The sequence below is a fragment of the Muscardinus avellanarius genome (assembly GCF_963383645.1).
Source record: "Muscardinus avellanarius genome assembly, chromosome: 5".
Classification (NCBI taxonomy): domain Eukaryota; kingdom Metazoa; phylum Chordata; class Mammalia; order Rodentia; family Gliridae; genus Muscardinus; species Muscardinus avellanarius.
The window spans coordinates 110,802,753-110,946,931 of NC_137790.1; the positions used below are offsets into that span (position 1 = coordinate 110,802,753).

The following is a 144,179-nucleotide window of genomic DNA, read 5'->3' on the forward strand; positions in this document are numbered from 1 at the left end:
CTTACCACCATGCCCTCCAGTGATCCAGAGTGGAGCTTAAGATCAGAATAGAAACCTGCCAGTCTCGCAGCCAAGGGCACTGCAGTAGTGCCATTGCATCAGTGGCAGCTGAGCTCACTATGCCCCCCAGAGTTCCAGACCTGCACACACACCAAAAATCATTAAGAGAAACCGTGCCCCCCCCATGAGAACTTCCAGTTTTACACCCCAGGGACTTGTGCAGCCATGACAAACTCCCTGGGTCTGAGATCTTGTGGTTCAACCCAGTGAAGGAGGAGTTGTGGCAGAGAGTACCACACCCTCCAGAGACCCAGAGGGGCACTCAATAACACTGTAAGTGAGGTCATGGTTCCCATGGGAAAATGCCCAGCCGAGAGCCCCTAGGAACTTGAGCAGCCCCGATAAACACCTCGCGTCTGAGATTTTCTGACACAGCCCAAAGAAAGTGGGTGTGGGAGCTGCTGTTGGGCATAACAGGAGCTCAGACAGACTCAGACTTTGATCAGTGGAAGGTGTGAGAGGAAAGTCTAGCTTAACACTAGACCCAATAAATAGAAGCTCCAGGATCACCCCAGACCTCCCAATCATGCAGAATGGGGAGAAGTCAAACCAGACCAACACTAGCTGTGGAGAACATTGAGTTTGGTCTCAGAGGCATATGTCACCAACAGTGGCAGGGAGAGACCGGGACTCCAAATATGTGGAAAGTGTGGATAGTGACCTGCACGTAATACTAAACCCAGCCCCCAATGGTATAGAACATTTGCATAGACTAAGAAAAATTCAGAGAATCAAACTCACAGCAGGAAGGGTGCCAGTGGCACTCGGTATCTGCACAGAAAGAGACTGCTGCAGACCTATCTGCTGAATAGTCATTTATTTGTAGAGTTGCATTAATTTGTTGTTGGGGTTGTTTTGGGGTTTTGTTCTTTTTTGTGTATGAGTGTGTATGCCTGGTTGTTCTTTGGTTTGTTTGTTTCTTTTTTTTTCTTCTTGGTTTTGTTTTGTTTTTCCCTCTTCCTAAACCTTCTCCCAAGCTTCTTTCTTTGTACATACCAAGTCTCTTTTCACTATTCCTTTCCTATTTTTTTCCTGATTTTTATCTCTCCCATTACTTATATCAAATCCACTTCATATTATTATACCAGAAACTCTACACTGGTTACTAGAATACTGCTACACTCTTACGATATCTAATCTCTAGTATATACTACTTTACCCAATTCATACTCATTCTATTCGACCCTATCTGAGACTTTACCCTATTCTTCCATTTACTCCTGCACTTCTCTCTTTCCTCAACCTTCACTGTTGAATACAATACAAATTTCTAGAAACAAATGAAAATAGAAATATAACATATCAAAACCTCTGGGAAACTTTGAAGGCAGTATTAATAGGAAAATTTATAGCACTGAGCGCTCAAATAAGAAAAACAGAAAATTATCAAATAAAAAACTTAATAACACACCTCAAAACCTTTGAAAAACAGGAACAATCTAACCCCAAAGCCAATAGAAGATAGGAAATTGTTAAAATCAGGGTGGAAATAAACGAAGTAGAGAATAAATAAACAGTACAGAAAATCAACAAAATCAAAAGCTGGTTCCTCAAAAAATTAACAAGATACATAAACCACTAGTGAACTTAACTAAAAGAGAGAACCAACCCAAATTATGAAGATAAGAGATCAAAAAGGAGATATCACTATTGACATTGCAGAAATCCAGAGGATTATCAGAAACTACTTTGAAAAACTATACTCCAACAAAATGGAAAATCTGGAGGAAATTGACAACTTTTTAATAAATACAACCTTCCTAAACCTGCACTAAACAGAGTCAAGAAAACAGAGAAATTTAAATCAATCAACAGCAATCAAAGAGATTGAAACAGCAATAAAGAGCTTACCATCAAAGAAAAGCCCAGCACCAGATGGCTCCCCGAGTAAATTTTATAAAATCTTTATTGAAGTGCTAATCCCAATACTACTCAATCTATTTCAAGAAATAGAAATGTGACTCTCCCAAGTACATTATATGAAACCAAAATCACATTAATAGCAAAACTAAATATAGAAAGTTCAAGAAAGAAAGACTACAGGCCTATATCTTTGATGAACTTGGATGCAAAACTGCTAAACAAAATACTAGCAAAACACATTCAAAACCACATCAAGAAAATCATACACCATAACCCGGTAGGGTTCATCCCAGGGATACAAGGCTGATTCAACATACAAAAATCAATCCATATAATTCATCATATAATCAGAGCCAAAGAAAAAATTTATATGATCATTTTAATGGATGCTGAAAAAGCATTTGAAAAAAATCCAACATCCATTTATTTTAAAATTACTGCAGAGAATCAGAATTGAAGGAACATACCTCAACATCATAAAGGCAATCTACAATAAGCCCACAGCCAACATCATATTAAATGGGGAAAAACTTTGAGAATTCCCCCTAAAAACAGTAACAAGACAAGAATATCCATTATCACCACCTCTCTTCCATATAGTATTTGGGAATCTAGACAGAGCAATAAGGCAGGAAAAGGAAATTAAAGGAGTACAAATAGGAAAAGAAGAATTAAAACTCACTTTTTGCAGATGATATGATACTATACGTAGAAGACCCAACAAACTCAACCAAAAGATTTTTGGAACTGATCAACAAATTCAGCAAGCTGTTTGGATACAAAATAAATCTTAGAAAATCAGAAGCTTTTCACCAGGCATGGTGGTACATACTTATAATCTCCGTGCTTGGGAGGCTGAGACAGGAGGATCACACAGGTTCAAAGCCAGCCTCAGCTTAGCAAGGCTCTCAGCAACTTAGTGAGACCCTGTTTCCAAATAAAATATAAAATAGGTCTGGGAGTATAGCCTGGAGGTAGAAAGCCTCTGGGTTCCACCCCCAGTACCACCAAAAAAAAAAAAAAAAAAAATCAGAAGCTTTTCTACAGCAAACATAAATCCATTAAAAAAGAAATTAAGAAAACACTTCCACTCAGGATTTCCACCCCAAAAATAAAATACTTAGGAATAAATTTAACCAAGGAGGTAAAAGACCTCTACAAAGAAAATTATAAAACATTGGAAAAACAAATCGAGGAAGATTTTGGAAGATGGAAATATCTGCCATGTTCATGGATAGGGAGAATAAATCATCAAAATGGCCATACTTCCAAAAATGATCTACAGATTCAATGCAATATCCATTAAATTACCAAGATCATTCCTCACAGACATAGAAAAATCAGTCCTTAAATTCATTTGGAAAAACAAAATGCACAGAATAGCCAAAGTAGTTCTTAGCAACAAAAATCATGCAGGAGGAATCACAATACCTGACTTTAAACTATACTACAAAGCCATTGTGATAAAAACAGCATGGTATTGGCACATAAACAGATACATAGACCAATGGAGCAGAATAGAAGGCCCAGCAACAAATCCATACACTTACATCCAATGAATTTTTGACACCAATGAATTTTTAACAAAGTGGCCTAAAGCATACACTCGAAAAAAGATAGCATGTTCAACAAATGGTGTTGGCAAAACTGGTTAACCATATGCAGTAAAATGGAAATAAGTCCCACTTTCTCACCCTGCACAAGAGTCAATTCAAAATGGATCAAAGACTTGGATCAGAGACCTTGAAGCTCCTTGAAGTGGGCATCAGTCCAATACTGCAATACATAGACACAGATAAAAACTTTCTCAACAAGAACCCAAAGTCACAAGAAACTAAAAGACTAATCAACACTTGTGACTGCATGACACTGAAGATCTTCTGTTCAGCAAAGGAATCTGTCAAGAACTTCAATCAAGAGCCAACAAAATGCGAGAAGATTTTTGCCACCTACTCTTCCCATAGAGGACTAATATCTAGAATATACAGAGAACTCAAGAAATGCAACACTAAAAAGAAAAAACGAATAATCCAATCAAAAAGGGGCAAGCGAACTAAATAGACACTTCATTAAAGAAGAAATTCAAATGGCCAATAAATACATGAAAAAAATGCTCAACATCATTGGCAACTAGAAAGACGCGAATCAAAACTACCCTGAAATTTTACCTAACTCTAACTAGAATGGCAATCATTCAAAACACAAACAACAACAAATGCTGGCGAGGATGTGGAGAAATGGGAACTCTAAAACATCATTGGTGGGATTGCAAATTAGTGAAACCACTTTGGAAAATAGTATGGAGAATCTTCAGAAGAATGGAAACAAATTTACCATTCAATCCACAAATATCACTTCTGGGTATCTACCCCAAAGAAAGGAAACCAAACTACCAAACTAATGCATGTGTATCTATGTCCATAGCTGCACTATTCGCCATAGCCAAACTATGGAACCAGCCAAGATGTCCATCAACAGATGAATGGATTACAAAACTGTGGGATATGTACATAATGGAATTTTACTCAGCCATAAAAAAAACACAATTATATCACTTACAGGGAAATGGAGGAACCTGGAGAATATTATTCTAATTGAGATTAGTCAATCACAAAAAATAAGAAATTGAATGTTTTCCCTAATATGTGAAAGCTGAGGAGAAATGGGTCATAGGAGAAACCCTGGATGAAAAAAGAGATTCTATAGAGGAGCAAATAAGGCATCCTAACTGACAGGATGGGAGGGGTGAGAAGGAAACTCTCTAAAGCACAGGAATGTCTTAAACAAATATACTGATGTCAACCACTAATCAAAGCTTGGGTAGGATGGATGGGGAGGGAATAGGATGGAGTTTGGGTAGAGGCTACCTGGTGATGTGTACCTGTATGTCTACACATTTTTTTAATCCCATTATGATGTATAAATGCAACACACCAATAAAAAATAAAATAAAATAAAAAACTAAAAATAGCCAGGCATTGTGGCACACGCTCATAATCCCTGCACTTGGGAAGCAGAGACAGGAGGATTGCATAGGTTCAGAGCCATCCTCACTGGCTTAAGAGACCTTGTTTCCAAATAAAAATGTAAAATAGGTCTGGGAGTGTAGCCCGCAGCTAGAAGGGTTTCCAGGAACCCCAATACCACAAAAATAAAAAATAAAAAATAAAAATAAAAAATAAAGAAAAAATAAATAAGTTCATTTTAATTACTGAAAACTATGGATAAAGATCCATTACATCTGTCAATGTGAATAAGTTGCCATGTCAGCTTCATAAGATGGTAAGATATTGTAGGTATATTGGTCAGAAGAAAACTCTAAAATAAGTTACAAAAGAGCACATTAATAGATCTAGTTTTATACTTAAATATGTGTGTACGTGTGTGATGTTTCACAATATCATTAAATTGTATTTCTATAATCTGCCAAATTGTTTTTAATTTGTATTTCTCCAAAAGCAGAATAGTAGTAATAGTAGGTCACTGGACACCTACTCTATAGCACTGTGGATAAAATACACAAAATAGCAGAAAGATCCATTTGTGTCTACATACATGTGTTGTATTTATAATCATTTGCTCTGAAAAGGTTTCATCACAAAAACTTAAGAGAATAGCTCTTATGTATAAACATATCATTTTATAATCCTTAAACATTTTGTCTTCCATGAAATTAAAAGTAAAATAAATACATTAAAAATTTAAAAATAAAATTGATCACAGATTTTTGTCTGACTTTATATTTTACTTATAGATTCTCAGATCTTTGGAGAAAAAATAATTGTATCATTAATACTATTACCTTTCTGTTTTGTAATTTTTTTCTTTTTTATTGATACATTTTAATCACACATTGTGACAAAATTCAGGGTGATAGAGGCCTACATATACATTGCACCGTTAACCCCCATCCCAGTTCCCACCCCACCCTCTCCACCTTACTGTGCATGATACTGTGATTGGCATTGTTACAATTGTGTATGTACATCCTGTCCATTGAAATGTTTCCCTCTTCAAGTCTTCTTTCCTCTCCTGTTTTCTCAGTTAGGTCCCCTCTCTAATTTTGACATTAGGAAAGTTTATTTACAAAAACAAAATGTCTTCAGTAGCTTGGGTTCTCATTTTAATTAGATATTTTTTCTTTTTTTTTTTGCATGAATTATCTCATTTATTCTTACCACGCCTTCTGAAGTACATTCTACTTTTATTCTCATTTACATATGAGAAAACAGATTTTTTTTTAATTTTTAAACTTTTTTTTAACAATTTTTTATTGAACATAAGTAGTATACATTTATACTATATTTGGTGCCCTCTCCCTCCCGCCACCTTTCCTCCCCCCACCAATGGTTGTCCAGGTTAACCATGTCTTATTCATAATTTTACACATGTTCAGGTGTAGAACCTCATTAATCCAGATCGGCCTTTCTCCTCTCCTATCTTTCCATTAAAACTTAGCTAGTATTTCCCCTCTAATATCTGGGGTCCTACTGGTATCCTTTGTGTTTTCTAGTTTGGGCATATTAGAGGAAACATGTGTATCTTCTCCTTTTGTGCTTGGCTGATCTCACTTAACATGATGCTTTCCAGGGCTTTCCATCTTCTTGCAAATGATATAATTTTGTTCTTCTTTATGGCTGAATAGAATTCCATTGTGTGTATTTCCCACAGTTTTGCTATCCATTCATCTGTTGATGGTGATCTGGGTTGGTTCCATATTTTGGCTATTACAAATTGTGCTGCTATGAACATAGGTATGCATATGTTGCTGTATTTCTCTGAATTCAACCCCTTTGGAAAGATACCTAGGAGTGGTATAGCTGGATCATATGGTGGATCTATTCCCAACTTTCTCAGGAATCTCCACACAGATCTCCATAGTGGCTGAACTAGTTTGCACTCCCACCAACAGTGTAAAAGAGTTCCTCTTTCCCCACATCCTTGCCAGCATTTGTTGTTGTTTGATTTCTTTATGCTTGCTACTCTGACTGGGGTTAGATGGAATCTCAGTGTAGTTTTGATTTGCATCTCCCTGATGGCCAGTGATGAAGAACATCTTTTCATGTATCTATTAGCCCTTTGTATCTCTTCTTTTGTGAAGTGTCTATTTAGTTCATTTGCCCATTTCTTGATTGGGTTGTTTGTTTTGCTAGTGTAGAGCCTTTTGAGCTCTTTGTATACTCTGGATATTAGCCCCCTATCAGAATGGTGGCTGGTAAAGATCCTTTCCCATTCTGTAGGCTTCCTCTTTAGGTTATTGGTAGTTTCCTTTGATGAGAAGAAACTTTTTAGTTTGATGTTATCCCACTTGTTTTTTCTTGCTTTAATTTCCTGAGTTTTGTTGAGAAAGTTACTGCCTGTGCTGCAAACCCAAAGCCAACATTATATTGAATGGGGAAAAACTACAAGAATTTCCGCTTCAGTCAGGAACAAGACAAGGATTCCCACTATCACCACTCCTTTTCAATATAGTCCTTGAGACTCTTGCTGCAGCAATCAGACAAGAGAAGGAAATCAAAGGAATCCACATAGGAAAAGAGGAAGTAAAACTATCCTTATTTGCAGATGACATGATCCTTTATCTGGAAGACCCAAAGAACTCAACCAAAAGACTTCTGGAGCTGATCGACAAATTCAGCAAAGTCGCAGGTTACAAAATCAACCTAAAGAAATCAGTGGCCTTTCTTTACGCCAACAACGAATCCACAATGAAAGAAACAAAAACAACAATTCCATTCACTATAACCTCAAAACCTATAAAATACCTAGGAATAAACCTAACCCAAGATGTAAAAGACCTCTACAACAAAAACTATAAAACATTAAAGAAAGAAATAGAAGATCTTGGAAGATGGAAAGATCTCCCATGCTCATGGATAGGCAGAATAAATATCATCAAAATAGCCATTCTGCCAAAACTGATCTATAGGTTCAATGCAATTCCCATTAAAATACCAGTGACATTCTTCAGAGACCTAGAAGAATCAATCATGAACTTCATATGGAGAAGGAAAAGACCTAGAATAGCCAAAGCAATTCTCAATAACAAGAAACACGCAGGAGGCATTACAATCCCAGACTTCAAACTATACTATAGAGCAATAGTAGTAAAAACAGCATGGTACTGGCACAAAAACAGATATACTGACCAGTGGATTAGAATAGAAGATACAGAAACAAACCCACACATCTTTAGTCAATTAATCTTTGACAAAGGGGCCAAACACATACGCTGGAGAAAAGACAGCCTTTTCAACAAGTGGTGCTGGGAGAACTGGCTAACCATTTGTAAAAAGATGAATCTAAACCCCTATATCTCACCTAACACAGGAATCAACTCAAGATGGATCAAAGACTTAGAAATTAGACCTGAGATGGTGAAGTTAGTAGAGGTGAACATAGGTTCAACACTACAACATATTGGCACAGGCAGTAACTTTCTCAACAAAACCTCCAAAGCTCAGGAAATTAAAGCAAGGATAATTTTTCTAATTTTAATAAAGAATTAAAAAACTTTTTCACCCATTTAAAATATCACATACTTAATGAGGCAATTATGGGAGTATCATTTGTTAATTTATTGTCTCTAATGCAGAATTGGCATTTTTAAATATATCAGTATATTAGAATGGTCATAAAAATCTCAAAGTACTGTGGATGTGAATAGTACAGCAGAACAGGTTTTCTTAGTTCAGTGGTTGTTCATTGGCTTGGAATCTTCTGAGTTAAATGAGCCTTTAAGATCACATTTAAAAAAAAAAAAACATGTTTCTTGAAATATCGTTTCTTGAAATATAGATACTAAATCATATTTTGGAAGGTGTTTTATATATTATTCTTTATATATATTCTTTATTAAAGACTTAGAAATGCAGCATTATACCTCTCAGAAACAGACAAAATAAATATTATGTTCATATATGAATGTATCACTAAATACCACTGTCAAGTAAGGTTACAATGCATCAATACAATTTTAAAAAAGAAATATTACATTATAAATATTCTCATGGATCTACTGCCTCATTACATTGAAATAATATTTAATTTATTAATTTATTAATTTATTTATTTTGTGGTACTGGGGATGGAACCCAGGAGAATTCTACCTCTGAGCTACATCCCCAGCCCTATTTTTTATTCTTTATTTTGAAACAAGGTCTCACTGAGTTGCAAAGGGCTTTACTAAGAAGCTGAGGTTGTCCTCAAACTGTGATCTTCCTGTCTCAGTCTTCCAGATGCTGGGATTATAAGTGTGTGCCACCATGCCTAGCTTGAAATAGAGTAACTGCCAGTTAATAAGTTTATCAATTCGAATACAAGTGTGAAGCTATAAGAAACTGAATGGTTGTATTGTTTCACTGACAATATGGCTTATATATCTAGCAAATAGTGAAGGAGTTAAATATCACTGTGTAAGAAAGATCAAATTAATTTCAGATCAAATTAATTAATTTTCTAATCATTTTACTTATTTTTACTGCTATTTGTGAAATTTTCATTTTAGGACTGAATATATCAAATAGTTATTCCAGAGAAATCTTGGTCTGTACACATTACATTTTTATTTTTTATTTTTTATAGTACTGGGGTTCCTGGAAACCCTTATACTTCCAGCTACACTCCCAAACCTATTTTATATTTTTATTTGGAAACAGGGTCTCTTAAGCCAGCGAGGCTGGCTTTGAACCAGTGCAATCCTCCTTTCTCCGCCTCCCAAGTGCAGGGATTACAAGCGTGCACCACCACGCACGGCATCACATTAAATTTTTTACCTAGTTATATTTATTGTCTAAATCCAATATGAAAATGAATATTTCATACTCCCAAAGTGGTTCTTCCTTATGATAAATTTCCTGTAATTAAAATATATGAGTATGGTGAAGAAAATTTAAACAAATTGAAAATTTTAAAAGTGTTCTCTGGAATGAGATATGTTTTTAATAATTTAAGATATTTTATAACTGGAATTATTTTTTTCAGACATTCACTTTTCTTAGTTGTTCCATTTATGTGAATTTCATAGCACTTGTAATATTATACTGACAAAAGAAAAAGTTTATACATACCATATGGTAGAAATTTACTAACTGAAAATCTATTTTGTTTATTTTTTTCTAGACAGGTTTCATTTTGATTTTATATATTTTTTGGTACTGGGGACTGAACCAAGGTGTTCTACATCCAAGCTATTTTCCATCCCTATTTTACTTTTTAATTAGTTGCTAAGTTGTGGAGGCTGTCCTCCAATCTACATTATCCCAGTCTTAATTTCCCAAGCTAAAGGGTAGTTAAAGGGCAGGTTTTGAATGTTAAGTTATTGTAGTTTTTCAAAAGCTTAGAATAAGATAAATAAACTCTTTCCCATTTATTTTAGGCCATTCACGGCTACTCTAAAAAATACCACAAACTCAGTGGCTTGTAAACATAAGAAATGTGTTTCTTGTTATTCTGGAAGCTGGGAAAGGCAAAATGAAAGTGCCAGCAGATTGGTTGTCATGGGAGGCCTTGTTTCCTGGGTCATAGATGATGCTTTTTCATTGTTTCTTCTTTAGGTAAAATGGGAAAAGCTTATAAGGATCTTAATGTTATTCTTCAAGACACTATCTCCATGCCTTAGTCACCTTGCAAAGACCCACTTTTTAATAACATCACCCCTGAGGTGAGAATTTCAACATATACTTATTTGGAGACACTTGCATTCCTACCATAGTAGTATGGAATTGCACGGGTCATATTTAAAAAATATGGAAAATAAGATCAAGCTTTTCTCATCTAATAGCCAATCATGAATACCACTTTAGTTTCTATTCCATGTTAGACCTATATAGTAAATATTTTCTTTGAAGATTTTTATTATGTCTTTTTAGTTTTATGTTTATCTATGGTAGGTAGGCATATAATTTCCTGATTTGTGAGAATAGTTGGTAACCTACATAAGAGAAGATCAGCGAATACACTGGATCTTGCAGAGTCTAACCAGCAGCCTACTGAACCACAGTAGCCACACTTAGCATTTCATCACTGGAATTAATAATTCAATAGCCAGTATCTATTCTTGAACGAGCTACTCTAAGGTATCCAAATGTCCACTGGCTAAATGATAACTTCTATCTCATTTATTATTCAAAAGGACAAAAATAATCCAGTCGTATCACAAACTTGTCCCGGAATCTAAGATCCTTTTAAATTTGTTTCTCCAATATATCTGGGGGAATACATGGTAAAAGGGAATACCATGGAAAATTCATTCCTTTTACAGAAATAATGTGTTAGGTTCAAAGAAAATTAAATAGAAGATGAGGAAGGCAGAGATGTTTCTTCTTAAAAATGTAATGTGAGAATTGGTATCATAAATTCTGTTTTTCTCCCATTAACTGGAATTTTTATTACTCAGGCAAAAAAAGCAGCATGGAAAGATTAAGAATGTACTTATGAGCTGGGCGTGGTGGCACACACTTGTAATCCCAGCATTCAGGAGGCTGAGGCCTGGAGGATTACGGTTCGCAGACAGCCTCAGCTACTACTTAGTGAGGCCCTCTGCAACTCAGTGAGATCCAGTTTTAAAATAAAGAATAAAAAATAGGCCAGAGTGTGTAGCTCAGAGGTCAAATACCCCTGGGTTCCATCCCCAGACCCGCCAAAAAAAAAAAAAAAAAAAAAGAAAAAAGAAAGAAATATACTTATGTAGATAGAAAGCTACATACTATGTTAGTTTAGATAATTCTTTCGCTAAAAGAAAGAAAAGAGAGAAAATAAAATAAAACGAGTCCTACCAGTAGTTAGACTGTAATAAACAATGCTCCTAACACAACGGTACTTTTGCAGCAAAAATACTTTGAGTGTGTGTTTACATCCTTAGATGGACTTTGCTCCTCCCACCTCCAGAACCGTGATTATGATATCTGGCAACTGTATTACTGAATTGTCCTTGTTTATCAACATTATCCAATCCAAAGCTAGTCTATTTTCTCTACCCTTTCTTGATAGTTACAAAATACAAATCCATATCCTATAATAAACTACTTCCATATTTCTTTTACTAAGGCACTCTGATCTTCCTTGTTTGACTACAGTTGTGTTTTTTTGTTGTTGTTGTTGTTTTGCTGGTGAGAATTGACAAAGAAGAACTGATATGAATCCATAATCTATAATAACTGATATGAATCTACAGTTAATGCTACATCCTGCTCCATACAATATATTCTATGTGGCATTGTAACTTAAAGACAGCTAAGAAAGGCATTGTTTTTGCTCACTAAATGGTCTTGGTTTTACATGACTGATAGAAGCAAATATAGATAATTTTAATATGAGACAGACTATGATGGTACTGTCTATATTTAGGGGTAGATAAAGGGAAGAAATTTATTCTCTCAAGGGCAAGGATTAGGATTTGAGGAGTCCCTTTATAAGATGAGTGATGTCAACTGGGCCTGTAAGTGTGGGTACAATTTACATTAAGAAAAATAAACCCATTATGAGACTAAATAAACATAGAAATGAGCCTTTGGAAGTGAAAGAGGCTTATTAGGAGATTGTATTGATTATGAGATATAAGACAAAGTATCAAATACAAAATATATGGAGATTTAAATATAAGATTAAGAGCCAGGAATGGTATATGTCATTGAAATGATGTTGAGAATACAATTACTTGAATTATTTTATTGGAAAAAGATAGGTAAATTTACTTTTGGATAAAGAGATAATTTAAGTAATGGAAGTCCAGAATACCAATTAGAAAACAGTAAAATAAAGTGGGTTTGAAATTACAAAATGCAACAGAAACAAGAAAGTGAATAGAAAGAAATAGATATGAGTTATTGAAAGAACATATGTGAATTTATTGTCTACGTGTAATGATGAATCCAATGAAACTGAAAACTTTGAGCCTGTAGAAGATGGAGAAAATAGAGATATTACTTGAGCTCCAGAGATAGATAAATACTGGCCTTAATAGAGATGGCAAAGAAGTTCTGGTTTGTTGTGCTAAAGATGCGTTATCTGGGAACTTGGGTCTGAAACTTGTAAGCATAGATGGATCTAGTCTAAATCCTTTAAAATCTTAGGATTCATCTGTTATAGTCAAGATAATAGTCAAGAATATAGTGAACATAATGACAATAGTCAAGATACATACTCATTCTTGTAAATATCCTTTTCTTGAAATGCTTCCCATAGTCCTCATCTCTTGGCCTTTCTAATAGTGCTGGCCTCAACTTTCTTGCCTCTTTTATTTCTTTTTGTTTTTTACTTTTAGTATATTTCATATGTCCTCTTTTTTATATGTGTATACACATCTAATTCTGTCTTCTACAAATAACAACTCATAACAAATTCAGCAACTCCTGGGCCCTCCTTTCAACTTTCTTCCACACTTTCCATGTGACCATTTTCATTCAAGTTTATTTTTCACAGTTCTCTGAGAGAAATAAGAATATTTACGATGATCTGATGTTTTGATGTATTTGTATAATTATTGTGGAAATTAAAATTTTGTCTTCTATGGCACTCTGTGGCCAACAAGATTAGAATCAGCGTATCCCTTTCAAAATCATATAATTTTTAACCTAAAGTACATTTTTGATACACATGGTTTAACTACCATATGTTTGAAATTCTGAAATGCAAATTTAAAAGTCTAATTGCATCACAGTCTATAAAGTCTGTAGTTTAGCACTAATCTGTTTTGATTATACTTGGTGTCAATCACCAATTACCATTCAATTTCATTGATGTTTAGAGATTTTTTTTTTGCTTATTGCTTCCCCAAATCAATTTGGGAGTTATTTTGCTTCCCACAGTTTTAAAATTTTTGTACAAATTCTGTATCATTAATTTAATTTTTAAAAATTTATATTTGATTTTAAATAAAAGCAATTTATTTTATGTTAAAGGCCTTTTTTGTTACTGTGCATGATTTTATTTTGTTTTAAATTTAATACCTTTGCATTATATATTATGGCATTGTCTCATCTTATATTCTAAGTAATTCATGAACACATTGCTTCTTTATTGGTTGAGGTTCATTAATAGAAACAGAAATAGGGTAGGGAGAAGTTTGGAAGTAGAGAGATAAATAGAATATTCAAGGTAAAGTTAGCTCATACCAGCAGACAGGGAGATTGGATATGAGCTAAAATAGAGGAAAATTTAAAATCACAAAATATTTTTAATTGGGAAGGAAAAAAATATATTGCTTAAAATATTTACATACATAAAATAAAATACAAAGGAATACTAATTAAAACTTGACAGAGACATTTTCAATCCAAAGATAAGAAAAATTGAAAAGAACATTTGCTCTTACTCTTCTTATTTCATTATTTTTATACTAATTGCAACAAAATTTAGTATCCTGCTCATCTCCTTGTTTATCTTTTATTGGTGTTCTTATTTTTAAAATAAAAAATATACTTGAAATTAATAAAAGAGCTTTTTTATGAGCAGAAAGCTAATTACCAAAATTTATTTTGTGTGTTTTTGTGTGCATGCTATTGGGAGTTGAACTTGGGGGCATTCTACCTCTGAGTTATGCCCCCAATTTTATTTTATTTTATTTTATTTTGAAACAGATTCTTGCTTGGTTGATTAGAATCTCACTACTTGTGGAGACTGTACTCAAACATGCAGTCTTTTTGTCTCTGCCTCCCAAATACTGGTATTACAAGTGTGTATCATCATATCCAGCTCTAAATACATTGCTTGATCTAATTAAAATACTATAATTTTAAGGCAAACACCTGAAGCTTATGATTCAACTATATTGTTATGTGAAAAAATAGTTCATAACTTTTCATTGCTTAGTAATGGGCCACTATATGGAATGTCAGGTGGTGCTGAGCCACATCTTAATTATTTCCAGTTTGAAAATTATGATTAACATTGTTATTAAAATTGATACAATCAAATGGATATTTACCAAAATTTTGATTTTGATTACATTTAATATTTTGATCTGATTGTGAAGAATCAACAGCTTAATATTGTTTTACAATTCATGAAAATAATATATCTTTATTTATTTGGATTTTCATTGACTTTCATCAAATTTTGTGGTAGCACATGCTTGTAATCCCAGCATGTAGGAGACTGAGAAAGAAGGATTCACGATTCATAAACAACCTTAGCTACTTAACTGAGGCCTTTTTCAGCTCAGTGAGACCCTGCTTTAAATAATAAAAAAATAGTGTTGGGCATGTAGTTCAGAGGTAGAGTGCCCCTGGGTTCCATCCCAATATTGCAAGAAAGAAGGAAAGAAAGAAAGAAAGAAAGAAAGAAAGAAAGAAAGAAAGAAAGAAAGAAAGAAAGAAAGGAAGGAAGGAAGGAAGGAAGAAAGAAAGAGAAAAAAATAAAGTTTTTAGAATTATGCATGTATTTTTTTAAGATTTATTCTAAAGTACCAAATTTTGGTGCTTTTATAAATGATTAAATATCTTCTTTTATTCATGTTAGTTTCCAATTGTTCATTGCTATTACATAGGAACTTGATTGAGTTTTTTTGCATTGACCTTTTATGAGTTTTGTATAGTTAGTGGGATTTTTCACATATATACTTTATGTGGTCTATGTGTAGAGAAAAACTTACTTGCCTACTTCTAAGTTGTATACATTGAACTTGCTATTCTGCTCATCAAGCCTGCTCTAGGCTGATTCTAATCTAATTTCCATGGAAATAAAAAAAATATTTTGTTAGTACTGAAGAGTGATTACAAGGATAGTATACCTTCCAGATATATTATTTAGCCCTTTATTATTTAAGGTCTCACTAGGCTCCTGAGAGGCTCTCCAAGTTGCCTCCTGTTCTCTTGTCTCAGGCTCCCAAGTACTGTGATTATAGGTGTGCTTCACCACGCCTGGCTATAAAAATTCTTTGTCTCCCCTAAGTCTTATAGTAAAAAATGTATGCAGATCATTATTGTTTTGCTTTATACTTATACTCAAGTTGCCTCCAAAGTGAGTTTCTCTAATCTGTGTGACCACATCAAATTTTATATTTTTATTGGTGTATTGTAAGTTTTTTATGGTGTGTGTGTGTGTGTGTGTGTGTGTGTGTGTGTGTGTGTGTGTAACTGAGGGTGGAGCCCAGGGGCTTTTGTACTTTCAGGTATACTCCCAGACCTATTTTACACTTTATTTGGAACCAGGTCTCACTAAGTAGCTGAGGCTGGCTTCGAACCTGTGTGATCCTCCTGTCTCAGCCTCCCCAGTGCTGGGATTACAGGCATGTGCCACCACTCCCAGCTCTTTATGTTCTTTATATATTCCAGCTAATAGTCTTCCATCAGAGAAGTAGCTGGCAATTATTTTCTCTTATCGTATAAGGATCTTTTCAGTTTCTTGATCGTTTCTTTTGCCATTTAGTAGTTTTCTATTTTGTTGCCATCCCATTTGTCAATTCTTAATTTTATTTCCTGAGTTTTGGTTGTCTGGCTGAGGAGTTTTCTCCCTATTCCTATATATTGGAGAGTTGACAAGCACTTCATTTGAATGTATTTTCTTTGAAAAAGGTAGTGACAAGTTGTACTTCAAAATTAATACCATTTCAGAGTCAAAATGGACTCTCTTCATTAGAGTAAAGCTGTGATAATAATAGGACTATAATAGCTCATGTAATTTTCTCAGTGACCCTACAGAGAGGTATTTTTCTTAACACCTTATTGATAAAGACATGTAGACTTAAGGAAGTAAATAAACATTACCATAATTTCTCACCTATCTATAGTATACTTAGCATTTATACCCAGATCTCTTACAGAAAATCCTTTACTCTTGAACACTATACTAGCTCAAACTCATAGTGTAATTTGTCTTAGAAATTATACTATATGAACCAAGTTCTATAACATTATTTTTGATAATTAAATTTGTGCTGTACATAATCAGTATACATTAGATAAAATGTTGATGTGAAGCCAGGCACGCTTGTAATACCTGCGCTTGGGAGGCAGAGACAGAAGGATCGCGCAGGTTCCAAGTCTGCCGCGCTGGCTTAAGAGACCCTGTTTCCAAATAAAAAATATAAAAAGGTCTGGGAGTGTAGCCCGGAGGTAGAAGGGTTTTCAGGAACCCCAGTACCACCAAAAGTAAATAAATAAATAAATAAAATAAAATAAAATAAAATGTTGATGCCTCGTTTGAATTACTTATTCATATATATATATATGAATATATATATATATATATACTTGTTTTCTTCTTATTAATTTGGTCCGTCATTCAACCTCAAGACTGAGGTTTGATAACAAGACACATGTTTTTAGTTCATTACATTTTTATAAAATATTATCATCTGACATGTTCCTACAAATGTTTTACAAATTCTTTCAAATGTGTTTCCATTTTCTGTGTGAATTTAAATTTCACACAATGAAGTAAACAGTTTTTAAACTGATATCCAAATAATGAAAGAAAAACAGTTTTGAAAGGAGAAAAAACAATTGAAAACACTACTTTCATGTTCTTAAAATAGTTACTAGTCTCTAGAAATCAAAGAATATCACAGAGCATAGTTATTAATTAACTTAGGTTTACAGAGGCACCTTTATACAAACTACTTTCAGAGTTAAGGCTTTTAACAATTACATTGAAGAGAAGTATATTAAATATTGATAGGCTAGTGAATGTGCAATAAAACTTTATGAGTAGGTCAATATATAGCTGAACAGGTTTCCCTGATCATTACGTTAACAGCCTTACCTAGCTCTGGCATCACATAGCAAAGAGAACAGGCTATGAAATAAGGTAAGTTCTTGGATTATTTTACGTTTTTTTTTTCATGATTCTCACAAAATTTGTTTCTACTAATTCAAGTTAGGAATATGCTCATCTGTCTGAAATTGACTAAAATAGTAAAATATCATTTTTAAGTGATGTTTTTAAGATACGAGATTTTTTGATCAAATTCTTCATTATACTTTTGTCACATATAGGTGGAATCATACAGATTTTATTTTTATACTGAAGAAAATAGAATTGAAAATATTTTTGAGAAGTAAAGGGGTAATCTAAGAATGATGAAGTGTATTTTATTTAAGATATAGGCAAAGCAGAAGATATATAATACTCAATGTTTTCTAGTAGAATGTTTAAAACTCAGTCATCAATCTCCTGTCTAATAAAACATTATTGGTTTTGAGAAAAGATGCCAGTATGTAATTTCCTCAAAATTTGCTTGAAATTACCATTATATAAAATTTGATTGCCAAAGTTACCACCTACAACATGTGAATAATTTTCTCACTTGTTTATGACTATTCTTATAAGTGATTTAATTTTGGTATGCTAATTTTTCTATTTATTTATATATATATATATATATTTATTTATTTATTTATTTATTTATTTAGTACTGGGTTTCCTGGAAGCCCTTCTACCTCCGGGCTACACTCCCAGATCTACTTTTACATTTTTATTTGGAAACAGGGTCTCCTAAACCAGCGCATGCGGCTGGCTTTGAACCTGCGCGATCCTCTTGTCTCTGCCTCCCAAGAGCGGGGATTACAAGCATGAGCCACCAAGCCCAGCTAATTTTTCTATTTAAAGGAAGTTTATTTCAGGATATTATGCATTTTAAAACTTTCCCTTTGCAAAATGGAGTGTAGCCTCTGTTACTAACTTCTTGGGACCAAAGTAAATTAGGGTATTGCTTCAAGTGAGATTTATAATCATTTAAAGTTAAGCATTAAATGTGACCATATTGCTTTTCACATAACAGGGCATTAATTGGAACTCCCCTAACAGAATAGATGGAGCGATTTGAAGGGGAAAGGATCAGTGGGACGGAGACATGTTATCCAAAATATTTGCTGCAGTTTCAGAGGCAAAATGAGTGCATAATTTTGAATATCTTTGGAGGAAAAGTTGATAGGACTTGCTGAGTAACTGAATGAAGTTTGGGCTAAGAAGAGCGGTTTGTAGGTTGGGGCAATTGTTTACAAAAACTGACATAGTTACAGGAGGAGGGACCACAGTGAGGCAAAAAAAAAAAAAAAAGATTAAAGTACCCATTGATTAGTAAAAATACTCACTGTGGATACTCTAAATTCTATCCGGATGTATGTTCAAATACAGAAAATCCATTAGAACTTAAATACTAAGAACAATTATAGATATATTTATAGCTAGGATTAAAATATGATTTAAGGTAATTATTGGAGAACAGTTTTTGTTAATCTACTTTTCCTGTGTTTGTATGCTATATCAAATTAATAATTTTATCTAATATAAAATTTCGATATAAAATAAGGAATTTGGCGTATTTCATAGAGGAAGTTAGTGATTATATATTTTAAAACACTCATACACACACACACACACACACACACACACACACACATATATATATTTCACAATATAGTTCCCTAATATATTCCACAATATTTTATATGAAAACAGAGGTAGAAAGATGGGAGTTAGAGTAGGAAGAACTTTATTATTTTACTGTGAAATATGACTTATTCTTGAAGTTCCAAATCAGTAAAGTATGAATAAGAGCATCTTCTTCATAGAATGAAAAATTGTGAAAATCGAGAAACATAAAAAGGTTTTTATTACATGAAATAATGCCTTAAAATGATATTGTATGTATGTTTTCATTTTAGTGTACTATAACATGTACCACTAACTTATTCCTTTAATTTAAAATTACTTGTGTTGATTATATTGTTTATCCATATGTATTGTTTTAGGCTGTAAACAAAAGTTGCCTGCAGCTCTCTGCTTTCATCTTCCTTAGTTGTGTGTGTGTGTGTGTGTATGTATGTGTGTGTGTGTGTAATTCATGATCATTGATGATGGTTTATTATAGCTATATATCTTACATTTTAAACACACACTCTTTTTCTTCCTTTAGATGGCAAAGAAGAAATTTAGTGGACTGGAAATCTCTCTGATTGTCCTCTTTATCATAGTTACTGTAATAGCTATTGCCCTAGTTGTTGTTTTAGCAACTAATACATCTGCTGTTGAAAGTAAGTAATTTTACAAACTCTTATACAGTTTAGAAGGTTATTCCATAATGATTGTGGACTTAAGAAAGATACCTATGGAAGACAAAACATGAGACTTACCTAGAGTAAGGAACACAATTACTCCAACTTTTTCTATCAGTTTATTGTTTATCTCAATGAAAGCCACTTAACTATGGAATTCATGTGGTTTGGCATTAATGGAGTGCCCTACGTAAGTTTTTGGAGAAAGAGACAAGAGGCAAACAGATAGATGTGTGATGTGGTGTGTTTTATATTATGGTACATTTTAGTAAGGTGAAGTAACTCCCTACTGTTACCAGTGAGTTTATTCTCATTAGTGGGGAAATCAAGGCCTTTTTCTCTGATATTAAGAAAATTTATAAAATAGAGTGGGGAATACGACAAATATTCTTTTTGTATTGGCTAAATTTATTTAAAGGGGATAGGTTGTATGACAGAAAGAAGCAGAGTGAAGGTGAAACAAAGTTTAAGGTGTTTAATAATATTTTTCTGATTATATCTACCCTAATTTAGAGTTGTTGCATAATACTGTGAACTACAGATTATACTTTCTCTTTCCTTGCCATTCTCTCTTGACTGAATCAGAACTGAAAAGTTATTTTGTAGTGTAATTGTAGTTAGCAATTCACGTTTATTGCTGTTATTGCTTTACCTTTTCTCAGTAATAGCTCACTATCTTGGCAAGCAGTCCATTTTTATCTTACACATATATGATTGCTTGAAGGTTCTTCCTTATTTAAAATTAAGATCAGGGTGTATTCATTTCGAGTCACCCCCCCCATGCCATTTTGGCATTGGGCTGTATTTCTGTTTTCTGTATTTCTATCTTTCTAATAAACTTCTCTAAATCTAAATAAATAAATGAAATTAAGATCTGTTTTTCTTTATTATTCCCAGCTTTCTGTTTCTCTACTTATCAAATTATTCCTTCTTCCTATTTTTGTCTTCTCTACAGAATGTCTTGTTTCCTTTTCTGATTCCGTGTTTCTCCATCTTCTTTCTTCTTCTATAAAACAGAAACTATAAATACACTGTCAATATACATTTTGTTTCCTTTTTATTCTATGTCCCGACCTCTGTGAACATACTTAGTTTTCCTGAAAACAAGGCAAGGGTCTACACTGTTGTAAAGCCCTAACCAATAGCTGGTCGTTCTTAAAAATGTTTTACAAATTATTTTGACTATGTTTTTACTTTTTGTGAAAATTTAAATTTTTCCATGATAGATGGATATTAAAATAATATTCAAATAATAAAAGTTTTAAACAGAAAAACAATTGAAATAACGAATTCTACATTCTTAAGATACTGCCTACCTTTTAGAAATCAAAGAAAATATTATTGAATCTTTCTTCTTGTGATTAGGGCTTGAATTTATGGGTCTTTTAGTGCAAAATTTATCTTTTAATTTTTATTATGTATAATTCATGCATTATGTCAGCCTGAAGTGCCCATTTCTTGAAGAATCTATAAAATATGTTAATATTATGTTTTACTTTATTGAGTATTTTCTTCTCCCAGGTTCAGGTTTAGGAAGATGCCCTACTGAGAATAATGATCCTGTCAATGAGAGAATAAACTGCATACCAGAACAATTTCCAACACAGGTTTGAAAAACATTTTTAATACTTTTATTAGTATGTCTCATTGCATTCACATAATTTTTCAATATTGGATATTTGTATATTGTTAAAGATCTAGACATAAACATGGATTAGACTGATTTTACTTTTATTGTGCTTTTATTAATGCATTATAATTGCATTGTGGTTACACACTATAGTGAGGTTCAGTCTGATACAAACGTACATGGCCACAGTTCTTGAACCTTGCTCTGCATCCCACCTCACTATCTTCTCCTCCCTCCGTTTACACATTATCAGAATGGATAGTAATAACTTTCCATATTGCCAAGGCATTATTTGAGCTGTTTCCTTCTTTATTCCTCCTTTTGCATCTCCCCTCTATTTTCCTTTTATTATTCTACCAACTTTTTCCATATTCATCTGAAGTCCTTTGTGTTTTTTCTTTTCTCTCTAGCTTCCACATATGAGAAAAATACTAAAAAAAAAAATAAACCAATAAAAACTTTGCAATTGAACTGAATAGACGTTTTTCCAAAGAAGAATTACAATATGCCAATAAATATATTTAAAAATTTAAAAATAATTAACATTTAGAAAATGCAAATAAAACACTACACTTTCTAGATGGTAAAGAGGTTGTCAGAGTATGACAAGATAGCCATTGTTAAATATGTGTGTGCAATTTATTGCTACAGTATGTATAGTGGGAATTAAGTACTTTTTGGAAACATCCAGGCTTTCTAGAGCTTTTAAAATTGCATGGCACATGGTAAAAGTAAAGGCCTAAAGTGATGCTCTTTAAGTATTTTTTGTCACTTTATAGGAATGGTTGCATTTGGGGAATGGAATTATTAAACTTGATTTATTGGAAAGTTAAACAAAACTACACTGAAATCCCAAGTAACTCCGTTTAGAATAGTAATCATAAACAACACAAACATAAACAAATGCTGATGAAGAGGTGGGAAAATAGGAACAATTATACATTGTTGGTAGGGTTGTAAATTAGTACAACCACTATAAAAGTTTCTAAAAGACTAGTCATGAAATCACCATATGACACAGCTATACTACTCCTTGGTATTTTTTCAAACTAATTTGTCTCTTTTTTATAGCTCTATATAAACAGATAGCAGAGAACTGAAATTACTTAGCTTACTTGTCTGTATTTTTGTTCAATACAAGTTAACTACTTAATATACATCCATGCCCAACAAGTTATTATTGTTATAAACATCTCTGAAATTCTAATATCTTATATTTACTTTTAAAAGTATTAGCTCTGAATATATAGAATATTCTTCTTTTTCTTTTTTAGGAATTTTTGTAATTTCAAATGGGACTTTTATTCAAACTGCATCACTCAGTATTTTTTAAAACTTGGCTGTTTTATAAATATCTTCAATATTGTTCTCTCATTTATACATGCAAAGATTTTTTAAAATTCTTGAAATGTTAACTTTCTATCATCTCCAATGATCACTTGAAGCAATGATTTAGCACCTGAATAGTTAAACTTAAATTATAAAATACAGGAATCATACCATTTGAATAAATATTTGGTCCAAACAAGGTGGTTAAGGTTGAATTTATAATTCCAACCCAGTGCATTACTCAGCTCAGGTTGCCATGCAAAATATAAGAAACTAGATAGCTTCAACAAGAATACTTATTTTCTAATAGTTCTGGACCTTGAAGTCCAAAATTAAGATGTCATCAGTACTGGTTCCGAATAGAACCTTTATTCTTGGCTTGTAGACAGCTGCTTCTTGTTTTATCTTTACATAGTTTTTCTCTGTGTATGCACTGCACTGTTTCCTTCCCTTGGATTAGGGCACCAACCTTTTGACCTTATTTAATCTTTATTACATTTAAACCCCCTGTCACCAAGCCTAATCATACATGGGGATGGGGCTTTAACATTTGAATTTGAGAGTCACAGTTTAGATTATAACACTGAGGCTGCCCATGATATATATATATATATATATATATATATATATATATATATATATATATATATATATTTTTTTTTTTTTTTTTTTTTTTTCTGGTACTGGGGATGGAACCCTTCTATCTCTGGGCTACACTCCGAGGCCTGTTTTTTATACTTTATTTGGAAACAGGGTCTTCTAATCCAGCAAGTCTGGCTTGGAGCCAGCGTGATCCTCCTGTCGCCGCCTCCCAAGTGCGGGGACTACAACTGTGCGCCACCATGCCCGGCTATGTATATAATTTTGATACTAGTAGAAATACACACTTATACACATATAATACAATGAGAATATTAAAAATTTATTTATTTAATTTTTACCAACTAGAGTTTAGTGAACTATACCTTTTAATGGATACTTAATGTATTTAAGTTTTATTAAATTTATTTTCTCAAATGAAGCAGAAAGAAAGATAAAGTTAGATGAAAACTAAAAATACATTGAACATACCAAATCCTGAAAAAACAATAGGGAAAATACATACATAATGAATAACAAAACATCTATAAAATAAAATTATAAATATTTACAAGCCTGGAAATAAATATTTTGTAACTGATATTTTAGTATGTAAAGGTAGAGAGTTTAGCAATGTCTTTCAAAAGTTTGTCTTTACCTAGAGCCCCAGAATGTAACCTTATTTGTAAATAGGGTTTTTGCAGTTGTACTTTGTTAAGATAAAGTTTTATTGGATAAAGGTTTGCCTTAAGTCTAATGAATGGGGTCATTTTAAGAGAAGGGCCAGTACTTCGTCTACACACAGAGAAAAAAGCCATATGAAGATTAAAGTGGAGATTGGAGCCATGAATATTCAAGGCAAAGATGCCAAGGCTTGACAGTAGCCACTTTTCCTAATAGCAAAGGAAAAGACAAGCCATGATTCTTCCACAGAACCTTCAAAATTACCATGGCTTTGCTAACACCTTGAGTTAGAGTTTATAGCCTCAAGAACTGTGAGAATATAAAATCTTGCTTTAAATCATGTCTTTTCATGGTTCCTTTGGCAGCCTTTGCACAATGATTCAGTATATTTTAAGAAAATGCAAGTCCATTATACTGATTTTAAAATTTTGTCAAAATGTAATTATAATGTGATTATATCTTCTCTCTTTTGCTCGCTCTCTCTGTCTCTGTCTCTGTCTCTCTCTCTCTCTTTCCCTCTCTCCTCTCTCTCTCTTTCTGTTTATTTTATTTTTTTTTTACTATTGAGTATCTTTCCAAAGGGACTGGAATTAGAAAATTATAGTAATACATGCATACCCTTGCTTATAGTAGTACATATTACACTAGCCAAATTATGGAGGTAACTTAAATGGTCATCAACAGATGAATGTGTTATAAAATTATGGAATATACACATGATGGAATTCTACTCAGTAATCAGGAACAAAATAATATCATTTGTAAGAAAATGAATAGACCTGGAGAACATTATGTTAAGTGAAATTAGCCAGTGACAGAAAGTGAAGGGTAATATGTTTTGCTCATATGTGGAAGCCAGAGAATAATTGTGATGCTTCAGTGGAGCCAGGGAGGTGGTCTGGGGGTATCACTTCCATTGACAATAAGTATATATGTGAAATTAACAATGTCAATATCAATATCCTTCATGGAGTAGTCTGTGTATGTTTATATCTGAAACCTTTTTAATTTGACATGCAAACAGGAGATTGATGTACACTTTCAGATGATTAAGCATGAAAACCTCTATTTGAATGACAAAAAGCAAAGAATTGTTAAAATGTGTCATATTAAGTAGATTTTCAAGTACACCATTGTTAATATATAACATCAGCGTATTGTTCAACTTTTTACAATGACATACAATTTTTTTCACTTCTCCTAACATATGATAATAAAATTTTTAAGAATTAGCCGGACATGGTGGTGCGCACTTGTAATTCCAGTCCTTGGGAGGCTGATACAGGTGGAACACAGGTTTGCGGCCAGCCTCAGCTACTTAGTAAAGTCCTCCACAATTTAGCAAGAACTTGTTTCAAAATAAAAAATAGGAAAATAGGGATAGGTGACAAGCTCAGGGGTAGAATGCCCCTGCGTATTCAATCCCCAGAACCTAAAAAAAAAAATCTAAGAATTAAGTATTTTGATTTACTCCTTGAATACAATTTCAGTAACTAGTTGTGACACCTGATGAACTTGTTAAAATAGTTTAAATAATTATACACTGAAATAGTAAATAGTGCTGGGTGTGGTGGCCCACTCTTTCAATCCCAGTACTTGGCGGGTTGACACAGGAGGATCACAGGTTCTAGGCCAGCCTCAGGTACTTGGGTAAGGCACTCTGCAACTTAGTGAGACCCTCTTTCAAAATAAAGAATAAGCCGGATATGGTGGCGCATGCTTGTAATCCCTTAGGAGGCTGAGATCAGAGGATTTGCAGTTCGCGGACAGCCTCAGCCACTTATTCAGACCCTCTTTCAAAATAAAGAGTGAAAAATAGGGCAAGGGGTATAGATTGAAGGTCGAATGCCCCTGGGTTCCATCCCCAGACCCACAAAAAGTAAAAAAAGAAAGCATAAAAAATAGGGCTGGGGAGTAGGTTCGAGGTAAAATGTCCCTGGGTTCAATCCCTAGACCCACAAAAAATAAAAAAAAGAGAAAGAAATAGTAAATAGATAAAATAATAATTTTTAATTTTTATGTGTGCTTAAATTCAATTCTATATTTTCATCTTCATAGCTTTACTTGCAAATTGATACATAATTTAAAAAAATATATATATACTTTAGTTCTTCATCAATACACAACAGAATATAAAAAGGTACCGAGAAGGCCAGATTCTTTAAAATACATGAATTTACAATAATGTGTACAGATATATCAATGCGATGAATCATAACTGAGAACATATATATCTGGTAATTAATTCAACTCATCAAACATTTATATTTCCTTAAAGTGAAAAGAATAAAAAATGATTTGTGAGCATTTTATATATTTGAGGAAATAATCATTAAAAAAATACTCATTGGAAAAATAGAGACTAGAACATCTGATAATAGCACTAATCATATAATTCATTTCTTAAAAATATTTTTTTCAGGCTACTTGTGAACAGAGAGGCTGCTGCTGGAGGCCAGGGAATGATTCCGTTGTCCCTTGGTGCTTCTTTGCAGATAACCATGGCTATAATGTCCAAAGCCAGACAGCAACAATTAATGGTGAGAAGTGTTTTTTTATTATTCTAAGTGGAATTTTTTTTTAATTTGATCTCTAAAAATATCTTAAATAGTATAAAATAAGTATGTACATCAAAATATCTGATTTAATCATACTATGGATTTACTTTATACATTATTGCATTTTCAAAAAATTACTGATTATTTGTGGTAAGTACAATAAAATTATAATATAAGAATATTTAATAATTGTTGGTCTTCATAATTTTTATGCCTATTTTTTTCTTTCTTATTTAAGGACTCGAAGCCAGATTAAACAGGATATCTGCTCCTACACTATTTGGAAATGACATTAACCGTGTGCTCCTGACAACTCAAAATCAGACACCCAATCGTTTCCGGTTCAAGGTTTATTTTTTTATATTTACAAAACAGACTTAATAATAAAACATATTTTAGGGTAAAGAATATATTAACCATTTTATTAAATTTTTGCTTTTAAGCATTTATAACAAAGGGCTAATTATGCTAATCCTTTTCTAAGCTTGTTTTCTTGAATGTAACTGAATGATAGTGTCCCTTACAGGTATTTTGGATAATTTATAAATTTAAATTTATAAATATTTTTTTCAGGCTACTTGTGAACAGAGAGGCTGCTGCTGGAGGCCAGGGAATGATTCCGTTGTTATATTCATATAAATTATTTAGCATATTTTGAGGAGGAGAAGCACTCAATAAATATCAATAATTTTATTATTTCAGTCTTAGGCTATGATAAAATATTAGTTTAAAATGTAATTTAAGAAAATGGCAATAGTTCTATATGAATGAAATTTATAATTAGTACTTCTTTTTACTAATTTCATGTGTGTGCTTAATTAAAACAAAACTAATTCATACTGTATTTTAATAACAAGTTTAGTAACATTTTTAGATTTTGAGATGAAAACAGCATGTTATTCTTTATATATTATCTTTTCAGCAGCATTTTTGAAGGAATTGAGTTATTTTAAAATTTGATGTTTGTTTTTATTTTGGAGGAGCTGAGTATTGAACCTAGTGTATCACACATACTAGCCATGTGCTTAACCCTTATCTATACCTTCAACTCTGATATATTTTAAAACAAAACTTAAAATACTTGTGGGACTCTCAAATGGGTCAATAATAAAGGACACTAATAATAATTTAATTTACAAAATTCTAGTATATTTGGTAATAATCTCAGTTGATATTTGATTTTTATATCAGACAATAGAACGCTTTACTTGACTTTACATATGGAAATATTATAACCAATCAAATGCATTTATTTATTAATAATTGATTTTGTTTATCTTTGCATAAAAAGTCCAAAATGTTTAAGTTAGGTGGTAGCTAGTTCTTTTAAAAGATTATAAAATATATTTTCTATTTGGAGTTGCATTTAATAATTCAGAATTATAAAATTAAATAATATTTGAATCAAGTAATGCTAATTTATTTAAATCTTTATAGATTACTGATCCAGCTAATAGAAGGTATGAAGTTCCTCATCAGTTTATCAAAGAATTTAATGCACCCGCACCTGCTGAACTGTTGTATGATGTGCAAGTTACAGAAAATCCATTCAGCATCAAAGTTATTAGGAAAAGCAATAACAAAATTTTGTAAGTATTGACTTTTTTTTTTCGGTACCAGAGATGGAATCCAGGGGCATTGTGCCACCAAGCTGGATCCCCACCCCTATTTTTTTTTTTTTATCCTTTATTTTGAAACAGTGTCTCATTGAGTTGCAAAGGGCCTCACTTGGTAACTGAGGCTGTCAGCAAATCGTAATCCTTCAGTCTCTGCCTCCTGAATGCTGGGATTACGAGGAGGTGCCACTATGCCAGACAAGCACTGACTCTTTGTTTCTGTAAATTTAAATAACTGGCCAATTGTATTCTATTCTCGTAGAATAAGAATGCATTCATGTCAAGTTATTGTCACAAGGAGCACGTTTTCTCCCCCAAAACAGTGAAGGAAGGACTTGATAGAGTGGTTTTGTTCTAGGTAATAAATATATTAAATTCTGTGTGAAATAATCCAGGCACAGAAGGACAAATACTGTACAATCTCAGTTATATGCGAATCTAAATCAAAATTTTAGGCATATGATAGAATGGTGATTATAAGAGTCTTGAGAAGGGAGAAGGAAGAAAAAGATTTGGGTTAAAATGTTAGACAATAGTAAGTAGTTTTCAAAATTTATTGCAAAGCAACATAACTTTAGTCAATAATAATTTTATGTATACTTAAAAATTGCTAATAGACTTAAATACTCACACCACAAAATAGTAAATGTATGGGGTAATGTTATTTTAAAGTTTGCTTTAGTTGTTCAGAAGTGCATATCAAAATGTCACATTGTATTTTATGTAATATATAATATTATAATCTCCCAACAACATAAAACCAAATGTCAGTCAACATTTTATATAGAATGGATTTGATTTCCATAAACTATACAGTTGAGTTTTTTGAAAAAACATTTGAAACATTGAAAAAACATATATTAGCCTAAATATAAAATATGTGGAAGCCACTAAAATCCTGCATTCTAAATCTCATTCCCTAGAGCAAGAAAAAATTTGGTTTGAAACTTGGTGCTGCAATCGACAAGTTATGACTTTTAAAATATAAATTAGTTTTCTTAGTATATGTTGTCTATGAAATGGGGTTGATAATAGTAGCTACATTTTAGAGTTGAGATGAAAATGAAAAGAGAATGCATGTGAAAAGTTGTATTATTGGTGATGAATAAAATTGTGTTGGCACAATAAACAAGTTATGCTTATTGATTAATTTGTAGAATTTTAAAGATTGACCAAGTTAGAGACTGACACCTTTGGAATAAAATATTTCAGATGATGCTAACATAAGCCCATATTTGGCACAACATTTTATATGTATTTATAGGTCGTTTCTCTCTTTAATGTTTCAGATTTGACACCAGTGTTGGTCCCCTGGTATACTCTGACCAGTATTTACAGATTTCAACCAAACTTGCAAATGACTATATTTACGGTATTGGAGAACATGCTCATAAAAGATTTCGACATGATTTATATTGGAAAACATGGCCCATTTTTACTCGGGATCAACTACCAACTGGTGTAAGAAATTATTTTTCTTGTTATAAATAAAGTTATTAGGTTTAATTACATGATATCCTATTTAAAATTATCATTTATTTTACATTAACAATTAAGATTTTTATATCATAGTCCAGAATCTTGTTTACTATAGGGATGAGACCTGATAGGTCAATTCTAAATTAACTCAGTAAAGAGCTGATTTTGTGAAGGTTTGAATGGGTTTTCAATTTTATGAAAGGTTTCTTTTGATTTCCACTTTTACAGTTTCATTATTCCTTTTGCAATCACCCTTGTAATGAAAACTATTAAGCTAAAATCGTTCCAAGTACCATATTCTAAATGGAGACATGTAGATGTGAAATGCTATCTTCTTGTCTTTTAGACACTGTCTCATGCACCTTTGCCTACTTTTTCTTATTCCCAAACGTATGATAATCTTGCATAGTTTGAAATCTTTGCAAGGCCATCATTTTTCTTTGTAACAACTGAAGCTTAAGGTGGTTTCTCATGCATCCAATATGTTATGGAGAAACATCTCCTATGTTTTCCTATATAGGATTATTCTTTATTTTAATCCTTTATTTATATTTTATTACAACAATAATCACAATATGTTATTTTTATATATGTATTTGTCTACTAGATTGTATGGTTCTTGAGGACAAAAACTAACCATTAAAAGTTTCTTTTTTATTGATGTTTATTATCTTTGTAATGATAATGCTATGGTACTTCTCAGAAGGAGTAAACGGTTATTTTGAATTCCACTGATTACAGAACTACTGATATATTATACAGATCTTTGATTACAGCATTGTTATCTCTAATAGACATGAGGCTGAATACCTCATGCCTGTTTTCCATACATTTTTTCTTTTAAACTGCCATTTAAATAAAAACAGGTAGGAAGTCTTTTTCTCTTTACCATTTGCTTCTACTATTTTAGTTCCTCATCAGTTCTCAACCAGTATCCTTCAGATGGTCACTGAGGGTAGTCATCATTTACATGTTCCTTGGGCATACACAAAACATAATGGATAAACATACCACTGAGCCATCATAAGTAGCTTATTAAACTCTCTTAATTATCAGAAAATATAAAGGTTAATAATCTATTGTTCATTGTACAAATTAGGTTGTATATATGTTACTATAAAATTATTCATTTTATGTATTTTATTTAGTTTGCTTTATAAATATTAAAAATATAGACCTTGAACTGAAAATGATTGGTATCTGATTTTGACTTGTCAGTACGCTGTTAGTATATATACCTTTTGAGCTACAATGATTGATATAATACATATATTGAAGAAAATTAGGAGAAATATAGAAAGTAAAGATGGGCATCATGGCTCACAACTGTAATCTCAGTATTTGAGAGGCTGAGATAGGAGGATTACAAGTTCAAAGCCAGTCTTAGAAATTTAGTGAGGCTCTCAGCAACTTAGTACGACCCTGTTTCCAAAAATATAAAAATCACATCAGGGTGGGGGTATAACTTGGAAGCAGAATGTCCTTTAGTACATGTTTAGCACCAAAAGAAAAGATTAAAAAAATAGAGAGTAAACTATAAATATGAGTTTGCAAAGGCCATTTTAACATACTAAATTCTTACTTTTAATGTGTTAAAATTTTAATTTTCAAAATTTTCTTTTATAGAATAATAACAACTTATATGGTCATCAGACATTCTTCATGTGCATTGAAGATACATCTGGAAAGTCATTTGGTGTTTTCTTACTGAACAGCAATGCAATGGGTAAGAGTAATATATCTGATGAGATGTTTAAATGAGATTTATTTATTTATTTATTTATTTATTTTGTGGGTCTGAGGATGGAACCCAGGGGCATTTGACCTCCAAGCTACACCTCTTGCACTATTTTTTATTCTTTATTTTGAAACCGGGTCTCACTGAGTTACAGGGGGCCTCACTAAGTAGCTGAAGCTGTCTGCGAACCGTGATCCTCCGGTCTCAGCCTCCCAAATGCTGGGATTACAAGTGTGCCACCACCACGCCTGGCTTTAAATGAGATTTAATTTGGCATGTCTAACTGCTCTCTTTATTCCAGTCATAGGTATTAGATACCAGAATAAACTCTGTTGTAAATGATTTTAGCATGCAAGGTTATTATATTTGAAGGTCGTGAGTCAGTAGATTCTTCATATCAGTGCTTCTATTTTGAAGAGAGTATGTTGTGTTGTGATATATGGACACTTTTTTTCCTTTCAGAGACACATTGACATGTCTGTAAATACAAAGTGGTACTCCCATCCCCATAGTCATTTGTCAAGATAAATTAATATGTTCCTCCAAATAAAAAAGAAAAAGGGCTCTAAGGGGATAGGGACCTGAAAGAGTAATCTTTGGTTTATTGTAATTCAAGTAATGTAAAATATTTTGCTTTTTAATATTTTGAATAAAATTTCTACTTAATAGGTGAACTAGTTGTAATAATTATTAAAAAGTTAATGTTTCAGCAGGAGCAGTATATTACCTGGTCACCAATTAATTATATATAAGAAAGCTAAACTAAAAACCTTTACCTTTTTTCTTAGAAATTAATATGTGATAATATTACCTTTTAAAAACTCTTGAATAAAAATGCCTGAGATATAATTTTCGAAAGTGATGCTTTTGTTTTAAGAGGACTACTCAATACTGTGCAATTTCCAAGGGCCCATTATCAACTCTGTGAAAAGATGTTCTGTGTCATTCTACTCTTTTTACTGTATTATTCCTATGTTCAATATGGTGTTCCTTCTTAATAATTTAAAATAGCATGAAATAATATATCTATCAGAAAGTACTTTAGTGCACTACTAAAATTGCATTTGTTTTATTATTGTGTATCTTTTTACTATTTACATACACTTTTCCAATTTCTATTTTGTAGAGATTTTCCTCCAGCCTACTCCAATAGTCACTTACAGAGTTATTGGTGGCATTCTGGATTTTTACATCTTCCTAGGAGACACACCAGAACAAGTAGTTCAACAGTATCAAGAGGTGTGTTCCAGGCCTATTTTATGAATTTATTTTCTGCCATGTTTTTTCTTAACCTAATTAATCCACATATTTAAATAACTATTTTGTATATCTGGAACTTCCTAGATAATTTCATTTAAAACCTTACCATTTTTGTTTCTAAAATATTTTATTGGTATTAGAATTATGCATAATGGTGGATTTGTTGTTAAATGTTTATATGTACACATAATATTTTTATCAATTTCTTTCTCCAGTACCTCTCCTTTACCTCCTTTCCTCCCTCTTCCTGTCTCCTTCACTTTTCTACAGGACTATCTTCTATTTTTATGAGATATCCTAAAAATCTTACTATATTTAAGATTGGAGAAGGCAGATTTTATTATTTTTCTCTTCATAGTTAAGCCTATGTACTTTAAAAGTTTATATTTTTATTTCCAGAGGTTTTTCTCCTTCTGAACACCTGAGTTCAGAAATTGAATTTCTTTAAGTTGTTGCATATTAAACCTTTACTCATTCATGAACTTGTTTCATTGGAATAAACCAAAAGAAAGTACTAATTTCATAACTAATAATATAAAATGAAGGTATAAGTATTTAATTCATTTGATCAAAATTCTAAATGTAACAGAGTAAGGAAAAAGCCAGTGAACTATAGCTGGTAAATTCCATACAACTGGCTTTGGTCTGAGACCTACAAGAGGGCTCAGTGTCAAACAGCCTGAAGACTTATATTTTAAGAATACTATCTAAGCAATTTTCACTTATTTATTAAGAAAAGTTTTAGTGGACTGAGAAAAGGGGTCTTGGAGAGATAAAAAATTCAGAACTTACATTTAATTTGATTTTTGTATATTCTCCTGTGGAAAGGAAATTGTTTTTATTGATATGAGTCATGAATCATCTGACTTTAAAAATCTGTTTTTCTTCATATACTTTCTTTCATTTCTAAAAATGACTTCAAAGGAGAATAGCTATCAAAATGTGTCTTCATGTAGGTCCTACAAATCTGAGATGAGACCAGTTAGGGTATTATATACTTGAATTATTAAAAATTTCTAAAAATTCCTAAATCTCTGTTGATAGATGTGAATTTTGGAGAAGAGGTACATAATTTCATAATCTCTATAACTGAATCACATTTAAATAAGACTCAATTGGTATATGAAGTAGGCAGAGGAAATTTTATTTTTTGTTTGAATAAAAATAAATTGTACTCTTTACAAATGCTAAACTGTAGAAGAATGGCTGGATTGATCAATTTTAAAGACAATGCAAAGTATAAAATAGATGATAGATTAATGGTAATTTTATAAAATTAGTATTTAAATACTTATATTAAACATTAACTTTATTATGAATACATATATCTATAAGAATAAATTTTAATCACATGTCCAAATGTTTAAAATATTCTCTAGAATATGAAGAGGCTAGGAATATAATTGGAAAAATATTGCTTCTTTTAGGGATTTATTTTATATAAATTTATTTTTAAAATAAATGTAGCTTTTCATTCGAATAAAAAGTAACAATGATTTTGAAAAATTTATACATAGTAGTTTTCAGCTATAGATAATGGAAATATCATGGAATAAACATATTCCATGATGTTTCCATATATATATATATATATATATATATTATAATATATAGTATTATAATATATATTATACACACACACATATATATACACATATATACATTGTCTAAACTAAAAGAAAACTGTTATGTATATTAAAGTTATTTTCTTAACCTACTAATTGTTTTATTTATTTATTTATTTATTTATTTATTTATTTATTTATTTTTGGTGGTACTGGGTTTTCTGGAAACCCTTCTACCTCCGGACTATACTCCCAGAACTATTTTTATATTTTTATTTGGAAACAGGGTCTCTTAAGCCAGCGAGGCTGGCTTTGAACTTGCATGATCCTGGTGTCTCCACCTCCCAAACTCGGGGATTACAAGCGTGTGCCACCATGCCTGTCCTACTTGTCTTTTAATAAAAACATTAATATCAGTTATTTTTTTATTTTTACGTGCAAAATTATGTATACTTTTGCAATGAGACGATGGTACCCTCTTGAAATTTTTTATTGTGCTTGCTTTGACACTGTGAAAATGAGAGAAGGAGGGGATCCATTTGGCCCCCGGGGAAACTTAAGTAGCCACCACATGTGAATAAGATAAGCATTCTGTAATTTGGTTATTGTGAATTATGTTCATCAAAGTATAAAAAGATAATGAAAATGTAGTATACATATATAGGATTTTACCAAGCTATGACAAAGAACGAAATTATGTTATCTCTAGGAAAATAGATGCAACTAGAGAATATTATGCTAAGTGAGATCAGCCAGTCACAGAAAGTCAAGGTTCCAAAGCGTTTTCTCATATGTGGAGGCTAGAGAGAAAATAGGAAACAAAAAGAACTTTAGATGAATGAAGACAGAGGCCAGAAAAGAGGCGGGATGGGGAAAAAGAAAACTGGTGAAGGAAACAGGCCAAATAATGCTATGTTCATACATGGAGATATATCACTATGATATTTAATTACAATACAGTTGTAAGAGTATAAAAAGATAAGAATTTTATGAAATTGGGTGAGAAACTTATAGAACTTACATTTTATTAACATTTCTCAAAAGCGAGAGAGATACAATTCCACAATGAAAGAGAATATAGACTATGTAATTTTAAGCACGCTTTTGTTTTGAACAATAACTTTCATGTTTCTTTTGAATAGAAAGTAGAAATGTGGCAGAACAAGTTCTCTTTTATTATTTCTTTGCTACTTTCTTCTTATTCTTTTCTTCTTCCATGATAGACAAAATATATTTTGGCAAATGTTACTTTAAATAATTTCTAATTTTTTAGCTGGCGTGGTGGCGCACGGTTGTAATCCCTGCATTTGGGAGGCAGAGACAGGAGGATTGCGCAGGTTCCAAGCCAGCCGTGCTGGCTTAAGAGACCCTGTTTCCAAATAAAAAATATAAAATAGGTCTGGGAGTGTAGCAGGGCTTCCAGGAACCCCAGTACCTCCCCCCTCTCTTTCTCTCTCTCTCTCTCTCTCTCTCTCTCTCTCTCTCTATATATATATATATATATATATATATAGATATAGATATAGATATAGATATAGATATAGATGTAGATATAGATAGATATAGATAGATATAGATATATAGATATATAGATATATAGATATATAGATATAGATATATAAATAAAAGATATATATATATAGATATATAAATAAAAGTTGAGGGATAGAAAAAATTTGCTGTGTTTCATAATAAAACTCTAACAGAATATTTAGGAAATACTTTAGAATAAAAGTAATTATAAATATTTATGTAGTTAGTAGGTGTTCTATAACAGAATAAATAATACCTTAATATTTAGTACTATTGCTAAATAAATTTCTTTATTAAAATTAATGAAATGTGTATTTTCCTTCAAGCTTGTTGGACTACCAACAATGCCTGCATATTGGAATCTTGGGTTCCAACTGAGTCGCTGGAATTATGAGTCACTAGATGCACTGAAACAAGTAGTACAAAGAAACAGGGAAGCTGGCATACCATATGTAAGTACAACTAAGGACTTGTGAGAATATATACCTCAAGTAAATAACTGTCACATAATAATAAAGGTAGTGATTTTTCAAGAACATAATATATATGTATATATGTATGTGTATACATATATATTATATATGTATATATATGTATGTATAGATATAGTATTATGCAATTGTATATGGTTATATAAGATTCAAAAGGTACATAGTATAAATGTATACATAGTTAGAAAGCTACTTTTTAATGGTTAATTATATTTTAGCTCCATAAAAAATAGCATATCTATTGACCATTACAAATATATACTTTTAAAGAACTGATTAGGAATTGTACTAAAGCAGAATATATGTTTAAGCATCAACAAAGTCACATTCAATTTTTAAGCAGATATCAGCTTATAACTCATATAATTTAATACTTATTTTCCTAATTTCATAGGTTTTTGTTTTCTGGTATGAAATTCACATATGTATATAACACAATGAACCACCATTCACATTAAATGTGAACAGCCATTTAATGCTTTTATATTTAAGAATTATAAAAAAGCCTAGTTTTATAAGCAATATTAGTGGTGCTGTCATGAAATAAAATATGTTTTATTTTTTAATAATATAATACAACTTCATGAGACAAGATTAAAGTTATTAGAGAGTTTCTTCAATACTGCATTAAAATAGACTCTGTTCATTTTCAGGATACACAAGTCACTGATATCGATTATATGGAAGATAAGAAAGACTTTACTTATGATAGAGTTGCATTTAATGGGCTCCCTGAATTTGTTCAAGATTTGCATGACCATGAACAGAAATATGTTATCATCTTGGTAATCATAAATAATATATTGAAACCTTATTCGCCATTGCACATCTATAGTTAAGAGATTTTCTAAATTTTCTTTTCTCTATTGTCAGGACCCAGCAATTTCTATAGATAGACGTGCTGATGGATCAGCATATGAAAGTTATGAAAGGGGAAATGCACAACATGTGTGGGTAAACAATTCAAATGGAAATTCACCAATTATTGGAGAGGTAAGTTATTATTTTCATTGAACTCGTGTTTGTAAGTCTATAAATGTGCATGTGTGTACATGTGTGAGTGTGCAGATGTCAGTGTATTTGCTCTCATCTTTGAATTTGTTATTTCATCTGTGAAAATTACAGATAGGAAATCTAATCTTTAAAGCAATTCAATCCTATAAAATGCAAATAGATATTTTAAGTACTACAAAGAAAATTAAAGCTATTATGATACCTACTTTACATTCTTAAATTCTGGTAAGTCTTTGAAGAAATTTGATACAAAATAATCTGTGTATATGAATATTATATCTATATACTGAGCACAAATTTTTTAAATTGCATTTAATCCTCATGATAAAATGATGAGATATCTACTATTAAAATTATTTGCATATGAAAAATATGAGTTTTAGGAAAGCAAAGTAAGTTTCCTAAACCAACAAAGCTAATGAATAGTATATAGAAAAGTGCCCAGTTCTCAAATGCATATTTTTTATTTTTTAAAATTATTTTATTGGTGCATTGCAATAGTGAATAAATACAGATTTGGTTACAACTTTTTAAGACATGTCAAAAACAAAATATTGTCTAGACATATTGAATTTGTATCTCCACTTGTGTGACTTAATACAAATAAAACAGGAAGATATATTATTAGTCTAAAATCATATGTTTGTTATAGAATATTTACAACCATAAAGAAAATCCTATAACTTTATATGGTATTTGTCAAAATTTATCAATAAACCATTCTTGAAAAATTATAAACTTTATTAGACCTACATACTTTTATACATAATACCTACTGATATTGAACAGAATTTTTTTTTTGTGTGTGTGTGTGGTTCTGGGGTTCCTGGAAACCCTTCTACCTCTGAGCTACACTCCCAGACCTTTTTTATATTTTTATTTGGAAACAGGATCTCTTAAACCAGCGAGGCTGGCTTCGAACCTGTGCAATCCTCCTATCTCCACCTCCCAAGCGTGGGAATTACAAAGTGTGCACCACCACTCCCGGCTTCACAGAAATTTTTAATAAAGATCTATTCTGTTGGATAAGAACAAATCAGACAGCTAATATAGACCATTTGGATATTAAATAGTATATTTTATCCCAATTTATTTGACATTAAATTTTTCTTGCCTAATGTTATTATAAATAAAATAAAATACTATAAATTAATTTGAAGAAGCATAAATCACAGAGCCAGGATTGTATACATTGTGTTTTTCGTATATGTGTAGAAGATTGCCTGAGTTTACCCAGGCATAGTGGCTCATGCTTGTAATCTCAGCATTTGGGAGGCTGAGACAGGAGGATTAGGTTTGTGGACAGCCTCAGCTACTTATTGAGGCCCTTTGCAACTCAGTGTTTCAAAATAAAGATTAAAACATAGGGATGTAGCTCGGAGGTAGAATGCCCCTATGTCCTATCCTCAGTACTGAAAATTTTACAATTTTCATATTATTAACTTAATTCCCTTAAAATTCTATTTATTTATATTTATTTTTATTTTATTTATGTCTGTATGTGAATGATCTGTTCATCTAGGTGTGGCCAGGATTAACTGTATATCCTGATTTCACTAATCCAAGCTGCGTAGATTGGTGGGTAAATGAATGCAGTATTTTTCATCAAGAACTGAATTATGATGGACTTTGGATTGTAAGTAGCTATTTGAAACCAGTCATAATGGTCAATGGACATAGAATAACTTATTCATAAAAAGCAAGATATATTCCTCTAGATTATTCAAGATAAAATTTAAAGCTCTGATAATTTTAAAATGTCTAATCATCTATCTTTTGTCTAACATACCTATTGTGTTAATGAACTAGAAAAGAATAAAAACTAAAAAGTTTAATTGAGATTTCTCTAGTAGTACATATTATAGAATAAATCTATTTTGGTAACAAAAGTATTGTAACTTTTTGACTAAATTTATATAAAAAACAAACAATGGGATTCTGCTCAACAATAAAGAACAACAAAATCATGTCATTTAGAGAAAAATAAATGAACCTGGAAAACATACTGTTAAGTGAGATTATCCAGTCATAGAAAGGGAAGGATCATAAGTTTTCTCTTATATGCAAAAACTATAGCACAATTGAGATATGAGGGACTTTAGATAATAGAGAAGAAACTCTAGTGGTAAGTGGTCTCTGGGTGGGTTGGGTAGACTTAAAGAAGGAATTGAATACCAATGCCAATTTTAATATCTTGTATGTGGAAGGGAAGAGTGTGGAGGGAGCCAGGGAAAACTCATCAAGTATTGTGTGCAAGCCTGTAGCAATACAAAAGTCTACTTTCGGTTCCAAAAATATTTATGAATGTCTGAGATAATCAAGCAATTACAGCAATAGAATCTCATTAAGTCTTTACCCTTTAAAAGCTATCATTTTACTCTAATCCTGTGAAATAGAAAAAAAATCAAGTGGCAAAAGTTGCATTTTATCTCAAGAAACAACAACAAGCAAAATAATAGATTGCTTGTAATGTTGTTAAATAGTATCACAAGTGTTCGAACATTTATTTGGATGAATTATTAGCTGGGTGTGATGGCTCTTGCTTGTAACCCCAGTACTTGGGAGGCTGAGACAGGAGGATCCCAGATTTATAGCCAGCCTCATCAACTTAGTGAGGCCCTCTGCAACTTAGTAAGACCTTGCTTCAAAAACAAAAGTGTAAAGTAGGGTTGAAGGTGTAGCTCAGATAGAATGCCCCTGGGTTCCATCTCTAATACCACAAAAAAGAAAATAATAAATTTTTATTTCTATAGCTATTCTAAATAGAAGGATAGTCAAGGAATTAAATTTCTTTGGTTATGGTAAAACAAAATCCCCATTTGGAGAATGAAACCACCATAACCCTAAATAACCCTAAATACACACACACACACACACACACACACACACACACACACACACACACACACACATATATATATATATATTAGGAAGAAACATCTTATAAGAATTAATATAGAGAAAACCACTATGATTGTGTTCAAAATAATTACAACTGAATCTATAGAACCCCGGGAAAGACATAATGAATATCCTAGCTTTACTTTTTATTTTTTTATTTTTTTAATTTTATTTTATTGGTGCACTGTATTCATACATCATAGTGGGATACAAACTTTTGTAGACATACATGCACACATCGCCCAGTCAGCCCCCAAAATTCCATACCATTTATATTTCTTGAATTTTCTCATTATTCATTTAGTCATTCTTTAAATTACTCAGTAAGTTATTGAATCAATAAGTAATTTATTTTATAAGTATTTATTTTGTACCATCTATATGTCAGCTATGTTGTAACACAAATATGAAGAAAGAATGTTTTTTCTGACAAAATAGAATAAAGGGTTAGGATTATCTTCAAGATTTCTATGGTGCTTTCAATCAAATTAAAAGAGAAGCTTTAGATTTTCTTTTACTTTTTGTACTTTTATTGGTACAGTATAGTCTTACATCGTAATCAAATCTGTAGTGAAAGTGACCACAGCACTTTGCGTATTTTTAACATAAAATAAGTGAGATCATAAAATAAGTAAGGAATTCTTCCAAACTCCTTCTATGAGGCCAGTATTACATTAATACCAAAACAAAATAAAGATACTTCAAGAAAATTATAGACCAATATAGAGACCAATATAGACCAATGTCCAGAGAAGACATTCACCCTTTGTGGCACAATGAGAAATCTCTTCTCTTCTTTTTTGTGACAAATTTTCTTAAATTCTGTTTGTAATATTCATCTGATACTTATGTGATTGTACTTTGAAGATAACAGAGATGAATAAAGATTATCAGGGTATTAAAATCATCAGAAGACAATAAGAGTTCTCTAATAAGAGTTTATGAGATGTGGGCTAATCAAATATTGTTGCTAGATACATATCCAGCACCTAATAAAAACCACATAAAAGGCAGCTGAAACAAAATACATTAAATGAATAAATGTAGTAGGATGGCTTGTATAAAGATAGATGCGAGGTGAGAGGACTTACACAAGTATTTAGAAAATATTTGTGTTTTAATATTTCAATTGATGTGCTTTATGTACAATTAAAATTAGATAAATGAAATACATTTTGGTTGTTTAAAATTTCTCAAAACGTTTTGAGATGCTTCTGTGAGCTGGTATATAAATCCTATTTATTTTAATGTTGATGGCTTCTATGTACCTTCCAGTAATAAAATAACTCCCTAGTTTCCATAGGTAAAACTTTTAACAACTAGATAATTTACACTTATTTTTTAATTTAAAATCTTATGGTTTCATTTTATATCCATTTAGGATATGAATGAAGTTTCCAGTTTTGTTCATGGTTCAACAGAACAGTGCGCTGAAAACAACTTGAATTATCCACCATTTATTCCTGGTAACTTTCATTTATTTTTTGTTAACTGGTAATTTTTTTTATGGTACTGGGGTTCCTGGAAACCCTTCTACCTCCAGGCTATACTCCCAGACCTATTTTTATATATTTTTATTTGGAAACAGTGTCTCTTAAGCCAGTGAGACTGGCTTTGAACCTGTGTGATCCTCCTGTCTCCACCTCCCAAGCACGGGGATTACAAGCATGTGCCACCACACCCGGCCTTCTTTGGTACAATTTTTAAAAGTTGAAATTATTTTTTTCTCTCAGCCAAAGTATTTCCTTCCTGTAAATATTTTAAATGAGCCCATAGGTATATGATGTACAATACAGATGTGAAAATTTCTATATATCAGTAAGGGCTATTTTTTCATTGATTTATTTATTATTAAAGTTAGGAAGTATTAGTATTTATTAACCTAAATATAAGTGAAATAATTTTTCCAAGTTCAAGAGGAGTGGAGGCTAGGAATCTAATTGTAACTTAATTTTAATTAGTTGTACTCTTTATTTTTAAATTAGTATTGTATTATATATCACATCATAAAAGTAGATGTAAACATTATTAACTGAAAAAAATATCTCTTAAAAATATTTCTTATGTGTTTTCTCTAAGACATTCTTGACAAAATCCTGTATTCCAAAACTCTTTGCATGGACGCGGTACAATACTGGGGCAAACAGTACGATGTCCACAGCCTGTATGGATACAGCATGTCCATAGCCACAGAGAAGTATGTATAGTTGCATTTGAAAATTTCTTTTATATTTATTGACTGGGGATATTTTTGATAATTTATCAATGTAGTTAGAAAATAACAAGGGTAAAAAAAAAAGAGAAAAGTAATACTTTACACTAAAAATTCAAAGCACCAGTAGTTTATTAATACTCATGTATTTGGACCTGAATTATCATGAAATACATGGTATAATATATAGTTAACAAGATATTATTTATATATATAAGATATATATATATATATATATATATATATATATAATTGGTTCATTATAATTATACATTATAGTGAGATCCAAAGTGATATAAACATACATGAACATATAACTTGGTTTATTTTCTTCTTTATCCCACCCCTCTCCTCAATGTTAGATTGGTAGTGTACCTTTAATCTTCAGTCCTCTTTTTTCCATCTGTCATTCTTCAGGACCCTTCTACTTTTTTCCTGGTGTCTCTCCTAATTTTTCTAAAGTCTCTTTTACTATTTTCTCTCTAGCTTCCACATATAACTATAGGAGAGAAAACATATGACCTTAACACTCTGAGACTCTGATCTCTCTTAGCATAATATTCTTTAGTTCCATTTATTTTCCTGCAGATAACATAATTGTGTTCTTCTTTATGGGTTAATTAAATTCTGTTGTGTATATTCACCACATTTTCACCACATTTTCTTCATACATGTATCTGTTGCTTGACACCTAGGATGGTTCAATATTGTGGCTATGATATTCTTAATTCATAGATTTATATTATTCATCAAAATTTTGATTCAGATTCTCATCTCTAAATATAAGTGTTTTCCTTTCTTTTCTTTTCTTTTCTTTTCTTTTCTTTTCTTTTCTTTTCTTTTCTTTTCTTTCTTTCTTTTTTTTTTTTTGTGGTACTGGGGTCCTTGGAAGCCCTTTTACCTTAAGGGCTACACCCCAGACCTATTATATATATATTTTTATTTGGAAACAGGGTCTCTTAAGCCAGCGCGATCCTCCTGTCTCCGCCTCCCAAGCGCGAGGATTACAAGTCTGTGCCACCACGCCCGGCAATATAAGTGTTTTTTAACATGAAATTATCAATTGACTTAAGAAAACACTGCTTCTATCCGGGCGTGGTGGCGCACGCTTGTAATCCCCGCGCTTGGGAGGCAGAGACAGGAGGATTGCGCAGGTTCGAAGCCAGCCGCGGGGCTGGCTTAAGGAGACGCTGTTTCCAAATAAAAATGGAAAAATAGGTCTGGGAGTGTAGCCCGGAGGTAGAAGGGCTTCCAGGAGCCCCAGTACCACCAAAAAAAAAAAAAAAAAAGAAAAAAGAAAACACTGCTTCTCCTAGAAAAAAAAAACTTAATTGTTTTTTGAAAACAAATGTTTCATTTAAAATATAGCTTCTAAGTAGTGAACTACCAAGCGATTTTCTAGTAAAAAAATCATCCTTAAATATTAATACTTGCCTGATATAAAACAAAAGAAGGGTACCACCAGATATGGATTACTGTTAGTTTCCAAGCATTGTGTAAGGTTCTATAATGCAATAGTGAAGAAAATGTTCATTCTGTTCTCCATACATGTCAATTAGATAAAGGATGTACTGTGGAAAAAGCAGTTAACTTTTACTAAGGTAGTTTTACTAAAGTAGTCCAGATACTTTTGTATATTGAATTAAATTTTTGTATCATTCTTTAATACTTGTCAAACTGATGAAAATATCAACAGTAGATGCTAATATAGACAAAATGAAGGATTCTGTAGTTGTGAATGGTGTTTAATGTCTGGAAACTAAAATGTTTCTCACGTATGTTTTTCTCATCATTGCTTGTTAATATTTGAAAATGTGGATATTAAGATATAATTAGTAATCATACTTCAAAAAAGTATATTTAATACAAGTTCATGTTATAAATTTTATACATGTGAAATAAATTTGAGTTTATACTATATATTTTCATTACAAATGTTGAAATGTTGAAAACCATGTACTTTTAATTTAGAAAAGGATGAATGAATCTCTCAAATCTCATTCTTAAAAGATTTTCTTTTTCTATGATTATCATCATATATGAAAGTATGCATATATGTGTGTATGTATGTATATATGTATTATGTATTTTTATGTGGTAATGGGGATGGAACCAAACAGTATTTTGCATCTGAGCTACATGCTCAGCCCTATTTTGTTTTATTTTATTTATTTTAAAACAGATTCGGAAGCTGGCTGTGAACCTGTGATCCTCTTTTCTCAGCATCCCAAGTACTGCGATTACAAGCATGCACCACTAAGACGAGTTAGACTATGTTTTAATAAGTAAATAATGATAGATAAATAAAAAGTTGACACAAAACTATTGAAAGAATGCTTTAAAATATTGACTTGGCTCAGAAAATATTCAAACCTACACATGAAGCTGAAATGTTAAAATTAACAAAAATATCAAATTTTTCTTTAAGACAACTCTTATTAATTTGGTTTTATTTTTAGAGCTGTAGAAAGAGTTTTTCCAAATAAAAGAAGCTTCATTCTCACCCGATCCACTTTTGCTGGTTCTGGACATCATGCTACACACTGGTTAGGAGATAATACTGCTTCATGGGAACAAATGGAATGGTCTATCACTGCAATGCTGGAGTTCAGTTTGTTTGGAATGCCTTTGGTAAGACAATTTCATACAATGGTATATGTATGTGTATACATATACATATATATATGTATATATATATATATGTATTTGTTAAAAGCAGAAAATGACATTGTTTCTTTTTCTCTTTTCTTCTCTCTTCATATTGCCTGCACTCCACTCTTCTCTTCTCTTCTCTTCTCTTCTCTTCTCTTCTCTTCTCTTCTCTTCTCTTCTCTTCTCTTCTCTTCTCTTCTCTTCTTCCCTTCCCCTCCCATCCTCCCCTCCCCTCCCCTCCCCTCCCCTCCCCTTCCTCCTCCTCCTCCTCCTCCTCCTCCTCCTCCTCCTCCTCCTCCTCCTCCTCCTCCTCCTCCTCCTCCTTCTTCTTCTTCTTCTTCTTCTTCTTCTTCTTCTTCTTCTTCTTCTTCTTCTTCTTCTTCTTCTTCTTCTTCTTCAGCCCATACATACACGGAAGCCTTTTTGAGTTGTGCAGTGCTATCATTGCAGATCTGTAAAGAAGGTATCAAGTATTCATGAGCAATTGATTAAACATTTAAAAACAAAGGACAAGAATTTACTTCTCACAAAATTTGTGTAAATCGACCACAGATAGTTGGCAACCTAACACTTATATCTTCAAACCTTAAGTATTTTAGAAGAAAACTCAAAAAAGTAAATTTATAATATTATATTACATTATATTATATTATAGGAATAATTCCCTAAACAACAGAAGGGGTACAAATCATAAAGGAAAATTATACAAATTTGGTTAACATAAAATTAAGCTCCTGCTTACCAGAAGATATCTTACAAAACAATGTGCATACTGAGAAGTGAATATTTAAATTTGTATAGCCAGTAAATGATTAACATTGAAATTATAGTACCCACTTTAATTCTCTAGAAAGTAAATGCAATAGAAAAATTAGATACACCTCCGCCCTTTTATATTGAAACAGGGTCTCACTAAGTTGCTGAGGCTGTCCTTGAACCTGCTATTCTACTGTCTCAGCCTCCCAAATACTTAGTTTACAGGTGTGCCCAGCTTACTATAATTTTTATAGATACACATCTACTTATGTAGAAAAAATGCTTGTAAATAGTAAATACTAAATACAAGAAAGTATTTTATGCAGAGTTCATAAGGAAAATATCATGCAGTGTTATATGGATATAGATTTGGTGAAACTCAATTTTATTTGAAATAACGTAGCTCCTAAGCTCAACATGAATATATAGTCCCAATTTTTTCATAGTTTACTCCTCCAGTAATACAATATAAGTAAAAATCATTTTAAAGAGTTATGTTTCTGATCAAGAAGCAAGATATTTTAATATATTTGTTCTGTTTGCATTGAGTTAATAATTAGGTCAAAAGAGAAAAAATATAAAAACACACAAAGCAATGTGTAAAGAAATAAAAAAGGATATGTAAAACAATGCACTTAAAATATATTTTGTAAAGGAGCAAAAATAGAAAATAAAGAAATGGGTTATGGCGAATTACAAAAAGACAGTAAAAAGGAGATTATAAATGATACAAAATTAATTAGTTGAGACATAGAATATGGTCTGTATGCAAATTTGAGAATTCAAGCACTATAAATAATAGATATATTTGTTTTTTCAGGTTGGAGCTGATATCTGTGGTTTTGATGGCGATACTACAGAAGAGCTTTGCAGGAGATGGATGCAACTTGGGGCATTTTATCCATTTTCTAGAAATCATAATTCTGATGGATATATGGCAAGTGACTACTAATGTACTTTTCTCTCTACAAAAATATAATCAGAAACTTGGAAGCATAATTTGAATGAATATTTAAAAGTTCTCTTCTCAATACCTACATTTATGTTTTGTATAGAAAAAGGTGAAAGTAGGAAATTATGAAACTAAATGTGTTTATAACATATGTATTCCTAAACCATATATACAAGTGGATTAAATTACTAGCATTGTAAGTTAGAGACAAAGCATTTTGAGTATGAAGTCTTAGATTCTAACAATGTTAAATTCCATGTACCTTTTCTTTCATAAGAATCATACCATCAGGGATTTTCAGGTTTTGTTTTATAAAGAAAAGCAACAAATTAAAGACACAAAGCTTTCTGAGTCTCAAGGCTTTTAAAAAGAAATAAAACTGAAATAGACACATCAGGAAAAAGGAAGCACTTTTCAGCATGTATCTGAAGTGGAAGGAGCAGAAGTATAAGGAAATATGGAGCCATGGTACCAGTCCTTAGTCTAGCATGTTGTGGGCTTTCATTTGTCAATTTTTGTGGGAAAAATAGTGAAGTTCAGTTGAACCATTAAGGTAATTCATTGCATACTGTTTAAGGAGTCAGTAGTTATACATTGATTGTGTACTAGACCTTGGTTCCCTTTGAAAGGAGGGACAGCTACTCAGCCTTCAAGGAGATATGCTAGAACAGAATTAAACGGGTCAAATTAGAGGTTAGACACTTCCTAATCCACCCAAATGATACTTTTCAGTGATTTGTGTCTATATGAGATCCTGATCTGAATCCTTTTATTCCGTATTGATTTGTGTTCTGGGAAAGTAGATGTTATGATATGTGTGAGATATGTTGGTAAAATATTTGTGAAGGATAACGAGGGGGGGTAGCATTAGTATGTGATGAGAGACTTCAAACCACAACCCAGGGCTCAATCTTAGAAAGCTAACAGGGAAGGAAGAAGATTCTGTAGAGAGTATCATAAATTTTTACACAGTTCTAACAAAAGTTTCGGGCTGCATAGTGGGTGCTTTTTTTTTAAGGGAAAGTTATTCACTGTAAGAGTTCTTTGTCTCCAAAAAAGGATCTGCTCCATATCCCTACCATGTTTTTTCAATACCTGGTAGGAGCCAAAGGGAAACATGATTTGAGTGTAACCTGAGGATGCTTTAGGAAGGCTGATGCCCTTGGTTAATGCTGTGACCAGTAGCTGGAGATTCTCACTGCAGAGAACCTTGACTGAGGGAGTCAGCTGACATAGCTAGTCAGCTGATCTAGTGGGTCCACAAGAAAGGCTGGCCTTCAAGTCTGCAGACTGGCCAGGTAGCCGTGTTGCCTGTGTTCCCGTGCAGGCAGACTACCTAAGCTTATTCTAATGGGACTACCCTGGCACAGGAAAGAATACCCTCAAGCCAGCACACTTCCAGTCTTTGAATATGACACATGCACTAGCATTCTGTTGGGCAAAATACTTTACATGTCGGAGCACAAATTGAAATGGTGGTAGGTACACTCCAGCAGGGAGAGGGACCACAACAGAATATGGCACAGGTTGTGGGTACAATGCAAACCTGGGGCCAGTAATTCCTTTTGTCACAATATACAGGTAAAATCTAAATAAAAGCATTCATCTTTGCTCTGTGTGTGTGTGTGTGTGTGTGTGTGTGTGTGTGCCTTTTCTTTTCTCTTCTTTTCCTTTCTTTCTTTTCTTTTTGTACTGGGCATTGACGCAAGAGGCATTCTACCTCCAAGACATACCCCAACCTCCTCTCCTTTAAATTATTTTATTTTGGAACAGGGTCTTGCTAATTTGATGGTCTTGCAAAATTACTGGGGCTAGCCTTGAACCTGTGATTTCAGTTGTCTCAGCCTTCAAAGTTTATAAGCATTCCCTACCACATCTGACTTTCTATGTATATTTAAATTAAAAATACGTACACTTTAAAGTCTAATTGCTGGATTTTATGGTGCACACTTGCAATCCCAGTACTTGAGAGGCTGAGATAGGAGGATTCAGTTTTGAGTCCAGTCTCAGCTACTTAATGAGACCCTGTTTCAAAAAAAAAATATTGGGCTGGGGTGAAACTAGGAGGTAGAATGGCCCTGGGTTCAATTCCGGGTGCTGGAATAAAAATAAATAAATAAATAAATAAATAAATAAATGTAATTAAAACATAACCAAATAAAAATACAAAACTTGAAATATTTACATACTTTAAGGGTAAATAAGGTAATTACAATTTTTTATAAACAAACTCAAAGCCAGGGGTGGTGGTGCACGCTTGTAATCCCAGCATTTGGGAGGCTGAGACAGGAAGATCGCAGTTCACGGACAGCCTCAGCTATTTAGTGAGGCCCTCTGCAACTTAGTGAGACCCTGTTTCAAAATAAAGAATAAAAAAATAGGGCAGGGAATGTAGCTCGGAAGTCAAATGCTCCTGGGTTCCATCCCCAGACCCGCAAAATAAAAATAAAAATAAAAATAAACAAGCTCAAATTTATGTAAATAAAAATATACCAAATTATTTTATTTAATTTTTATTCATATTTTAGCTTTTTGCATTATTTTCCCTTTTATCCTACAGCATCAGGATCCTGCATATTTTGGACAGAATTCACTTTTGGTTAATACATCAAGACACTACTTAAATATTCGTTATACCTTATTACCTTTCCTCTATACTCTGTTTTATAAAGCCCATGTGTATGGAGAAACAGTTGCAAGACCAGTTCTTCATGAGTGAGTACACTGTATAAAAATTTTAATCTCTATTAGTGTATTTAAACACATGCTGAAGAGATTAATAAATCATGATGTCAAGGAGACCTATGCTGCTTATTTTATATTTGTGTGTATAATTTGATAAGTATATAATGATTATACTAAACCTAATTTTGTTTGAGGGATGGGCCACATTAAAATAGAAATGTGGGAGCTGAATAGAACTTACAAGGAAATATATATTTGTGTGTGTTTTATTTGCGTAAAATATATATTGTATATATAATATTAGGGAAATTATATCCCTAACATATAGAACTTACAGGAGAATATATAATATGTATAATATATTATATATATGATAGTAGGGAAATTATATCCCTAATATATAGAACTTATAAGAGAATATATACATATATATGCATATATAATATATAGATATATCATATATATGTTATATAATAAATTATAATAAGTAATATAATAAGTTATATCTCTAATATATAAGAGTTTCAAGGGACTATATACATGTATATGTGTCACATACCTATATAACATATATATAATATTATGGAAGTTATATGCTTAGAAATGATAAAACATAGAATTATTGAAAGTCAATTAAGTATATATTATAAAATCATATAAATATAGATAAAAAATATACTATGTTTACAAAAGCTGTACTGTGCTAACCTTTGTTTATCATGACCAGAATAGAGCTTTTCCTAAGAAATGACTTCATGACCTTTTTAAATCATGTCAAAATAGAGTTTCATAAAAAAAATATATATGAAAAGAAGAAACTAGATTATGAAATATCTCTGATACTCTATGGAACTACCATATTGAATAAAAATAAACTTAATTATTATTTATTACAGATGAAAAGTTACCATATCACCCATGACAGATCTTTTTTTCTTTTTTTTTTCTTTTTTGCGGGTCTGGGGACTGAACCCAGGGGCATTCGACCTCTGAGCTACACCCCCTGCCCTATTTTTTAACTCTTTATTTTGAAACTGCGTTTCACTGAGTTGTAGAGGGCCTCACTAAGTAGCCGAGGCTGTCCGTGAACCGCGATCCTCTGGTCTCAGCCTCCTGAATGCTGGAATTACAAGCCTGCCTGTGCCACCATGCCCGGCTTGTCCACGATAGATCTTTTGAGTATAAGAATTAATTTCCTTATTTTCTTCCTCCTCTTCTCTTCCACCATTCCTCCTTCCCCTATTCCTTTCTTTCTGAAGTGTCACATGCACCATTAAGAATATAAGAACTATTGATCTAAAATTACATGTATTAAATAAATTAAATAAAATAAATTAATATAATGAAAACATGCTCATCATCATTAGCAACCAGGGAAAGGCAAATCAAAATGACACTGAGATTTCATCTAAATCTAGAATGACAATCATCAGGATTACAAAGAATAATAAATGCTGGCAAGAGTATGGAGAAATAGCAATCCTTATATACTGTTAGTGGGATTGTAAATTAATATGACCACTATAAAGATAAGTGTGAAGTTTTCTTAAAAGACTAGGAATGGAGTCACGACGTGACCCAGCCATACCATTCATGGGATGTTCCCCAAAAAATTTGAAGTCAGATTTCTACAGAGATACATGCATTTCCACCTTTATAGCAACACAATTTACAGTGGCCCAACTGTGGAACCAGCTTAGATGTCCTGTATCAGTTGAATGGATTAAGAAATTATAGTATATACACACAATGAAATTTTGCTCAGCCATAAAAATGAACAGGAAAATAGATTAAATTTGAGAATACTATGCTCAGTGAGTCACAGGAGATAAATGACTGTATGTTTTTACTTATATGTGAAAGCTAGAGAGAAACTGAGAAAAATGATTTCAAAGGAAAAAGGAGAGTCACTAGTAGAGACACTAGTAGACACTAAAGGGGGTTTGGAGAGGAAGATGGGGAAGTGAACGATAAGATGTGATGATGGGAGCAATTCTAATAATCATTTATTCATATATGAAGTTATCTATGTCAATGTTAGTATTATCTATGGGGAGGTAGAAAGAGCTGAGTTGGACTCAAAGGGAATCACATTGTGAATGCTTTGTACAAGTATGTTTATATCACTTTGAACCTTACTATGACAAATATTTTCAATACATCAAGTTTATTTTGTGATACTGGGGATGGAACCCAGAGGCCTTCTACCTCTGGGCTATACTCCCATGCAGGGTGTGGTGGCACACACTTGTAATCCCAGCATTTGGGAGGCTGAGACAGGATCCGAGTTCGTGGTCTGCCTCAGATACTTAGTGAGATCCTGCGGAATTTAGTGAGAGACCGTGTTTCAAAGTAAAAAATAAAAATAGGGTTGGGGCGGTAGCTCAAAGTTAGGATGCATCAATTAAAAGAAAAAAAGGGCCGGACGTGGTGGCGCACACTTGTAATCCCCACTTTGGAAGCGGAGACAGGAGGATTGCGCTGGTTCAAAGTCAGCCTTGCTGGCTTAAGAGACCCTGTTTCCAAATAAAAATATAAAAAATATGTCTGGGAGTGTAACCCGGAGGTAGAAGGGTTTCCAGGAACCCCAGTACCACCAAAAAAATAAATAAATAAAATAATAATAATAATAAAGAAAAAAAGAAAAAAGGTGCTGGTTATGAGTCATTAGTGCAAATCCCAATGCAAAATAATTTAAAAAGTTCTATTCTGAAAAAAATTAATAATGATTCTCAGGGAAAAACTAAAAGGATAAACAAGGAATTTAGCTATATTTAGTATGTATTATTGTATCTTTAACATTGTTATGTTCTTAGGTTCTATGAAGATACAAACAGCTGGGTTGAAGACCTTGAGTTTTTATGGGGCCCTGCATTACTTATTACTCCTGTTTTGAGACAGGTGGGTTTTTAAAATTTAATAAGTTTATTGCTTAAAGGAAACTTGTATAAGCAAATTCATATCTAATAATAAAACTTCTGTATAATAGTTGTTACTCAATGCATTGTTTCAAGCTAATATTTAATTGCATATTAAAGCACAGAAGATCACTTTAAAATTATAATAATATAAAGTAGATTCATACTTATCTAATATATAAAATATAACTTGGAGCAAAGAATTGCATAAAATTAATATTTTGCAAAAGCCTTATTTATTCAGTCAAAATCAAAATAAGACCAATGAGCCCTTCACTAAGAAAACATAAATACTAGGCCGGTGCTGGGGCCTTAGAGGCCAGGATCATAGCCTGCCATGCGGTGAGGCCAGTGCCAGGGCCAGCGAGACTGGGATTGGAGCCTGCTGTGTGGAGAGGCCTGTGCTGGGGCTATCACGAGTGGGAATGTAGCCTGAAATGTGGCATTCACAGGGAAGTATCACAGAAAATAAAAAATCAGATGCTTTCCCTAATATGTAAAAACTAGGAAGAAATGGGTAATAGGAGGAAACCTATTTGAAGAAAGGGCTGTATGGAGGAGCAATTAAGGTGACCTATCAGAGGGAATGGGAGGGGGGAAGATGGAATCTCTTTAAAGCACATGATGTACTTAAACATATCAAAGTCAATCACTAAATCAAGCATAGGATTGAGGGAGGGGGAAGGAATGGTATGGGGATTGGATAAAGGCTAATTAGATGATGTGTGCTTATATATCCTCACAAGTCTTGTATTCCATTGAGATTTTTTACTACAATGCACCAATAAAAATATATTTAAAAATAAATAAATAAATAATTTATAAATAAACTGGAAAAGAAAAAAAACTTAAATACTAAAATTTTGATAAATTAGCAGTAAAAGGGAACCTGATAAATGCTTAATGTTAAAAAACTAATGGAATGAATTATGTAATTCCTATTTTTAAATTTTATTTTCTTATTGTGTTTATGTGGTGCTGGGCATTTAACCCAGGGACATTCTACCTTTGAGCTACACCCCCAGCCCTGTTTCTTAGTTTTTTATTTTGAACCAGTTCTCCCTTGGTTGATGAGAATCTCACTACTTGCTGAGGCTGTCCTTGAACCTGCTATCCTCCTGCCTTAGCCCCCAAAGCACTGGGATTATAGGCATGTTCTACCAAACCTAGTTCCTGTTTTTAAAATATATTTGTGTTCATAGAGGTAGACAAAAATGAACAATGGTCTTTGGGTTCATGACAATAAAAATGCATTCACATATTATTTTGGCTTCTAAAATAGGTTCATCTTTGCCTATTTGCTTTTCATTATGTCTACATAAGCTAGTAGAGTAGATCTTGGATTATTTTCTAGGAAATAATAGTGTATAAAAACATAGAAGTTTTTGTTCTCTTAAATATAGAAAATAATAATTGACAAAATTTTATTTGAAATTTTTTAAATGTACTTATTATTTTGCTTGAATTTAGGGAGCAGATTCAGTGAGTGCATACATACCTGATGCTACTTGGTATGATTATGAAACTGTAAGTAACCTTAAGATACTTTGAGCCCACAAATATTATATTTTGAAAAATATGAAGGGAACCTAATCCTAAAAGTATAACATATTTATTTTTAAGTGTTCTGTAATTACTATAAAAAAGAATAATTCCAAGTTGGAGAACTATGTGAAAATTGATGTAAATATACTATTTGCTGCACCATGACCTAGGCTTTAATATAAAATATATTCTCTATTACAAATTATTATTTTTTCATTTTAAAATAAAATAAAAGGATTTTTTTTAGGGAGGAGTAGTAGCCTTCTTTAGTTTTTTTTCCCCAAATTTACACATTTATTTTATTACCAGAAGAATCATGGAGATAATCTTACACATTTGCTTTTATATGTTACATTTAAGACATTTGTGAAAATATTTTTATTTCAATTTTGAAAGTGCAAAATAGCAGCAGTCACACACACAATCTATCTATTAAATTAGACAAACACCTCTTGGGAAGTGTTTATTTTCAAAGTCATTATTTTGTACATTGTTTAATTTGCTAGGCATACCCTTAGATTTGAAACAATTATTAAAATTTAAAGAATCATTTAAACAAGAATTCTAAAGACATGCCAACTTTATTTGTGTGTATGCAGATCAATTTTTTATCTTCTTTCATGTATTATTATTACTTTAAATGTGCAGATGTATGGAGTATAGTATAATAATTTGAAACAGATATACTGAGTGTAATAAGTATATTGAGCATTTTTATATCATTGAATATTAAAATTTTTATTGACACTTAAGTTGATATTTTTAGGGTACAGTATAATATTACAGTGCATTTATATACTGTGTACTGATCAGCAAGGTAATTAACTTTTTCATCTCCTTTTCCCTAATTTGTGTTTGGGGCTTTTGTGCTCTGCCTAGTTATTGATGAAGAATATAATGAATGATTGTGAAACATAGTCACCCTATTTTGTAGTAGAACACTAAAACTTACTGTTTCTATATAATTATACTTCCCTGGAAAACAGTATGGAGACTTTTCAAAGCCTAAAACATACGGATCTACCAAATGATCCATCTATCTCATTTCTTGTTAAAAATCCAAAGGAAATGATATAGAGATATCTTACTCTTATTTTGATTGCAATTCACAATAACTGGATATGAAATCCACCTAGATGTCCATTAATAGGGAAATGTATAAAAATGTAAAGAATAGCATTCTTTATGTATATATATATTACATTTATATATTATAAAATATGATGTTATTAGTTGCAGCAAAATGAATGGAACTGGGGAATATTGTGATGTGTAAACTAAAGCAAATAGATAAGTATCAAATGTCGTCATTAGGTAGAAACTAAAGTGTTGAGTTAATTAAAATATTATCATAGATGGGAAATTATAATCCATGTTGATTTTTATGTGTAATATAAAATGAATTATTTATTAATTATTCATGCTCTTTTTGTAGTAAGATAAAAGAACCTTCTCTAAATGCTAGAAAACAATCTATTCATAGTCATTTTAATAATATGAATCCCTCATAATAAAAATGTGTTCCAATGTGTACTTTATTAATCTTGTCAAATAGAGTTAAAAGTCTTCACTAAAATCATATATTTTACTCTCCCAAATACTAGGGTGCAAAAAGGCCTTGGAGAAAACAACGGGTAGATATTCCTCTTCCAGCAGATAAAATAGGATTACATCTCAGAGGAGGTTACATTATCCCCACTCAAGAACCCAGTGTAACAACAACAGCAAGGTAAAATAAAAAACCATTACATGAAAGTAGAAATTGAATTTGTGTGAATAGTTCATGTTTTTATTAGGAATCTGTGATTAATGTTCAGTATTCTTCACCACAAGTTATTTCACACAGAGAGTTTTATAACATACTTCATGGTTATAAAACAATTTAAATTATATATTGTAACAAATGTCTTGATTTAAAAAAATTGTTAGATTAGGCATTAATTCCCCGTTTCAAATATTTATTCATGTTCTCTGTAGGATATGCAGAATTGATGATAATATCTGGTTCTTCATAAAGATATATAATGTTAATATTGTATAATTAAACAATATATGTGACAGTTTTTACATACTTGAATTTAATACACAATTATCATAGTGTTTTTATTTCTCCTATAATGTTTTACTTTTGAATTGGTAAATGAGCAAGCATTCTGGCTTGTGCCTGTAAATCTATTTACTAAAAAGTTTGAAGTGATAGGATTGTGAATTTGAAGCCAGCCTGGGCAACTTAGAGGTGTACAGTCTCAAAAACCCAAACCAAACCAAACAAAATAAAAACCCAATTTATCCAATATTACTTCTATATAATGTAGGGTAGTTCAATTATTTGCTTATCATATCATTAGATATTACATGTATAAATGAGATGAGTATTTCAATTTAGGTAGAGACCAAGAGAGCAACTAAGCTGCCAAGTGACACTCAGAAATATTTAGAATCAAAGAATAAATTTGAAAATTACGATGCTCCACTTTGTAGCATTCCCTCTGACTTCTAGAACACTGAAGTTGTGTTTTTAACTCACCTACTTCCCATATTTACAACACCCTCTATGAATCACATTGCTGTATTTTCTCTTAACATTAATGCACATTCATGTTTATTACAGCCCAATTCAGTTTCCAAACTGTGAATTCAAAAAATACATAAAGAAAGAAAATTCAGCAATTTAACAAATGAATAAATAAAGAAAATTTGGTATCTACACAAAAATGTTGTTTTACTCAGACATAAAGAACAGAATTATGTCATCTACAGGAAAATTAATGGAACTAGAGGCTATTTTTAAGTGAGATCATCCAGTCACAAAAAGTCAAAGTCTATATGATTTCTCTCATATATAGAAGATAGACCATGGAAAAAAAAGGGAATTCAGATGAATGAGAAGAAAACAGTAAAATAGCATAGAGGTTGGGGAAGGAAGGAGAGGAGGGGATAAAGAGAACAAATGAAGGAAAAGTTCAAATGATGTAATGATCGTACAGTGGTGCCACTGTCGATCCCACTAATGTGTAAGGGAAGAGAGGAAGGGAGCATGTTTGTATCACATTGAGACTCACAATAATCTATCACAGAAATGCACCAATAAAAGTATAAAAATCTGAAATATTACCTATTTTTTCTTGTATGTAGTCTCCGTTCACCTACACTATAAACGCTATAAAAGAAGGCATTTAACTTTTCAGTTGAATCCACAAAACCTGGAGGATATCCTGCTGCCTCATAATGAGCTTTCTATTTTCTGTAAATATTTATTGAGAGGACAAATTAATGTGTGAATGAGTATAGGCTAATCATTTACTTTGACATTTTAGAATGGCTTATTCTTATAACCATACCATGAGTCTGTTCTTAAAAAATTGTTATAAAATACAGCCCTAATGAGCAAGAGAAACCATTGTAAATGTGTATTGGAAATCATATTGTCAATATAGAATTGTTCCTTGGTCCATACATTCTCAGGGGTATTATTTTGTGTGTGTGTGTGTGTGTGGTACTGGGGATGGAACCCAAGGGCTTTCTACCTCCGGGCTATACTCCCAGACCTATTTTATATTTTATTTGGAAACAGGGTCTCACTAAGTTGCTGAGAGCCTCACTAAGTAGCTGAGGCTGGCTTTGAACCTGTGAGATCCCCCTGTCTCAGCCTCTCAAGGGCGGGGATTACAAGCATGCACCAGCACGCCCGGCCAGGGGTACTATTTTATGGTGATATGTAACTAAGGAAAATATTTTCATGTATTGTTATTATTTTTATTTAAAGAGATTCAACTAAGCATTTTAAAAATTATTTATGTCTTTATTATTTTGTGAGATGTAGGTTTTTTTAAAAATTTTTATTGGTGCACTGTATTCATACATCATAGTGGGATACAAAAATCTTTTGTAGACATACATGCACACATCGCCCAGTCAGCCCCCACCCGATCCCCACCCCATTCCCTCCCTATCCCTCCTTCCCATGCTTGGCTTAGTGGTTGACATCTAGCATTATAGCAATTTATCCAAAATTAAAAATGATAATCTCACATAACAGTTTCATTTGTCTGATACCAAGCTTTTGATAACTTAAAGATAACATTTTAATATTTCTTTTTGCTTTCTTTCTTACCAGAGAATATTTTTTTCTTTTTTTAGGTGAAACTATAATATATTTATATATTTATTTTTCAGAAAAAATCTATCCTAATATGTAATATGGACTCTAGATACCCAAAACGATCTCGAAAAAGAACAAAGCTAGAAGATATATATTTTCTAATTTCAAACCGTATAAAGCTACAATAATTGAAACAGTGTAGTACTGTTCTAAAGGCAGATATATAAACCATTGGAGTTAAATAAAAGCCTAGAGACACATTCTTCCATATATTGTCAAGTTATTTTTGACAAGGTTTCCACGAACATTTGGTGGAGGAAATAATAATCTTTTAACTAAATATTGTTGAAAAATAATAATTACATGAAAAATAATAAAATTGGACCCTTACCTAACACCATATACAAATATTAACTCAAAATAGATAAAAGACCTAAATATAAATCTTAATACTATAAACTTTTAGAAGAAAATCTGGGTCATAAAACCTCACAACATTGAAATTGGCAGTGATTTCTTGGATATGATTTCAATGGCACAGGCAACAAAAGGGTATACAAACTCCCTAAAAAATAAAATATTGTATATCCAAAGACAATGTAAACAGAGTTAAAAGTTACTTATAGAATGGGATAAAATATTTCCAAATGCTATATCTGAAGGTATATTAACATTCCAACTAGACATCCTAAAAATTAACAACAATAAAGGCAAACAATACAATTTAGAGATAGGTAAAAGACTAACATAAATAATGAATCTCCACAGATAACTAATCTTATTTGTCTGTTGGATGGAAAATCTTGTTTCTCTGGTTCTGGTGTGTGTTACCTATTTCTTCTTTGTAGCTAATCTCTTTGAGTATTTTCTCTAGTGCTGGTTTTGAAGACATAAATTCCTTCGGTTTCTGTTTGTCATGGAAGCTTCTTATTTCTCCATCTAATTTGATAGAAAGTTTTGCTGGGTAGGAAATTTTTGGCTGGAAGTTGTTTTCTTTCAGAGTTTGGAATATGTTACTCCAAGACCTTCTGGCTCTCATGACTTGGTTTGGGAAATCTGGAGTGATTCTAATTGGTTTGCCTCTGAATGTCACTTGGCCCTTTGTTTTTGTTGCCTTTAAAATTCTCTGCTTGGCTTCCACATTAGTCATTTTGACAATTATGTGGCGTGGGGATCCTCTTCTCCGATCCTGTCTAAAGGGAGTTCTATAAGTTTCCTGGACCTGTGTATCGACCTCTTGCTCTTTGTTTGGAAAATTTTCTGCTACTACTTCCTTGAAGATATTGTTGATCCGTTTGGTTTCACCTTCCTTTCCCTCCTCTATTCCAATTATTCTTAGGTTAGCTATCTTAAAATGGGCCCATATTTCTTCAATGTCAGATTCCTGCTGTCGAATTTTTTTTCTAAATTAGAAACTATGCATTCATTTTTGAAGTGCTCATCTTCTAAGAGCGAGATTCTATTCTCCATGTGGTCTAATCGGTTGTTTGAACTTTGAATTGAGGTCTTTACTTCATTAATTGCATCCTTTATCTCTTTTTGGCTTTCTCTGAATTATTTTCGAAACACTTCTATTATTTCTAAAGTTATTTTCCTGATTTGATCTTCTAGAAATCTCTGAATTTCTGTTTTATCAGATTCTGATGTTGTGGGATTGTGGGCATTCATTGCTTCATTGTTATTCCTCTTTCCCATGATTTCGGGAGTTTGTGCCTTCTCGGGGTTCTTCCCTTGGGTCACTACGACTTCACTTAAGGTGCTCTGGATCTCAAGTCTGTGGTTTGTCAGTCACCACTACTCCTTTACTGAGTTGTATCGCAGAGTCTCAGACCCAGGGAGTCAATAGAGGCTGCTTTAGACTATGGGGGGGTGCCAGGTTGGGCGTTCTCCTATGGTGTGATATCTCTGGTAATTTTTTTTTTATGGTACTGGGGTTCCTGGAAACCCTTCTACCTCCAGGCTACACTCCCAGAACTATTTTATATTTTTATTTGGAAACAGGGTCTCTTAAATCAGCGAGGCTGGCTTCTAACCAGAGCGATCATGTCTCCACCTCCCAAGCACGGTGATTACAAGCATGTGCCACCACGCCCGGCAAGATTACTTTTTTCTTTTTGGTGGTACTGGGGTTCCTGGAAGCCCTCTACCTCCGGGCTACATTCCCAGACCTATTTTATACTTTTGGGTGAAGGGGGCAAATGGTCTCTTAAACCAGCGAGACTGGCTTTGAACTTGCGTGATCCTCCTGTCTCTGTCTCCCAAGCGTGGGAATTACAAGTGTGTGCTTCCATGCCTGGCACGATTACCTTTTTATATGAGTTGAAATGCTATACTGTTTCAATTTTACAATCATAGCCTTCAAAATAATCATTTATTCATTAGTATTTTCTAAATATATAAACTCTTTCTGCATTCATCTAAAACATTCATATTAAAAATTACTAATATAGATACTAATTCGTGAATAGCAGTGTCCTTATATTCATGTAGAACTACAAAACATTTTTAAATGAAAATATTCATAGGAAATTTCATGATTATACATTTATTTTTAATTATACATCTACCTAATTTTATTTAATAGCCGTAGGAATCCCCTTGGGCTTATAATTGCATTGGAGGAAGATGGTACAGCAAAAGGCGACTTTTTCTGGGATGATGGAGAAACTAAAAGTAAGTTTCAAAGTCTATTAGTTTATTGTTTAAAAGTCCTTGACAACTGTATATATTTTCATATATTGCATTAATATTATTAAATTAAAATCGCTAATCCATTTCCAGATGTGCAAATTGCATATTGTTGTAATACTTAAGAAACAAAATTGTTTTGCAATAAACAAAAAAGAAAACTAATTAAAGCTTTAATTAATATCAAATTATTTGAGGTAAGGATATTTTAGAGTTTTTGCCATTATTCGGTGTCTTTGATTTTATTACTTGAGCACAAAATTTTAAAAGTACCCACAAAAATCTGTGGTATATTATGTTAACATACAATTAAACTATAGTAAGTGTAAAATGTTTTTAGATTCAATTAATCAGTTTCTTTCAATCTAAATTGCCTCTAGATAAATTCTTTTCTACAAAATGCTGAAAAATACTGAAAAATTAAAAAAATATGTGAAATAAAATTATGGTATGCTATCTCTTCCTAAGAGAAATTTATTATTAATTATTTGGTAGGTAGAGAATAAGATAAAAATATACTTCAAAATATTAAAATTATGCCGGGCATGGTGGTGCATGCTTGTAATCCCACACTTGGGAGGCAGAGACAGGAAAATTGCGCAGGTTTGAAGCCAGCTTCGCTGGTTTAAGAGACCTGTTTTCAAATAAAAATATAAAATAGGTCTGGGAGTGTAGCCTGGAGGTAGAAGGGTTCCATCCCCTGTACCATCAAAATAAATAAATAAATAAATAAATAAATAAATAAATAAATAATTATGTGTTTTATTATAGTTTTTGTTTTCTCTGAATTTTCAGAAATCTTTAAGCACTACTTGAAATATTAAACTAGATACAAGCAGTTACCAATACTTTTACTTAGAGGGAGTATAAAAATCAGGGATATTTTGTTTATAAACAATTAAGAAATTACTATAAGAGAAAAATTGATTAGGAATCTTTGTTAATAAGTAGTATTTCATTTTTATAATAACCCTTAAGTGTTGTATTACTGCAAAAAGAGCAGAAAATTTCATTACATTTTGAAATGATAATTTGAAATGATAATATTTTTTTTCTTTTTCAGATACCATAGAAAATGGCAATTATATATTTTACACATTTTCAGTTTCCAATGTAAGTATTGTCCTTGGACACACTTTATATATTGTTATTGTCTAGATTATTTTTCATCATAGCTTATTTTAGGATATTTTATTTAAATGAAATATGTTGAAAATCATTGTTAAATTCAAATAAAATTCAAATGGATACATTTCATGATTTCATATAAATTTTTAACTTAAAATTTTATATTTATGTAACAGAAAATAGATTTTTATACTAAAATTGAGTCACTGAGGTCTTTGGGCTTCTTAAAATATTATGTCTGGTTTTAAGCAACATGCCATTGAAAAATGATTTTGACATATTTGAAAATGTTTTAATGGGTCAGACACAATACAATTGATGTGAATTTGAGGTAAGGATGAAAAATCTATACACAGGATAAATTTTAACTAATAGGAGTGATTTTATAGCAGTTGAATATTTTAAAATATTCTTTTTGCCCTAGCTAACCTATTTATCATCGATTTTAGGAATATGTACAAAGATTCCCAAACTTATTGGTTTATAGGCCTCCTTTTCAGAAAAGAAATATTATTAAGTGCATCCTCTGGGTAATTCTATCACTCCCCTATTTGTATTCAGTGCCCCTCCCCTGCGAATTGCACAGGAAGCTACCATTGCCACCCTAAATTTTTCCAGCATTTCCCCCACCTCAGGGGTGGCACTATCAATTTTGAGACTCTATGGTAGAATAAAGAGGGGTTTGTATAAGTGCATTATATTTAGATTATTTCTGAAAATAAAGCGTTATGGCATATATACAACAAAATATTAAGGGATATTTGCATGGGAAGGGCTGCTGGAATGGAGAGGTAGATATTGTAATTTTTATTTTATATTCTTTTGTTATTTCAAATGGTTAGTATCTGATAACTGTATTCATTTTAAATTCATTTTCTTTCCCAGAACAATTTAGAAATTACATGTACACATTCATCATATCAGGAAGGAACCGCCTTAGCATTTGAAACTATAAAAGTCCTTGGGTTGACAGACACTGTGACAGAAGTTACAGTAGCAGAGAATAATGGGCAGACAAGTTCCCATTACAATTTTACTTATGATGCTTCCAACCAGGTAAATATAGTGTGTTAAAATACTTTAGCTGTCACATAGTATCATATTTATTATTCTATAACAATCAAACACTTGGCCTTTACATTTATTTTTCTTCATTAAATGTCCATCCATCCTTTTGTTCTTCCTTTTTTACCCCTCCCCCCCTCTCCTCTCTCTCTCCCTCCCTCCTTCCCTACCTTCCTCCCTTCCTCCTCCCTCTTCTAATACTACTTTCTCTTCAATTTGGCCCTCACACATTGTAAGTAATGGGTACAAATAGATTCAGAAATTATATATATATATATTATACAAATATATATTCATATATGAATATATATTCACTGATTCTAGGAGTATCCAAAGAAATTGATCAATATTTTACTTTCTGTGAATTCCTTGAGCAATAAACATTTATTATATAGATTATATCTCTCAGGTACTGGGTTATATCCTTTAGTTTCATATTGCACAAATTTTATATAACATCCCCTTTTATTAAGTGTTATTATCCTCATTTCCCAAATGATACTGAAAAAAATATAGAATATACAATATCCCTGAAAACTCATGACCATTAAATGGTAAAACTAAAATACGAACTTATGTCTACATTTAAAGATAATATGCTTCATCTTTCTCTATAGCTTCCCAATTTGAAGATTCTAAATATTTCATGACATTTTTTTCTCTTTTCTGAGAAGTATGATAGTAAAATTATATGTGATTTGGCTTGAAGATTGGTTATGGTTGTCCATTTTGTTAAATATTAAATATTTATAAATTGTTTATGAGCAAATTAAAGAAACGGTATTTAAATTTTTTTTTGTCTTCAAAGATTCTCCTAATTACAGATCTTCAGTTTAACCTTGGAAGAAGCTTTCGTGTTCAATGGAATCAAGTTTTCCCAGAATCTGAGAAATTTAATTGTTATCCAGATGCAGATGAGGCAACAGAAGCAAAGTGTGTTCAGCGTGGTTGTATATGGGAAAGTGTAAGAAGCATTTTAATTATGATTCATGTTAAGGTCTACACATAAGAATTTCAGTGTGAACTTTATATATTATAATTTTAAATCTGCATTATATAAATTTAATACATATAAAAGTTATGTAAAATTTGAAATTAGCACCTCTGATAGACAATTCATCTTCATATTAATTTTTCAAAGACAATAGTTCAGAAAATGCAATTTTCAGTGATTATTTAAATTACTTTTCAGGCTCTTTAGAGAGTATGATTTTACTTAATGGAATGGTACCCTACTTTTGCACTTCATTAGATGTTGGCTATGGGTGATTAGCTCAATTGTGCAAAATATTTTGCCCGTAACAATCATTCTAAAGCATTGTCTCAAGTTACTGAAATATTTAAAGTTCAGCAATGGGCTAGTTCTCTTCTCCTAAGAGGCATAGTTTCTAGCGAGTTGCACTGGTCATTCTTTCATCAGAATATGATCACTGTGGATGGCAGGCATTTTTACCAACCTCCCAAGAAAGAGGTATGAAAAATAAGCCCTCTCAGACACGTTTTCAAATTCTGGCGTTTTGACTAGATCATTATACTTGATGATTTAGGTATATCCATGTTTCCTGTTTTTCTTTGGACCATACTATTTTCATTTAACAAGTATTTATTGGGAAAAATAAATCAAAATTTATTAAAATTAAAAATTTTAGCCAGGCATGGTGGCGCATGCTTGTAATACCCGCGCTTAGGAGACGGAGACAGGAGAATCGCTCAGGTTTGAAGCCAGCCTCGCTGGCTTAAGAGACCCTGTTTCCAAATAAAATATAAAATAGGTTGTGGAGTGTAGCCCGGAAGTAGAAGGGTTTCATCCCCAGTACCACCAAAATTTTTTTTTAATTTTATAATTTTTTATATTTTGTGAATATTTTATATAACATTTATTTATTCATTGTGTGTGTGTGGTACTGGGGTTCCTGGAAGCCCTTCTACCTCTGGCCTACACTCCCAGACCAAATACACACACACACACACACACACACACACACACACACACACACACACATATATATTTTTTAATTATATAATTAAATTTAAATTATATAATATATTTAAATTAAATATATTAAATTTTAATTTAATATAAAATTAAATAATTAAATAATATAAATAATTTAATATAAAATTAAATAATTAAATTGAAATTATATAATATATTAAATATATAATATATTAAAATATAATGTAATATAATTTAAACATAATATAATTAAATATAATATAAATATAATTTAAATATATATATATAATATACAATATACAATATCCCTGAAAATAATATATAATATAATATAAATATAATATAAATATAATTTAAATATAATATAATTTAAATATAATATAATATATATTTTATATAATATAAAATATAATATATTAAATATCTAATATATTTAATTATATATATATATATAATTTTTTAAAAAAATTTGAAAACAGGGTCTCCTAAACCAGCGAGCCTGGCTATGGACTTGCGTTTGATCCTCCTGTCTCTGCCTTTCAAGCACTGGGATTACAAGTGTGCGCCACCACACCGACTTTATATAACATTTATAATCTGGTGTTTCAGATTGCTTAATGGATATTTTGTGCCAGAAATCAACATATGATTAAGTTTAATTATTCCTTTTAAAAAGTTCTATTAAGATAAGGAAGTTTTCCTAAGTTAGCTAGGCTGAATTTGAGCTTTCCATCCTCCTCTCTTAGCCAATGGATTAGCTGGAATTACAGGTGTGCACCACCATGGCCAAGTATTTATTAGGAAAGAAATACTTGTAAGACGTATGTTCTATACACCTATGTTCTCAGCCCTATTTTTTAGTCTTTTATTTTTTGAAACTGGGTCTCAATGAGCTGCAAAGGGCCACACTAAGTAGCTGAGGCTGCCTGCAAACCCCTGTCTTCCAGTCTCTGCCTCTCGAATGCTGGTATTACAAGCATGTGCCATCATGCCTGACTTACGCATTTTTTTTTGTTTGTTTGTTTGTTTTTTGGTGGTACTGGAAGTGGAACCCAGAGGCTTTCTACCTCCGGGATATACTCCCAGACCTATTTTATACTTTATTTGGAAACAGGGTCTCACTAAGTTGCTAAGAGCCTCACTAAGTAGCTGAGGCTGGCTTCGAACCTGTGCCATCCTCCTGTCTCAGCTTCCCAAGTGCGGGGATTACAAGCATGCGCCACCACGCCCGGCCTGACTTACACATTTAAAAAAATATATTGGTGCATTGTGGTCATACATCTTAGTGGGGTATAAGATGGTAGAGGCATACTTACTTATATTACTTATTTAGCCTTTCCCCAATTCCCACCCCATTCCCTCTATTCCCTCCTTCTCATGTTTGGCTTAGTGATAGATTTTGGTAAGTTTATGAATGTACATCATGTACATTAAGGAATTTTTCTCTTATCCCCCTCCCATCACCCTCAGGTCACCTTATTTGCTCTTCTATGGTTTTTCTTCGTTTAGAGTTCCTTTCATGACCCTTTTCCTCCCTAGCTTCTGCATATTAGGAAAAGCATCTGCTTTTTTGCTTCTTGTGACTGAAAAATCTCACTTAGCATAATGCTTTCCAGTTCCATCCATTTCCCTGCAAAGGACATAATTTTGTTCTTTTTTTTAAAATTCCATAGTGCACATATCCCATAGCTTTGTAATCCGTTCATCTGTTGATGGACATCTTGGCTTGTTCCATAGTTTGGCAATTGTGAATTGTGCAGCTATGAACACAGATATGCATGCATTAGTTCAGTAGTTTAGTTTCCATTCTTTGTGGTAGCTACCCAGAAGGGGTATTGCTGATCAAATAGTACATTTGTTCCTATTCTTTTGAGAATCCTCCATATTGTTTTCCAAAGTGATTGCACTAATTTGCAATCCCACCAACAATGTATTAGAGTTCCCACTTTTCCACTTCCTCACCAGAATTTATTTTTGTTTGTGTTTTTAATGATTGTCCTTCTAGTTGGAGTTAGGTAAAATCTCGGGGTAGTTTTTATTTGCTTCTCTCTGATTGCTAATGATGTTGAGCACCTTTTCATCCCTCTTGGGCCATTTGAATTTCTTCTTTTGGGAAGTGTTTAGTTCACTTGCCTATTTTTTTTTACTGGGTTATTTGTTTTCTTAGCTATGAGTTTTGTTGAGTTCTCTGTATATTCTAGATATTAGTCCTCTATCAGAAGAGTATTTGGAAAAATTTTCTCCTATTCTGTTGTCTTTCTCTTGAGGTTCTTGATATTTCCTTTGCTTCCACTTTCAGACAATAAACACGCATTGTATTTTTAGGTTTCTTTGGCATCCAGAGCACCTGAGTGTTACTTCCCTAGACAATCCGATTCTTATTTAGTCACATCGACTTGGTACTCATCAACCGGTGTCACAGCTGACCTCCAGTTGAATACTGCCAAGGCGAGGATAAGTCTGCCATCTGAACCCATTTCAAATCTCCGTGTGGAGGTGAAATACCACAAGAATGAAATGTTGCAGTTTAAGGTATGTTGACTATAAAAACCATTACGACATAAGACACATCATTTGAGATAAGAAATTTTAAAATAGACTGGGTATTTGGATTTTGTATGTAATTTTATGGGTTATTAATTGACTTACTGATATTTGATTCTATAAAAATAAATCTTCAAATTATACTACAAAGCCATAGTAATAAAAACAACATGGTATTGTAACAAAAACAGACACATACACCAATGGAGCAGAATAGAAGACTCAGAAGCAAATCTACACACTTATATCTAATTAATTTTTGACAAAGGGGTCAAAATATACACTGGAATAGAGACTGTTCAACAAATGGTGTTGGAAAAACTGGTTAACCATACATAGAAAAATAGAAATAAACCCCAGTCTCTCACCCTGCACAAGAGTCAATTTAAGATGGATCAAAGGTTTAGAAATCAGATTAGAGACTGTGCAGTGCCTTGAAGAGGGCATAGGTCCAACACTTCAGCACATAGGCACAGGTAAAAGACCCCAAAGGCATAAGAAGTTAAAAGGAGACTCAAACAAAAATATATAAAATTTAACTACATACTTATCTTGTATCTGGCTAGTCAAAGTATCATTTTAGGTTTTACTTATTTTTGTTATATAGAAAGCAAATCATGAAATGCTTTTTAAAAGGTACAAAAATAAAGTACTTTAATTGGATTACATTATATCTGTGCATATTGTATGTTATATACATATATATGAGACATGGATTTAGAATTAGTTATTTTATACAAAATCCTAATTAATATTGGGAGATTATTTATTAAAGATATTTATATCCTGTGTCAGCAATAAGAATAAAGTATAGATCTTTTTACTATTTCTCTGCAATAGATTTATGATGCCCAAAATAAGAGATATGAAGTTCCAGTACCACTAAACATTCCAACCACTCCAATAAGTACTTATGAAAACAGACTTTATGATGTGGAAATCAAGGAAAATCCTTTTGGCATCCAGATTCGACGGAGAAGCACTGGAAGAGTTATGTAAGGATTTAATTATTTGATACAACGAATATTTTAATTTTAGCTTCAGAAGTGAAAACTGTGATGATTATTTTCAAAGCCTCAACTGGGCTAGAATAATATCCTGCTAAAAGCTTTAGCTATATTATAGAACTTTGACAATGTATACATTTCAATATTAAATAATTAGTATAACCACAGAACTATTGTAAAGGACTGGTCTAAAATGTTATTTATACATAGATGTGATTAATTCTACTGATATATATATGATAATTTTCTAATCAAGTTGGAAACCAAAATAAACACATTTCTTGAAAAGTATTATGTGCCAGGCGTTCTGAAGCATGCTTGTAATGTTAGCATTCAGGAGACAGAGACCTGAGGATCGTGGTTTGCAGACAACCTCAGCTACTTAGCTAGGCCCTTCCCAATTCAGTGAGGTCCTGTTTCAAAAAATATAAAGACTAAAAATAGGACCAGAGGTGTAGCTCGGAGGTAGAATTCCCCTGGGTTCCATCCCCAGTACTGCCAAAAAAAAAAAAAAAAAAAAAAAAGAAAGAAAAATAGGATTATTGTTGGAAGTAATTGAAAATTATAAATGAGTTATATAAATATTCTATTAGAGCTGATGAAATTGTTTTGAGGGCTAGATTCTGATGTAGTTAATACTTCCTTTTTCAAATACTAATGAATAAATGAGATTAAAACATATGTGCATTTTTATATTATACTGAATGTATTTTAAATTATTATCTTTTTTTTTTTTGCAGTACTGGGTATTGAATCCAGGTTAATTCTACCTCTGAGTTACACCCTCAGTCCTATTTTTTTATATTTATTTTGAAACAGAGTCTCACTAAATTGCAGAGGGCCCAAGTACCTGAGGCTGGTTGCAACCTGAAACCCTACTCTCTCTCCACCTCACAAGTACTGGTATTATAAGCAAGCATCACCATGCCTGGTTTATTAACTTTATTATAGCCAAACCACTATGATATCTTAAATATATTTTATATATTTTAAGTTCACCAGGTAATGTTTTCAGGCATCATACAGATGGATACTACTACTACTGCTATAATAATGATGATGATGATATATGTAATAAATAATAACTTTATAGACAGGCATGGTGCCTCACTCTTGTAATTCCAGCATTTAGGAGGCTGAGACATAAGGACCGAGGTTTGTGGACAGCCTCAGCTACTACTTAATGAGGTCCTTTGCAACGTAGTGAGACCCTGTTTCAAAATAAAGAATAAAAATAGGGCTCGCAATGTAGCTCAGAATTGAATGACCCTGGGTTCCATAACCACTATGAAAAAAAATAACCTTATGACAAAATTTTTGTTCAAAAGGATGAAAAGCTAATTAATTTTTAAAGAAAAACATGGTAAAGGGTGTTATTTATTGTTATTTGAGCAGCATTATTCTTTATTAAGTAGTTTCACAAAACAATTAATATTAAAATATTGAATTTGTCCCAGACCATTTATAAGAGCTATGTTTTCTCTTTGTAACAATTATGTGTTCTTTTACTTCTCTTTTATCTTATTCTTGAAAATAACTTGAAAATGATTCATTCCTTGTAACATATTTCTTCATAAATACCAATTTTATAATAAGTACAAAATAAGAAAACAATTGAGATTAGTAATTGAGGAGAACTTAGAATTAAAGTATTGTGTGCTAGCAGTTTATGGTAATAATAATTCATTTTTGTTCCATATGTATAAAAATTATATAGTGATTATTTTAAGACAGAAGAAAACAACATACTATACAGATCATAGAATACTTAGTCACTTCTAACTTCACATTGCATTTAATCTTAAAACAATACTTATCTAAAAATAAATATGTGTAATTATATTATTCATATTATGTTTAACATGTGGAGATGCACTTTCCATATAGTCCTTAACTTATCCTGAAAAAAATATATCAGTGTAATTATCCATATCCATTTCACAACGGAGTACAATCAGGTATATAGGGAAAATAGTTCTTTTCAGATCACCACAAAAAGATTCACTAAGGAGAGAATTATACTAATTTGCATTTGTTTTTTTTTTCCAAGAATATGACTATTTTCTTTTGTTTTCAGTTGGGATTCTCGTCTCCCTGGATTTGCCTTTAATGACCAGTTCATTCAAATATCTACTCGTCTGCCATCGGAATATGTATATGGCTTTGGGGAAGTGGAACATACGGCATTTAAGCGGGATCTGAACTGGAATACTTGGGGAATGTTCACAAGAGACCAACCCCCTGGTGTAGGTACCAAAATGTGACTACCTCACGAGGAAATGAGAGCATAATTAGCACCTTCTTTTTATTTTTTATATTTTTATTGGTGCATTGTATTCACACAGCTTAATGGGATGCAAGACGGTGGAGACATACATGCACACATCACCCAATTAGCCTTTTCCCAGTTCCCAGCCCACTCCCTGTCTCTTCCCTCTTTCTCCTGTTTGCCTTAGCAATTGACATCCATATGTCTGTTAAAGTGCATCATGTGCATTAGAGAATTCCCCCCCATGGATGAGCACCTTCTTTGTAGCCTTGTAAATAAGGATTAAAAAACATCATGAAAAAGGGCCTAAATATTTCCAGAGCTGCTATAATGATTTTCTGGGGTAAAAAAATCATCATAATTTATATAGATGAAGGTAGAGGCTATATAACATTTGCCTCATTAAAAAGATTGCAATTCAATTCCTTAACTCAAATGCATAGAAAGAATATGCTGAGCTATGGGCCAAGAGTAAATACTGTAATTCCAATACTTGGGAGGCTGAGACAGGAGGATTGCAGGTTGGAGCCCAACCTCAGCAATTAACAAGACGCTCAGCAGCTTAGTGAGATTCTGTTTGAAAATAAAAAGGGCTGGGGGGTTTAGTTCACAGGTAGAATGCTACGGGGTTCAATACACAGTACCAAACATAAATAAAAAGAGCAGCTGATTCGATATTCCTACAAATAACTCTCTAGACCTCTCCTTTTATTTCTCCCTTAATTCTTCAACTATTGCTAACTCACAGCTTCAGTTGTGCAAACTCCAGATTTAAACAAAACATTTTTATATACTTATGATACTTTCCCAAGCGTTAGTCTGACTAACAGAACACAATTCAAGAAACATAGAGTGTATAATGCTCTTTAAAACAAATCATATTAATTTACAATGGTTTCAAAAATATCACAAATTGCATATTACTAAAAACAAAATTATTTTCATTTTTATATGTAATGTGTACTTTAAAATATATTCAATATAGACTATAAATGTATATATAATTGTTCAAACTTTTATTTTATTAATAGTTCAAACTGCTTTTACCTCGATTATGATAGTACAAATGAAAACATGCTTTTACCTAGATGTACTTGAAAGCCTGTTTTTACCAAAATTAACTTAAGTACTCTTCAAATATAATATATATTTTAGCTGGGTGTGGTGGCGCACGCTTGTAATCCCCGCGCTTGGGAGGCAGAGACAGGAGGATTGCGCAGGTTCGAAGCCAGCCATGCGCGCTGGCTTAGGAGACCCTGTTTCCAAATAAAAATGTAAAAAATAGGTCTGGGAGTGTAGCCCGGTGGTAGAAGGGCTTCCAGGAACCCCAGTACCACCAAAAAAAAAAATAATAATATATATTTTAATTATTATGACATTGATTCTTGATATATAAATTTACTTCATATTCCAATAACTTACTGATATTCAAGGATAGCACAATTAATTAAATGTTTTATAAATGTAAAAATTCAGGTTTTTTTACTCTTTTTTTCTAGACAATTCAATTAATTTTTCTTTTGTGTGTGTATGTGGTATTAGGGATGGAACCCAGGGGCATTCTACTTCCAAGCTACATCCCCAGCCTTATTTTTTATTCTTTATTTTGAAATAAGGTCTGATTAAGTTGTGAAGAGCCTCACAAGTTGCTGAGGCTGGTGTGAACCTGTGATCCTCCTATCTCAGCCTCCCAATTACAAGGATTATAAGTGTGTGCCACCACACCCATTTAAATACTTTTAATAATCTCTAAGACATTTTATTATGGAAAAAGAATTGCTAATTAATAAATAAAGTAAAACATATAACTTATGGAAAGAAACCCAGTTACTCTAATGTGAGTGATACTCTAGCAGTTAACATGGTAGCATTTATGTGTGTTACACGTTAATATAGTTGTTTGCATGCTCTAAAGCAATAGTTGTTCAAAACAATAGGGAAAAGTACTTTCTAAAGAGCATGCACTTATTTTAATTCAAATATTTTGTGTGTGTGTACAGGCTCAGTCTCATAGTGAATTTAAAAATAGCATTAGTTAGATCCAGGCATGATGCTGAATGCTTGTCACCCCAGTACTCGGAAAGCTGAGACAGGAGGAACACAGGCTCGTTGCCAGCCTCAGTATCTTGAAAGGCCCTCTGCAAATTAGTATGATCCTATTTCAGAAGAACAATATAGCTGAGCATGTAGCTCAAAGGTAGGGATTCAATTTCTGATACCACACACACACACACAAATGAAAATAGTGTTAATTAAATTCACAATGTTAATACTCATTTTGCTTATTTATTTATTTATTTATTTATTTATTTTTACTTCAGTATAAACTTAATTCCTATGGATTCCATCCCTATTATATGGCTTTGGAAGAAGAAGGCAATGCTCATGGAGTTCTCTTACTCAACAGCAATGCAATGGGTAAAATAATTGTTTGTCGACTGTTTCATGAAATATTAATGTAAATTTATATATATATATATATATACTTTATACATAGATTAAATTGGGATCTTATTTTGAATTTTCAGATGTAACATTCCAGCCAACTCCTGCTTTAACTTACCGCACAGTTGGAGGAATATTGGATTTTTATATGTTTTTGGGTCCAACTCCAGAAATTGCAACAAGGCAATACCATGAAGTATGATTATATATTTATTTTAGAAACAATATTTTTATATTGCAAAGTAATTCTGTAAGTTAATACCTAACACCATCTGTTTTAAAGGTAATTGGTCAACCAGTCATGCCACCATATTGGGCTTTAGGATTCCAGTTATGCCGTTATGGATACAGGAATACTTCACAGATTGAAGAACTATATGAGGAAATGGTGTCAGCTGGGATCCCCTATGTATGTATATCAATTTTCCAGACAGTATTAAATGTGAAATCTCTAAAAGAAAAACAAGATTATTAAACATCCATATACTAAGAAATATTTAAGCATTTGGTAATAATTCTTAGTTTTCAGCAGCTCCTTATAGATTAGATATGATATTTTTACACCTTTATGAGATTAAAAGGGAGAAGGTATACTACCATTTTATCTTTCTTTCCCCTCAGTTCTATGATCCTTATTTGTACTAGACAAGTCTTCATAAACTGGCTTTCCTTTCATAAACTTTGGGTTGCATTAGGTAGTCATATACATTGTGTGTGTTCTCTGTATGTTAGAGTGAGTTCCTGTATATTATTTTTGGATATGATAATTTACAAAGAAAACATTGGTTGATTTTAGTTTTCATTTAATATAATGTTATTGTATCATTGTTTTCCTATTTTCTTTGGGAATTACATAAGAAAATATGCTGTTTTAGAATTTCTACTTTGAAATAATAATTGTCAAGTGAACTTTATATAGAATAAATATATAGAGTTGTCCTTAGAATACATCTTTAAATCTCACTCTTACTCTTTAGCACTGTATTACTTCCTTAATTCTCTTTTGAGGAATGGAAGTTTCCAAATTGCTATTACTCTCAAAATTATGATGGACTGTGATACACTCACTTCTGTATGCTTCTTACTCCTGCTGCCACCGTTCTATATTTCAGGATGTTCAATACACAGACATCAATTACATGGAAAGGCAACTAGACTTTACAATTGGTGAAAACTTCCGTGAACTTCCTCAGTTTGTTGACAGAATTAGAGGAGAAGGGATGAAATACATTATTATCCTGGTCAGTACTTACTTTTATCTGAATCTTATTGTTTTGGTATTAACAAGTTTCCTTAAATGCCGATAGGAAAGATGCTTCATAATAAGAAATATTTGATTTTGGACTCTACCCCAAAGTCTAAAGCTTTCTTCCTTTAACCTTTCATTTCACCAATGTAAACTGGCAATAGCTACCATGCACTTATAACTTACATCATGAAATATGAACATGTATGTTCTTAGAGAAAGAAGTCCAAACCTGGAGGTCAAAAGCAAACTGTTTTCTAGTTTTCATCCAAGCCACAAACTTGTCTCAATATATAGAAGCTTTCACACAGTGATGCTATACTTTCTGTTCCTATACAATTTTAAAGAAATTCTCTGGGACTGCCTCTGATGCTTTTCACATTTAAAATTTTGCCTACAGGTTAGTAATTCAATGGAGAAGAATATTTTTATCAATTTATTGGAACAGACAAGGCATTCATAAATCTTTCCAGAGAAAGAAAAATAAAAGAAACCTTAATAAGCTTCTTAACATCATGGCTAATCCTTTTTTAAAAGTTCTTAGAACCATATATCTTGTGGTGTTTGAGAGGCTAACACTGGAAGATCATTGGTTCAAGACTAGCCTCAGCAACTAAGGAGTGAGACCCTATTTCCAAAACTAATAAAATAAAAAAGGACTGAGATTTAGTTTGGAGGTAGAATGCCTGTGAGTTCAGTCCCTAACAGCAAAATATAATAGAGAAGTTCTTAGAACTTTTTCTATGGAATTTAAAAGACAATCTAGCTTTAGCAATGTTTTTTTTTACCCTTTTTCCTTGAGAGAGTCCAGTCTTTTGATAATGTAATAATGAGAAATTATAATGTTTTACAATGACTATCCAAGTAGGTATACTTTTATTTCATATGTAACTTGTTTATGTTTTATTTTAATTTTAGGATCCAGCTATTTCAGGAAATGAAACACAGCCTTACCCTGCATTTACAAGAGGAATAGAGAATGATGTCTTTGTCAAATGGCCTAACACAGATGATATTTGCTGGGCAAAGGTAATAAATATATCAAAATAGAATAACTGTCAAAATGCTATTTCATTGAAAGTTTACATTTAATTAAGATATTAAACCATATTTAGGAAAGATGAAAATTGTAATAATTTAATAACCAAAAAAGCAATATGTACTCTTTGATTCAAAAAAAGTCATAAAATAAGTCATAAAAGCAAATATTTATTTTATCTGTTAATTGTATTATATTTTATGTATTTCATGTTTTATTATAAATCCATTATTAGTAGAATGGCTAGTCATTAGTCTATGCTACAAGAACCATTTATGTGTTTGTACTCTTTTTAAAAACCTCTCATTAATAAAAAAAAATGACCTATACTTATGTTACTAATTTGAGTAAAGAATGTTACTAAACTGGGCATGGTGGTGCATGCTTGTAATCCATCCCAGCATTTGAGAGGCTGAGACAGGAGGATCCGGGTTCATGGACAACTGCAGCTACTTAGTGAGGCTTTTTGCAACTCAGTGAGACCCTGTTTCAAAATAAAAAATAAAAAAGTAGGGCTGGGGTGTAGCTCGGAGATAGAATGCACCTACATTCCATTCCCAGTACCACACAAAAAAGAATGTTACTAAATTATGTATATATAATATTCAGTTCTGAATGCTTATATTGCTAATTTGAGCAAAATGTCACTGAATTTTATATAAATAATACTCATATAAGTATATGAATATATTATAAAACATTTTGATTTGTTTTTCTTGTAAAATAATAAAAAATGACAAAAATATCTAGAATGAAAAGAAAACCTACAAAATGTCATGAAGAAAAAAAATAATGCAAACTGAAGTCTATTTTGAATCTTGTATCAAAATTAAGACTTTAATGCCGGGCGTGATGGAGCACGCTTGTAATCCCCGCGCTTGGGAGGCTGAGACAGGAGGGTCGCACAGGTTCAAAGCCAGCCTCAGCTACTTAGTGAGGCTCTCAGCAACTTAGTGAGACCCTGTTTCCAAATAAAATATAAAATAGGTCTGGGAGTATAGCCCGGAGGTAGAAAGCCCCTGGGTTCCACCCCCAGTACCACCAAAAAAAAAAAAGACTTTAGAAATAAAATAGTGAGATTCAAACTTATACATTATTAGTACATCAGTGTTCAACTCATGGCTTGGATAATTGTATTATAGTTATATAATATTAATGAGTGTACAATGTTTGAAGAGATACAAACTTTAGATATAAGTTTTTCAGGTTTTATTTAAATTTTAAAACATTGCAGAATAAAATGCCAAAATAAAGCAAAATTTTGGGATAAAAATTAGTGAAATATAATATTTAAGGAATCATATAATATAGTATATTGGCCATAAAGGAGAATTCTCCACCTCTACTTTTTCCACATTCCGTCGTTTTACACATTTTCTCATATTTCTACCCTCTTATCCATTACTTTAGAGAACAATTCCTTAATAGTATTTGATCTTTTGGAAATGATTACTATATAAAAATTATTTACATTCTTTAATAGGCCTTTCTAGCTTCTGCAACATAAGATTCAAATTCCTAGAGCTTTCAGCATATAGTAATTTGGGTTCATTTTAGGTATTTTTGATTGGAGTAGGAGAAAACATTAATAAGCAGTGAGGCAGAAAGAGCAAGTAGAGAGAGAGAGATGTACTATTAACCATGGAGGTTAATGGTATTATTCACCTGAGAATCACATTATTCAGTTCTTTTCAAATAAAAAAAAATATTGTTTTTAGTTTTTAAACTTGGAGTAATTCTAGAAATGGTTCTGATGAACTAAATATGGTATTTTTAATTATACCAAATAATTAGAAGTATTATTTTTAAGCTAACTGCAATAAACTTTGTCCACTCTTTTTTATGTTTGTCATGTTAAATAATAGGCTAACAGAGAAAATGGGGATAGTTTGCAAGTAATACATATACAAAATCACACTGAAAAATATTGAAGGGACTATTTATACTTATTATTATAGATTTTTATTGACTGTCAGACTATAAAATGCCCCCAACATTATGTGATTTTTAATAATACAGGATTCACTTTGAATCTCACTTTGGTACATAATTATAGTGCTCCTTTTTTTTATAAAAAGTCTAAATTATATACATATATTCAGACACACCACAATAATATCATACTGAATTTTTCACCTACTTTCCCATTTTTTCTCTCTGACAGGTTTGGCCAGATTTACCAAATGTAACAATAGATGAGACCATAACTGAAGATGAAGCTGTTAATGTAAGTTTTGTATTAATTAATTATATAACTAAAAGAGATTCTGAACTAGGACTTAATGATTGATTTTGATCAATTTTTCTAATTAATTGTCTTAAGAAAGAAAATTGTGCATGTATGTCATTGTCAAGATGATTTACATTATGATGTGAGACTATAAAACACCAATAAAAGCGCAAAAACCAAAGTAGGCAGCTTAGTTTAAGATTTTTATTACCATACCATATTTAGATCTTATTTACCTATTTTTTTTTAAATAGAAAAATGTGTCAGTCATTACTCAAGTAATAAAGTAAATACTTTATTGCTTAATTCACAAAAATATGCTTAATTTTGAAGAACAATTTAATAGTGATAATAACATTTATTATGAGACTTACTTCCAATTAAATTTATAAGCACAATAAAGTATTATAAATTATAGGCACACTGTTGTACTCATTATCAGAACTTATTCATCATGAATAATTGAGACTTTATGAGTGTTAGTTAGCAATTCTATAGTTTAGTCTACCACAACCCTTGGTAAACCATCATTCCACTCTCCACTTCTTTTTAATTTGACAATTTTAGATACTACACATAAGCAGAGTCCTGCAATATTTATTCTTCTGGAACTGACTTGTTTCACTCATGATAATATTGTCAAGGTTCATTCATGTAATTGCTATGAATGGAAAGATATTTTATGTAAACAATAAAAAGGGACAAGTGTGGACATACTTCCCCCAGAGAAAATAAATTTTGAGTGAAATTGTCATAAGAGGCAATGTGCATTGTATAATAAAAAGAAGGTCATTTCATCAAGGAGGTATAGCAAAATTATATATGCACTCAACATTAAACATCTCTATTTATAAAGCACAGATTGACAAAATTAAATGAGAGATAGGCGGCAATGCACTAATAATTGATGTCTTCAGTACTCTACTTTCAATAATGGATATAAAAACCAGAGATAAAATCCATACGGGAACAATAAACTTGAGCAACACTATGAACAAAATGGACTTAACAATCGTGCCGATTATTTGAATTAACAGCATCCGTTGATTCATTTTCCTCAAGTGCACACTGAGCATTCCTGCAGTGTGGACAACATGTTAGGTAATAAAACAAATATAAACATATTAAAAAAATTGAAATCATACAAAGTATCTTTTCCAGTCACAATGAAATTATGAACCAATAGCAGAAGAAAAACAAAAAAACAATTTCACAGATGTAGTGAAAGTTAACACACTTCTGAACAACCTGTAGATAAAAAAGTCAAAAGAATTAAAAATATTTTGATGGATATAAAATGAAAATATAATATATCCAAGTGTGTAGGTAACAACAAAAGGAATACTAAGAGGAGGTTTATAACCATAAACACCTACACTGAAAAGAAGAATCTCTAATAAGTAACCTAACATTATACTTCCAGGAAGTATGAAGCACAAACAAAGCCCAAATATAGGAAATACAGATCAGAGCAGAAAGAAAGTGCAATGAAAATATAAAATCAATTAAAAAAAATCTAAGCGATTTAAAACTGTTTAAGGCAATCGAATTATAATTACCATATTATACAAGTTCATGAAAGTGTAAAAAATTAGGGAAGCTTAAGATTTGTCAAAGCTATTCCTAAGGCAGTGTTAAAACATTGTCACACTGAATTATATCATGGAGGAGAAGTGTCAGAGTTTCATATTAATTTGAAATATAGTCATCACTCTTAGGTAGTAGTGCTAACTCTGGAAACAGAGGCCTAACTTATAAAGAGGTTGGAGAGATGTTTCAATTTATGTGGAAAAGTTCTCAGAATCTCTTGAGATTATTTTCTAAAAATGAAATAAAGGCATTTGGATCACTTGGATCTGATAAATGTTCTGGGTACAAAGATTCATATTGAAGTAATAAGAACAGTTATCTAATGGATTAAAATAAACCAATAAGTGAATTATGGGAACAAATAGAAAAATAAAACATAAGGAAGAAGATCCGATACTATCATTTTTAATTGATTATCCTAGGATAGAAAACATTCATTGCATATTACTTTATTGAGCCTGTTGTCCTTAAAAAAATGCAGTTGTTCAGCAAAATAACAAAATTAAGTCACCTTAAATTTTCAAATGTTTATGATAAATATTTTGTAAGTCACTATGATCCCTAATGCATATTCTCTAGGAACATATCCTGCATATATCTTCTTTATTAAGATTCTTTGGCAGTTAAAAGTCTCAAGTTACAAAGTCTCAAGATGTTCTAAGGAAGCATTTATGTCTCCAAGCTCCCTAGGAATTTCCAGCTGATTTAGCTGCAAGTCAATCCAGCTCACACATAGGCACTCTGAACTTACATGTATGGAATGGCAAGGAGGGATTTTTCTTAGTAGAGAATAGAATCAAACCTCTCTTATTTGCTGGGATCGGAAGGGTTGCTTTTTAAACTTTTTTATTGGTGCATTGTAGTCCTACATCTTAATGGAGTACAAGAAGGTAGAGGAATCACTCTACCATCACACATGTTACTCATTTAACCCTTACCCATTTCTCACTTCATTCCCTCCCCTTCCATACTTCTCATGTGTGAATGTACATCATGTACATTAGGAAATTTCCCTCTTCCCCCACCCATCCCCCTCAATTAGGTCAGCTTATTGACTCATCTATAGTATCTCTTTCTTCATCTAGAGTTCCTCCTATGACCCATTTTCTCCCTATCATCAGCATATTAAGAACATCCAATTTCTTACTTTTTGTAATTGAATATTTTCACTGAACAAAATGTTCTCCAGTTCCATCCATTTCCCTGTAAATGACATAATTGTGTTTTTCTTTATGGCTGAGTAAAATTCTACTGTGTACATATCCCATAATTTTGTAATCCATCCATCAGATGGACATCTTGGTTAATTCTACAGTTTGACAATTGTGAATTTTGCAGCTCTGAACATAGATACACATGCATTAGTTTGGCAGTTCGGTTTCCAAATTCTTTGGGGGAGATACCAAGAAGTGATATTGCTGGATCAAATGCTAAGTTAGTTCGCATTCTTCTGAGAATTCTCCTTACTGTTTTCCAAAATGGTCGCACTAATTTGCAATCCCACCAACAATATATTAGAGTTCCCACTTCTCCACATCCTTGCCAGTATTTGTCATTGTTTGTATTTTGAATGACCTCCATTTTAGTTGGAGTTATGTAAAATCTCAGAGTAGATTTGATTTGCATCTCTCTGATTGCTAATGATGTTGACCAATTTTTATACATTTATTGGCCATTTGAATTTCTTCTTTTGTGAAGTGTCTCTTTAGTTCACTTGCCCATTTTTTAATTGGGTTATTTGTTTTCTTGGTACTGAGTTTCTTGAGTTCTCTGCATATTCTAGATATTTTTCTTCTGTTGGAGGAGTAGGTGGCAAAAATCTCTCCCATTCTGTTAGATCTCAGTTAAGATTCTTGATATATTTTTTTTTTCTGTATAGAAGCTCTTCGGTTTAATGCAATCCCATTTATTAATCTGCCTTTTAGTTTCTTGTGCCTTTGGGGTCTTGTTGAGAAAGTTTTTACCTGTTCCTATGTGTTGCAGTGTTGGACCTATGACCTCTTCAAGGAGCCTCAAGGTCTCTGGTCTAATTTCCAAGTCTTTGATCCATCTTGAATTGATTCTTGTGCAGATTATAATATCTGACTTTAAACTATACTACAAAGCCATAATAATAAAACAGCATGGTACTGGCACAAAAACAGATACATAGACCAATGGAGCAAAATAGAAGACTCAGAAACAAATCTTCACACTTACAGCCAATTAATTTTTGACAAAGGGGACAAACACATACAATGGAAAAAGATAGCTTGTTTAACAAATGGTTTTGGCAAAACTGGTTAACAATATGCAAAAAATTGGGAAGGATTATTTGTAAGAGAGACGGAAACACAGTTGATTGTGTTGGTATGTTGTTGAGGTAGGTCAAAAAGGTAGGGAAATACAATCCTTTAATTAGAAAAACTGTGTAAACTACAGGTCCCCACCATGATCCACAAAGATAAAAAGTACTATAGACACGAAAGAGAAAAAAACTCTCCTTGTTATTCTAAGAAACATTTCAAATGCATTTCTGTGTGCTCTGAACTGTTTTTTTAATTATCCACATAAAACCCTTCTCTCTCTAATTATGTCTCTCTCTGTCTTTAATCTCCTTTAATGAACCATAGCTAATGTGTGGTTTGAGAAAAATCACATGAATTTATGTAAATAAGGTGGAAATCAGGTTTCTTTCATTATCACTCAGACATGGCTAGTGTATCTGATAAATTTGTGGTTCAGATACATTTTGTCCTTTATGAGTTTGTACATGTGAGTACAAATTTTTGTTTTTTAGGCTTCCAGAGCTCATGTAGCTTTTCCAGATTTCTTCAGGAATTCAACAGCAGAATGGTGGGCAAGGGAAATTATCGATTTCTACAATAACCAAATGAAGTTTGATGGCTTATGGATTGTAAGTAAGCTTTGGACAATTAACTCTTAATGTCAACAAAATAATATTTGTAGAAATTATCTCACTAACTAGACTTGATGGTGTACACTTGTGATCCCAGTTCTTGGAAGGCTGACGCAGGAGGATCTAGGTTCTGGATAGCCTCAGCTATTTAGGCCCTCCACAACTTTGTGAGACCTTGTTCCAAAATAAAATAATAAAAAATTGGGGCTACAGGTGTAGCTCAGAGGTAGAATGGCCCTGGTTACATCCCCAGTACTCCAAAGGGGAAAAAAAAAAAAAACAGCTCACTAGTTGTTTTTCTCCATAAACTTTTCTTAAGCAAAAGACTGATAAATAACAGTTTTATCAATTAAATATATGTAGATGGATGCTTTTTACTGATCATTTTTAGCTTGATCAAATAACTGTAACAACTATTAATTTAATAACTATTTTCCAATGATTATTAAATACCCATATATATTAATTTTATTTAATCAATGTAGGAATAAGCCTCATACTTAAAAACTCAGTCTTTTGTGTAAGGAATAATAACCTCTTAGAAATGTAAGAATGTTGTCTTTCAAATAATTTTCCCATGGTAGATAAAATCTTGGTAAGATTTTTAGTACTATAAATTTGAAGTAGTGTAAGAAGGAATTAATTTTTTACAAGTAGATATTTTGTATAGGAAATTGTAAATGAGATTTCTCTATATATCTAGAGGTAATGTTCTTTTTCTGCTCAGTTTTCAACATGAATACATTAATTTATCTTTTTTATTAATTGAAGAATGCTTTATAGAGATGCTACTGTAATCCCGAGGGATATAAAGTTGCCTAAAGCATAGTTTATTTTAATTAATGGGGACATAGTTATATTTGATATGCAAATTTATGATTGTAAGTGATTCTTCTACATACATCCCTGAGAATTATATCATTATATAGAGAATAGCGTTGAATTCAGCTAGAGATATAGCTCTGGTGTAGAGCACTTGTTTCATTTGTTTAAAGTGTGTTAGGATCCTGGGTTCAAATCTTAGCACTGGAAAAGGAAAAAGAAGTTGCTCAAAGAAAATAACCTGTTTTCAGATTGAGGAAATACCATTTAAGTGGTAGCTAACTAGTGCATTTAAATCATGATACATTTATAAATGACTGAAGACCCCAAAGTATGTGTTCAATAAAAATATCACAATTTTTGACTTTTTGAACTCATTTGTGGCTATTAAAAGTCAAAGCAACCGATAACCAAGCTCAGAGCAGAAGTGGAGGGATCAGAAAGAGGTAGTCAGGTGTACACTATTCTAAATCTTTATCTTGGAAATATAATCTCACATTTATGTATAAAATAGATAATATGGGAAATATGATACTTTATATTTCTCAAAATGAGTCATATACAATAATTAAAGAACACTGAGTTAAACTCAGTTCCTTAGTGTAATTAAGAAGCTTTACACTTTTCTTAGAATACTGAGTAAATATAATTGTATTCAAAGCTACATTACTTTACCTCTTCTCTGAAATCTTTTTTTTTTCAGAACATATGTCCTAAATCATTTTTCCTTTTTCTTAATTTTTATTGGTACATTACCCTAAATCTTTTTAATTTTTAAAAATTCTCTTTTTAAGGATATGAATGAACCATCAAGTTTTGTACATGGAACAACTACTAACGAATGCAGAAATACAGAGCTAAATTATCCACCTTATTTCCCAGGTACACTATTATTGTTATTCTGATATTATCATATTTACTAATCATTTTATGAATACAGAAAATAGGATTGTATGCATGCCAGATTCACATTCCTAATTTTTACTACCCACCAACACACTGGACTATATTTTGACCCATTACCAATAAAGTTAACACTATTTTGAGAGGAAAAAAATAAAGAAATCGTATGTATATAAATGCAATTGCAAACTCATAAGAAATTTTTAGGGTTTTCTTGAAATTCTTCTAGATATAAAATATTTTAAACATTCTTTGAGACAAAAAAAACTTTTAAAATTTTTATAGGTTTATAAACTAAGGAAGGATAAATGGGAGACAACCATTATTTTCCTGCTTAGTCCTGACCTAGTCTGCTACATAGAAAGTGACTGCAAAGATTTGATGAAAAGCAGCTTAAACAAAGAAAATATGGATCCATAGTGCAATAGCATTTCCGTGGCTATTTATTGTAATACTTGGTATTACTAAACATGTATATATATTTTGTGGTACTGGGGATGAAACCCAGGGGCATTTTACCTCCAAATTACACTCCCGGCCCTATTTTTTATTCTTTCTATTTATTTATTATTATTATTATTATTATTATTATTATTATTATTATTATTGGTGGTACTGGGGTTCCTGGAAGCCCTTCTACCTCCGGTCTACACTCAAAGACCTATTTTATATTTTTGAAACAGGGTCTCTTATGCCAGCATTGCTGGCTTCGAACCTGCGTGATCCTCCTGTCTCCGCCTCCCAAGCGCGGGGATTACAAGCGTGCGCCACCACACCTGGCTACTTTTTATTTTTTGAAACAGGGTTTCACTGAGTTGCGAAGGACCTGGCTGAGGCTGTTCTCAAACCACGATCCTCCAGTTTCTGCCTCCCGAATGCTGGGATTACAAGTGTGCGCCACCACGGCCACCTTCTAAATTTATTTTTCTAATACTATTTAAACACTATTTTATCTAAATGCATAAAAGAAATAGACATTTAGGAGAGTATTTAATTTTCAGATTTTTATTAATTCAGCTGTAGTCCCAGATGAGTTGATTCATTTATAATTAGCATATAAATGTACAAAGGTATCAAAAAAGTTTCAAAAATTGATAATCATTTTTAAACAATTTATTTTCCAGAAGAATATATAAATGTCAATATTCTGTTTTGGTAGTTTGAGCAAGTTCTTGTATCCTGTGTCATATGTAGAGTGAATATTATTAACAATATTGTATTGTACACCTCAAGAGGTGATGGGTATGTCAGTTATCCTGAGTTGATCAATACTCAATTCACATATGAATTGGAACATAACATTGTACCACGTACATATGTACAAATACTGTCAATCAAAAATTAAAACAGTAAAAAAAATATATAGCTATGAGATACACATTTCAATACAGAAAACTTTAAAATATATTAATATTCTTTAATTGATTTTCAACAGACCTTACAAAAAGAACACAGGGATTACACTTCAGAACTATGTGCATGGAAACTGAGCATATTCTTAGTGATGGATCATCAGTTTTGCATTATGATGTTCACAATCTATATGGATGGTCACAAATGAAACCTACTTATGAGTAAGCAATATATATCATTATATCTCTGGCTCTCTGATATATTTTTATATTTCAAGTCTTAACTTTTATGCTACATATTTTAAGGAACCTGATCCATTTCTCCGAGAGTCCTTTCCTTCCCATTTGTTTTCTGTAACTTCTTCCTTCGAGGACTTAAACGAAGGGTGTTTCTATGATCTATCAATCTCTCTCTTTCTCTCGTATGTTATTACTGTTTTTAATGTTCATTGTCTTTCAAAAAGAATTCTAGATTATTTTTATTTTGTTCCTCACCATGTACCTGGTGCCTGGCAAATAGAAATTTTCAATGAATAGTTTTGAATGAAAGAATGAGTATGACATAAGTTGATGACATAAGTTGATGACACTTATCAAGAAATTAAATATTGTCTAATTTTATTTGAATTAATTATTAACAAAGTAGAGCATAATTTACTAAACTTGAGCTTCTTTTTTATTTTTATTTTTATTTTTTGGGGGGTTCCTGGAAGCCCTTCTACCTCTGGGGTACACTCCCAGACCTACTATATATATATATATATATATATATATATATATATATATATAATTTTTTTTTCTAATTTGGAAACAGTGTCTCTCAAGCCAGTGAGGCTGGCTCAGAACCAGTGCGATTCTCCTGTCTCTGCCTCCCAAGCGCACACCACCCACGCCCAGTGTTGAGCTTCTTTTTTGGGGGGTGTGGTCCTGAGAATTGAACTCAGAGGCATTCTACCTTTGAGTTTTACTCCCAGTCCTACTTAATTTTATTTTGAAACAGAATCTCAATAAATGAATAAAGAAAAAATATGACATCATTTGTACAATCCATCATTTTGATGAGCTCTGATATAAGATAGATTCTATGCTTAAAACCAGACAATTATTTATTTCTAAGACCCTTTAAAACCTTATCATTTTTATGCCACCTTCTAAATCAGGAAATATTTCTGCAGAGTAGAATATATTTTATTATGTATCATAGTATGTCAGCATTGAATGTTGACAAGTTATAATTAAGAGCTGGAATAATTGATAGTTATGGGGAAGATATTTATTTAAAATGAAATATTTAAGTAGAATAAAATCATCTATTTAATTTGATTCTATTGTTAATCTGCATTCATTAAACAAGTGTTGAAAGGAATAAAGGTACTTTATCCTTGTATAGTGAGAGAAAGGCTCACTTATAAAGCACTAGTTGTAATAAGAGACTAAACACCGTTAGTAAGTCAAACACTTTTTTCCAAGAAGTGATCATAAGTAGAAATATTTGAAGAAATACAAATGACCATAAATACATGAAAAAAATGTTCAACATCATTAGCAATCAACATCATTACCAATCAACTACACTGAGGTTATGCTAATCATCAAAATGTCAAACAACAATAAATGCTGGTGAGGATGTAAGGAAATAGAAACATCTGCACTGTTGGTGGGATTGCAAATTAGTGCAGCCACTATGATGATCTTTGTAGAGATTCCTTTGAAAATTGGGAATGGATCCACCAAATAATCCAGCTACACCACTCCTGGGTATCTTTCCAAAGGTACTGTGTTAGAATATTTTAGTAATACAGGCATATTCATGTTTATAGCAATACAATTCACAATACCTAAATTATGGAACCAACTCAGGTATCCATCAACAGATTAATGAGTTAAAATTATGGAATATACATACAATTTAATTCTACTGAGCAGTAAAGAAGAACAAAATTATGTCATTTGCAGGAAAATGGATGGACCTGGAAAACATTATGTTAAGTAAGATTAGACAGTAACAGAGAGGAAGGGTCATATGTTTTCTCTCATATGGAGAAGATAGGGAGTAATCGTACAAGAAGAACTTTAGATAGTAAGAGGGGATACTCCAGTGGAGTGAGGGAGGTGGTTTTGGAGAAGACAAGAGTACATGAGAGCAATTAATTATGAAACATTTCCACTGACATTATGTATATATGTGAGAATGCCAATTTCAATATTTTAGATGGGGAAGGCGGGGATTGAGGAGGGACCTAGGGGAATGTGTACATTTATGATACTATAACTCTTAACTACCTTATAATGTGAGACTATAACACATAGATAAAAGAATTAAAATGAAAAGAAAAAATGCACTCCAATTTAAAAAATAAAATGATATAACAAAAAAAATAAAAATACTTTTTACCTATATCAGTGCAATGCAGAGGACAACTGGCAAAAGAGGGATTGTTATTTCTCGCTCAACATATCCCACTGGTGGAAGATGGGGAGGACACTGGCTTGGCGACAACTATGCCCAATGGAATAATTTGGACAAATCCATCATTGGTATGTGAGAATTACCATCTTTATCACTATTTTGAGTTTTATTTTAAGTATTCACTTTTGCTGGTATTAGCTCATATACTTTATGAATCCTCAGAATTATGCTTTGTCATTATATTTCATGATGTGGAGTATCATGAAAAGGAGTAGTCCAGGAGTGTCAAGGATGGCATGTAGAAATCAATGATTTCAAAAATTTATTTTGAGAAAATTTTATACATTTTGGCATCAGTTTCCTGGCCGAAAAGGACAGAAACTGGAAAAGAACATTTAGAATAAAATGAAATGGATAGAAATTCTAGATTTTACACATAAAGAATCACTAACAGATGCTAAAGAATAAAACATTTCAATAAAAATTTTGAAAGAGTTTTCTGACAACATTAGATAACAGGTAAGTAAGACATTACCATTTTCAAGGGGAAATAGTTACTTTTCTGTTTGTGTCTAGTGTTATAAAATCTTCAGTTGTTAGATTTCAAGAAAAAAAAAACTTGAAAATATTCCTTTATCAAAAATCTGGGAAACTACATGCATTCTTTTTTATTTTAGTGGTAGTTACTTAGAAAATTTTTATTTGATAAGAATAATTCAGTTTGGTTTTAATTATAAAGCCAGTGGTTAAGTAATTGTAAAATCATCCTCTTTATAAAAAAATTAAAATACCATCATTATCTTATTTCAGTATAATATGTTTATAAGAGATTTATGCTCTAAATTCATCATTTTGAAAATTTCATAGAAGGTTATGGTGTTTCTTTTTGAAAACATCATTAAAACTATATATTTAAAAGTGCATGATGTGCATTAAAACTATAAAATTATAAAAGTGCATGATGTGGTGGTGCATGCTTGAAATTCTTGTGCTTGGGAGGCAGAGACAGAAGGATTGCACAGGTTTGAAGCCAACCTAGCTATCGAGTGAGGTTTTCAGCAACTTAGTGAGACCCCGTTTCCAAATAAAGTATAAAATAGGTCTGGGAGGGTAACCCAGAGGTAGCAAGCCCCTGGGTTCCACACCCCAGTACCACAAAAAAAAAAAAAAATTAAAAAAAGGCATGAATACTATAAGTGATAGAAAGAATATTAATAATTTAAGAAGTGTGTTAGTTAACTGAAGATTTTCAATTTACAAAAATTGTGTTCGTTAATAGAAGTGAAATCTTAAATATATAAAAATTAAGTTTCTAAGATTTGTTTTTCTAACTTTTAGGTATGATGGAATTTAGTCTGTTTGGCATATCATATGTAAGTTTTTGTATTCCTTTTTATTCATAATATTATAATGTTAAGAAGCATACTATCTAAAAGTAATTAATTATACCAATATCCTTTAGACTGGAGCCGACATTTGTGGTTTCTTCAACAATTCAGAATATGAACTCTGTGCCCGCTGGATGCAAGTTGGAGCATTTTATCCCTACTCAAGAAATCACAACATTCAATTTACCAGGGTATGTAATAAATTACTTCATTTACTCCTAATCTTTTCTGTCAACCAAACTTAAATTTTTGAAAGGAATGTATCCTATCAGACTTTGTTTTCATACTAACTCTTTGAATTTTTTTACAGTTTTGGAGGGCATCTTACCCATCACTGTGAATATGTTCTTAATTGAAGTATGGTTTTTTGTACTTTAGGGTACAGGCATGGTCAACTGGCAAAGAGTAGCACTATATAATTTTGGAACAGCCAGGAGAACAATTCTGCCTCTGCAACTTCTTTCAAATTGGGAGAGATTAACAAAGGAATCAACTTTAAATAATTGGAAATGAAAGTCATTTATAACAATGAATTAAGTGCTGTTTCTGAAAGGCAAATATTCAAATGAGATGGGAAACTGAGAAACAATAGTAAATATATTTATGAGAACTTTTCATTGTTTAGAGCATATTTTGAGAGATATGGGAGAAAATACTGAAATTCCTGAATAATTATAAACAGGAGCAATGCCTTACTAAGTGTTAAGTGTTCTGATACTGACTTTCCATAAAAAATTGCAGAAAAAAGACAAATTAGCAAAGTGAAAATCATGGATAGAAAAGACAGCTGATCTTTGAAGAACACAATCTGACCAGAGTCACTGAATGGTAGATAGATCTCATCATGTGCTGAAAAATCCTTGTACCACCCATAGAAATTTTAGTGGGAATAGAAAAGAGGAATTATTTTAGCAAATGATAAAATTCAAGAAGTCAGGATTGACCCACATTTGAATAATTTGAAAGCCAGGCAGTAGATTTATATGTAGATGAAAAAGAAATATTTTGTTAGAAAAACTTGCTTTTAAAAATTATAGTTGAGAAGGTTGAGCATTGGGGAAGTAAAGAATAAATAAATAAAAGCTTGTACAGTAATTAATTGAATTGATATTTATTGAAAATATTACATTAAATTACAAAGTCTGTCCAAATGATTCATACATTCTAGAGAGATTTCAAGATAAAAGATAATTACATATATGTACATATATAATATCAGATACAATTAAATGCATTTGAAGGAAACTAGAATGATAACATTATAGAGATTAATGAAGATTATCTTTTTGAGGCGTTTATCTTCAAGGCCTTGGGCTGAGAAACATTTGAGTAGAGGTTTGAGTGGGGAAAAGCAATCACTATAAATCTGAAATGAAGAAGAATTCAGCCGGAGGGAATGTTTGAAAGTTGTTGAGATAGTAATATATATATAGCTGGAGTGTTTGAGGATAGACAAAGTAGATAAGAAGACTGAGCAGTACATCCCAATACAAATTTGAAGAACAGAAACTCCAATTTATTCTAATGTAAATCAATATAATGTATCAACATGAAAAAACTTAAATGATATTAAAGGTGTTAATAAGCAGCAAATATGATCTTTGCTTCCTTTATCTTACTTGAAAGCAGAGTAGTAAGACTATAGCCAAATATGGTGGCATATCCCTGTAATTCCAGTACTTAGGGGCCAAATCAGAAGAATATCAGATTCCTGGCTAGCCTCAGCAACTTAGCAAGACCCTGTTTCAAAATAAAAAATATTTTATTTTTTATTAGGGTTAGGGGTGTAGTTCAAAAGTAGAATGCACTTCGGTTCAATCCCCAGTACAAAAAAAAAAAAAAAATACGTATAGGTTAATAATCTTTAGACTATCTTTGCTTTTGACATTTTTGACTATTCTAACACTAGAGATACCAGAGAAAATACTCAATCATCATTAAGTCATCATGCAAACTTTTTTATTCCTAAGTTTAGAGAAATTGGGATCTTCATATATATAGCACAGCTCTAAAAGAACTCAGTCCTGTTGATATCAACAAAAATATAAAGTGTTGCCCTTTGGAGTTATGCAGTAGTTTAACTTGTGCCCTTGGTACAAATAAAAGGTAAAATACTAATCACTTCCATTATTTTTAACTAATATGCACAATAGCATTGTAATAGTCTTTTGCTAATTTTGTTATCAAATTTAGTATTTTGGCCTATATGTACAGTCCAGAACAAACTTAAACATGATTTTTTTGTTTAACATTCAATCATTTTTTCCTTCATATGATAGATTCTTTAGTATAGTAATCTATTTATTTCTCATGAGGATATAAAAAGTGTCATGTCTGGTCACCATAGTGAGCTTTGTCTGTCTGTTACTATTTCAGTCTACTCTTGTGTAGCTCATCATATCACTTCTCTCCTCATCCAACACTGAGCATCTCCAGAGTTGACAACATATTTGTTTTCATCTATTCCAATGTGAACTACTCTTTGTATATGTTCACCTAAAGTAAATCAAGCCATGAAATTTATTCCAGTTTTTCTAATTAAAACATAAATGGCATGCCTTCTCTTCTTCCTTCTCACACAAGGCAGAAATATTATTGTATGAGATATTTGTGGAAAATGTACATAACACAAGACAGTGAATTAATAGAATTTCCTACATGTTATTATCCAAATATATATTTGTATATTATCATTTAAACAGATACAAGGAATCAAAACTATTTAATTCTGCTTTGTTTCAGAGACAAGATCCTGTTTCCTGGAATTCAACCTTTGCTGATATGTCAAGGGATATCCTAAATATTAGATATACTTTATTGCCTTATTTCTACACACAAATGCATGAAATTCATGCTCATGGTGGCACTGTTATCCGACCTCTTATGCATGAGTAAGTGTAAGATTTCTTTTTCCCACCACAGAGAGAAGTTTGATTTAATTAACAATCTCTTATAGTGCAATATTGCTGTTGTTAGTTTAACACACATGTTGGGTTAATAGAGAGTCTTAAATAGCTAGAGATACAGTGCCACACAGGTATAATCCCATTATTTGGGAGGCTGAGATAGGAGGATCATAGTTTCAAGGCCAGCTTCAGAAATTTAGCCTGACCATCAGCAAATTATTGAGACTCTGTTTCCAAATTAAAAGTACAAAAAGAATAGGGAGTGTTCCTGGAAGTAGAATATCCTGGGTTCAATAGTCACTAGTACTAAAAAAAACAAAAAGCAAAAATAAAAACAAAAATAAATAAAACATGATGATAAATAAATCCACTAATTGAGTAATATAAGCTCAGAACAGATGAAACAATAAGTTATTTAAAAGTAATAATTATTTTTAGAAATAATTACTATATAATCTGTATGATTCTAAGTGCTTTAAATACATAATTACATTGTATATTCTAAAATTGCTTCAAGAAAAGTAATGCCTCCCCTGATTTAATTAAATGAGATTGAGAGCATCTAAGTCTACCAGAGATAGTTGTCTGGGATAAGAAAACTTGATTGACTTCTTCCTGGAGATATGCTAAAAGGATAACTCTAGAAAAGTTTAAATATTCTTCTTAGAAATTTTTTTGTATTTACCCTTTCAAATTTAAACTGATATGTGAACATATCTTGAAAATTCTTTTCCATTTTGCAAATATTTTTACTTATTTTATTTGTAAGGCAAATGCAGGTTCTTGATGGGAATGTTACAATATACACACAAAACCCAATGACAAAAAAACTTTAAATAATTGTAGAATACTTTGCCATTTATTTTCTCTGTATTACCAGAGTAATTGAAGGAGGTCATTCACCATATTTTAATGTTGATAAACTAAGAAAATGTCAACTCTTTACTCAAATTAAAACAATACTAAAAAAAATCACCAAAGTAATAGATTGATCAGATTTATTTTTACAATAATATAATTGAGATAATTTTTTTAAAAACTTCTAAGTTTAAAATACCTTGTTAATTTATCAATGATAATACATTATATGTGTGTGATAACATTTTCTTGATGTTCATACTCTTTAATTTACAGACTAATCCCCCTTTCCATATCTCAAGCTATATTCCCAGCCCTATTTTTTACCCTTTATTTTAAAACAGGGTTTCACTAAGTTGCAGAGGGCCTCATTAAGTAGCTGAGGCTGGCGTTGAACCTGCAATCCTCCTGTCTCAGCCTCTCCAGTACTGGTATTACAAGCATGCACCATCACGCTTTGCTATAATCATACATCTTAATAGGGTACAAAATGGTAAAAAAAAAAAAAAAAAAAAAAAAAATTAACTACTGTTTTGGGCTTAGATGAAGTTCACTGGCAAAGCACTTGCCTTGTAAGTTCACTGCCCCATGTTCAATCTCCAGTTCCAAAAGATGAAAAAAGACTCTCCCAAAAAGTGTAATGTTTCATCTCAACTGGTGAAAAACTTTACTGCAAAATATATGACAAATTTTGTTTTTGTAATATTTACATTTCGAATTCAGTAATCTACTACCATTTACAATCACTTCCAAAAGCTTGTAAACCTTGATCAGAAAACTGTAATGTAAGTAGGATAACCAAATTATTTTAAAGTTACCAAATTAATAGTCTCATAGGATAAGCCTTACTGTTTTCTTCTAAGCACGTGAAATTTTTGTTTCTTAACTTTTTGATCATATACAAAAGAAAGTTAATATTTGTACCATGATAACTTACTTTTCAAGGTGATTTTTCATTTGGCTGGTATTATATTCATAACAATTCTCTGCATTTTGTGAAGATATTAGTCTTAGTTTAAATTTACTTAAAAGTATGTACTGCTAAACATCCAATTCTAAGTGATAAAATTGTTTTTAAGATTTTCATAGTTAAGTTTTTATTTTAATTCATAAAATTACATATTACAAAATGTGATTTGAATTCATAAGAGATAAAATTCTTTCATTAAAATGAATATTTTTAATTATTTTGTCAAGGTTTTTTGATGAAAAACCAACCTGGGATATATTCAAGCAATTCTTGTGGGGTCCAGCATTTATGGTTACCCCTGTACTGGATCCTGTAAGTTCTACTACATATTTTATTCACAAAATAATATTCTTAGCTTATATATGCTTAGTAATTGTGTCTTTAAATTCCAGGGTATGGACAGTGTACAAGGCTACGTTCCTAATGCTCGGTGGTTTAATTACCATACAGTGAGTATTTTAAAAATTGTATGTGATATACTAACCACTCACTTGTATTTAATTTCCATATAAAGGAATAAAATATTTCTTCCTTATTATAACTGAAGAAAATTAACAGAAAATTAACTTATTCTGTTACTTCTTGTTATGTACTCATTCATTTGTTTAAGCAAATAGACCTAGGAACTGAACAAATAGGTCATTGCTTTTTATTGATTCTGCAAAATTATCATTAATAGTAGTATAGTATTTCTAAGAATAATGTATATGGAAATTTATGAATAGATTTCTAATCTTTCAAATTCCACACATATTCTGTACATGAGCTCCATAACAACAAATAGCCAACATTGCTTTCAAAGTTAGTTTAAAGGATCCTTCTTTAACTAGGATCTAATGATATGTTTTAAACAGCATGATTTGTTGAATAAATGCTTGTGTTTTGCTATTTTTAATTGAAAAGTATATTCATTTGCTTTTATAAAATGCCCTCTCAAGTTCCAATATTGCCAATAATTCAATTTCTTGTTTCTCTTTTTCTTCTTTTTATCTTTTTCATTGCCAGGGCCAAGATATAGGTCTCAGAGGACAGATGACTACATTTGCAGCACCTTTATATGAAATAAATCTACATGTCCGAGGTGGTTACATTCTACCATGTCAAGAGCCTGCTCAAAACACATTTTACAGGTAGGCTGTTTTCAGGGCTTAACTAAATGTTGTAATATATCCTGCTGGAAATGCCTGTAATTTGGAAGGTTATGAGATTTTGACCTGACTTGCAAACAAGCAAGTTAAACTGCCATAGCATCACGGATGCCAAATCAGAGACAGAGAAGTTTATTTTTCAAAGCATAGCAAGAAACAGAAAACGTATATTAACTTCAGTTTTCCTCATTTCCCAAATTCCACTGGCATTACATAAAAGAGGCCTAAACACAGCACATGCAGCAGGATTTTATCCATGGTGAGGACCCCCAAGTTCAGGGGATTTGAGCATTTTATAACTGGATGAAAGCAAAACTATTTGCTCTCTATTGGAAGCGAGATATTATCTTATTATACTGAACACTAAACAATAATAATAATAATAATTTTCTAAAAAGAATCTTACATTGTCTTCCAATGTTGTTTACTTTTTAAAAATTTCTTAAAAAGATAATTAAGAAAGCAAACTGTTAATGCACCTGCATGTGAGATATTCAAAAACTCAAGAAACACATGGAAAATTGTCTCCCATTGATATTTCATGTTCTTAAATGAGAAAACTTCGCAAACTAAAATGCAAGCTAAAATTCTATAGCATCTCTATATAATATACAGCAGTACTGATAAATGTGTATCTTGTTTTTAAATGACTACCTTAGCTAAATGCCCATGTGTTTTCATCTTTGACATATGAAAAATATATTTACTTCTCGAAAGCAATAATTTTGATGACTTTTTATGAGCAGTTTTAAGTTTACAGAGCAAAAATAGGAGAAACATCTAAAGAATCCCCATGTAACCTCCATCATTATAGCCATTGTTCACATCCCACAACAGAACAGTAGTTGTGTTAGAATTAATGCATCTTTCTGGCACATCATTATAACTCAAAGTCAGTAGGATATAATAGATGCTTGGTTTTACATTAAATGGTTTTGGACAAATATATCATGACCAGTATAAGCCATTATAGTTTCATATAGAGTGGTTTCACTATCTTATATAACCTTTCTCTCCCACCCGTTTATCCTTCTATACCCTGTAGCCACCAGGAATCTTTTAACTATCTCCATGATAACATTTTGTTAGAATCACACAGGATGTAGTATTTTCATATTGGCTTTTTTTCCACATAGTAATAGGCATTTAAGATTCCTCCATATATTTTCTTGGCTCTATATCTCATCTCTTTTTTATAAGGGATGAGATACAAGATTTCATGTTATAAATTTATGAACTTTAGGTCAATACTGTCCAGAAGACTTCTCTTTCTTTTCCAATTCTTTTCTGCTTTTGTATCTCTGCCTCCCTCTTTCTGTCCTTTGGTATATTTCCTGACTCGTTAAAATGTATGAACATGTAGATACCCATTGACAATATCATTGTGCCTTCAAACTGCTAAGTCCACTGCTGTCCACAGAGAGATCGGACCTGTCTTTTAGTGGTCTTATTCCAAATGAAGTAAAGGACAACGCATTTTTTTATCACCATTAACCCCTGATAATTTGGCTAGACACTGTCTTTCTTTCTGGAGAACCCCTCCCTGGTAATTTTTCCCTATAATTCACCAGCATGTCTATTTTACCAGAGACCATGGGCCATTCTGTCTCATGTCACTGATGTAGAAGTTCACCGTTTATAGTAGTATCAGTATTTGTATTTCTACTGCCTAGAATTATTGCTACAATACTCTATTCTTACATAATTTTTAAAAGAAAAGATGATTATTTCTGATAAATTAAGGCTCCACAGAGACCATTTCTAATTTGTGCCTTTCTGCCTCTGTTACTTTTTATGTCTCTGGGTATGGAGGGAGAAAGGAGTATAGTATGTGTGGTATGGGGCTTAGAAATACATGCTGGGTAACATACAATTTGTGAAACTTTTATCTCAAATATTAGCAGATGTTAGGAAATTGTGGGTACACCCAATTTTTTATTGTTTCTAAGATATAGTTGTCTTTTACCCCAGTGACTGTTAATACATATATACATTTACGCTGAGACATTTTAGGATGTTTTATTGAAAAATATTGTTACTGAGTAGACTTGAACTTTAAGATTCTGGATATTTTAACATTTGTCATTTGAAAAAGAAGATAGCTAAAAATAATTTGCGTGAAAAATCCTGTCTTATCAAAATAAAGCTGTCAAGTCAAGGTGCTTCCCACAAGTAGTTATTGATTGAGCATAGGGTAGGTATTTGGTTTGCAAATAGGTGTATGTAGGTATGAGATTGGAGATATTGTCCATATTAAAATAGGACTTAGAACCTGCTTGCTATTCTATACATTATTAATAATTTACAATAGCAACTTAGTGATTCATATATGGAAATGCAAATAAGAGTTGGGTCTTAGGAGATTAGCAAATGCTATATATGTAGCAATTGCTTAATAATCAATGACAGGATTTCCAGGGAGAAGGATAAATATACAAATAAACAATATGGTTTTGATTACTATAATGAAGCCACTTCTGGTTATTTATAGTAGGCAACCTATTAACATCAAAAGACATATAGCATAATGCATATTAAATATGATGGACTTTATGGGTTATCAGTTTTTCTTAAGTAATTTTAATAAAGGAAAGTTCTTTAATTTTTTTCTCTAAATCAGTTTGCATTGCCCTTAACTGCCATTTTTATTTGTCTTCTTTTTGGTATTTATATGGATGCTGTCTCATGTAAAATATGCTATTCCCCAAGCATTTAAAATTATATATTTCTTTTCATAGTCGAAATAATTACATGAAGCTCATTGTTGCTGCAGACGATAATCAGATGGCAGAAGGATCTCTGTTTTGGGATGATGGAGATACTATAGGTGAGTTCCATGTAGTAGATAAATGTAATAGATCGCATACCTATTCTTTGACCTTTATGTTACCTATTATTGTAATTTGGAAGACAAACACAAAGCTCTCAGTATTGTTCAAAGCTAATGAGTTTAATAATTAATCAAATCAATTTAAACAGCATCACAAACATTGAAAGAACCTTCATATATTAAATATATTTAATCCCCATATTAAACATTTGAATACCTAAGAGACGTGTGCTTGCAAAAGCTAGCGCAGTATAACAGCATGGTGCTATTCACACAATAGACATTCAGTGTGTGTGTGAGGTTTACCAGCTAATGAGCCACATTTGATATGCACAAATTGGTGCATGGAGCATACCTTGAAAGAAAGGAGACAATCCAGAAATCATCCTTAAAAAATTTTGGTGTCCAGGAGGATTGCGCTGGTTCGAAGCCAGGCTTATTGGCTTAAGAGACCCTGTTTCCAAATAAAAATATAAAAAAAAAATAGGTCTGGGAGTATTACCCGGAGGTAGAAGGATTTCCAGGAACCCCAGTACCACCACCAAAAAAAAAAAAAAAAAAAAAAAAAAAAAAAAAAAAAATTGGTCTCTGTAATTTTTGTCTTTTTTTTCTTCCTTGGCTACTTGTTTTTTGTTTGTTTGTTTGTTTGTTTGTTTGTTTGTTTGGTGGTACTGGGGTTCCTGGAAGCCCTTCTACCTCCGGGCTACACTCCCAGATCTATTTTTACATTTTATTTGGAAACAGGGTCTCCTAAGCCAGCGCGCGCGGCTGGCTTCGAACCTGCGCGATCCTCCTGTCTCTGCCTCCCAAGCGCGGGGATTACAAGCGTGCGCCACCACGCCCGGCGCTACTTGATTTTTTTAAAGACAATTTTTTTTTTTGCAGGTCTGGGGATGAAACCCAGAGGCATTCAACCTCTGAGCTACACCCCTTGCCCTATTTTTATTCTTTATTTTGAAACTGGGTCTCACTGAGTTACAGAGGGCCTAACTAAGTAGCTGAGGCTGACCACGAACTGTGATCCTCCGGTTTCAGCCTCCCAAATGCTGGGATTACAAGCATGCGCCATCACTCCTGGCTCTTAAAGACAACAATTTTTAACAAGAGAAGATACCTTTAAACATTATGTATATATATATATATATATATATATATATATATATACACACACACACACACACACACACATATATACATATATATACATACTTATATATGTGTGTGTATGTATGTACATATGTGTGTGTATGTGTAGCATATATATTACACTTGACTATTCCTCATGACCAGACCAGGTAGTTAAACTGTGTATGCTCTGGTGTATTTTGGCATAAGAAACACCAGAGGTAGTTTATAAATATGCATATTCTGGGGCCCATCTAAGTTCCACTACATTGGGAAAGAAATCAGGAATATGCCCCTAAGTAAAATTCCCCCAGAGGTATTTATGTTGTATATAAAAATAACTGCCATTATAAGTGCCAGCTCTAACAGATGCAATTCTAAGCATTATTCTGGACACAAACCATAGTCATAAGAACTAACACCTCTGTGGAGTTGTAGTTCCCAAGGGGTAGTTTTATACAATTTAAATTAATTGTCAACAGATGATAGATTTTTATTATGGTGAGGTCATGTGTATATTTTTCAATCAAATTAACATTCTGCAACCAAAGGAAATATACTCTATAATAAAAAATATATTAGAAATTTGGTGTAGTAATCATAGGCTAGTGAGCAAACACATGTTTGGTAGAAGAACTATATTCTTTGTGGTGGTGCACGCTTGTAATCCCAGCAGTAGGGAGAATGAAACAGGAGGATCATGGTTCGCAGACAGCCTCAGCTACTTAATGTGGCACTCTATAACTTGGTGATACCCTGTTTCAAAATAAAAAATAAAAAGTAGGGCAGTGGGTGTAGCTCGGAGGTTGAATGCCCCTGCATTCCATCCCCAGACCTGCAAAAAAAGAAAATCTTAATATTTTGTGATTTAAAAGGTGAAGAAATCAACCATTATTGGATAAAGTATTTCTCATCAGAGCCCTGACCTTCATTAATATGTTAACTGAGGTTATAGAAGTTTACAACATTTATTTTTCATGTGTCCTAGAAGTATATACTTTGTTTGCCTACAATTTCCTACGTGTGTTAAGTTGATGCATGCATAATTTGCATCCTTATTTTAGATCTTTAAACCTAATAATTGAGCAATTGTGTGTGTGTTACTGGGGATTAAACCCAGGGACATTCTACTTCTGAGTTATACCACCAGACTGATTTTATTGTTTTATTTTGAAGCAGGGTCTCTAAGTTGCTGAGACTGGATGCAAACCAATAATCTGCCTATCTCAGCCTTCTAAGTACTGAGATTACAGGCCGCAGTACTGCACTAGGCTTTTCAGAATAGAAATTTTAGTACAGGCAAAACCTAGTCGCAAAATAATTTTTCAGTGATTTAGTGAGCATTATGCTGACATGTATAAGTAAAGAGAGAAATTAAATTATATTGCTTTTTCATCTTATCCCAATAATTGTTTCAATTTTGTAGTTGACTCAACTTTCCATCGCTGCATGGCTATTTGTTTTGTCTTTTTTTTGCATGAGCACAATTATAGAGGTCAAGGAAAATTGGGCTTTATGCTAGACATTGACAGTAATTAGTTGTTTAACTTTTGACAATTTATTAAACTGTTTTAGGACTAACTTTCCTGTTTTATAAAAAGGGAAGAATAATAAGGTATATCTCCTAGAGTACTAGTGATAAAGTACTTTGAATTAAACAATTAGCAAATATCTAAGTGTATAAATGTTAATTGTTAAGATTATTATGGCAAGGAGAAACTTTATAGTGATGGATATAAAACTGTGTTTTGTTTTGTTTTTTGTGTTTGGTGGTATTATGGGTGGAACCCAAAGACTTTCTACCTCTGGGCTATACTCCCAGACCTATTTTACATTTTATTTGGAAACAGGGTCTCACTAAGTAGCTGAGGCTGGCTTTGAACCTGCGTGATCCTCCTGTCTCAGCCTCCCAAGTGCGGGGATTACAAGCGTGTGTCATCACGCCCGGCTACCTGCGTTATTTTTTCTTTTATTTTAATTATAAATGCAACAATAGATTTTAATAAGCACTTCGCTCAGAAAGAAAAGTAAAAATATTAGCAATTGCTATGCTATTGTTTTTATTTAAAATAAAACCATCTGGCTTTTTTTCTTTCCACAGACACCTATGAAAGAAACCTATATTTCTCCATTCGATTTAATTTAAACCAGGTATTTAAAATCATTTACATCCAACTGTGCTGTGTGAAATTTTATTCCATGTTTATTATGTTAAATGCTTATTTAAAAAATATAAATAAATATTTCCCCATACTTAAAATAATATATTGCATTTTAAAATGCTTTTAATTATTTATTTTTCTTTTCCTTTATAGAACACGTTGACAAGCACCATCTTGAATAGTGGTTACATAAATAAGAATGAAATGAGGCTTGGATATATTTATGTATGGGGGCAAGGCAATAATGCAGTTACTACGGTTAATTTGAGATATATTGAAAACATAGCATTACCAGCATCTGATTTTAACAAAGCAAATCAGGTAGGTGAAATAAAAATTTTTACTATGTAGCTTTTTAAAATACCTACATGTACTTTTGTATTTATATTTCATAGGCCTAGAGAAACATAATTATGAGTCAACTATGGCCTTCATCATATATTAATTTTAACTAAACTTCCATAGTAATTTCTGTATTGCTATCCTTAATAATCTGGCACATAAATCAGTCTAATGGCACTGAATAAATAATTTTTCTGTCATAATACAAATATTATTTTACATTAAGTATTCAAACTGTTTATATCTCTATATTGTAGTTTCTCAAAAAAAAATTTCAGAAGTAAAATGTGATTATTTGATCATTGCATATGTTTTAAATAAAATATATTTGAAAATCCTTTCAAAGTAATAGAACTACCTACTAGCATCCATGGATATAGGTGTAGGACAGATGATACAGACACTAAACAAGGAGTAAATATTCTAATTTTTTATGTAATAACGCTGCCAGTAATTAGCTTTTATTTTGAAGAAATAATTTAAGCGTTCTTTTTCTTTCCAATCAAATAAAAATGCAAGTAAACAATCTCTTAAGCTCCTTCCAATTTTAATTTCTGTGCATCTACATCTTGTAAAGATGGATTTTCAACAATATGTACTCTAAAAACCCGCAGATGATATGTGTGTCACCCAAGGTTAAGGCTACTCTGACCATGATAAAACTGTGAGCACACTACTGTTTGCATTTCAACTTGTTTAAAAAGTTAGCTATTAATCACATCTTACATGAACTTATCATACAAAGAGAATGCCGTTTGACTTCGACATAAAAATAAAGATTGTATTTTGGGCTGTCTTAGATATTTATAGATTTTATAGCTGTTAGAGACAAACAGTACTGGAAGATGATTGATTTCTTTTACTTGAAATTTAACATTTCCTACATTTAGCATTATTTTATAGGCAAGTTACATTTCCTCTCCAATATGGGATTATGTCTGTCTTATTACTTTGGTATTCAGATATTTTTATTTATTTAAATTATGTCAGCTGGGCGTGGTGGTGCAGGTTTATAATCCCAGGATTTGGAAGGCAGAGACAGGAGGATCGAGATTTGTGGCCAGCCTCAGCTGCTTAGTGAGGACCTCCTCAACTCAGTTAAGACTCTGATTCAAAAGAAAGAATAAAAAATAGGCCTGGAGGTGTAGCTTGGAGGTTGAATACTCCTGGGTTCCATCCCCAGTACAGCAAAAGAAAAAAAAAAAAATTATGTCATGGTTAGGAAAGTATAGTTTAGTAAATTTCATATCTTTCTTTGGTAAAATAAAATTAACAACTTAGTAGTTGTTCATACCCATTTTTTCTTTTTAAAAATTTATTAGTTTATAACAGGCATGGTGGCGCATATGCTTGTAATCCCCGCGCTTGGGAGGCAGAGATAGGAGGATCACGCAGGTTCGAAGCCAGCCTCGCTGGCTTAAGAGACCCTGTTTCCAAATAAAAAAAAAACGTATAAAATAGGTCTGAGAGTGCAGTTCGGAGGTAGAAGGGTTTCCAGGAACCCCAGTACCACCAAAATAAATAAATAAATAAATAATTCACTAGTTTATAAATTTTAAAAGTAAGAGAATCATTGATTCAGTCCTGTGATCTTCGGTAGACCAAAACACTAAGTCCTTTAAATAAGAAATTAATGTCCCAAAAGTAGAATGTCAATTGTTAATTAAAATTAAAAATACGGTTTGTTGAACTACTCATTATTCAAGTAGAAGAAAAAAGATAGTTTGCAATTATAAATATCTCCATTTTTAGGAGTCATGTGAAAAAAGTGAAGAAAGAGATACTAAAATAATAGGCTAATAGTCAAATCTTTTAACTGCCATTCTGACTCTTTTAAATTCATTTTCATTATTTGTAGAATGGATAAGTTAAGTGATATTATTACTGAAAGGGTTGCAAACTGGAAAAATTTACATTAACAAATTTACATTAACATTTAATTTTGTTAATTTACATTAACAAATTTACATTAACAAATTTGTTAATTTACATTAACAAAAATGAGAAAGAAGGTATAAACTATTTACATAGAGAACATGTTAAATGAAAACTATCTTTGTTAAAATAATAACTATCTTTGTTTAAAAAATTCTGTTAAAATAATAACAAAAATGTGGTAACTATTAAAAATTAATTGCAATTTTATTTTTTTAGATATTAACTATTGACCTGAGAAATCATAATGTTACTCTTGATGAACCATTTGAAATCAGCTGGTCATGAAGTTCACCATCAATTCAAGCATTCAAGGAGAAATTAAGCAGGATTTAAGTTTCACAGCACTTACAAGTCTCTCTCTTCATTGACTTCTTGTATTCTATAAAATATAAATTTCATAACATTATATAAAGATCATTGCATCATGTATATCAATGGTTATACTAATTTTATGATAGTAAGCCTATATTCAATTATTTTAAACATATTTAATAAGATTTGAATAGTCCTATTTAACTTTGTTAAATAACAGTTATATATATAAGCTTGACACTAAATCTGTACTAATATGTATATAATTAATACACATGATATTAAATTAAGTAAAATATGTTATTGAAAATTGCACAGAACATTGTCTTTAATATTTCATAAATTTAAGTTATATAACAAGTTGTCACAAGATTTAATTGTTTTGTACTATATATTTAATTAGGAAACAAAATAAATATGAGTACATTAAAATGTGTATTTTTTCTTTATTTTACTAAAGAAAATTTTCTTATTCAGACTGAGATGTAATAAATAACCATAGTCTAGTGGATCAAACATGAAACATTATTTTTACAGTTCTTGTGGCTAGGAAGTACAAAATCAAGAATATCAATACACGTGAAAATTCTGTGACTAGTGTAAGCACTATCCTGGTTTGTAGACAGCATTATTTCTTGCAAACACACTTGACAGAATAATGAGAGAGAGAGACAGAGAGAGAGAGAGACAGAGAGAGAGAGAGACACAGAGACAGAGACACAGAGACAGAGAGAGAGGGAGAGATTTTCAAAAGCTCCTCTAAATGTACTAATCCTGACAAAAGACTTCCATCTTCATGTTTGAATTACCTTCCAAAGACTCTTCACATTCTATTTATCTCCCAAAGACCCTATCTCCAAATACCTATCATGTTCACGATTGGGGTTTCAACAGAAGAATTTGGGTGGGACACGACATCAGCTTGTATTAGGAATTCACTTTTTTTCTACTTTCTCTTAATATATAGGAGAAAATAATTATATTGTTTATTCTTAGTTGAATAAATCATCCTAGCTCATGCATTCATGTTGGAAGACTAAATCATAGCATACAATAGCTTTTATTGGTTTTTTTTTACTACTCAGGTTACTTCATGTTTATTTATCAAGTAATTAAAAGTTCCATTCTTAAGAAGCTCTCATAAAAGCATACAAAATAAGAAACAAATTCATTTGTTGTTGAGAAGAGAAAAAAAATGACTCTTGTCAACTTGCAGTTGGCTAAGCTCTGAAACTAAATCCTGGTATTTCCCTGTTGAACATGAAGAATTGTCACAGAAGAGCAACATCAGACAAGGTCATTCTGTAACCACAATGGATTGAAACAAAAACAACACTATGCCCTAATCAATGTTTGAGTACAGAAAAGAAGTCACAATATTAATAATCTTCTCTTTTGGCAAATGAGTGTCTGACTCCCTCTACCCACTGTTAACTATAGCCTTTCATTTCTCTATCTCCTTAAACAATTTTATATAACCAATCATAAGATTGTCCTGAATTATGAAGCCATACGGTTTAGAGCAAATCATACTTTCTTACAGCTTTTTATAATTCGCATGGCGCAATGCTGGTTCTTAGAAGACTCTTCACTGAGACACTCCATGGTTTCCAGGGAATTGTTTCATTTTTCCTCATAATCAATAAACTCAATTGTGTTTGACTACAGGTTTGTTTAGATACAGCTGTCAATTTTGTTTTAGGGAAGAAGTAGAGAAACTTAAATGTCTGTCTTTTTAAGACCTCTGGGAAAAATACTCTTTATGAGGCCTAAGCCATTTTGTGTCAGAAAATTTTATTCCCCATAATTATTACTTAAATCACATTAGTTTCAAATACAGGAGTAGATGGTACAATGTATTAATATAGTATTTTGTTGTTGTTGGAGGTTTGGGGATGAAACCCAGGGGCATTTGACCTACAAGCTACAACCCCTGCCCCATTTTTTATTATTATTTTTATTTTGAAACAGGGTCTCACTAAGTTGCAGAGTGCCTCACTAAGTAGCTGAGGCTGTTCATGAACCATGATCTTCCTGCCTCAGCCTCCCGAATGCTGGTATTACAAGCATGTGCCATAAAGCCCAAGTTAATATAGTATTTTTATTATTTAATATGTGAAGGATTCTAACTATTCATTTTAAGAGATAGTGTCAGATAACTTGTGCTTGCATAGCACAGACCCTTCACGAATGAGTTTAGGTTACCCTTCCAGGTAAAGAACCAAGTACCATTTGAGGTGCTTACTGAAGCAGAAATAAGGCAAAATGGCTGTTCATATAAAAATATGTATATATATATAGTGTACCACCAAAATAATATTGATACAAACCATGCAACTATCTTGATTTAGCCTTATATTCTTTCTTTGGGACCACCTCTTCGAACCTCAGTCTAGTCAACATATATGTGAGGATCGAATGACCCATTAGAGGTATAAAGGATATTCCTTCTCATCTTATATTGGGTCTTAGGGTCTTACTTAGGGTTTGAAATGCCAGGGTGAAAGGAAGAGTTAATTGTACTAGAGTACAAGTTTTACTCCAGTTAGAGAGTAAGTTCTCAAGTAACAATCCTCCATAGTACTACCAGAGCAAACGCTCAAGGAACCACTAGTGTTGAGAGATAATATAGGTCTTCAAAGAACCAGTATTCACTGTAGCCAGTAACATTGCCCCCAAATGGACTGCCTATTTTACTTTAAGAGGCATGAGGTATAGATAGTATTGGGACTGGAGGGTTGACAAATTTAAAGATGCTCTTATTTTGGACCCTGAATCACTGGGAACAGAAAAGATAGGGTATTACAGGACTTGTTGCCCCATGCTAGATTATCCTGAAAGAGGTCTATCAGTAAATCTCATTCCCATTGGGTCTGAGGGTCATCCAAGTAGAAATGCACCACTTGAGCTTCCAGCCTGCTTGCTACACAAATGTAGTAATAACTTTTGTTAAAGGTACTGGCAGAATTTTTAATCTATTTTGACCATGCATATGTTTCCTCATAGTTTGTCTTAACTGCTATCATCTGGTATAAATCCTTTATTTTTAATAGAGTGGTTTGTGTAGAGTTCAAACTTGGGATTGAGGGGTTAGCATTAGCAACTAAGTTTGAATTATTAACTATTCTAACAACAAACCTCTCTGCAGTATTATTTCCTGATGTATCTGCCCAGAGTTCAGATCAGCAATTAATGGAAAGGGCTGACTTTCCTGGCTTATGAGTTAACAAGAGTAGATTATATTGTAAGTTACCACAGATGTCAATGATGACCCCTCCAGTCATGGTTATTTTTTTAACCCCCTCAGAATTGAAATAACTCTACATGACAGGGATGTCTACCCTCCATATGGGGTGGTACACTGGACCTTGCCTCAACTAGAATAAGAAAATTACTTTTGGTTAATTTTCTTTATTACCCAGACTGATTCTGGGTAACGATATAGGACTTAACATGCAGTAATCTTTATAGTTAAGTTTTTTCTTCCTATGGTTACATTAATAGTTAATTAGGCTAAATAAGAACTACCCCATATGTAGACGCTTAACAGAACCAAAAACAAAATTAATTTAGTCTTTATACACTTAACTCAAAAAGGTCTGGGTGTTGAAATGGTCCATTGTTCTTTATTAATAGCAGGTGGGCTCCATAAACCTAAATGCAATGAGTCCAACTCCTTTCCATAGTGCAAAAAACTATTACAGGTAAGTAGTACCACCGGGTATGAGTCTTCCTAGGCTGGCTGAAGGTTATGAGGGTGTGCCAGAAACTTAAATGAGGAGTTTGGGCTTGCAAACCTGTACCATAAGAGAAGGCAAGAAAGAGGAAACACCCAACAGATAATATATGATAAATTGATCTTTGGTCTCCTTGGTTGGTATGTCTAAACTTGGACCCAAGTAAGGCAGCCTATAAGGAATTTCATATGTGAAAGACTGATATCCTAACAGGAGAAATTTCTAATCCTAAGAAAGACAATTGGCGGACATTTTGTCCTTGGGAGCCTGTTTTTTTTTTTTATAACCAACTTAGCTTGTTATTTTTTAGGATCTGATTCATTCTTTCTACTTTACCAGAGGCTAAGTAGGTGCCAGGGTGTGTGATATTCCCACTTAATTTCTAAAACCTTTACTAGCCTCTTAAAAATAGTTTCAGTAAAATGGGTTTCATTATCTGAATCTATGTTTTCAATTAACACAATGCAAGTAATTATGGATTCTAATAACACTTTTATAATATTGTTGGCCTTGGCAATTGAAAGTGGGACTGCCTAAACCCAGTTGGTAAGGTAATCACCTATTACCGAAGGACTAAAAGGTATCTATGTTATCCCTGCATTGACATTTCCATGTAGCCCACTTGATACTTCGGAAAAACCCAATTCTTGGTTTTCTTCTGCCCATAGGTTGAATCCTTTGAGCCTGTTTACTCACCTTTCTACAGGTAATGTGACTCTCATTTACTTGCTTACCAATGGTGATAATGCTTATTTATCCATAAATCCTTAGAATTGCATCACACTTGGCCTGTGGGCCCCCATAACTGCTCTGGTGTAATTGGGCTATTAAGCACATATTGACTACCCCATATGGAGGATCCCCTGTACCACAGAAAATTATATAATGTATACCTGTATTAAAAATAACATGCTACCACATAAATATGTATTATTTTAAAATAACTGACATTTTGTGGTACTGAGTATCAAACCCTGGGGCACTCTTGCTTAGAGCACAAAAATATGCTTCATGTGTGATGCAAAGGAAATGGCGCATACAGGAAAAAAATTTGGGGGTGTAGGATGAAAAACAGGCTCTTAGAGGGGTGACAGCTTCAACTAAGTCAGTTAATACCCCAAACTTCTTTATGACTATCTTTTTCCTCACACTATCAGTATCTTTTCTATAGCAAATTTTTCCTCTCACCCCTGATTCTAGATTCCATCTTCTGTCTACGTTTCTCATTTTCAGTTCAAAAGAAATGTTACTTGTTTGGGCTACCTTTTATTATGCAAAAAAAAATCACTCCCAGATTTTATAGATTAAGACCATAATTAAATCTTTCAGTCTTCTGTGAGCTTGTATTGGTGCATGTCATATGGTATCAGTCAGTCACATGAACATTAGCTCTGGAGTTATTGGAAGGCTAGATTGGCTGAAAATATAAAATGTCACCTTTATTTGCATTGTTGTTTCCGTTTGTATTCTCATGGCTTCTCTCTACAGGGAATATGTTTGGAGTTCTTTTATAGAAATGCAGGCCTCCAAGATGCAAGAAATGCTACAATTAGTAACTGGCACAGACAGATTCAGATTCATGGAGTCTGGATTAAATAAACAGACTCTCCATAGAGGGCTGCACTCACATGGAGAGGGAAATTGAAAAAGAGGAAAACTGGCAGCACTCTGTTGACTAGTTACCATACTTGTGAGGTGTATGTATTTTTTATCTTGGCTTCTCCATTCCAAATTTGTCTCATTTTTAACAAGGAAAATTATTGCTTTCTGTGAGAATATAATTAAGTCCTTTCTATCAAAAGCTTAAAGTAGCTGTATTTTTTAAAATCACCATTATATAAGGTGCAGCCTTACGTCATAAGGTCATGCAGTGACTATCCATCTCCTGTGAATTACAAATGCCAACCCCTTCCCAGCACTCTATTTTAGATGAATCAGCCAATCAAGAAAGATTGTGAAATTATCCTTCCACCTATGGGAATATGGCGCAGAAATTTGCATTAAGGAGAAAAACTGGGCAAACTTTCCTGCATTTTGTACTTCCCTGGTGGTGAGACACATTTTACAAAATACAATCACCTTCCCAAGCCATTTTTGAACATATGCCTTTTCTTCAAATAACATGAAATTGATTTCTACAACTTCCGTGTATTAGATTCACTAGAATTTGTATTTTAAATAATTTTCTTATTATACTTAGCTAGATAATTCGGTTGGCATTTATTTATGCACTGTATATTTACCAGTTATCCATCTAAATCCTCTGAGATATACAATATTTAAAAATATTAAATTATAAAAAGAAAAAAGCAATTATGTGAAAATTATACCTGGACTAGTAAATAATGTACATATTTCTGTTTTTGTCTAAATATTGTCCATATATAATATGAAATAAAATTTGATGATTTTTTTCCTTTGATTATTGGGTCATCCAAATGACAAAAATTTATCAGAAATATCAAATAGTTGTTGAGTAGGAAACAGGTTAGAAAACATAGGCTATTCAGTGTTACAAAAACAGGAAATGACTTTATTTTGCATTTGTTTTAGAAATTCATGCTATATGAGAAGAAATGCAAGAATAAAGAAAGAACAAACCAAGTAGCATTGATTATATTTCTGAAATAATATGTCTACCTAAAATTAATATTTTCTAATTACGTCCAAAATGTGAGAGCAGTTGCATATTGCACATAAAGGATACTTTTTCTAGGAGATTATTTTGGTTCAACCAAGAAGGAAGCAGTGAGACATATTTTGAGCAGTTTGAAAGATTTAAAAAATTGAGATGCTTTTATTTTAGTATGGGTTCATTTCAGCTTATTGTGGTTATATTTCAAAATTAATATATGATGCATATCATTAGGAGAATAAGCTATTATTTTATTTGCCCATAATATATTTATTTATTCATATATAATTCTATATCTCAGAGATTGAATAAAATGATGAGCTAACCAATAAAATTTTTTTCTCAAAATCGATCTGACAGTATGTTGTATTTCCTAATTACCAGGTATTAAAGTTTGAAGTTGTTTATATGTATTTTTAAAATGCTATATCCTGCAAAATCTCTCTTCTTTTTTTGAAAACATAAAAATTTTTATTAGATAATTTTTTAACAAAATTGTAGTACTTTCCATTTCAGGTCCAATTAAAATTTGGAGAAACTGTCAAAATGCATTCTTCCATAAAATTCTGTTTCTTTTGCTTTTAGTCAGTTTTTAGGTCTTTCTAATATTCTTAGTTATTTCAATTATCCTTCAAATTTTCTGAGTAATTATATAGTGGGTTTTCCTGGCAACTTGGCATATCATGTAGAACTTGAAATTATTGATATATTGATCATACAATTACTTTTATTTCTTAGTTTTGTTTCTGCTTTCTATCTTAATATGTGGCTTCCTTATGAAAAATTTGTTTTTCATTTTGTTTTCTATCACCTTGGGAATTATTTTAAGGTTCTTTGATATAACTTTTTGTTTACTATAAATAAAAATAATTGTTTAAATTTGCTATGAAAAATAATGTAATAGCGACTTCTTACATCATTTTACTTAGTGAAAACACTACCATCAGCTATGTGTACATATGGAAATATACCAACTTTAATTTTAGTACTCTGCATTAGGAAGGGGAAAATGGGAAGGTGGGGGTACACCAAATGCTGTATGCATGTATGTCATTGTCAACATGATTTACATTTGATGTGAGTCTATAATGCACCAATAAATAAAAGTGAAAAAAAGAAGATTGCCATAAAACAGACTTACTAAAAATAAAGTATATATTAAGGCACTTAGAGCCCATTATCACTGTAAACTTTGTACTTATCATTATCAGGTGTCTTCGCTGATAATGATACTAGTAAATTTGGAAACATATGATTCTACCTTTAAGTGAAATTCACATTTGAATTACATGAGCATGATGTAATATGCAAGGAATTCATGATCACAATATATGATTGTTATTTTGGGAAATAATTAGAAGTTTAAGATTTAATATCATTTACCATATGTTTACAATTTTATCTGATCTATTTAGTTGAGATATAGAACTTATAAGTTCACAGAAGTTATAACTAAACAAATCTTTAAAATATGGAAATAAGAATGTCTCTGAAATCCACATGTAATGGCTAGGATTCAATATGTGCAAATTAAAAATAAAAGCATTCCAGCTGGGCATGGTGGCGAATGAACGCTTGTAATCCCAGCATTTGGGAGGCTGAGACAGGATGGTTGAGGATTGTGGTTCAAGGACAACCTCAGCTACTTAGTGAGGCCCTGTTTCAAAAAAATAAAGAATAAAAAATAGGGCAAGGTGTAGCTTGGAGGCCAAATGCCCCTGGGTTCCATCCAAAGACCTGTAAAAACAAAAATAATAATATATAAGCATTCCACATTCCCTGAGGTCCTACTTCTCCTTTTTCTAAGACTTTTCTGAGATTTATAGTCTAGCTTCATAGTTTCTGAATGTCCTGATTACCAACTTTCCTCCAAATATTTCCTCAGCACATTTTGTTGTTCCTCACCACATGCTGCTTGATACCCCATGACAATGCTTGTTTGGTTACTTATTATTTCAAACCTCAAGCCAGATCATTACTATGAGCTTCACACACTTAGGAATCTAACTCCTTTACACTCGTTCTTGGGCAACTCACAATCACCTTACATATGAACTTTCCACAGCCAAACTTATGAACCTCCTTAACTATTTTACCTGTGAAACTGACTCATCATCTGTTATGGTTTCGATTTAGAATGTCTCCCAGGCCTTTTGTGGTTGATAAGGAAGCCATGTGGAAAGTGGGGCTTAGTTCCTGGGGAGGAGTCCCTAGGGGCACAGTTGCGGACAGTGTTTCCAGGACAGGCTGCTGCAGCTTCCTGTTCCTCTCTCTCCTCTGAAGCAAAGAACTGATAACAAGTTCCCACTTTTCTCTCTCTTTGCTTCTCACTACCCTCCATTCTTTGAGCTCTACAGAATTCACAAGGCCTGATACGAATTGAAAACTCTGAAATCTACAGAACTACAAACAAATGCATTTTCTTTCCTCTAAGTTATAATCATCAGGTATTTTTGGTCACAGTGTGAGAATTCTGAGTGAAACATCATACATTCTTTGTTATCATGTTATCTTAAAAGGGTACACCATTATTCACCTTGAACCTTACAATAGTGTGTGTATGTGTGTGTGTGATACTCTGCAATAGTTTCTACTTTATAACCCAGATCTAATGTACCACTACATTCCTTTAATTCTAGACCTGAAATTTTATCTTCCATTCTTGTCGCTCTTATATTACAAAGCATTATAATGATTTATCTAGGAAATTATAGTAGACCACTACCTACTCTAAGTTCCTCAGTTTTCTTAATTATTGCCCTCAATCTATTATCTTTAAAGAAATAAAAATGTTTAGTAATAAAAGCATAAACACAGTTATATCATCACTATGCTCATCAGTGGCTTCCCTTTACCCTAAGGGTTCAAACAAAGACAACATGAGCATAAGGGTCTTCCTGACCTGATATAGACCTTCTACAAACTTCCTGTGCCATCCTCCCATTCACTCCTGTTTCAATTGTACTTACCTTCTTTGTGTGCCTAGAAACATGTCTTTATACTGAAGCATCTGTATTTTCACTTTTGAACACTTTCTGTTTTCCAGGTAACAATACATCTAGCTTTCTCACCTTCTTCAAGCCTTTATCAAATACTACTTTTTAAGGAGAAAATTCTCAAATGCTTCCTGTTTCCTTTCCATGGTTTATCTTTAGCATTTTTCCATTATTTTTATACCTAATAATTATACATTGATATAAATTTATTTTCATACCTTAATAAGTACAAATTACTTGTCTTACATTAAGAAATGCTAGCCATTTGAGAGCATGAATTTATTCATTGATATAGTCTTAACACTTAGAAGTGTACTGATTAATGAGTCAGCAGTCAAGTAATATTTTTATGTATCGATTGTTTTTATTTAATTCTGACAATGCTTAAAGTTTGTATCCCAACTCTACTTTACAAATAAAAAAGCTGACTATTAAAATCAGACAGTAAAGTGAAAGAGCAGAGATTAGGATCTCAAGAGCTTGTCCAGCCAAGTGCAGTGGCATACTCCTGGAATCCTAGTACTTGGGAGACTGAGATAGGAGGATCACAGGTTCAAGGACAACCTCACCAACTTATCAAGACCCTGCTTTAAAATAAAATATAAATAGGGCTGAAAGTGTAACTCAGAATTAGATCATAGTAATAGTAATTAATAATAATAATAATAATAATAATAATAGTAATAGTAAAAGAATCTCAAGTTCTACTGTATGAAATATTCTGGTTTGATGTGTTTTCATGTGGTTGTATGAATTAGGATATGGAGAAGATAAAATGTTTCTTTGAATAGAGTGGTTACTATTTTATATAGATTTTCCTGGGCACTTCATTTCCCAGTTTCTATTGATTTTGAATGATATATATTATAAAATAAACAGAAATTGGTACTATTTACCTGGGTGCTGATGGTTTTTTCACTTAATTAACCATAGAAGTGGTAAAATTTAGCTGACAGGTAGAGCATTGAATGAATGTTCAGTCTTGAGACTAAATGCAAAAAATATTTGTATTTGGCACTTTAAAAATGTAGTTGCCTGCTTTTTCAGTTCAACACATCCTAATAGGTGTAAATTAGTTTAAAATGTGAGTCAGGGATGTCTTTATCTCTTCAAATATCGTTAAATACAAAAATAGACTTTTACTTAAAAGGAAAAATATATCATCATTAGAAAAATGTTATAAAACAAAAGCCTTGATAATTGCATGATTAATTCATTGATATAAATATATATGTATTTATAATAGCAAAATTCACAGAAACAAACACTACCATAGTTACCATCATATCAACTCCCAGAGCAAATGCATGTCTTTCTTTTAGAAAGCCTGTATATTTGCACAAATGCAAGACCTCAGTAATCATAGTCATTAGGTTAAGGTTTGATGATCTGAATCTTATGCCTTGGTCCATTATATTACCAATTGTAATTAGGTATAAGGATGTCTACCTGAAGGTATTTATTTCCTAACACTCATAACTTGAACATATGTTAGTTTACATGGCAAAACAATTAAGATTCCAGATCAGAATTAAAGTTTCTTATCAATCAACCTTGAGGTGAAGAGTTTATTTTGGATAATTTGAGTAGTGTCAGGATAATCACAGCAGTCCTTATAAGTAGAAAAATAGGAAGAAGTGAATCATGAGAATTTGTTTCTGAGTGATGCAATGAACTGGTCCTTTGTCTTTGAAGAGGGAAAAGTGCATGACATAAAATATGAATGGAACTTATGAAATCTGGAGAGAACAAGAAAAAATCCTCTTGTTGAGTCTCCCAAAGAATGCAGCTCTGTGAGCACCTTGGTTTTAGCTTGTGAGATATATTTTAGACTTCTTCTATTTAAAATTGTGTAATATTTGTGACAGTTTTATATAATTTTTGCTGCCTTGTAATTATACCTTATAGTGAGCTTTAAAGTGACATAGACTACATTCATATAGAACTTTGTGTGTTTCCCTCTGGATCCCACCTCACTACCCACCCCACTCCACATATATTAGTGAGATTGGTAGTGATACCTTCATATAAGGATATAGCATTATTTGAACTGGTTTCTTCATCCTCTTCATTGTCTTCTTCCCTAACATTCTGACCCAATCCCCTTTATTACTGTACTGTTCTCTTTCATTTATGTATAGTTCCTTTTGTGCTATTTTTCCCCTAGCTTCCACACATGAGAAAAAAATTACTCGACTTTTTTAGACTGGATAATCTCACTTAGCATACTATTCTTCAGATTCATCATTTTACCTGCCAATGACATAATATTTTTATGGGTGAGTAAAATTACATTGTGAGTATATACCACATTTTCTTTATTCATCTGTTGATGGATATCTAGATAGGTTCTATGGTTTGGCTACTGTGCATTATGCTATAATAAAATTGGATATGCATTTATCACTATATATATATATACACACAGAGACACAAGTATATATTATATACACAAGTTAATATGCAGCAAATAGTTTCTCTTTTCACTTTATAAGTTTAGTTTTGATCTGATACATATAACACAAAAAGATATACATTAATGAGTTACCATGTGATGTTTTGTACATGTATACAATTTATGCCTTTTTGTGGTACTATGGATTGAACTCAGAGTCTTCTACCAGTAATCTATACCCCGAGCTCTAATTTATTTTATATATAATAAAATTGTATATATATATATTTATATATAAATTTATATATAATAAATTTATATATAATAAATTTATATATAATAAAATTTATATATAATAAAATTTATATATAATAAAATTTATATATAATAAATTTATATATATTTTATATATAATAAAATATAATATAATAAAATTGGATATGCATTTATCACTATATATACACAAACATAAGTATATATTATATATACAAGTTATTATGCAGCAAATAGTTTCTCTTTTCACTTTATAAGTTTAGTTTTGATCTGATACATATAACACAAAAAGATATACATTAATGAGTTACCATGTGATGTTTTGTACATGTATAAAATTTATACCTTTTTTGTGGTGCTATGGATTGAACTCAGAGTCTTCTACCATTAATCTATACCCCCAGCTCTAATTTATTTTTTATTTTGAAACAGGGTCTCACTAAGTTGTAAAAGGCTTCACTACTTTGCTAAGACTGACAGTGAACCTGCAATACAGCCTCCCAGGTATTGGACTGGGAGTGAACCTGCAATACAGCCTCCCATGGCTCATTGTATACTTTTAAAATTAGGTTGAACTTATATATCCCCTCAAAAATTTATTATTTGTTTACTGTGAAAACTTTTGAAGCGTTTCTGTTTTCATTTTAATCGCCCTTTCGTCTAGTGGCACACCAGAACTTCTATATGTTGAATGAACACTCACAGATTAACCCTGCTCTGCCCTTCTCCTCTGATATCCTTAGGATCTGTTAATCACCATTCCAACTCAACTTTCTGTGACATCAACTTTTTATTTATTTTCACTGATGCATTGTAGTCATACATCTTAATAGAATGCAAGATGTTACAGGCATATATCCACACATCGCTTTAGCCCTTACCCAATTCTCACCTCATTCCCAAACCACTCCCTCCTTCTCTTGTTTGGTTTAGTGATTGACATTGAAATGTTTGATTGTGGTATTAAAGTGATCTTGGCTTCTTTGAATATATTGTTATATTTTGTTACAGCAATAATAGAAACCTTTTATGATGCTTGGAATTGAACCCAGGGGTATTCTACTTCTGAGCCATAATCTGGCACTATTTTATTTTTTTATTTGTAGAAAAGGGCCTCATTGAGTTTCTGAGGGCTTTACTAAGTTGCTGAGGCTATCTTTGAACCTATGATCCTACTGTCTCAATCTACTAAGTACTGGGATTACATGCATCTGCCACCATACCTGGCTAATAGAAAAATTTGATATTACAGGTTTAACTTAAAATGACACTCAACTTTCTTAGTGTTTTAGTAAGAAACAACTTGAATCTATAATAATTTAGGAAAAAATTTAAAATCTACTAACCTCACATTAAGCCTGTAACACTGTCTTGGAAAGATATTTAATTATGATAGATTAAATGTAATGTTTACACTGTACAAACATTCATACATTTACATATAGTTATCACTGTAAAATATCAAATTTTGCTATACATTCTACATCAAGTATAAACTCCTCTAGCAGAAATTATTTGGCAAAAAATTCTGGAACATGTTACTGCCATAATGCTCTGTGAGGAAAACTTATAAAGACCGGTATAGTATAGAGTATTGGCAGACATAATTGGGAAAATATCTTTATGACTTTGGGTACATATGTAATTAATTTTGTTTGTAAAAAAAGATAACACCATCTAGCTATATATTTATATGTATTAAAACAAATTATTTTTGAAAAATAAGTAAAGAAAGTAAAAATGTTGGGATATATCATAGTAATAAGAGTACATGTTTATCATGTGCATAGTCCCTGAAACTCATTACACAGAATTTAGTATAGACTAGTTATTCTTATTTTAATTTTAGAAAATAATGTTGAAATGATAATAAATGTAAGAACAAAGTAAACATGAGTTTAAATATTAATATACCACTTAATACTTTTATATGTATGCAAAATTATTTAATCCCTTAATTTTTATATTCTTTAAGTATGAAATAGACACAAGTATAAGTTGATGAGCACATGGCTGGAATTTTGAATAATTAATAAATCTATAATTATTAATTATACTCTAAATATTTTCACAAATAAACAATTTAAATTTGATGAATATTTTATGATTAGTTAAGTTAATTTCTTCTATTGATAAAATATATGAAACAAGAAAATGATAATATATAAAACAATGAAAAATAATTTTAAATCACTCTAAAATATACCACTCAGCAATGACCAGTATTCTAGAAACCTCAATATTTAGATATTCAGAAGGATATAAAAATATTTTCATAGATTATTCAATTTTCAGAATCCCCAAATTTTGGTGTCAAGGTACAAAACTTCTAATAACAATTATGTTCTTCTTTCTATTTTTATATACATATCAGAACAAATAGTATCTTAGAGAAATATTGTTACATAATATATATTATAATTATAAGAGTTACACGCTGGATTGTTTCTTAAAATTTTTATTTTGTAAGGATTTGATTAGAAAATATCTAGGAAAGTGTTTCCTTCCCAAATACATGTTTTCCTTTTCCATATAAAACATACAGTATGTACATAACTGAAATTTATGTTACCACAGACTCTCAAGTTACCATGCCATAGGCCTTCCTAGTCATTAATAATCAAAATCATGATATAAATTAAAAATTTGTGGCATTTTTATTTCATTTATATTTTCATTTCTGGTTTGAATTTCAAGTAGTTGCTTTGAACAGCTTAAAGAAGATTATAATTTTAACTTTTAAACTGCTTCAGAAAGATAAATCTACTCATGGTGACTTACTGAAATTATTCTGAGTTTGTAAGAGTACTGGGGAGGTTCAGGTATTTGGTTAGTTCAACAAAGCAGCGCTAGCTCATGACTATAATACTATTTTTTCGTGAATCAATATAGGCATAGTTATTTCTAGAGATATAAAAATAAATTTTAACATTCTTAAACATGATAAATTTATTATTGTATTTAAGAATATAGTCTGTTAGCACTGAGATTAATAAAATCCATATGCTTTTAACTTTCAGAAGCCATTTTGTTGTAGTTGCTCTACATTTTATTTTATACGAATGATCATTTTTGTGGTATAAAGAATATCAGAGAAAAGATTTATTGCCCCCCAAAAAAGCTTCAAAAATAAAAATAGTGGTAGTGAAGTCCTTGAATTGACTCAGTGGATGCCTATGTGATTTTGTTTTGTGGCTTAGATAAATGGAAATATCAACTAAAATATTGAGATGATGAAGCAGAGAAATGGGAGAATGGGAGAAAATTCCAGAATATTGAGAGAGAATTGCTGGATAGATTCTGTAATAAACATTTGCTGTGTGTGTGTGTGTGTGTGTGTGTGTGTGTGTGTGTGTGTGTGTAAAAGTAGGGTTTTAGGTAGAAGGTGATCAAGCATCTGAGTCATATGACTAAAAGTGGTGAATTTAAATATTCACAATTAGATCTTCCTGGATCAAAAGCCTGTCTTTTACCCAGTTTACTGATTAAAAACATAAGTGTAGATAAAATAACTCCCTGAATGTCATATAAAATGAGGATAATGATGAAATAAAGACAGGACTCGGAGAAAGAGCAGTATTACATACTTGGAGTAAATAAAGTTAACTTGAAAATCAGTAATAAGTCTGTATAATATTAAAAAAAAACACAGTGATTTTCTTAGGCCAAAGAGAGCAAACAAAGCCAACTTACTAGGAGAAAATGAATCAGAGGCACAGAAATCAATACATTAAAATATGTTATGCAACTTCCATAATGAAATGGTGGAGTTGGGGGGCGGGTGCACTGAGAGACAATGGTACAGTCCAGTCTGAGATCACCAACTTCTTCTTAAACTCCTCATTTTCAAATCCAAAATGGTTGTTTGCAGACAAAACGACCATACTCAACAATACCACATTCATAATTAGCCAAGATGAATTAAAAAGATATCTTTAGGAAATATAGAAATCTTATATATTCAATTTTATTAAAGAGTAAAATAACTGCAAAAATGTGTAACTTTCACAGTTTCAAACTTCTTTTTCCAACAAGCCCCAGATTGTTAACACCTTTTTTTAATGTGTAGTGTACTTAAATACAATTAAACCATGTGCATTGTAATACCCATGTATTTTTACAACATTCAATCTGTTAGTATGTTTCAAGAATATAATTTATTATTATTAGCTATAGTCACCATATTATAAAATATCTTAAATTTATTTCTCCTAATTAACAGAATTTATGTATCTTTGACCAACATTTCCACTTAACTGTGGTCTCTGAAAATGATGCATACCTTTGTTCTATTTCTTTACATTATGTTTTGAATTTGTTTTTTTTTGTTTTGTTTTGTTTTGTTTTTGGTGGTACTGGGAATGGAACCCAGGGGTTTTCTATCTCTGGGCTATATTTCCAGACCACTTTATATTTTACTTGGAAACAGGGTCTCACTAAGTTGCTGAGAGCCTCACTAAGTAGCTGAGGCTGGCTTCGAACCTGTGTGATCCTCCTGTCTCAGCCTCCCAAGCACGGGGATTACAAGCGTGCGCCACCACACCCGGCTTCATGTTTTGAATTTGAATAAAACAATCTATATAATTCATACTAAATATATCCACCAAATTATTGCAGATATTATTATTTTAGTAATTTTGCTTTTAACCATCAAAATGAATATTTAAGTGATTTATCTATCACCATTACAGAATTACTGTTCTGAGTTTAACTGTATTCTTACTTTTACCAGTGAGTTTAGACTCTAGAATATGATCATATTTGGAAATACATTCTTCTTGAAGATAATAAATCTAAACAAGGTGACTGGTGTCCTTATCAAAAAGAAAAAAAAATTTGGACACAAAGACAGACATGCCCATTTGTGAAGAAGAAGGCCACAATGGACATGAATACAGAGATCAAGATGGTACATTTAGAAGACAAAGAATCCCAAATATTGACAGAAAACCACCAGAATCTAGGTGAGACAAGACAAGAGAATAGATCCTTGCTTAAAGTCTGCAGAAGAAACCAACTCTGCCATTCCCTTTCAGTTAGTCTTTAGTACTGTGGGATGGTAAATTTATTTTGCACTAAACTATCCATATTTTTTTCTGCTTTTTTAGGACAGGTGTAGCAAACTAATACAGTTTAAAAAATATATGGACTTTATAAAATCATCACTTACAAGTAATCTTAGTGCCAAAGTCTATCTTAGTACTTAGTCTACATATATTCATCACTTAGATCGGGTCCTTTTATTTTACTTTGTATTATCTTGCATATATAATTTGTGGATTAGGGCTTTCAGTAGCTGCTATAAATCATACAAGATAATGCCATAGGTAATGAACAAGTTAATTACTGCTCTGTTTCACTACTATTCTTGGCAAAGTGTTTTAGTCCTGCAATGAAATTCATCTATTACAGATTTGTATTAAGGGCCTACTCTGCTCAGCATGGTATTAAAGTTCCAAATGGCAACATAGCTTCTCTTTTCATAGAAACAGTGACAAATTATTTCTAGTAACTACCTCTGATATACCAAAAATTCATCTCAGTAAAATAATCTACATATATTCACCCTAGTATTTTTAATTTCTTATAAACAGAAACTAAAATAAACACATAATGCTTTCCTGAAAAAGAGATCAGAAATATCCATTTTTGGAATAGGATTATATTTATATGCCTTTTAATGTTATAAATCATTTATCTTCCATTTCTTTTGTTTTACAGAAATCATATACAATTGATTATGGGATTCTGGGTAGTAGGGAGCATTAAGATCATAAACTGGGAGATAAATATGATAAGAAAGCGGATTGGACACCTCCCCCAACTACAGCCAGCCTATCCAGAGTTGTTTTCTTCTAAAATTTCTTGAGATTTTTTTTCTTTACTAAATAGGAGTAAAAAAACAGTTATGGCTTTATTGGATGTTTTCTTTCTTTTTTTTTTTTGGTGGTACTGGAGATGGAACCCTTCTACCTCCGGGCTACACTCCCAGACCTAGTGAGGCTGGCTTCAAACCTGCGTGATCCTCCTGTCTCTGTCTCCCAAGTGCAGGGATTACAAGCGTGCACCACCATGCCGGGCTATTGTATGTTTTCAAATAGTTAAAAACATAATTGTCATTAGATGAATCTAATTCTACTTCATTTTACCTATAAAAGATTAGTGAAAATTATATAGGGATAGCTTTTACAAATTTATTATATACCATAAATATAACCAAATAATTTCATTATATAACTTTAAAATATTTAACAGAGCACTAATGTTTTCTATCAATCATAAATGTTTAGAACAATGTCTATTTATTATTATTATTTATTATTATTTAGAACATCATTTATTATTATTTATTTATTATTTTTTATTGTTATTATTTATTATATTATTTATTATTAATTATTATTATTTATTATTTAGAACATTTATTATTATTTAGAACAAAGTACTATTTATTTTAGCCTATGCTTCTCTATTCTTCAGCATTTCTTGTTATTTCAACACATACATGCACACACACACACAACTTGCTATTTTAGCCATATTGTTAACAGAAAATAATTATTTTTGAGTTCTCTTTATTGGCATACAGAGTTCATAGTATAACTTTTTAATTTTAATTAATGAACTTTATTTATTGGAATTGTTTTTTATTTAGAGAAAGGCACTGGGGGTAGAAAGTACAGAGTTTCTATATAACCCTCCTCTTTTTCTTTTTTTTTTCTCTTGGTTTGCAATATTGGGGATTGAACCTACTGACATTCTACTTCTGAGCTATACCCCCAGCCCTATTTTTTATTCTTTATTTTGAAACAGGGTCTCACTAAGTTGCGGTGGACCTCACTAAGTAGCTGAGGCTGTCTGTAAACCTGCGATCCTCCTGTCTCAGCCTCCCCAGTACTGGGATTACAGAGTGTGCCACCACGCCTGGTTTATACCCCTCCTCTTATTCCTTGTCTCTTCCTCTTCCTCTACCATGTAATTTTTAATACCGTGTTGCTTTAGATAGTACATATGTTAACAATTGATGAACATATATTGATACATGCTAATTAAATAAAGCCCCAGGCTAATATTTGGGTTTATACTTTGTGATATGAATTCTATGAAATTTGATGGATACATAATTGTATCTACTCACTGTTGAAGAGTCATACACAATAATTTCACTGCCTTAAATTTTTTTCTGTTTTAGACCCATTCTTTTCTTCCTTCTCTCCCTAAATTCCTGGCAGTCATTGATTATATAGTTATGCCTTTTTCAGAATGTAGTAGAGTTGGCAATATATATTGTTTAGCTCTTTCAGATTGACTACTCTCATTTATCAATATACATTTAAGATCCTTCATATTTTTATATTGCTTGATAGCTCATTAGTTTTTGTTGATGTATAATACACTCTTTTATGAATAATCCCAATTTGCTTATTCATTAACATATTAAAGGTCATTTTCATTGCATGAAATTTTTTGCAGTAAGAAATAAAGCTGCTGTTAACATTTGTGTGTAGGGTTTTTTTTCATTATTATAAGGTTCCAGCTCTGAATATCAAAGAATGTGATTGCTAGAACATATTTTTAGAAAAAATGAATGGCACTGGAGAACATTATGTTGAGTGTGATTAACCAGTCACAGAAAGTAAAGGGTCATATGATTCCTCTCATACATGGAATCTAGGGAGGAATCAGAACACCCAAACTAGACTTATTTTCTAGGGCTAATAATAGAAAATAATAAAAATATTTTTCTTTATTTGCTTTTCTTTTCTTTTCTTTTCTTTTTTTATTTGTTGTTTTGGTGGTACTGTGGTTTCTGGAAGCCCTTCTACCTCTGGGCTATACTCCCAGACCTATTTTATATTTTTATTTGGAAACAGAGTTTCCTAAGCCAGCGTGCATAGCTGGCTTCGAACCTGCGCAATCCTCCTGTCTCTGTCTCCCAAGCGTGGGGATCACAAACGTGTGCCACCTCGCCTGGCTCAGCTTTCCTTATTTAGTGTGACCATGTTTCAAAGTAAAAAATTTAAAAGGAATAGGGCTGTGGCTCAGTGGTAGAATGCCTCTGGGTTCAATCTTTAGTACCACACAAACAGACAACAACAAAAAAGAATTGGCTATTTTGTCTCTCTTACTTCCCTAAATAATTTTTAGAATCTGATAGTCAATATTTATGAAAAAACTGATGACACTGTGATTTAAATTTCCTTGGGCTTATAGACCAATTTGACAAAAACTAATGTTTTAATACTATTATAATAGTGCTAGATATGTCAAAATATGCTTTTTTTTTACTTATTTCATTTTTTGTAATATTTCTCATTTGGAAATTGATTTACCTATACCCCCATATATAACTATATCTATTTTGTGCTAGTATAAGTGGTATTACATTTTCAATCCCAAATCCCAATTGTTCAATTTTGGTATAAAGAAACTAACCTTTTGTAATTATAATGTATAACTTTGCTAGAATCACCTGTTAGTCCCATTATTGATGCTCTGGGATTTCCTAATTGATATTCATATAATGTGTTAACAATAATGGTTTTATTTCTTCCTTCTGACTGAATATATTTTATTTCATTTTGTTGTCTAATAGTATCATTTGAGTCTTTGAGTATAATATTCAGAAGATGTTGTGAAAAGGGACAATTTTGTTCCTAATTATAGAGGGAAAAACATTTGTTTCTCATCAAGATATCATTGTGGTGAGCCGCCATTGAAAGATGGTGCCGGCTTCCTGCCTCTGAGCTTGATTAGGCACATGGCTGTGCAGGAAGCAACTCCATATTTGGAGGCTAGGGTTGCGTAACACATGACGTGGTGGTGACCTGACGAGCGTGAGCCAGTGAGTGAGTGAGATGTGGCAAGAAGTGATTGGGGGAGTTAATGTTTATAATGCCCTGCGCGAGGCAGATCTTCGCCATTCCGCCATTACGAGTATCCTGAATAAACGGCTTGCAAGAAGAGCTTCGTGTCGTGTCTTAATCGCTGGTCGAGGGACGCGACAACTGGTGGCCCGTACGGGGAAAAAACAGCTCCCGTGCGTGAAGCTCAGAACTTGCTGTCGTCAGGGAAGGTGCACCGGTAAGTCCCCTGGTAAGTTGGGGGGTCCGCGAAAAATGCGGGTAACCGCTCTCACCTGTGGATAAGGGGAGAGCAAATCCAGTAGAGCTGCGATCAAAGCAGACGGGAAAGTGACAGTAGAGCTGCGATCAAAGCAGACGCGGGAAAGTGGAAGTAGAGCCGCGGTCAAGCAGACGCGGGAAAGTGAAAAGTAGAGCCGCGGTCAAGCAGACGCGGGAAAGTGAAAGTGGAGTTGCGGTTAAAGCAGACGCGAAAAAGTGAAAGTCGAGTTGCGGTCAAGCAGACGCGAAAAAGTGAAAGTGGAATTGCGGTCAAAGCAGACGCGGAAACGCGAAGGTAGAGCCGCGATCAAAGCGGACCATTTTTGAATTTCATTTTGAGCTTAGTTTTGGGATGGGGGCTTCGCAGTCTCATCCAATTTTTTTGGCTCTCCAGGAGCTACTTTATTCTAGAAGTTTAGAATTTAGAGAGTCTACTTTAGAGAAATTTTTAAATGATTGTGACAGAGCTGCTCCATGGTTTGCTGTCTCAGGTAACCTGACAGTTCCTAGTTGGGAAAAGCTTGGTCGAGATCTTGAATATGCCAAGCAACAGGGAAGCCTTAATCCCTGTGTTCTACCTATTTGGAAATTGGTCAAAGGTTGTTTAAAAGATCAAAAATATGATGATGCTATTAAGGAAGGGCAAACCGCCCTCGAGTTACTCAAAGAACAGAAATCTGAAAAGCATAAGTCAGAACGGGCAGTTAGTGAAGCAAAGGAACCTGTCTGTTCCTCACTCTATCCGAATTTGTCTGAATTTAAAGGGCCAGACTCCTCTTCTGATTCTTCTGATGAAGAAAAGGGTTCGTTAAAGAAACAAATGGCCTGTGTGTCAATTCATTCAGCCTCGAAAAAATCTCGTTTGCCTAAATTAGATCCGGACTGTCCTATGCCCTCAGGTTTACAAGATCCTCCTCCTGGGCCACCGCCATCCTTACCATCCTCCACTCAGGGATCTCATAATTCCTTTTGCCCTCAAGTTTGGTCACGTGTTAGAACTGAGCTCCCGTTGGCCTTTCCTATTTTTCAAGATACACAGGGTGCTTGTTTTTATGAACCCCTTGATTTTAAGGTCATTAAGGCATTAGCAAAATCAGTTCGCATGTATGGGGTCACAGCTTCCTTTACATTAGCCCAAGTGGAAGCTCTGGCTAGAAACTGCATGACGCCAGGGGACTGGAATGGATTAACACGAGCGTGCCTCACCCCTGGACAATTTTTGGAATGGAAGGCCTTTAACATAGAATATGCCTCTGATCAGGCTGCTGCTAATGCTCTTGCTGGAAATCCTCAATGGGATCGAGATATGATTTTAGGACAAGGGCTACATGCCCAAAACCAAACCCGACTTCCTTTGGAAGTTTATAATCAAATAAATTTTTGTGCTATTAGAGCATGGAAATCCCTTAGGAGCTCAGGGGAATCTGCTGGTAATCTAACCAAAATTAAGAACAAATTGAGGTATTATGGCAGCTTGCTCAGCTTGGATGTGAATGGAGATATCCTGGTCTCTGTGTTACCAGCGTTCAATATGAAAACTTTACAAAAGCCGCTAACCTATCTCGGTAGTTGTCAATTTATCTTTTAGGCAACTGGACGGGAGAATATGAAACCCAACTAGAGAGATTACGCACTGCCGTGGTCACCGTCAACTCGACTCGTGTGGACATCAGTTTGGCTGAAGGACTGTCATCTTGGATAACTCGTGCCATGAATCATCTAAAGGAATGGGCTGAATTGGGGGCCTTGATGGGATTATTGGTTGTGGCTGTGTTGTTTTGTGTCTGGTGCATTGCTCGTCTTCGCCAAAGTTCTAATCATAATACAGCCATGTTTATACAGGCCTGTGTGGCTATCGAGGCAGGACAATCACCCCAAGCCTGGCTCGTGGCAGCTAAGGCATAGTGGCTCAGGTTGCAAGGCAAAGCACTGCAGCTGAGGGCACAAGTTTGGTCCTCAGGAAGAGTACGCTTGACTGCACACGGGTTAGGCACCCAAGTACCCGTCCCTAGAAAAAGGTTCCAGTGATTAATAGGGGTCGAACCTCTGCTCTTACCTGTTGCCTATAAAAACAAAAAGGGGGAATTGTGGTGAGCCGCCATTGAAAGATGGCGCCGGCTTCCTGCCTCTGAGCTTGATTAGGCACATGGCTGTGCAGGAAGCAACTCCATATTTGGAGGCTAGGGTTGCGTAACACATGACGTGGTGGTGACCTGACGAGCGTGAGCCAGTGAGTGAGTGAGATGTGGCAAGAAGTGATTGGGGGAGTTAATGTTTATAATGCCCTGCGCGAGGCAGATCTTCGCCATTCCGCCATTACGAGTATCCTGAATAAACGGCTTGCAAGAAGAGCTTCGTGTCGTGTCTTAATCGCTGGTCGAGGGACGCGACATATCATGTTATGTTTTATTGCCTCACAGCAGGCTCTGATCCTGGCCTTGCTGGCCCCAGCACCAGCCTCATCCCTCACAGGCTCCGACCCTGGCCTCCTTGGCTCCAACATTGGCCTTGACCCTCGGCAGGCTCTGATCATGGCCTTAGAGGCCCCAGCACCAGCCTTGCCTCACGGCTGGCTCTGATCCCAGCCATGCTGGCCCGGGCACTGATGTCACCCCTTGGCAGGCTCCAATCCCAGCCTCAGAGGCCCCAGCACCGGCCTCATCTCATGGTCGGTTCTGATCCCGGGCTCGCTTACCTGGGTACCAGCCTTGCCTTAAGGCAGGCTCCTATACCGGCCTTGCTGGCTTCAGCACAGGCCTCACCGCATGGCAGGCTCCTATCCTGGCCTCAGAGGCCCGGGCACCAGCTTTCTTGTGCATCGGCCTCTGGTCTCTGTCACTATGAGGAGGTCATCTACAGATGTTCCCGTTTTTTCTTCCTTTTTTTTTTTTTTTTTTTTTTTTTTTTTGGTGGTACTGAGGTTCCTGGTAACCCTTCTACCTTCTACCTCTGGGCTACACTCCAAGAGACCAAATTTTTTTTTATAATTTTATTTGGAAACAGGGTTGGAAACAGGGTCTGTTTGCCAGTGAGGCTGGCCTCGAACCTGCATGATCCTCCTGTCTCCACCTCCCAAGAGCGGGGATTACAAGCATGTGCCACCACACCTGGCATTCTTCGATTTTTTTTTTTTTTTTTTTTTTTTTTTTTTTTGCGGGTCTGGGGATGGAACCCAGGGGCATTTGACCTCCAAGCTACACCCCCTACCCTAGTTTTTATTCTTTATTTTGAAACTGGGTCTCACTGAGTTGCAGAGGGCCTCACTGAGTGGCTGAGGCTGTCAGCAAACCGCGATCCTCCAGGTCTCAGCCTCCCGAATGCTGGGATTACAAGCGTGCGCCACCACGCCCGGCTTTTTTTTTTTTTTTTTTTTTTAATATGAGACAGCAGTACATGTCTTTGGCAAAAGCTGGGACCCCAAATATCTAGTGGCAATGAATTTTGTCTTTCCTCCAAAGGCAGAGACCCACAGCTTCACTTTGAAGAGCAGGCTCTGCTGCTCCATGTGCACCCTGGCCTCCTGCTCTGCTCAGAGGAGCACAATGGCCATGAGGGCTGATGATTCCCAGAACACACAGTGTAGCAGCTCATTCCAGCTATGTGGGGCTCTCTATGAAACCCCCCAAACCCTTTTACCACTTAGCATGTTGTCCAGAAGTCCCAAGCATGTGTGGCAGGAGCAGTCTACTTTTGGGGAGATTTCCTCAAAAGTCCAAGGTAGACTGGACTGCATCTGTCTGCCCCTCCAAATTCTGGTCACCACCACTGCCGCTGCTGGCACTGCCATCTCGGTTCTCTCCTGAACACCTTTCCCACACAGTTTGTTTTCCAGAATTCCCGGGGATGTGCGGCCTTTGAGGATATTTCTTTAAAATTATGAGGTGGATTGGATTGAATTTACCAAATACTGACCACCGCTGCTGCTGCCACAGCCACCTCAGTTCTCTTCCAAGCACCTTATTCACATAAATATCCCATATTCCTGAGCATGTGTGGTGGTAGCATTCTACCTTTGGGGCGATTTCTTTAAAAGATCAAGGTGGATTGAATCAGATCTCTGCCTCTCCTGAATACTGACTGCTGCCATTGCCCAAACACTTTTCCCACACTGCATGTTGTCCAGAATTCCTGAGCATGCATGGCAGTAGCATTCTACCTTTGGGGCAATTTCTTCACAAGATTAGGGTGGGTTGGATCAGATCTCTGCCTCTCCCAAATACTAGCCTTCACTGCCACTGACCACCGTTGCCGCTGCCACCACCACCTTCCTCCTGGATTTCCTCTGAGCTCCTTCCTTACATGATATGATGTCCAGAATTTTTAAGCATGTGCGGCAGGAGCAGTCCTCCTTCGTGGGAATAGTTTTCCAAAAGTTCCAGGTGAATTGGATAGGATTTGTCTGCATCTCCCAAATCCTGGCTGTTGCCGCCGCCATGTTGGTCCCTCTCCAATATAAGAGAAGGTAATATGTGTGTTTTGAAGAGGTTGTGAGATTAAGCACTCAGCAGCAATGAATTTTTTCTCTCCTCTAAGAGCAGAGGCCCACAGCCTCACCACATAGAGCAGGATCTGCTGTTCCGAGCACACTGCAGCCCCTGGCACAGCACAGAGGAGTGCAGTGGCCAGGCGTGCTGAGTTCCCAGGGAAGCATGGCTCGGCTTCCCAGCCTGTGCAGTTGGGCTCCCTCCACCAAGTCCAGATCATTTTTCTTATAAGGTATATTGTTAAGAGTCCCCAGCATGCACAGCTGAAGCGGTCTTTTCTCTAATCCCTTCTGTGATGTTCTTCCAAAAGTCACTTTTCTTGTGTGGCGGGCACCTCCTTGTCATCTTCTAATTTCGCCGTTATCCACTCTCTCTCCTGTATATGGAAGTCACAGCTGTAAATGACTCCTTATGTTGTCCAAATCAGATATTAAACCAAAATCTGGTGTCCAGGGCTTCTCTGAGGAATGTATGTCCTTTGCGGCGGTCGCTAAATGTGGCAAAAGGCTGAGAACAAGAGGAAGCAAAAAAAAATAATAATAATAAAACCCTTATTAAAATGTGACTAATCTTATGAGTACGGGTCATTGTGTAATCACCTATTAAAAGTTCTATCATTTAATAATATTTAATAATAAATTTAATGGCAATTAATCTTCAACCTGGATTTTGGAGAGAACAAATGTTCAAACCAGAGCACTCTCTTTCATGTTTAAAATTTTACTTTATTCCCAGGCATGGTGGCCCATGCTGGTAATCCCCCTGCTTGGGAGGTGGAGACAGGAGGATCGTGCAGGTTTGAAGCCAGTTGAGGTGGCTTAAGGGACCCTGTTTCCAAATAAAAAAGTATAAAATTAGGTCTGAGAGTATAACCCAGAGGTAGAAGGGTTTCCAGGAACCCCAGTACCACCAAAATAAAAAAAAAAAACTTTATTTTTTTATATATATTTTTATTATTATGTGGATCATATTGAAAATGTCATACATTCAGATAGTTCTTGGTACCCTACCCCCTGCCTCCTCTTTCCCACCCTCTCAAACAATGAGTTTCCAGATTGACCATGCTACATTCATACGTTTACACATATTCAAATTCAGCTACTTTTTAAAGCATATTTAAATAATTGAATACTTAATGCTGTTATGATGCATAAGTAAAATTAGGAATAACTGAATTAATATAATTATCCACCATCATACTTGTTATTTATTAATACCATATAACCGCAAGTTATCTGACAGGTCTGGTCCCTCCCTTCCCCGATGGAACTCCACAGGAGGACAGTAGGCAGAACACTGGAAGTTGAGTGGAGATGCCATGAGACTACCAATATTGCAGGGCAGACTCCAGAGGTTGTGAGACTCCAAATGTCACAAGAGGACTGGCATTCCTAAGCCACTAGCTCCACTTCAAAATAAATATCCTCACTCCCTTTTTGCCATGTGACTCTTCCTACCCTAACTCTATTGACCCTGACTCTGCTGGCCAGATCATTGGTCCTTTCCCTCACAGTCAGCAGACCTCACCCAAAGGTGCCAGTTTAATTAAAGAGGTCTTTAAAAACTTGGCTGGTGTTTGCCTCATTTTTGACCCCTGACTCAATTTTAATGTTACATCTGGTGCATGAAACCTGGGAGGATTTATTTATTTATTTATTTTTACTTTTTTGTTGTTGTTGCTCTACCCCTCCTTGAGCCCCGGACTCTCTAACCCATCCCTTAATTAGACCTACCTCTTTCTTTCAGACAGGATAATTTCCCTCCCCTTCCCCTGGTCAGTGGATCAAGCTTTCTACCTTCTGGTTTCTTGTCTCTGGCTTTTCTGTTATCAAAACATGCACCTGCGTCAGAGTTGCCTCTGGAGGAACAGGTCATCCTCTGGCCTTGAGAAGGGAGTGGAGATGATCCCCCCACATCCTCTTGGCCCCTGTTCCTGGATGTTGACCAGGACAATGGGGACGCCTGTATCCTGTTCTTCATTCTCACCCATGAACAAGACATGAAAAGCCTAATTCCAAAATAATGGGTCATGGTAGCCCAAAACTGAAGAGACAGTATGGTACTATACCTTCTTGATGGCATGAGGGCTGGTTCCCATAAAGTGGTTAATTATGATAAACTTAAGGAAATCACGCAAGGTCCAGGTGAAAACCCAGCCACTTATCTTAATTGACTTCAGGAGGCTTTTACCCTCTATACCCACTTAGATACATCTACTGAGGCAGGATCTGTGGTGTCAGCAACCCATTTCTCTGGGCAATTACCCCATACTTCATATTCAAAAGATTAAGAAAGTCTGAAGATGGCCCTCAGATCTCTATCTGAGATTTGGTGAATATGGCATTTAAAGTCTTTAATTCCCAAATGAAAGAGGCTGAAATGGAGCATATACTTCAACTTTTCCAAAAGGCAGTTCCTTGGTAGCTGCCTGCAGCTAGCAGTGGAGGCTCAGCATTCTGGAGCACCACTTAGGGGTGGATGACAACAACAACAACTACCTCCAAGAGCCTACTTCAAGTGCCCAACAAGACCTTGCCTAGTGTACTGCCAGGAGGGCCCCTGGAACAGTGCCTTTGGAAAAGTGATAAGCCCCAGGTGTCTCAACCCAGGGGGACCACTCTTCCAGACCAGGCCCCACCGCTGGCCATACTCGACCTGGCTGAAGACAGACAGCTCTCAGATTCCTCAACCTCAATCCTTCTTGCTGAGCCCAGGATAACTCTCAAAGTAGCAGGTAAGCCAGTCTCGTTTTTGGTTGCCTACTCAGTCCTTCCATCTATTTTGGGTTCTAGTTTTCCTTCTGCAATCTCAGTATATGGGATCGACAGTAATCCCTCTTGCCCATGCACTTCAGGCCCTCTTTTATAGGACAAAATTGCCTTGCCTGAGACTCAGACCAAAGCAATTGTTAACCTAATACACAATTCCCTGCATGTGGGACCTATAGCACTTAAGCATTTCCTAAACCCCTTGTTTTATTCTTCCCTACTGCAACAGCTGATTAGTAAAGTCAGTGTCTCCTGTCCTACTTGCACTGCTATTTCTCCCCAAGGAGGCCTATGCCCCTCTTTTCCTACCCACCAAGTGAGAAGGACATTTGCTGGGACAGGACTGGCAAATTGATTCCACCCATATATTCTCTCACAAAGAAACTAAAATATCTTCTTACCATTGTTGACACCCTAACAGGTTAGGTACAGTGTTTCCCCTTAAAGGATGAGACAGCTAGAACAGTGGCCAATGTTCTATGCTTGGATATTATCCCTAAGTTTGGACTCCTCAATTCTTTACAGTCTGATGATGGACCAGTGTTTATTTCTAAGTTTATTCACCAGATGGCACAAGCCCCTGGCATTTCTTGGAAGCTCCACATCCCATATTGACTGCAGTCATCAGGAAAGGCACCTTTTTTAGGAACACACTGACTGATATTTTTCCCAACCTGAGACCAAAGAAGCAGCTCCACACCTGGCAGCCAAGGCCCTTAACCTGGAAACTCCTTAAGTCACTTCAACCAAAACATCTCCAACCATGGTGTACTGGCCCTTTTACAGTGATTCTCACCACATCTATTGCAGCCAAACTACTGGGGCCCCCAACTGGCATCAACTTACTCAGCTAAAAAGGGCTTCATTACAACAGCCCCATGACAAATTCTCCTGTACAGTGTTGGGGATGCTGGAGATTAAACTCAGGGGTATTCTACCTCTGATATGTACCCCAAGGCTTTTTATTTTTTATTTTGTAACAGGAGCTCGTTAAATTGCTGAAAGCCTTCCTAAATTGCTCACTAAATGCATCATCAAACCTGAAATACTACTTTTTTAGCTTCCCAAGTCTTGGAAATATGGATGTGTGCCACGTCATTTAGCTCCATCCTGATTCTTTAGTCGTTATATTTACTTCCTCCACAGAGCTTGCAGGCAAATGGGATATACCATCATGGGCATTAGTTAATATAGTATGTTATTGTAGGCTCACATCTGACAAATGAGGTATTATGGTAACCAGGTAAGTATGAGGAATACATTGCTATAGCTTTCAGTATAGCTCCTCTGAAATGTGCTTTGGTGAATACTATTAGCCTACATGGAGTCCAATTATAAAAGAAACATCCCCAATTTAAAATGTCTGTGTCTGATTCTAGGACGTGAGGAGACCTTTTACACTACATCACATTATGCCTTCTATATGGATATTGAGAAAGGAGCATATCTGTTAAAGTACATGTAGGTCATCTGCACAGTTAATGTATTTTTATCTCAGTGAAAATAGACCTTGTATTTTAGAAAAGTTATCCCTTTCCTAGTTGTTAAAAGGAAATGTATCAAAGGTCTCTAATGAAAGATAGAGGCATGGAACACTATAGAACAAATTTTAGGCTCAAATCTAGTTCTATTTTAATCCCACCCTTGATTTTCTTCTTTACTAAAATCTATATGTGCAATTCTATGAATTCTATATCCACATATTTCATGTTATGTTCATTTGTATTTTTATTTTTCATTGAAATAATATATAAAATAAAGCTAAAATATTTTACTGATATTAGTTAGCAAGCCAAAATATGCAAATACACATACTGGTAGTAAGAGGGCATATAAATGAGCAGCTTAAAATGAATAGAAAGTAAGATTGTTCAGGGTATATGACTATAAATTTTTTCTGTATCCCAAAATCCACAGGAAGCTTCTACATATTTTTAACCCAAAGAGTCTTTTATTCTTCTCCATTGGTCTATGTATCTATGTATCTTTTTTATGTTAGTATTACGCTGTTTTTGTTACAATGGCTTTGTAGTATAGTTTAAAATTATATATTGTGATTCCTCTGCATGGTATTTGTTGCTGAGAACTACTTTGGCTATTCTGTTTTTGTTGTTGTTGTTCCAAATGAATTTAAGGACTGATTTTTTCTATGTCTGTGAGAAATTATCTTGGTAATTCATTTGGTATTGTGTTGAATCTGTAGATCACTTTTGGAAGTATGGCCATTTTGATATTTATTCTGCCTATCTATGAACATGGATGATCTTTCCATTTTCTAAGGTCTTCTTTGATTTTTTTTAATGTTTTATAATTTTCTTTGTAGAGAATTTTTATCCTTGGTTAAGTCTATTTCCAAGTATTTTATTTTTTTGGAAGGGATATCCTGAATAAAAGTGTTTTTTATTTATTATTATTATTTTTTTTAGTGGTACTGGGGGTGGAACCCAGGGGCTTTCTACCTCCAGGCTATACTCCCATACCTATTTTATATTTTATTTGGAAACAGGGTCTCACTAAGTTGCTGAGAGCCTCACTAAGTAGCTGAGGCTGGCTTCGAACCTGTGCAATCCTCCTGTCTCAGCCTCCCAACTGCAGGGATTACAAGCGTGTGCCACCACACTCGGCTGTGAAAGTGCTTTTTGATAGAGGACTAATATCTAGAATATATAAAGAACTCAAGAAACTCAGAATTGAGAAAACAAGCAACCCAATCATTTATGGGCAAGTTAATTAAATAGACACATCACAAAAGAAGAAATTTAAATGGCCAATAAATGTGTAAAAAATGCTCAACATCATTGGCAGTCAGAGAGATGCAAATCAAAATGACCCTGAGATTTTACCTAACTCCCACTAGAATGGCAATCATTTAAAACACAAACAACAGCAAATGCTAGTGACAACATGGAAAAGTAGAAACTCTTAATACATTTTGGTGGGATTGAAAAGTTATCATCTTATCCAGGAATATCTCTTCTGGGTATCTACCCAAAAGAATAGAAAATAAACTACCAAATTAATGCATGTATACTTATGTTCATAGCTGCACAATTCACCATTGCTAAACTATCAAACCAGCCAAGATGTCTATCAACAGATGAATGGATTACAAATCTGTGGAATATGTACACAATATAGTTTTACTCAGCCATAAAGAATAATTACATCATTTACAGAGAAATGGATGCTAAATGAGATTAGTCAGTCACAAAATAGAAGAAGTTGGATGCTTTCCCTAATATGCAAAAGCTAGGGAGAAATGGGTAACAGGAGGAACTCTAGATGAAGAAGAAGATTCTATAGATGATCAAATAAGGCGACCGATGTAAGAGGATGGGGAGAGGGGGGAAGAGTGAAACTCTGACATCATGTACTTAAACATATTAAAGTAAATCACTAAGCCAAATGTGGGAAGGAGGGATTGGGAGGGAATGGGTCAGGAATTGGGTGATGTGTGCATGTATGTCTCTATTATTTTTTTATCCCATTAAGATGTATGACTACAATGCAGCAATACAAAATTTAAAAAAAGTAATACCTGTGTGAAACAGAGATTTTGCACTGCTATTTAAAAGATGAAGTGCCATTTTTAATGTCCTAGAATGAGAAATTTTCTGTAAATATTGAATATCAAGCTTATTATATTGAGAATATATTTTATGTTAATTAAGTTAGTTGATTAATTACTTAAAGCAAAATACCCTTCAAGTTGTAATAATGTTACTGTGCCAACACAGCCTGTAGCTGGTAGCATAGAATTATTATGCATATGCAGAACTGGGGATTGGGACTATATGCTAAATGTAAATATCTTAAAAGAACTCAGGGTCAACAAAACTTTTAACCATGATTAAGAAAGTATTAGTTCTGCATAAATATTATGAAAAATACATTTTTAAATAAAAATAGATGATTTTACTCTAAGTAAATAAACACCAATATACATGTTTAGACCCATGTTGTGAGAGACAGCATGTCACAAATTATGCATTTGGCCACTTGGATTCTTCAGTGTCGTTATTTCAAACCAAGTCCACTTCATTTTCTCCCAACTCACTCTAAGTAAACTTGAATTAGTTGCATAAGTTTTGGTTAGGTAAAATATCTAACATATCTCTTTTCTTTTTCTTAAAGACAGAATGACAAAATAGTGGAAGAAAAACTCAATCAATGAGATAAGCATGTCAATTTTATTTTTCTTTATTGAAGTTCTAAGAGAATTTTATTTCTTTTTCTTAATTTATGCTAATATAATTGTGAGATTATTTTATACTTACATTGTCATGAGTAACATTTGTGAGTTTACATTGGTAAAATATCTTAATGAACTAGTAGAAATATCTTGCCTCTTCAATATGTGACAACAGTGTAAAAAGCAATTTTAAACAATTCTGACATAAATTATTCATAATTTTATATTAAATTACTAAAAATATATTTATTGTACTCAGTCATTAAGTGCCTATTCTGTGAGTAGCAAATATATAAAGTGAATTGAGAGAGAAACTAAATTAAATAGATGTCATAATAAAACTAATTATAGCATTTATTGGGAAAGTTTTGTCTCCCAAAATAAATTTTAACACTAAAGTTGAGAAACCCTGGTCTAGTAGAGTCTAATTTTCTTTGATGTTATATGTGGGACTAATAAGAAAATCAATCCTATTTTATTACTGTTACAATATTATTTTCAAGTCAACAATTTTAAACAAATAAATAATCTGAGAAAATATTTCTATATCTAAATCAAATTTTAGTATTAATTATAGATACACTTTAATAGCAACAAATTAAATTTTTATAATTTTGTATTGATATCTTTTTAATTGGCAGGTAAATACTTTGGCAAGTTCTTTGAAATATTTGCTGGTTGTCATTATTTCACCATACTCTAAGACATAAAGCTTTAGGTACCCATCCCTTTATATTTTCATAATTTAAAGAAGTCAAAATTGTATGAAGTGAAATATTTGCTTTGCATCATGAAAAGTTCCACTTACTTTTGAGTAGAGGTAGGGTACTGTAGAAAGATGGCATCAGCTTAATAGAGATAGGGTAAACTACAACCTTATGAACCATGTTGTATTAATTCTTGGTTTTGAAAATAGTGTCCTCTTTTTTATTGACCAGAGCGAAAAATTATCTTTCAGAAGTTGCAGGAGTACCTAAGGTACTGCTTTGTTCAAGAATTGCTTGATATTATGAAGAGTTGTTAATTATGCAAATATCTGATACATTTTTATGAAAGCAAATTTTTAACATGTAGATGATCTTAGCATATAGGGTTTTTTTAAACTTTCTTCAATTTTTCTCAACCTTTCTGCATTTAATTTCTGTTTGATACAGTGTCTCAAATATTGTTAGCTTCAATGTTTAACTTATAACCTATCTTTTTGGGGTTTTTATATTCTTCAGACTAAAATGAACTGTTTTGATGCCTATTGTAGTATATTAAGTTAAATTTTAATTATCTCTAACATTTTCTCACATATATTATATTACAATTATGCAAAGATGATGTTTGCCATAATGACTTGTTATACTAATCACAATAAATGGACTTATAGAAATCATGGCTCTTTGTAATAGATATGCTAAGTAAGTAGACAATAGATTTCAGGTCTATGGGAACAAAATCAGCTAAGTCATTATATAGTCATTTTATTTCAAATATGTGAGTTGAAAATGTATAGAATATATAAAGCAATTTAAGATTCTAGAAATATATTCTCTGTTCCCATGGGATTATGAAGGACTCAATAATTTAAATGCTTGTGTTCTTGATGGTTTCCATTCTAACTGGAGTTACATGGAATTTCAATGTAATTTTGATTTGCATCTCCCTCATTGCAAATGATGTTGAATATTTTTAATATATTTTTGGCCATTCGTATTTTTCTTTTGCAATGTGTCTAGTCAGTTCAATTGTCCATATTTTTGATTGGTTTATTTTTTAGTGTTAAGTATATTAAGTTCTTTCTTGAGTACTTTTAATTAAAAGTAGTCAGATTCAATTAGCACTTAATTTTTCCTAGTCAGTAAAAAAATTAGATAGACTTTATGCTAGAAATTTGACATACTTTATTTTTTGTTTTTCTTGGTATCTATGTCCTCACAATGATAATTTTTTCAATTATATATGAAGAAATTGATGTTCAAAAATTACATAAGCTATCAATACATTTAGAAAGTACTATAGAGTATTATAGTTCATTTATATAGTATTATATATTACTATATAAATATATTTATAGTTCATTTATGTAGTATTATAGTTATAGTATTATAGTTCATTTCATTACCCTAAAAATAATGCAGTATTGTTAACAGGCCCAACCCCAATTCTCACTCACCTTCCCCTAATTCAAAAAATTATATTTTATACCTATTGATTGACTGGTTGTAGATATGCATTATTATTAATGTTCTTTTGTGATGTTTTTTTTTACTTAGCATATTTTAAAGGTTTATCTATGTGATAGCATGAGTTAGTATTTCATTTTGTTTTCATAAACAAATAATATTCCATAAACAACAATGATACTTTATGTGTTATTCTTCTGATCAGTGTTTTTTATTGTTTCCACTTGTTGGCTATTAAGAACAATGCTTTCCTAAATATTTGTGTACATTTTTTGCATGAACATATGTTTTTATTTCTCTTGGATATATGTCTGAGAAATTTGATTTTTTTTCACTCTTACCAATACTTGTTAGAACCTGAACTACTTTGTTTATCCTATATGTGTGTGGTATTTTTACAGCTTTGATTTATACTTCCCCAGTGATTTATGAGGCCCAGGATGGTTTTACATTCTTACTGGCTACTTGCATGTTTTCCTTAGAGAAATGCCTATTCCAAAATATTGCCTAGATGTGGGCTGGTTTCTTATCTGGTCTCTACTTGTTCTTATAGTCTTCTTTTTCTCTGTCCCTTGTGTTTACATCTCTGCTGATAGTGTTTTCTAGTTATGAAAGCACTGATTTTGTGGCAATAGAGATTGAGTGTTAGCAGGACTCATAAATGCTTCTTTACTCGGTCACCATCTTCCCAGAAGTTCAACAAAAATATATATATTGCCTATTTTTTTCTTTAATTGATGTCTTTTTTATTGTACTTGAAGAGTTATTTATATTTTCTGAATTGAAATCTCCTGTGAGACAGTTGGTCTGCAAATATTTTCTCTCATTCTGTAGATAATCTTTTCACTTTTATTAAGTGGCTTTTGAAGTAATTTATTTTTATTTTTGATCATGTGATTTACCTACTGTTATTTTGCATGTTTTGGATGTCATATCTAAAACTCATTTATAAAATCCACAGTCAAAAAGATTTCTGCTCATATTTTCTTACACTGCTTATATGTTATAACTCCTACATCTATATTTTGATTAGTTTTGATTTTTAATTTTTATATATGGTGTGAGAGTAAAGATCCAAATTGAGGCTTTTTTGCATGTGGCTAATTGTCTATGTACTATTTGTGGAAAAAATATTCATTCCCATCACATGATCTTGGCACCATTGTAAAAATCACTTGGTCATAAAAATATGGGCCCATTCCTGGTTTCTAAAGTCTATTCCATTGAGGTGTATGTTTAACCTTATGTCAGTGCCACACTGTCTTAATTGTTCTTAATTATGTTTTAAAATTAGGAATTAAGTATTCAATACTTTGTCCTTTATAAAAAGACAAAAGGAGATTATATTGAGTGTGCAGATAATTGCCAAAGATGCCTATATTACAACATTAGGTTTTTTGACCCATTAACAATGAATATTTCCAATTAGATTCTTAATTTCATTCAAAAGTATTTATAGTTTTCAGAGTATAAATTCATACTTCTTTTGCTAAATATATCTAAAAATAATTTATTTTGCTATTTTGACATACACTGGAAAAAATATAGCCTCTTCAACAAATGATGTTGGCAAAATGGGTTAACCATATGCAGGAAATTTTAAATAAACCCCACTTTCTCACCCTGCAAAAGAGTCAATTAAAGATGGATCAAAGACTTAGAAATTAGACCAGAGACCTTGAAGCTCCTTGAAAAAGGCAAAGGTCCAATACTGCAACATGTAGGCACAGATAAAAACTTTCTCAACATGACCACAAAGGCATAAGAAATGAAAAGGTAAATCAATATGTGGGATTGCATTAAAATGGATAATTTCTGTACCAAAAGAAACTATCAAGACCTCAGCTGAGAATCAACAGAATGGGAGATTTTTGCCACCTACTTCTCTGATAGAGGACTAATATCTAGACTATACAAAGAACTCCAGGAACTCAGAATTAAGAAAACAAACAGCCCTATCAAAAACTGGGCAAGGGAACTAAATAGACACTTCACAATAGGAGAAATTCAAATGGCCAATAAATGCATGAAAAAATGCTCCAAATCATTAGCAATAAGAGAGATGCAAATCAAAATTACCCTGAGATTTCACCTAACTCCAACTAGAATGGCAATCATTCAAAACACAATAACAAATACTGGCCAGAATGTCCAGAAGTGAGAACTCTAATACATTGTTGGTGGGATTGCAAATTGGTGCAACCACTTGGATAACAGTAAGGAGGATCCTCAGAAGAATGGGAACAAACTTATAATATGATCTAGCAATACCACTTCTGGGTATCTGCCCAAAAGAATGGAAACTAAAAGACCAAACTAATGCATGTGTATCTATGTCCATAGCAGCACAATTCAAAATTGCCATACTATGGAACCAGCCAAGATGTCCATCAACAGATGAATGAATTACAAAACTATCAGATATGTACACAATGAAATTTTACTCAGCCATAAAGAAAAACACAATTACACCACTTACAGGGAAATAGATGGAACTGGAGATAATGCTAAGTGAGATTAGTCACTCATAAAAAATAAGACATCAGATGCTCTACCTAATATGTGAAAGATAGGGAGAAAATGTGTCATAGGAGGAAATGGGTCATAGGATGAAGAAGGAGATACTATACATGAGCAAATAAGGCAACCTGAGGGAATAAGAAGGTAAAAGAGAAAGTATTTAATGTACATGATGTATGTACATGATGTATGTACATTATGTATGTTAACAAACATACCAATCGCTAAGCCAAACATTAGAAGGAGGGAGAGGGAAGAATGGGGTGGCAATTGGGTAAGGACGAATTGGGTGATATGTGCATGTATGCCTCCAACCGTCTTGTATTCAATTAAGATGTATGACTACAATGCACCAACAAAAAGTAAAAAAAAAAAATGTATAGAAATACAGTTGATTTTTACATATTGATCTTGAATCTTGCAATCTTGCTGATGTTATGACTTCTAACAGAATCTTAGTTCATACTTTAGAATTTTCTATGTACTTTATTATATTATCTGCAAATTTAGAGTTTTACTTATTTCATTTTAGTCTAGATTTTATTGCTTTTTCTGGATAGAACCTCTAATAGAATTTTGATTAGTAGTTGTGAGAACATCCATCCCTTTCTTATTCCTTATCCTAGTGAAAAATCAACTAAACTTCAGCATTAAATATGAGGTTACCTTAGGTTTTTCAAGAATGTATTTTATTACATCCAGAAAATACTTTCCTTTTGTTAGTTTGTATGTTTATTTTGGCATGAAAGCATATTAAATTTTGTCAAATGCTTTTCTTTGTATGCTGAGATTATCATGTGGTTGTTTTTAATCTTTTGAAATGTTGTATTATACTTACTAATTTTTATTGTGTATGTTTATTTTATTTTATTTTATTTTTGGTGGTACTGGGGTTAGTGGAAACCCTTCTACCTCTGGGCTACACTCGCAGACCTATTTTATACTTCTATTTGGAAACAGGGTCTCTTAAGCCAGCGAGGCTGGCTTAGAACCTGCACAATCCTCCTCTCTCCGCCTCCCAAGCATTGGGATTACAAGAGTGCACCACCATTCCCGGCCTTAATTTTTTATTGTTGAATTAGTTCATTGATTGGAAAAATACCACTTGATCATGGAGTATAACTATGTATGTTGCTAGATTAATATTGCTAGCTTCTTATTAGATATCTTTGTTTTGGTATCATAAAAATATTGGCCTACAGATTTAGCATCTGTATAATGCTGGTCTTAGAATGAGTGGGAAATCTCTCTTCAATCTTTGGGAATTCTTTCTCACTTGTAGAACTGAGTGTAAAAGCACATGCTTATAACCCAGTACTTGGGAGATCACAGGTTCATGGACCTCCTCAGCTACTTAGTGAGGCCCTCAGTAATTTACTGAGACCCTGTTTCAAAATAAAAAATAAAAAATAGGACTAGGGGTACAGCTTAAAAGTAGAATGCTTCTTACTTCAATCCCTAGTACACAAAAAAGATATGGGTAGAAAAATATCTTTAATTGATTTTTAAGAAAACAGATGTCTATTTAATTTACTAATTCATAAAATCATGGATTTTAAGATGTGAATGGAATTTTAAATATATTTATTTTAATACAATCATTGTATAAATAATCCACATGGTTACTTGTTTTTATACCAATATTTAGTCATTTTATTTTTTACTCTAATTTTACTTACTAGAAGACATTAAATTATTTGTACATGCTCTGCCATCCAAATATATTGTATCTATTTATGTATTGATTTATTCTGTTTTGTTTTGGTATTTTGTTGTATGTGTATTTTTTTCTTAGCATTTTACTTAAATGCACTGTGGCTTAGAAGCAAATCACTAAAAACCTTCACTTTGTTATCTTTTTAATAATAAAACACAATTTCAAACCATGATATAATTTAAAAATTTAATACTTATGAACAATGAAGATATTCTATAAAGTAAAAATGAATAAATACTTACTAGAGACCAGCATATTGTGAGACCAGAACTTAAATTTTCTTTCCATGTTGCAATTTGAAACTTTGTGAACTAGAAATATTCTAGACCATCATTTTAATCATCATATGTATAATATTCTAAGTACTATTCTTTTCTAAGTACTAGTTTAACAAATCAGAATTCTAAAATAGTCCCTGGTATGAGCACATTATGAAGAGGAATATCCCTTTTTTGTGCCACTACTGCACTATTTGTGTCTGTATCATAAAAATATCGGCCTATAGATTTAGCATCTGGGTAATGCTGGTCTTAGAATCTGGGAATTCTTTTATATAATTTAAAAAATTTTTATTGGTACATTGTAGTCATACATCTTAATGGGATATTTTAAACACAACATGAATTATCATATCAATTACTATTTTGGTATTTAAAATAATAAGGCTATGTATGTTAAGCCTTACTGTTTGTATTGGTAATCACTAGCCACATTGAGTAGCCTGTACAAAGCATGAATTTTTTCAGTATGGTTTCTGCTATTTCTTTCACAAATAAGACTAAAATAGAAGAAACCATTAAAGAATATCTATCTCACAGCAATGTAGGACAGCTTAAATTTTGCTTTCTGGATTATGTTCACATTGATAATAATTTAATATTTTGAGCATATGACCCTGAATTTTACTTTTGAAATATACTTCACAGATATCTGATGTAGGTGGTGCATGAAGCACATTGTGAGAAGTATTAGCCCATTTTGCTCCTGTTCTAAACTGATTTTATGAACTGATATCAGTGCAGGATGAAAAATCTTTTACTATCCTTTTTTGCAGTGAGCACCTCTACTAAAATTATGAGATACCTCTAAAATTATGAAGTATTTCAGTGTACCTGGTTTTTCTTTGATTATTTCAGAAACACCTTCTCCTATTCCTGGAAAGTTTTCAAATAATAATAAAAATGAAAGAAGTAATTGCATTCCCAAACAACCCACAACCAAGGTCATATAGGTAGACTGAGATATTACTAGCCTTTATTTTTAAATGTAAAATGATGTATTTTAATGTTTTTTAAATTATGTTGCTTATAAGTAATAAAAATAGGAATAAAATGCATATATTATAAATAAGACTTGTTATGTAACAGCTTTTGTAACTCTTGACTTCTTTTGTTTTTGGTGGTACTGGGGTTCCTGGAAACCCTTGTACATCCGAGATACACTCCCCGACTCCTACTTTTTATATTTTTATTTGA

The 144,179-nt window shown here is 32.8% G+C and overlaps 1 protein-coding gene across 1 annotated transcript; it reads left to right on the plus strand.

The window, feature by feature from the left end:
* Window positions 1-19,780: 19,780 nt before the first annotated feature.
* On the plus strand, window positions 19,781-103,664 carry SI (sucrase-isomaltase; the record flags this gene model as incomplete). The annotated part of the gene is made up of 47 exons (XM_080696582.1): window positions 19,781-19,898; window positions 21,441-21,526; window positions 26,564-26,681; window positions 26,938-27,047; window positions 28,137-28,288; window positions 29,605-29,776; window positions 31,421-31,520; window positions 32,659-32,771; window positions 36,217-36,342; window positions 37,035-37,166; window positions 37,255-37,374; window positions 38,918-39,031; window positions 41,678-41,762; window positions 42,376-42,493; window positions 44,968-45,139; window positions 46,737-46,853; window positions 49,429-49,583; window positions 52,370-52,454; window positions 53,942-53,998; window positions 55,621-55,745; window positions 60,703-60,791; window positions 61,870-61,919; window positions 62,820-62,990; window positions 63,808-63,963; window positions 67,282-67,488; window positions 68,341-68,495; window positions 70,585-70,753; window positions 73,098-73,194; window positions 73,305-73,417; window positions 73,505-73,630; window positions 74,334-74,462; window positions 75,386-75,496; window positions 77,671-77,733; window positions 82,106-82,222; window positions 83,842-83,929; window positions 85,386-85,524; window positions 87,707-87,840; window positions 89,051-89,085; window positions 89,175-89,291; window positions 91,843-91,991; window positions 94,062-94,146; window positions 94,227-94,283; window positions 94,840-94,964; window positions 97,721-97,809; window positions 101,039-101,088; window positions 101,253-101,420; window positions 103,596-103,664. The coding sequence occupies 47 exons, from the start codon at window positions 19,781-19,783 to the stop codon at window positions 103,662-103,664; spliced, it is 5,433 nt and encodes a 1,810-aa protein (XP_080552708.1).
* Window positions 103,665-144,179: the final 40,515 nt, after the last annotated feature.